The sequence below is a fragment of the Ambystoma mexicanum genome, chromosome 6q, assembly GCF_040938575.1.
Source record: "Ambystoma mexicanum isolate Mex_15411 chromosome 6q, UKY_AmexF1_1, whole genome shotgun sequence".
NCBI classification, from domain to species: domain Eukaryota; kingdom Metazoa; phylum Chordata; class Amphibia; order Caudata; family Ambystomatidae; genus Ambystoma; species Ambystoma mexicanum.
Window position 1 is genome coordinate 1,393,537,887 of NC_090937.1, and position 144,179 is coordinate 1,393,682,065.

Consider the following 144,179-nt stretch of genomic DNA (forward strand, 5'->3'; position numbering starts at 1 on the left):
AGTCCTAGAGTACTCACACTATCTTTTGGACAGTCACCGATCGGGTCAGGATTGGCTGGACTTCTGCTAGTGGTTCTTCACAGCAGTCTGGTCTCTGGTTCTGCTCTCAGCACTGCACAGTTCTGGTCTCTCTGGATCTCTTTTCTCTCTGGATCTCTCTGGTTTCTCTGGATCTCTGGTCTCTGGAGGTTGATGGATTTGAAGTCTGGAGTCTCCCAGCATAGCGTCCCGCAAGAAAGTGGAAAGTGAATGTCCTGCCTGTCTTTCAGTGGTCCTTTTTATGTCTTTAGAAAGTGGGTGTGTGCGTTGGTCATAACCAAACCTGCCCCTCTCACTTATCATTGGGCAAGCTTTCCTCTCTCCCTTGATTGGGGGGAAGAAATGGAGTGTCAGAGTGATGCTGTAGGTTTTATGGTCAGAGGAACCTCCCCTTGTCAAATTGCACACAAATCTATATTTGATCCAAACACACATTTATATATTATAGGTCCAGTTAACATAGTTTCTGTAGTACCAAACCATCCGATCCCTGTCTTTGTACGATGTTGTGTCCACTTTTGACAGAATTCTGCCCCTTTTCATCCAGATAACGACCTTTAAACCTTTCCAGATTTGACACAACTGCACACCCCCGTTCTACACACATTCCAGTAAATTTTCATTTGTCTAGCTTAAACACAGTGGGCCTCATTACACGTTGTGCGGTAATGGAATACCGGTACCGGTAAGGTTTTACTGGTACCGTTAATTCCCTAAGCCAATCACGACCCGGACCCACCGCTATCTGCGCACCCGTTAATTACGGTGCCACTAATAGCGGCAAGGGCGCGGGCGCGCGACCCCCAGGCCGGAATTAGCACCATGGCGCTAATACCAGGCCATCACAAGCCATGCGGACATGGTATTAGCGGCATGTAAAACACCCAAAAACCCCTTACCGGCATGGCGCTAATAACGGCATCGAAAAGCACCCGTTAAGAGACCTGAGCAGTGTACCCATCAACTACAGGTGGACACAAACAGCACAGGTGCATGCAATGGAGACAGGCAGCACAAAAGAGCACACCACACCCCTACCCACACCCCTTCCCACACCAAGATGGCCCCAATAGCAGCAGCATGACATGACAGCCGTGACTACATGATAGCAGTGCAGCACCAACAACAACAGGCCACACCAGAGGTGACCCGTAACATGTACCCATTCCTCACACCATACAGGCAATGCCAGCGATCCACTGAGGAGGTGGCTCCCAACCCCTGCACGGAACCCACAGAACCAGCAGGAAGAGGACAACAATATTGCACATCCCCGTACCTGCGTCGTTATAGAGCTGGCCGTCAGACTTCCAATGACAGTGCTCCGCTGCCTAAGCAGCCTGTGTGAGGCACTCCTGTACAGCCGTGTCAAAGTGGCAAAGATAACCAAGCCATGTGTAGAGCACCAAAAATGTGCAAATGACGGAATGTGCCAATGCCACCTGAAATTGACATGCAACCACCAGAAGAGCATGATGGGGATGTGGATGAGTACGGGTGGAATGCCCCGGCAGGACATGCAAGAGGCAATGCCAAGAGGGCACAACGATGTGCATCAGCATCTGATTCTGAAATACCATCAGGCACAAAGGTGAAAAAGCATGGACGGAGATGGATATTGTTGCCCTGGCGCATGTTTGGAGTACCATAAAGGAACCTGTCCGAGATAAATGACACATACGCAATGATGGAGACCACGCTTGGGTTTCAACTTCAGAACAACTGTGTATTGAACAGAAATTGATAATAAATGCAACACCCCATAACACCCAAATGCACCCTTACTCCCCTCCCCCCATAACACCCAAATGCACCCTTACTCCCCTCCCCCCCAAAACACCCAGGTGAGTCTCATGGTGTCTATGATGTTTCCTGCACCACATGTGCCACCTGCTCCTTGGTGGAGCTAAGCATCAGGGCCCCCACCGACATCGGGTTGCTGTGATGCGGGGCGCCTCAGGTTGCGCAGTGAGCGGCGCAGGGGGCTGGTCTGCTGGGAACTTGCTGAGGAGGAGGTTCCCGGTCGATCCTGTGTTGGGGTTTGGTGATGCTGCTCCATGATGTCCCCAATACGTAGATTGGCCTGGCGGAGTTGGCCCATCTCCTGGCATATCCTGTCAGTGCAGGCCTCCATGGCCTCCTTTGTTTGTCCGGCATATTTTTGTAGGTCATCCCTCAGACGGACTGCCTCCGCCACATGCTGGGCGACCAGCGCAGCCATGTCTTCCTGCCTCCGGCTGATGGTTGCAAGGTCTTCCAGGGTGGTAGATGCCGCTAGGCTGGAAGGCGCGCCCTGGTCCATGCACCCGGCATCCGGTGAGGACGGCTGAGGGCTCCATGCACCTTCTCCGGTGAGGGTGTCATGTGCTCCCTGGGTAGCAGATCCGGATGTTGCCCTCGGACTCCCCTCAATGGACCATGTTGGCTGGGGTCATGGATGAGTTTTTGGACGTCGATTGCGTCCTCCTCGTCACTGGCCGGTGCGGTGGCTGCTGCCTCCCCAGTGGAGCTGGTGGCTGCGGAGTGCGTGCCCTCCGTGCTCATCTCAGCAGTGATGGGGCACACTTGCGTGGGTTCGGCTACAACAGGTGCCGTGCCCTCAGGCTGTGATGCAATGGTGCTCCTGCTGCCCTTGGCCCTCTGCAGATGGACTGTCCTCCCACTTCCACTGGAGGTGGCGGCGGTGTCACCCCTCTCATGCATTCTGGCTTTTTTGGCTGCTGGGGGGGTACGTACTGCGGTGCTTGTCTCTTCAGCGTCCGTCGGTGATCCTGTTGAGGACATGAATAGGGTACATCATCATTAATGGGTCTAGGTGCCTCATGCTAAATGTTCACTTCATGCTGCTCTATGCTTTGGGGCCTATTCATCAGTGATTCTTGTCATGGGGATGTCGGGTTGGTCATGCATAGATGGGTCAGTATTGCACGTGTATATGGTGATGCATGCATGCATGTATGTGTGTGGTAGGACCAATGGCCTAGTCATCGACACGTGTTTGGGGTACCCCCTCACCCTTCACTGTGCATTGTTTGACATATTCACTCACCTCCATCAGATGAGATGGCCACACCATGCTCCATGTCTCCGACCCCCTCTATGGCTTCGACTCCGATGGTGGAGGCACATGTCTCCTCCCACTCCTTCATCTTCAGAGGTGATTCTGCGCCTCCTCCTGTGGCCATTGCAATGTTGCGGTTGACCGAAAGGATATTCTGCACACGTAGCCGGAGGTCGTCCCACCTCTTGCGGCAGTCCTTCACGCTGCGGGTGGTAGTGCCCACTGCATTTACTTTGCGGGCTACTTCGTCCCATATGTCCTTTTTTTTGATGATCGCCGCACGGCGCATATCATTGGCGAATACGACCTCCGCATTGGCTGCAAGTGTGCTAGTGAGCATAATGAGCTCCTCTGGTGTGAATTTCTCTTTCCGCTGTCGGTCAGAGGATTTTTTTCGGGGCCTTTGACATCTTCAGGCAGTCCTGGATGGTTTCTGGTCAGAGTTCTCCGGTAAGATGTCCTGGATGCAGAGGATGGCACTGGATTGTGTTTTTAAAGATGGCCGCCGTTCTCTTTCCCGTTCCTGTGCGATGACGCTATTTCCGGTTCCGCTTTTTAACGGTGTCCGCTAATAGCGGTGACTGCTATTAGCACGTTGCGTGAGGGAGGAGGTGCTATCAGCACTGTGGTCGAGGCCGGTAATGGGCATTTTGTGGACTTTTGCGGCATGGCGGTAATGACATTTACGGCATGGCGCTATGCTCGTGTCCGCGAACTCGTAATGGGCCGCTATTAGCGGTCTTTGGCGAGGGTGGACGTGCTAATAGCGCCATGCCGTTAAATTCCGATTTTTACCACACAACGTGTAATGTGGCCCAGTGTCTGCAATATCAATAAATAGCGGGGTTCTGGCTCAGAACATGGTACAGAGTCCTAACGCCTTTTAAAATGTGCACGGAAAAATCCCAAGAATAATGATATTATTTATATAATTTTGACCAGTCCGCACTATGAGTTATCTATCATTTTAAAATTAAGCCCTGGTTAAAAAGGGGTGTGGCTTCCCACATCACATGGTGGAATAACTGGTTTATCCACTTCCCCAAGCTCAGCTGACTCTCAATTTCCTGCAGTCTGCAGGTACCCCTCCCTTAATTCAATCAGAGAGGTGTAATCTCCTTTTGGTGGGTGCAGCAGGATGCAGCCAGGCCTGGGAATAGTTGTTGAGCAAGTTCAACTCCCGTCGGGGGCAGTTGTCAGGCAGAATTCTATTTCTTTAAGTCAAGCTTCAGCTAAATGCCCTGTTTGTTCCCAGTTTATATCAAACTTACAATGTTTACACATGCAGCTAGAATGCTGATTCTAAGTTCAAAACCATGACATTTAACAGTTGCAAACTATGTGACACTCAAAAGTAGGTCACTCATTTAATTTAAACATTTCGATTTTAGTGGTTTTAAATCCAATTTCAATTAAGCTGCTGACATCCACAGCTCAGCCAGTTTTGTTATAAACATTGTTTTGGGCTCTTCATCTTCCCAGATTTTGTATGCACAGAGGAATACATTCTGCCAAATGTCTGCTGGTGTTCATTGAGATTTTTGAATATCTTGTGATGTTTAAAATAGGCATTTTGAGCTTGCATTCAGGGAAACAAAGGTGATTTTAAAGCGCTTTTAAGCTAACAGGCCTGTTATTTTTCCTTTGACACCACCTTTCACCCCTGGCGCTTCCGGTCCATCATGCTGGCACTGGTGGGTGGCAGGTTAGACAACCATTTTGGTGTGCGCACAACCGCTCGGTTTTCCTGGTTCTGGGATGGAATGATGGGCGGCGACAGCTCATCCCCACATCCACCCAGTCTATTGATTTAGTTTTGTTCTGGGATAGAATGATGGGCGGCGACAGCTCATCCCCACATCTACCCCGTCTAATAATTACACATGGGTCAAAACCCTTGACAGAGCTTACTGTCGAGCTATTATTCAGAAGTAATTGTACCTGCAATGAGGTAACTCGCAGATAGTTTATATAGCACTATGTATATAGAATGTCTGTACTATTGATCCATTAAGTTACAGATCATAATGTGACATCCAGTTAGACAGTAGGCAGAAGAGCTAAAGTGCTGGTGCTTTCAGACTCATTACTACGCAACAGTGCAATATAATGCAAAAAGGCTAAAGTGCTAGTGCTTTCAAACTCATTATTACCCTACTTGCTCATATGAATTAAAGAAATATACTTTTTTGTAACACCAAGTCTGGTCTAGAGTGCTCGGGCGTTTGTTACAGTTCCATCATTGCAGTCTACCAACACTCTTTGGCTGCTGTGGATAGCTGTTATTATTTTAAGATGTTTAGAGCCTAGCCTGCTCTTGCCCAATAGCACCTAATCTAGTTATATTTATATTCATATAATCTTGATTGGAGATTGCCCTTCTTTTATACGGTTTCACTATTTCTATTAGTGTTGCTACTGGATCTCATTCACAACCCTCTTCAGAGTGCAGCCTTCCCTTGCCCCACGTTACCACAAAATGCGAAGCAATTATATCTCTTAAATGTGCCAGTTTTGATTGTGATCACTCTTGTTTTGTAGCAGTTTGAGGGGTGAGTAGGTGCTTTAGTCAGTACTCACCTTTGTACTTCTGCGGGGTAGAAGTCATTTCGTGGCAGGAGAGTATTTGTCTAAGGCTCATATTTCCCTAATCGAGGCAGCGTTCAACACTTCCGGAACCCAATGGAGCCGTAAAAACAAGTGCTGCATGGGCTCTTTATAGTTTGACAGAAAAATAAGAAGGGGTTATTAGTTTTGGATGATGTACAGTCACAAGGAAAGTAAAACATGCCATTCATGTTTTGTCCCTGTTATTTGCACTGTTTTAGCCACTGACGAAAGTTGATAGGAGTACTGCAATTGCAACACTTTCAGCAAATTGTGATGCTCTCCACCTCAAGCAATTAGAGAGGGTAAACACAATGATGGGATATTTTATAAAGAGTATCTTATGACAGTGGTACCACCCACCCACTCTTGGTATTCCATTCACCTTAATGACACCCACTTCTATGCTCATTACCTATGCCAAGAGTGAAGGCTGCACCTTCAGTTATGAGACCCTGAGAAATATCAATGTTATGAATCTGGGGGGCCTCTTCTCACCCCTCAAAGCATAAATGCTCTGATTCCCCTTGATAGCAAAAATCCCTGACGAGGAACTCTGCAGACTCAATGACAAATCTACCTTCTATTGGTAAGTCTGGATCCACAGGAAAGAGATGTTAACGGCCAAGAAAGCACGAATTACACAAAAGATTGAACACACAATATGCCCTCAAAACAAATGCCTTAATGAGCTCAAGAACCTATCAGGCTATATTACTTTACTGAACCTATCATACCACCTCGATGACTCAATATCTACCCACTTTGACAACAATATCTTTCAGATTCGTGACCAATTTGTCAAGAAGAACAGCACCTTAATACTCAACTATGAAATAGACTAAGCAGCTATTATAACACACCCTAAGAGCAGTTCATCACAAAAATAAACCTGTTCTTCACTCAAACACAAAAAAGCAATGTGTTAGGATGCTATCTGCCTTCTGGAGGGTCACTTGTGTCTGGTTATAGACTTCACTCTCAGACAATCTATTTACAGAGGATCACACTATTCCCCTCAAGCTTGCAACATAACATAGAATGTGGCACAGATCCATAGCAGCCGTTTTGTTCGCCAAACAACATTCTCCTTTCACACAGTCTATTCTAACTCAGGCCACACCTGGTCTTGCAACTTGGCAGCCCGACCTCGTGGAAACATGTAAAAGGTAATCCCACATCAAAAATATGCCATGATTTATTCTAGCAGCTGGAACACACCTTGAGTTCATCACAAGTCAACCACTATATATCATCAACTGCCTATTGCTTATCTAACCTGATTCACATAGACAATCTGTTGGATGCCAAACACACTTAGAGAGTGCCATCCATACCGATCTGTGAACCACCCTAGTGGAGTCACACCTACTCAAGCACAAAACATTATGTTTCCCTTTCCAAATACCCCCACCCTTATATCAGTGACATTTCACCCGCGTTCCTGCCATATTAACTTCACCCTACTGTGTTTCCTCCGCAGACTAAGGTCTGAATACCCTAGCCAGGTGCTTGATATGCTAACCTCCAGACAAGCCAGGCTATCTGAGACCACTATGGTGGAGATTTTCAGCAGTATATGCCCTGAAGCCTGTGGTTAAATGATAGTAGTATGGTATCATCAAAAATTACGAAAAAACAAAGGGAGGTTGAGGGAAAAGAGTGAGTCAAAAGCAAACCCTCACATTAAGGGCAGAACCCTTATCAAATAACAAAAAGGCTTGTGACTCAAAGTTAACCGTTGTCTTAACAAAACAGGAGAAAGCCAGCCTACAGCCTCAAATTACGAGAGTTCCATCAAAGATAGACGGCAGCAAAGAATTAATTAAAGTGTCTAAAATGTATTGCATATTTTAATTAATATTCAAACACAAAAGCATTATATAAGTTTGATGCATAAACAAAAGAATTTCCCTCTCCTGGAATTAATCAAGGGAGAAGGGAAATCTGATAAAACAAGATTAAACACACACAATGGATAGGACATCACTATATTGGGTCATAGTAGTAAACTGCCACAGATGGATCCTAAAAAGACAAGGTTCTAGATGGTTCAATAGCCTGTGCAATATAATCATACAACAGCAGTGGTTAGCTTATTATTATCCCACTCATCAGCATTCACACCACTCGTAAACATTTGAGAAAAGTTATTCATTCATTTGCACAAAATAGAGTTCAACAAAGGTTAAAACAAGCCCAACATGTTTCTTTCCTAACAAGGGTTGACTCCGTGGAAATTCATCAGGGGTAGAGAGAAAGTGGGAATCAGTGCATCAATAACAATGATTCTTGAGATGTTTAGTGTGACGGAATTCATCAGAAGACACGACTTTGCTTATATTTCACAGATATTCCAATGTCTGGTATTCACGGAATTCTAGCAAGCGGGCTTCAAAGAAAAGCTTCCCCTGTAAGAAAGTGGTTATACAGAAAGGTACTTTAATTATCAATTTAGGTAGTGTGTAATATAAATTTACTCACAAAACCGGAGGCTAGGTACATCTGGTACAGAAATTGCACAAGCTTAAAACTAGCCTGTAAACCACATTGTTAATATTGGTAATCGGTTTCAAAAGGTCGTCCTGGCTCCAAGACCTCAAATCAAAGCAACTGGCTGAGGTATAGAATTGTGAATACATAGCCCAGTCTGGACAGCGTGTACAGATCCAGCAACTAGACAATAACAGATGTACCACTTCCGATAAAAGCATGTGGGGTGAACAGCATTCAGTCTGCTCTATAACCACAATCACGAATCCCGTTGGGCAAGTGTGTCAGAAAACACTAGAACACAACAACAAGACATGCCCAGTCATGGTTGCAAATCGTTAGCGAGAAGGTGTATAAGTCGCTTATTGGCTGTTCAAATAAATCAGTTAATTATAAAGTGCGGTGCATAAACAAATAATATTAAGAGAAACTGCAATGTAGGCCTCGTCTCTCAATTATACCTGTAGTAGTATGTAAGATTCAAAGTCCCGCCTCCCTCATTATCCGGCTCTAACTAGCGTGGCGGGCTAATTGTATTGTATTTTAGTTTATAACGCGCCGGTAGCCCGCAGGCATCAGGGCGCGTTGCAAGATCCAAGTTAATCCATTGTACAGGCGAATTTCATTCTATCATAACATGTGCGTATGATTCAGGCTTTTCACAGGAAGAGATGAGTTTTCAGAAGTTTTCTAAAACGTAAGTAATTCTCTTCCTGCCGTAAGATTGGAGGTAGTTTGTTCCAGCAGTTTGCGGCCTTGACTGGGAAGGATTTTCCCCATCCTTGCACGCGCTTTGCTCTGGGAACTTTCAGAAAAGCCTTGTTCTCTGATCTGAGGCTTCTTTGGGGCATGTACAGTGTGAATTGTTTTTTAAAGTACTTCGGAGCTTCTCCATGTACGCATCTGTGTACTATGGTCATTGATTTAAAGAGTATTCTTTCTTCCACCCTTAACCAGTGTAGGGATCTTCTCCCTGTTGTGACATGCTCCCTGTTTTTGATGTTCTTAATGATGCGAACTGCGTCGTTTTCCATAACCTGACACTTTTGAAGTTCTCTTTTTGAGGCTCCGATCCGTAGGGCATTGCCATAGTCCAGACGTGACAATATGACTGCTCTTGCTATGGTAGCCGCATTCGCCTAATTTCTAAATGGTCTTATGGCTCTCATGAGTCGTATATAGTAGGCATTATTTTTCTGTAGGTAGTATACCTGTGCCTCTGATCCTAGGGACGCTTCCACTATCATCCCTAGGGTTTTGACCTGCAGCACCACTGTGATCCTGGCCTGTTTAATGGTAAAAGCCTGATATTCAGTCCCTTGTCTAGATCTAGCTTGTTGAGTTCCAAAAATCATCAGTTCTGTCTTAGTATTATTAAGACACATCCAGTGGCATTGCATCCAATTGTCGATGATATTGTACACTTCAGATATTTTGGCACTGTCTGTGCTATATTCTCCTTTAAGTTCAAACACAAGCTGCGTGTCGTCGGCGTAGTTTGTGAAAAACACGCTGATTTGTTCCAGGAGCTCGCATAAACCTCTCATGTACAGGTTAAATAGTAAAGGCGACAGGCTGGCACCCTGGGGACCCTGGCACCCTGGGGAACGCTGTATAGGATTGGGGCGGCCTCCGAGAAGATATCACCCCAATGGATCCTAGCGCTTCTGTCCTTCAAAAAGGATGCCAATGCCGGATGAACATCCAGCTATTCTTGCCAGTGCCTCCTGCAGGAGTTGGTGGTCTACCAGGTCGAAAGCTGCGCTAAGGTCTAACAGCATGAGGATCCCTGTGTTAACATTATCTATCAGATTTAACATATTTAACATATGGGTCTGAAGATCGCTGATTCGGTGCTGTGTACAGCTCAAAAACCTGATTGCTAATGTCTTATTTTCCATTCAATCTGTATCAGTATACATACTGCTTATCTGTATGTGTGTTTTTGATTTAAAACCATGACTTTAGCATGTGAGATATCTTACGGCTACCTCACCATTTCGCGTTGTTGTTGACAACTTGGGACGGACTACTGGAAAGTTAATTTCAGGGGAAGAGACCCGTTTCCTGACCCTAAAACAAGACAAGGAGCATACAACATATATACAAAAAAACCCACTATTTTATAATGGGGTGACTGCTTCAGTCAGTCACCCATGTTCAGTGCCTTAAGGTCTGTCTCTGGTGGTGGTGCTTTCCGTGGGATGGCTGGTGTCAGGACTGGTGGTAACACTGGCTAGAGGCAGGGAGGGCTGGAGGCTGTCTAGTAGCTGTGCTGTCTATGTGCCTGACCCCTGTCGAAGACTGATGGGGCCTGGTACTCGTCTGGTTTCATCAGGGAATTATTCTCCATTATATCTAAAGGTTGTAATCCATCCTGTAAATCTTCACCTATTGAACCCTCACTAACTCAGACAAATCTGTTTCATTCCTTTTTTATAGACAAGATCGAAGGTATCAAGGCCGATATGGTCAATAAGATTCAGCCTTTAAAGGATGTATCGAACGAACCCCCTAACAACCACAGCACTGTCGACCCTAAGGCCCCAATTGAGCAAAAGACAACCTTTGATTTCCAGCAATTTGAAGAAATAGAGATCTATCACCTGGTCAATACATTGAAGTCCACTAATGACTCTCTCTTTGTTCTCCCCGCTTATGTGGCCTTTGATTTAAAGCCATTCATAACCAAGTTTGTCCATAAATCCCTTTCACAGGGGATAATACCATCTAATTTGAAACATGCGATAGTCACTCCACTGTTGAAGAAGCCTACATTGGACTCGAAAATTCTTCAGAACTTCCAGCAGGATTCCCATGGCCGGCAAAAATTCAAGAAAAAATATCCACTGGTCAACTTCAGGGCTTTGTAAAGAGGGAATTGATATTAGACACATTTCAGTCTGGGTTTAGACCCAAGTTTGGGACTGAACGGCCCTTTTGGCCATCCAGGATGATCTGTTGAGGGCCGCGGACCAGGGTGAGTTGTCCCTTTTGGTTATGCTCAATCCATCCGTGCCTTTCGACATGGTTAATCACACTATTCTTCTGGCTCGTTTACAAGAAGTGGGAAGAGTGTCTGAACATGCCTTGCGCTGGTTCAGATCATTTTATGACTGACCGCTACCAACAATTAGGACTGGAGGGTTTCTTATCAGATGCCATCAGACTGATCTGTGGGGTTCCACAGGCAGGAACCAAAGGTGGCCCTGGAAATTTTGTTCAAAGTGGCCCCATATTTCGCAGAAGGAGCAAGCACAGCCTGTGAGCCCAACCCTTCTATGAGCGGATTGGGAGTATCCCCCAAAATACTGTTGGTAATGCCTGTTGTCAGCACAACAGAAGCATTTGTTGAGATTAAGCAGTTTGACAAGTATGTTAGATCTTTATAAATGTAACCTGTGAAAAAACACAAAGGAAGACGCACATAATGTACAGGGTATTTGTGTAGTAGTCCAACAACAAAAAAATACATTTAAAAGAAATCTAGTGAATGCAAGTTTAAGCAGCATTTTTGTGTTTGGAAATTACATGTTTTTTTTTCTATGAAAGTGTAAAATGCCAATTTGGAAAACAATATTCTGCCCAGCAGGTAGGAGGCCTGCTTTTGCAGGTAAAAGCAGGGTAGCTCAGCGGTGGGGCCCTCCACACCGCACTCTTACCCAAGGCAACGGGCAGAATGGAACGGATCCCTTCCAACATATGTTTTTGCCAGAATATCAGATAAATAAACAGTGCGTGTCGGAGATTCCGGGTCCACAGGAGGAAAGAAAACGAAGAGGAAGCAGAAGAGGGCAAAAGAAAAAGCATTTGCAATGTAATGCCATTACAGCTCTCAACTTACGGAGCCACCGCATGCTGCGAGGTGACGAAAAAGGAATCCTATGTTAGGAAGGGGGCAGCCAGGGCCCAGGGATAGAGAAAATAACAACGTTCACCTTTCTCCCTTTTGTGTGTTTTATCAACGATTAGTGCCTTTCTGCCCACATATTATTTGACAATTTTTATGCTTCTTTGTACCCGTTTGCAGTTTCAATTGTGTTTCTTATCACATCTCTCCCCTAGATCCATACACTATTCTACTTTTTGTTTTCATCTTTAATACCATGCTTTAGACCCTAACAAGCCCCTCCAATTTATCCCACAATCCATCACAGTGTGTGTGTAAAAGACAGGGCAGGGATTACTTCTCTCGCCCTTGCCAAGGATTTCAGATGCTGTCATCCCGGGATTGCCATTGTGAGCCCTCTTCACCTATTGTGGGCCTGCCCTTTTCTCCATGGCGCTGCTGCACGGTGAGGCTGAGGCTACGGGAGTGTGACAATAGCACACCCATTGCGCACCCAGACTTCAAGAGGCAGATTTCTCTGAGCTCCCCTCCAGCAGGCCCTCGTAACACCTGGCCTACCGAGCAGCAATCTATTTACACTTGACACCATAATACCCCAGTCAGCAGTGTAACAATGAGCACCTTGCTAGCGTCACCATCACTCACTCACCCCCTAGTCCTCGTCAGACAGTCAGAGGCGCACTGAGCCTCAACAGAGTCAGCAGCCAGCAGATCGCCTCAATGCACAGTCTGCATCTGCGCATGTAATGCAAGTGCACCAGTCAGTTACTGCAGCATACAGTACGCGACTGCATGGCATGTGTGCTCCCGGCAGTGCCCCTCAAAATGCGCAGGCACACCTGCAAGCCTGCCCTGGGCCCGGCTGTCAGCCCCAGGCAGAAAAACAAAGGCATCAGTCAGTTCGAGGGGAACTATCCAGGCTGGCCTGGCCGGGTCATTCATGATTTATGGATCCTTCCACAAAGGCAAAGAGGCCCTATCCCTCCAGGCCCACCGGGGAAAGTCCCGGTGTCCCGGTGGGCCAGTCCAGCACTGTCCACAGGGGTCCTCCTTGTCACCATTATTATTCAATCTATACATCCGCCCTCTCTTAGAGATCTTAAGACACCATGGACTGAAATTTTCATTCATACGCAGATGATACTCAGATCTTTCTTAGAGTATCTAATTTTGATTATGCCTTTTGAAAATTGGCACAGTGCCTGAATGAAGTTAGAACTTGGATGTCCCATAATCAGCTACAGTTGAATGCTGCTAAAACAGAGCTGACTTTACTAGGACTTAAACTTCTTCTAGCAGCTGCCAAGAAGCTACCTATCCCAACTTTGTTGGGGTCAAACCTGAAATTTGTCTCCAAGATTAAAAACCTTGGATGCTTCTGGCAGGACGACCTGGGCAGTGAGGCCCAGGTTGAAGCAAAGGTTAGGGCGGTACATTTTGTCCTTAGGCTTCTCAGACAGGCACTCCCTTTTATCCCCAGGGAGGTTTATGCCAGTTGGCGCCCTAGTCAATGGACATCAGGACTACTGTAATCCCCCACAAACAAATATTAAGACTACAGAAAGCTCAGAATGCCGCAGTGAGAACCATCTTTAGTCTAGATCGACGTGCACATGTTTCATCATCGTGCCAAGCATTACATTGGCTGGCCGTGGGGGGTCGGATCAGGATTCAATGTAACATGTTTAGTCTATAAATGCATTAATGGTCCTGCCCAAGGCTATTTAAAAGATCTCACTCAAGTATATATTGACCATCAGGGGGAGACAGAAGATTTTCTGCATCTGGGCCAAAACTATGAAATGCACTTCCATTAGAAATCAGGAGCCTACAGTCAATCCTTCAATTTCAGAGAGCACTAAAGACCCATCTTTTTAGATAGCTTATTTCATCATTCCTATATGAACTATTCTTCTTCTGAATTTGAGTTCAACGTCTGTTCAATTCTGATTTCCATCTGCGCCCCTATACGGTCTTGCGTCATGTGCGCGTTACAAATGAAAAAAATCAAACAAAAAAATCAAATCATCACATAGTGCCACCCGCACTCGCCATGCAGCCTGTGCTCTTTCCACATGCTCTGGGTGGCCCCTGCACGAGTGGGGGTCTTCTCATAGTCACTGCTGTGGCCCTGTAGACTTTTGCATCTTCTGGGTGGCACTGTGAGCTGTGGGGGCACCTGTGATCAATGCTGCATCATTGTCTCAATCTACAGGGCACATTCTTTAGTATTGCACATCTCATGGCCAACATCTTGTCTTCAGGTGATGTCCCCATTGTTATGGGGATAATGCCACTCTCACCGCCTCACTCCAGCAGCTATTTTGTTTTCTGGTGGTGTCCCTGTGACAACGGGGAAACTGCTGCTCTCAGTGCTGCATGCCTGCAGCTTTGTTGTGACTTCTGGCCCACCCCCGGTGCTGGCCTTCATTTGGGCTGCACCGCTGGGCAGCCCAGTCCTTTTCCTCACTTATGCTGCCGAATGGAGCAGCCCGGGACTTCCTACCTCCTTCCCTTCACCTGGGTTGGCCAGCAAGGCCAACCCAGGACTTTTTCTTCAATGCAGCACCCTCCTGTGTGGAGTGGGTGTCTCTGCTCTTCACTTCCCATGCGGCATCTGGCATACCAGCGAGGCGGGCTGTCATACCAGTGAGGCGGGCTGTCAGTGGCACAGCTCGGCATGAAAGCATGGTCTGGGCAACCCATCACACACGGTCCAGGCTGGGCCCTTGAAAGTGCTGGGCCTGTTTGGTCTGGCCCCTGGGCAGGACACCACCCACCAGAGCTGAGCTCTTCCTCACATCAGCAGCTAGGCCCGCTATTTTGGTCTCCAGGGGCTCCCCAGCGCACAGACAAGTGCCATCTATGGATTAGGCTCTGGAGGACCTGCTAGAGGCAGCGACCCCCCAACCCCCCCATCCAAGTAAGTCTTTTCCTTTCTCTCTTATCTAAACTGTCTTTTTTAACTGCCCTTTTTCAAAAATCCTCCTTGGGTTCTTTTCTCCCCTGCCCAACCCAGTCTCGGGCAGGGGAAATCTGTTCTATTGTTCTTTTCTTTTTCTTTTTTTATTAACATTCCATCCAGACCCCAAGACAAACACAGGAAACACACACAGACATTAATAAAACCCTCTACACATTTAATAAAATGCTTGAATTACCCTGGTGTCTGTGTCTTTATTTCTAGGTGTTCCATTAGGAGACAGGCACATTGTCCCTGCTAGCTGGGCCCTTTGAGGCCATGGACTGCACATCACCTGGCATAGAACCATACCCTTACAAGACATGGATGGAGTACTTGAGTGAAGGCTATAAGACTCCTATAGGACATATCTCAGACCCTGCCTCGAAGGTGCCAGAGAAGGAAGAAGAGAAGTCATACATTACTCAGCGCTTCATTTTGGCAACAGCTCATCTCCTGGCAGACGTCATGGTACACAAAGGAAGGTTCCATCTCAGGCCCTTGAAGATGTTAGAAAAAAAGTGTAGAGAATGGGAAAAGTTTGTTGAATGCTATATCTCAGAGAATGATAGTGACAGGACGCAGAGAAGAAGGAGATGGAACTAAGAGCTTGACGAGAATGATGTCTCAAATACTGGCATGGCCCATTCACAGAGAAGAACCAGATAGCCTATTGAGAGTCATTTAAACGAGTCTAGGAAGAGACTGCCATTGAGAAAAACCTGAGAAAACCTCACCCAAGAGAACTAAAACTATAACTGGTGGATTATAAAGGACAGCTTCACAAAATCAAGCAAAGAGGAAGGAATAGTTGCTAATAAGAGTGGGGAAATGTTACATCATCAGACCTACACACTAAGCAACAGGAGATGAAATGCTTTCTGGTACTTCAGAGTTAGAATGCAAAGGTGACATCATCAGTTCTATAACCTATGCAAGGGAGCAGGTAATAGGTCCATGTATGAGTATGGGTATATATAGTAATATCACCATCAGCCCAGGAGGGGATCCCACAGCTTGATGTGTGAATGTGCCAAAAGAAATGCTAATCAAAGAGTGAGAAATACTTGCTGGTAGGAGTGTGTCAAAGGTATTTTCTTTTTTTGACTTTGTTTAAAAGGGTTCACATTTCACACGGATATAGTCACAGACAGTACAGTGCGGCCTTCCAGTGCACTATTCAATGGTAGAATGACGAATAGTATGCATTTAGAGTCCCACGATACACAGCACAATTTCACATGTGCACAAAAATACAGTACAATGAGTACAACATTATTCTACTGTCGATTCGCCACCACCTCACCCATTAGCAGCAGAGTGCCCCAGAATCCCACCTTAAACAGAGGATATTCCTTCTGTCTCTTGGGGGAGCTGGAGCCTCATCACCCTCAGTAGTATGTTCAAATAGGTATAAACAGTCCCTATAATAACATCCTACTCTACTGACAGGGATATCAATATGTATAATACAATAAAGAGTAAGATAACACGTCTTGTTTTACTTACACCCTCACCCATTTGTCCAGTTGTCGAGACCAAGAAATTTAGTAAAAGGGACCCAAATGTCACGTGTTTACTCACAGGAGCAACCGATGTACCATACTCATGATCATCAGTATCGCAGAGCCAATTCATGTCTGTCAACCACTGCCTAGTAGTATGGGAGGGGGCGTTGGGCGGGGTTAGTCCACTTTAACAGAATAGACCTATGTGCCATTATCATACCTGTAGCTAATAATTTCCGATAATTCTTTGGTAGTCGTGGGAACCAGCCAAGCATGCAGCATAGTACATCACAAGACACCTCATTGCCTAGCATCTGTATAAATATAGCCATCACGTCACGCCAAAAGTCTTGTGACTTGGGGCATGACCATATCATATGCGTCAAGTTTGCAGACTCTTCACACTACCTTGGGCATCTATCATCTTTAGTGAGGTCAAACAACCTAAGGCGCGAGGGGCCCAAGTACACACTGTGCAAGGTCTTAAATTGTATGAGCCTATGTCTAGTATTTACAGCCCCATTATGCGTACACGCACACATAGCAGCCCACTGCTCACAACTTCGTGGAAATTTGTATTTTGTATTTGTATTTATTTGGCTTATATAGCACTTCATACCAAATAGCAATAGCAATAGCATGGAAATAGAAATAGCAATCCCTGCACCACCCTCCCACTTTGCTTTACATCCAAAGTCTGTCTTTGGGGTGCCCTGCTCTACTGCACATTGATAGAAGAAACGTGATGTTTCGCGTTAGCTGAATTCAAAAAGTACGGATTAAAATGAAATGATCTGGAAAAAAATACCTAATGAGAAATTACCTCATTTTTTTAGGTCAAATGTATTGTTAATAATCCAGGGGCTGTCCCCTGTCTACCTTACTTCACACTACCTCCAACTATCACCTTACAGAACATCTATATATTATTAAAAATGTAAAACAAATCCAAACAAATTCGACCAAATAAATTTGGTTATTTCTCATTAAGTATTTTTGAATTTGATTATTTGTGCGGATACCAAAGTACTGCAACAGAGGGACACTCTGTGAGGCTGCCCGCACTCGAAAATACTGTGATCTACCGCAGAACTCCTGCCACACCTTCTCTTCAAATCGATCTTGTCACAAAGCCCTCATCTGCATATACATCAAACTGTGTCAAAGGTATTTTTAATGGCCCTTTAGCCTGCTGGGGCTGTAAGTTGGAAATATCTGAGTTAAAACTCAGTCAAAACGGTACTGTAAACCAAAGGGGAACTACTGACTGGTAGAAAATGCCAAAAAGCAGCTTGAAACTACAATCCTGAGAGTGTTATTTGAGTAAATAGGTGTATGGGGAGATTTATCCCTGAGAGTTGACATTAGAGTAGGATTCCTGGCGAAGAGTATCTATGGTCTCTCAGACAGGTCATAATCCCTTCTGGTAACTTTTAGAATAGCTATCCCTATTGGGTTTTAGTTGTACAGTCTAGACCATATAGAATATAATACCACTCATTTTGTTATGAATAATGAAACGGTTGGATTTACATCGGACCGGTAAGATTTGTGAACTGCAGGTCGCAACTTCAAATAAGGGCAAGGACAACTCAGCCTTTCATCCGATAAATGAGTAGCAACTTTGGTTGGGATGGTTAATGTATGAAAATATGTTCGATGTACAGTGCTTAGGCGTAATCGCTATATAAATAGATCATTATCATTATTCTGTTGCTATTGTCCTCATACACACTACTCACTAAGTCCTGCCTATTGGATAGCATGCCATGCATCTTTGGTTTGTTTCAGGGGGTAGCAACAGAATGCTTACATCCACCGATTTGGGGTTTTAGGGCATACAGAAAATGACCCCGTCTAGGGCTGTTTATTACTGTTACTACGTATGTTGTAGGCCTGTGTTTACATGTTCCTATGGCTATATTGTGTAGGGCAATTTGTCTAAACCACAGTTTGAGGGAAAATTCCAAATCTCATCATTAGTTCAAGTCTTATAAGGGAGTGTGAAACAAATATTTGCACTGAGCATGTTGGCTTACAATTGCAGATTTGCGTGCTTCGATTTGTGGTAACTCTACTTGACATTGGTGCCTTTGTGCTGTTTTGATCATTGTTTTCTGGCACGTCATTATCTTTGCAAGTCAACTCAGGACATGTCACAGTATGCAACGCATCTACAAATGTCACTGGTTTATAGGAGCCATTTGGGATATCACTGTGTGGGATCTCAACTGCTAGATAGCTTTACAAATGGCATAAGGAACGATAACCAATCTCTACAGTGAGTATACAATTGTGTCAAGCTAGCATCCATGTGTTGAATGTGTATAAAGATCCAGCTCTCATCACCTGCTGCCAATTCTTTCTAGGGCATTAAGGTCTATTTAGTATGTGGCCTTCTCCTTTAAATTCTAAAGTGTAGTAAGGAGACTGTGCAGCTGGCCATTCAGGTATATAATGGTGCAGAGGGTGGTTCTAGTTTTCAGAGAAACATGCGTCCATGCGTGTTGGCACTCTAGACATTCCAGTGAAAGTTTCAAGAGCTACAATCTGTTTGCTAGAAGTAGAGGCAAATAAGTAATGAATTCTGCCAGGAGGTCACAAGCTGGCAACCAAATTGCTTGCCAACTGTGCTCAATGGTTGCTTGTCTTCAGTGTAATTACTTCCTGAAATGTTCTTGAGTGTTGTGGGCTTCACACCGTAGATTAGGGAAACAATCTCTCTGTGGAAAGGGTGAACGTCAAAACAAAGGGAACAGGGCTAACGTAAAGGCATTCTTTCTTCAAATACACTTATACAAAGAAATGTGTAGTAAAAAAAGAATCTCTTACAATATATAAGGGGCTGGGCTTGGTTTTGCCCAACTGAAATGACCTAATGGTGTCCCATGCTTGTCTTCAGTTGTTGGCTTGCAAAGTTCCTAAACTCGTGTTGATTGAGTACAGCACTAAGGACCTCTGTGGCTGGATTGTGCAATCCCTGGAAAAGTCAGTAGGACTCCTCCAGGTGGCTGAAATCACTCCACCCTTGAAATCCATTTCTGGGGCCTCAGAGTTAGACTGGGGTGACTTCTGCCTGTTAAACACCTCCATGATTTAGGATCCTGGTCCACGGGACACCGACTTGTTGATTACTCGCATCATATTCTCCCTATCCCCTGGTGGGACCGCATCATATTATACCTCTACTTAGTGCCTATAGATTCTGTCCTGGACCTTCTGAAAGATACAGCTATTTTACCAACTATTGTCCACCTAAACCTCCCTCCCTGTTCTCCTTAAGTAGGAGTACCTGTTTTGTTTCTGCACTTGCTGGAATAGTAGATGTCTCTCCCTCTCTAGCTTCTCTCTTTTCTTTGCAAGGATGGTATTGGTGGTACTTAGCTTCACCTGCCGCTCATGTGCACACCATACAGATTTGGGCCTAAGGTGTCCAAGCCACCCAGGAAACCCATGCATTTCTGAAAAGAGGACACCCATGGGAATCCACAGAGGTCTGACTTGCGCAAATCGGCCCAGAATTTATTACCCAGTACCCCCGGCAAATTCCAAAATGTGGTGAAAAAAACACAATTTGCACACATTTCACTTGGGTCAACCACGAAACACGCCGTCAACAACACATGGCCTACCGTCCCATGTTCCCACAGGTGTCCCAACAAAAAAGGTACCTCACATGTGTGGATGCACCTACCTGGGCAAAAAGGTAAAAGCCTAAAACACGGGTAACCCCAAATCTTTTTGCAGAGCAGATTTTCAGTAATTTGGCTCATATGCACACCATACAGATTTAGGCCTGCGGTGTCCAAGCCACCAAGGAAAACTGAGAACCCCATGCATTTCTGAAAAGAATACACCCGTGGGAATCCACAGAGGTCTGACTTGCTGTAATGTCTTTTTTCGGAACTTGTCTCTTTCATCAAACTCAAGTATCAATCACACAAGTTGTTACCCACCTCAAGACGTGCTTGGTAACTGGATCCGAAAATGTTGAAGAGAAGACAATGAGGTTCCTCCTAGGGACCCCTATCCCTCCGACTCCAAGAGTCAGGACGCACAGGAACCCCCAGGGAAAACCCCCAATGGGGGAAAAAACCCTGTGTCGGGCTGCTAGGGTTCGTAGAGTCCTGAAACCAGCCGGAATAAACTTCCTCTGTTCAGGCAAGGAGATGATCGTCAATGGACCCGTAGAAATGAAAACTGTGTAGAATAATACACAAAGTGACAGGCTGGTGAATACAAGGAGTGGAAGTAAGAGAAATAAAAGTAGACAAAAAACACGGATTACCTGGGTCTTATCCGGTCTATCTTAAGGTAAGAACAAGACGAAGCAGGAATTCTGTCCTGATTCTATAGGGCTACAGAAGGATAAGTTGGTTAACCTTCCAATAGTATGTTACAAACTGTCTTACTACCTAAAAGTGCCTCCATTACCGTCTTTGTGATTGCAACAAAGAGTAATCCCTGTCCTGTACTTCCGGGTAGAATATCCTACTGATTCCGTGGCTATGGCTGGGGTCGGAACTGCTATTGTAAAGATAACAAAAATAGCAAAGAATAACTAATAAAAGTATCCATCGGAGATAATGAGTAAGTGGAGAGAAACAGACCACTGAGCGTAGTGTACCTGTGAAAATCACAAAAGGAACGAGGAAGATTCGTAATGAAGAAAGAACCTTTGTCTGCAAGCCCGGTGGGGTTTTCTAGCGTAAAATAAGAATACACAAATAATTAAGAGAACAGCGTTAAGAGGATGTTAGTAAGGAGTAGGAAATAGTGGTTAAGGCAGATGGAGATCTACGCGAAACTTATGGAGCGTACAGCTTGTCGTAAAGAGAGAAGCAACGCGTCTTGCGACGGGTTGGGTGTCCGGATATACTGTGCGGAAGTCAGGGGGCGTGGTCAACCTTCGGTTGAGATCTGGAGAGAACGCTAGAGCGTTACAGCCCGTTCCGTAGATACCCGGAAGTGTTTGAGCCGTGTTTGAGAGTCGGCAAAACACTGCCGAGACCAAATTAGGTGTAACAGTATGCCCCTTCTCAGATCCAGTCCCCCCTGGTTTTCCCGGGTGTCTCATATGAAAACGTTTTAACAGTTTAGGTGCATGTATTGCAGATTTCGGTTCCCAAGTTCGCTCAGAGGCGGTGTAGCCTTTCCAGTTGACCAAATATTGGAGTCTCCCATGGTGCAGCCGGGAGTCACAAATATCTGAAACCTCATATTCTGGTCCTGTAGGCGTAAAAACAGGAGCAGGCCGAGCGGAGACATGGGGGTGAAAGACACTCTGTCGGTCAGGTTTCAATTGAGAAACATGAAAAACTGGGTGGATACGTGCCCATGTCTTAGGAAGTTTCAGTTTGAATGCCTCAGTGCCCATGGGAGCCACCACCCGAAAAGGGCCCATAAATTTAGGTGAGAGTTTAGATGGTCTCAGATGTCGTGGGAGAAACCTAGAAGAAAGCCAAACCCAATCCCCGGGTTTCAATCCTGGAGCAGGGGTTCGATGTTGGTCTGCATACCGTTTCACCCTGTCCTGGGTGTTCTTTAGAGCCTCCTTAGCAATTTCTTGGCCAAGGTGGATCTGTTTTAATAAAGAGTCTACATCTGGAATCTTATTATCCTCTGCTCTCTTCACAGGAAACACTGTGGGGTGAAAACCATAAGTACAAAAGAATGGCGATGTTTTGATAGCAGAGTGGTAGGAATTGTTGTAGGCATATTCAGCAATTGGTAACAAGTCCTTCCAATTGTCATGTGCAGCAGAAATGTAGTTCCTCAAGTAACCTTCTAGAGTTTGGTTAAGTTTCTCTGTTTGACCATTAGTTTGTAGGTGATAACCCGAACTTAAGGCCCGAGTAATCCCCAGTCTTTGGCAAATATGTTTCCAGTATCTAGACGTATACTGGGATCCTCAATCAGAAATGATGGTATCAGGTAAACCATGTAAGGAGAATACCCGGGTAACAAAGATACGTGCCATAACTGCTGCCGATGGTAAAGCTGCCAACGGGAAGAAATGAGCCTGTTTGGTGAAAGAATCAATAACTACCATGATGGTGGAACATCCTCCAGACACGGGTAGATCGACAATAAAATCAGTTGAGATTATTTGCCAGGGTCGAACAGGCAATGGCATTTTTACTAATGAACCAAATGGAGAATGTCTGGGGCTTTTGGATTCTAAACAGCAGCGACAAGATTCCACATAACTTCGAATGTCCTCTTTAAGAGATGGCCACCAAAAGTCACGGGAAATCAATTCATAAGTGGTAGCATATCCACGATGCCCAGCCTTTTTAGAATCATGACACATGTTCAACACTTCTCTTTGTAAAGATTTAGTAGGAACATAGACTTGCTTGCCCCTGAAATAACACCCTTCCTTTTCTGACATGTTGTTTTGTTCATTTTTAGTGAGTGATTTAAGAGAGGAAGGGCCAGAATGTTGTTCAAGACGGTGTACAAAACTGGGAGTTTTAACCAAACTCATCGCTAGGCAAGGAAAGATGCGTTCAGGTCTGGTAGCCCGATTGCAGATCCCATCTTTCCGAGACAGAGCATCAGCCTGCAAATTATTTCTCCCAGGGATAAAGGTGAAAATAATTCTAAATGGGGAAAAGAAGTGAGCCCATCTAGCCTGACGGCTATTACAGGTTTGTGCGTATTGCAGAATCCAGAGATTTTGATGGTCGGTTCTCATTTCAGTGGGATGTACAGCTCCCAATAGTAAATGCCTCCATTCCTCAAAAGATCTTTTAATTGCCAGAAGTTCCTTTTCAAGCACGGTGTAATTCAATTCTGCTGGTGAAAGGGTTTTGGATAGATAGGCAATAGGTCGTTCTGTATCTTGCTCATCCTTTTGTAAAAGGACCGCTCCTAAAGCATACTGAGATGCATCTGTTTCGATGATAAATCCCCGGGATTGATCCGGAGACTTAAGGATGGGTGCTGTGGCAAAGCGTCTTTTTAGAGTATCAAACGCCTTTTGTGTAAGCTCAGTCCAAAGATATGGAACACCCTTCTTCAACAGACTGGTAAGAGGTTGCGTTAGAGTAGAAAAGTTAGGAATAAACCAACGGTAGAAATTTGAGAATCCCACAAATCTTTGAATGTCTTTACATGAGTTGGGAATCGGCCAATCCTGAACAGCCGTGACTTTTTCCGGATCCATGGCAATGCCTTGAGCTGACAAAATATAACCCAAATACGTTACTTTAGGTTGGTGAAAAGAACACTTTTCAAAGTTACATTGAAGATGGTTATTCAGTAGTCTTTGCAAGACTTCTTTGACTTGAACCTTGTGTTCCGACCTGTCCTTAGAAAATACCAAGATGTCATCAAGGTAAACTATTACATAATGTAACAGTAAATCTGAAAATAAATGATCCATAAATCGTTGGAAAATCGCTGGAGCATTAGATAGTCCAAAAGGCATGACTTGATACTGAAAATGTCCAAAGGGTGTCCGGAAGGCAGTTTTCCACTCATCCCCCTTTCTTATTTTGATTAGATGATAGGCCCCCTTAAGATCCAATTTAGTATAAATACTTGCTCCTTTGACGGCTTCCAAGATATCTGGGATCAAGGGCATAGGATACCTATCGGGGATGGTGATTTTATTTAACCCTCTGAAATCTATACAAGGTCTCAGTTCCGTAGAATTTCTTTTTGGAAAGAAGAAGAGAGAAGCTGCGGCCGGAGAGGTGGATTCCGTGATCAAGCCGTTCTTCAAGTTGGTATCTAAATAATCTCTCAAAACCGCCTTCTCAGAAGTGGACAAAATGTACATCCTGCCAAAGGGCAAAGGTTGTTCTGGAATGAGTTCGATAGCGCAGTCATCTCTTCGGTGAGGTGGTAATTGAGTATATTCCACCGGGGAGAAAACGACGGAAAATTCTTGATATTCAGTAGGGAGGCCTGCTACAAAATTGAGAGAAGTTACTGATCCACAAATACCCTGTCTAGGGGTTTCAGCTTGAGAAGAGACGTCCACAGATCTCTCCTCTGAATGACTGATACAATGAGTTAAACAGAACTCAGATCCCCAAAAAAATGACCCAGCCGCCCAATTTATAAAAGGGTTATGCTTTCGAAGCCATGGTAATCCTAGTATAATGGGGTAATGGGCTGCACGTATGATGTCCAAAGAAACAGACTCCTGATGGGTCGCAATACACATGGATATAGGGATAGTTTGACTGATAATAGGGCCAGAGATGACAGGGCTACCATCAACACTCTCTACCGGAACAGCCTCTGTCTTGGTAATTCTGGGTACATGATGTTGTACAGCCCAGCCATCGTCGACAAAAAGTCCGGCTGCGCCACAATCCAGTAAGGCTGATACTTCCGGTAGGACCTGGTTTCCAAACTTCAAAATAACACGTAATACCAACATGTTTGAGACTGAGGGAGTAATGCCTTGAAAAGTCTGCAAGAGATTGGAGGAACCTAATTTTGTGTCAGGATCCCGGACCGTGGTTCCTCCTACGGCCAGGCGTTGGTGTTTCCCAACTTCCGTGGAGGGGCCACGGTACATTCTTGTACCATATGGGAATTAGAGCCGCAATACATACAAAGACCCTGTAACCTTCTACGAGCCCTCTCGTCTGGTGAAAGGGGACCTCTCCCTGTTGCACCCAACTGCATGGGTTCCTCAGAACTAGATCCCTTATTAGTAGAGACCGGAGCAGAAAAGGTACGAGTAAATCTTCCCTTACGTCTTTCACTACTTCTTTCTTTCAACCTATAATCTATCTGCATAACTAAAGTAATGAATTCAGTAAGCGATGTTGGGCGAGGGACCCTAGAAATCCCGTCCTTCAACTCCTCCGAAAGACCCCTCCTAAACAAAGTAACTTGGGCGTCATCTGACCAATTGGATTCACTAGCAATCTGTCGAAATTTAGTGATATATGTCAATAAGTCCTGACTTCCCTGCCTAAGGTCAAGCAGATGTTCCTGAGCAGCTATTCTTATCTCTTGCCTTCCAAACATTGACTTCACACTGTTGCAAAAAGCAGGATAGGAATCGAGAATGATGTTGTTAGTCGTAACCAACGGAGTCGCCCTGGCAAGAGCTGGGCCCACCATTTGGGAAATCATATATCCCACTCGATCGCGATCAGTGTGAAAAAAGGCATTCTTAAAAGAAAACTGAATCGAACAAGCATCAAGGAACTCTTTGATCTTGTGAGGATTTCCATCAAATTGTCCCCCAGGCAAGGGTCCCTGAGGGACTTCAGAACAATGAGGGACTCTACTTACAGCTGATTGTTGAGCTGCAATTTGAGCGGCCTGTTGCTGATTCTGTTGTGTTTGTCGTAGATTGGCATTCTCCTGTTTGAGGTTCTGTATCTCTGCAGTTAAAGACTGTACTGCTGCTATTAACTGTTGAATCTGTTGATCCATGGTAAATAACAACTTGTAAACCGATATTCAGTTCTAGGCCAATTGGGCGTTGCTTACTGTAATGTCTTTTTTCGGAACTTGTCTCTTTCATCAAACTCAAGTATCAATCACACAAGTTGTTACCCACCTCAAGACTTGCTTGGTAACTGGATCCGAAAATGTTGAAGAGAAGACAATGAGGTTCCTCCTAGGGACCCCTATACCTCCGACTCCAAGAGTCAGGACGCACAGGAACCCCCAGGGAAAACCCCCAATGGGGGAAAAAACCCTGTGTCGGGCTGCTAGGGTTCGTAGAGTCCTGAAACCAGCCGGAATAAACTTCCTCTGTTCAGGCAAGGAGATGATCGTCAATGGACCCGTAGAAATGAAAACTGTAGAATAATAAACAAAGTGACAGGCTGGTGAATACAAGGAGTGGAAGTAAGAGAAATAAAAGTAAACAAAAAACACGGATTACCTGGGTCTTATCCGGTCTATCTTAAGGTAAGAACAAGACGAAGCAGGAATTCTGTCCTGATTCTATAGGGCTACAGAAGGATAAGTTGGTTAACCTTCCAATAGTATGTTACAAACTGTCTTACTACCTAAAAGTGCCTCCCTTACCGTCTTTGTGATTGCAACATAGAGAAATCCCTGTCCTGTACTTCCGGGTAGAATATCCTACTGATTCCGTGGCTATGGCTGGGGTCGGAACTGCTATTGTAAAGATAACAAAAATAACAAAGAATAACTAATAAAAGTATCCATCGGAGATAATGAGTAAGTGGAGAGAAACAGACCACTGAGCGTAGTGTACCTGTGGAAATTACAAAAGGAACGAGGAAGATTCGTAATGAAGAAAGAACCTTTGTCTGCAAGCCCGGCGGGGTTTTCTAGCGTAAAATAAGAATACACAAATAATTAAGAGAACAGTGTTAAGAGGATGATAGTAAGGAGTAGGAAATAGTGGTTAAGGCAGATGGAGATCTACGCGAAACTTACGGAGCGTACAGCTTGTCGTAAAGAGAGAAGCAACGCGTCTTGCGATGGGTTGGGTGTCCGGATATACTGTGCGGAAGTCAGGGGGCGTGGTCAACCTTCGGTTGAGATCTGGAGAGAACGCTAGAGCGTTACAGCCCGTTCCGTAGATACCCGGAAGTGTTTGAGCCGTGTTTGAGAGTCGGCAAAACACTGCAGAAACCAAATTAGGTGTAACAGTATGCCCCTTCTCAGATCCAGTCCCCCCTGGTTTTCCCGGGTGTCTCATATGAAAACGTTTTAACAGTTTAGGTGCATGTATTGCAGATTTCGGTTCCCAAGTTCGCTCAGAGGCGGTGTAGCCTTTCCAGTTGACCAAATATTGGAGTCTCCCATGGTGCAGCCGGGAGTCACAAATATCTGAAACCTCATATTCTGGTCCTGTAGGCGTAAAAACAGGAGCAGGCCGAGCGGAGACATGGGGGTGAAAGACACTCTGTCGGTCAGGTTTCAATTGAGAAACATGAAAAACTGGGTGGATACGTGCCCATGTCTTAGGAAGTTTCAGTTTGAATGCCTCAGTGCCACCACCCGAAAAGGGCCCATAAATTTAGGTGAGAGTTTAGATGGTCTCAGATGTCGTGGGAGAAACCTAGAAGAAAGCCAAACCCAATCTCCGGGTTTCAATCCTGGAGCAGGGGTTCGATGTTGGTCTGCATACCGTTTCACCCTGTCCTGGGTGTTCTTTAGAGCCTCCTTAGCAATTTCTTGGCCAAGGTGGATCTGTTTTAATAAAGAGTCTACATCTGGAATCTTATTATCCTCTGCTCTCTTCACAGGAAACACTGTGGGGTGAAAACCATAAGTACAAAAGAATGGCGATGTTTTGATAGCAGAGTGGTAGGAATCGTTGTAGGCATATTCAGCAATTGGTAACAAGTCCTTCCAATTGTCATGTGCAGCAGAAATGTAGTTCCTCAAGTAACCTTCTAGAGTTTGGTTAAGTTTCTCTGTTTGACCATTAGTTTGTAGGTGATAACCCGAACTTAAGGCCCGAGTAATCCCGTCTTTGGCAAATATGTTTCCAGTATCTAGACGTATACTGGGATCCTCGATCCGAAATGATGGTATCAGGTAAACCATGTAAGGAGAATACCCGGGTAACAAAGATACGTGCCATAACTGCTGCCGATGGTAAAGCTGCCAACGGGAAGAAATGAGCCTGTTTGGTGAAAGAATCAATAACTACCATGATGGTGGAACATCCTCCAGACACGGGTAGATCGACAATAAAATCAGTTGAGATTATTTGCCAGGGTCGAACAGGCAATGGCATTTTTACTAATGAACCAAATGGAGAATGTCTGGGGCTTTTGGATTCTAAACAGCAGCGACAAGATTCCACATAACTTCGAATGTCCTCTTTAAGAGATGGCCACCAAAAGTCACGGGAAATCAATTCATAAGTGGTAGCATATCCACGATGCCCAGCCGTTTTAGAATCATGACACATGTTCAACACTTCTCTTTGTAAAGATTTAGTAGGAACATAGACTTGCTTGCCCCTGAAATAACACCCTTCCTTTTCTGACAGGTTGTTTTGTTCATTTTTAGTGAGTGATTTAAGAGAGGAAGGGCCAGAATGTTGTTCAAGACGGTGTACAAAACTGGGAGTTTTAACCAAACTCATCGCTAGGCAAGGAAAGATGCGTTCAGGTCTGGTAGCCCGATTGCAGATCCCATCTTTCCGAGACAGAGCATCAGCCTGCAAATTATTTCTCCCAGGGATAAAGGTGAAAATAATTCTAAATGGGGAAAAGAAGTGAGCCCATCTAGCCTGATGGCTATTACAGGTTTGTGCGTATTGCAGAATCCGGAGATTTTGATGGTCGGTTCTCACTTCAGTGGGATGTACAGCTCCCAATAGTAAATGCCTCCATTCCTCAAAAGATCTTTTAATTGCCAGAAGTTCCTTTTCAAGCACGGTGTAATTCACTTCTGCTGGTGAAAGGGTTTTGGATAGATAGGCAATAGGTCGTTCTGTATCTTGCTCATCCTTTTGTAAAAGGACCGCTCCTAAAGCCTACTGAGATGCATCTGTTTCGATGATAAATCCCCGGGATTGATCCGGAGACTTAAGGATGGGTGCTGTGGCAAAGCGCCTTTTTAGAGTATCAAACGCCTTTTGTGTAAGCTCAGTCCAAAGATATGGAACACCCTTCTTCAACAGATTGGTAAGAGGTTGCGTTAGAGTAGAAAAGTTAGGAATAAACCAACGGTAGAAATTTGAGAATCCCACAAATCTTTGAATGTCTTTACATGAGTTGGGAATCGGCCAATCCTGAACAGCCGTGACTTTTTCCGGATCCATGGCAATGCTTTGAGCTGACAAAATATAACCCAAATACGTTACTTTGGGTTGGTGAAAAGAACACTTTTCAAAGTTACATTGAAGATGGTTATTCAGTAGTCTTTGCAAGACTTCTTTGACTTGAACCTTGTGTTCCGACCTGTCCTTAGAAAATACCAAGATGTCATCAAGGTAAACTATTACATAATGTAACAGTAAATCTGAAAATAAATGATCCATAAATCGTTGGAAAATCACTGGAGCATTAGATAGTCCAAAAGGCATGACTTGATACTGAAAATGTCCAAAGGGTGTCCGGAAGGCAGTTTTCCACTCATCCCCCTTTCTTATTCTGATTAGATGATAGGCCCCCTTAAGATCCAATTTAGTATAAATACTTGCTCCTTTGACGGCTTCCAAGATATCTGGGATCAAGGGCATAGGATACCTATCGGGGATGGTGATTTTATTTAACCCTCTGAAATCTATACAAGGTCTCAGTTCCGTAGAATTTCTTTTTGGAACGAAGAAGAGAGAAGCTGCGGCCGGAGAGGTGGATTCCGTGATCAAGCCGTTCTTCAAGTTGGTATCTAAATAATCTCTCAAAACCTCCTTCTCAGAAGTGGACAAAATGTACATCCTGCCAAAGGGCAAAGGTTGTTCTGGAATGAGTTCGATAGCGCAGTCATCTCTTCGGTGAGGTGGTAATTGAGTATATTCCACCGGGGAGAAAACCACGGAAAATTCTTGATATTCAGTAGGGAGGCCTGCTACAAAATTGAGAGAAGTTACTGGTCCACAAATACCCTGTCTAGGGGTTTGAGCTTGAGAAGAGACGTCCACAGATCTCTCCTCTGAATGACTGATACAATGAGTTAAACAGAACTCAGATCCCCAAAAAAATGACCCAGCCGCCCAATTTATAAAAGGGTTATGCTTTCGAAGCCATGGTAATCCTAGTATAATGGTGTAATGGGCTGCACGTATGATGTCCAAAGAAACAGACTCCTGATGGGTCGCAATACACATGGATATAGGGATAGTTTAACTGATAATAGGGCCAGAGATGAGAGGGCTACCATCAACACTCTCTACCGGAACAGCCTCTGTCTTGGTAATTCTGGGTACATGATGTTGTACAGCCCAGCCATCGTCGACAAAAAGTCCGGCTGTGCAACAATCCAGTAAGGCTGATACTTCCGGTAGGACCTGGTTTCCAAACTTCAAAATACACGTAATACCAACATGTTTGAGGCTGAGGGAGTAATGCCTTGAAAAGTCTGCAAGAGATTGGAGGAACCTAATTTTGTGTCAGGATCCCGGACCGTGGTTCCTCCTACGGCCAGGCGTTGGCGTTTCCCAACTTCTGTGGAGCGGCCACGGTACATTCTTGTACCATATGGGAATTAGAGCCGCAATACATACAAAGACCCTGTAACCTTCTACGAGCTCTCTCGTCTGGTGAAAGGGGACCTCTCCCTGTTGCACCAAACTGCATGGGTTCCTCAGAACTAGATCCCTTATTAGTAGAGACCGGAGCAGAAAAGGTACGAGTAAATCTTCCCTTACGTCTTTCACTACTTCTTTCTTTCAACCTATAATCTATCTGCATAACTAAAGAAATGAATTCAGTAAGGGATGTTGGGCGAGGGACCCTAGAAATCTCGTCCTTCAACTCCTCCGAAAGACCCCTCGTAAACAAAGTAACTTGGGCGTCATCTGACCAATTGGATTCACTAGCAATCTGTCGAAATTTAGTGATATATGTCAATAAGTCCTGACTTCCCTGCCTAAGGTCAAGCAGATGTTCCTGAGCAGCTATTCTTATCTCTTGCCTTCCAAACATTGACTTCACACTGTTGCAAAAAGCAGGATAGGAATCGAGAATGATGTTGTTAGTCGTAACCAACGGAGTCGCCCAGGCAAGAGCTGGGCCCACCATTTGGGAAATCATATATTCCACTCGATCGCGATCAGTGTGAAAAAAGGCATTCTTAAAAGAAAACTGAATCGAACAGGCATCAAGGAACTCTTTGATCTTGTGAGGATTTCCATCAAATTGTCCCCCAGGCAAGGGTCCCGGAGGGACTTCAGAACAATGAGGGACTCTACTTACAGCTGATTGTTGAGCTGCAATTTGAGCGGCCTATTGCTGATTCTGTTGTGTTTGTCCTAGATTGGCATTCTCCTGTTTGAGGTTCTGTACCTCTGCAGTTAAAGACTGTACTGCTGCTATTAACTGTTGAATCTGTTGATCCATGGTAAATAACAACTTGTAAACCGATATTCAGTTCTAGGCCAATTGGGCGTTGCTTACTGTAATGTCTTTTTTCGGAACTTGTCTCTTTCATCAAACTCAAGTATCAATCACACAAGTTGTTACCCACCTTAAGACTTGCTTGGTAACTGGATCTGAAAATGTTGAAGAGAAGACAATGAGGTTCCTCCTAGGGACCCCTATACCTCCGACTCCAAGAGTCAGGACGCACAGGAACCCCCAGGGAAAACCCCCAATGGGGGAAAAAAACCTGTGTCGGGCTGCTAGGGTTCGTAGAGTCCTGAGACCAGCCGGAATAAACTTCCTCTGTTCAGGCAAGGAGATGATCGTCAATGGACCCGTAGAAATGAAAACTGTGTAGAATAATACACAAAGTGACAGGCTGGTGAATACAAGGAGTGGAAGTAAGAGAAATAAAAGTAAACAAAAAACACGGATTACCTGGGTCTTATCCGGTCTATCTTAAGGTAAGAACAAGACGAAGCAGGAATTCTGTCCTGATTCTATAGGGCTACAGAAGGATAAGTTAGTTAACCTTCCAATAGTATGTTACAAACTGTCTTACTACCTAAAAGTGCCTCCCTTACCGTCTTTGTGATTGCAACAAAGAGAAATCCCTGTCCTGTACTTCCGGGTAGAATATCCTACTGATTCCGTGGCTATGGCTGGGGTCAGAACTGCTATTGTAAAGATAACAAAAATAACAAAGAATAACTAATAAAAGTATCCATCGGAGATAATGAGTAAGTGGAGAGAAACAGACCACTGAGCGTAGTGTACCTGTGGAAATTACAAAAGGAACGAGGAAGATTCGTAATGAAGAAAGAACCTTTGTCTGCAAGCCCGGCGGGGTTTTCTAGCGTAAAATAAGAATACACAAATAATTAAGAGAACAGCGTTAAGAGGATGATAGTAAGGAGTAGGAAATAGTGGTTAAGGCAGATGGAGATCTACGCGAAACTTACGGAGCGTACAGCTTGTCGTAAAGAGAGAAGCAACGCGTCTTGCGACGGGTTGGGTGTCCGGATATACTGTGCGGAAGTCAGGGGGCGTGGTCAACCTTCGGTTGAGATCTGGAGAGAACGCTAGAGCGTTACAGCCCGTTCCGTAGATACCCGGAAGTGTTTGAGCCGTGTTTGAGAGTCGGCAAAACACTGCAGAGACCAAATTAGGTGTAACAGTATGCCCCTTCTCAGATCCAGTCCCCCCTGGTTTTCCCGGGTGTCTCATATGAAAACGTTTTAACAGTTTAGGTGCATGTATTGCAGATTTCGGTTCCCAAGTTCGCTCAGAGGCGGTGTAGCCTTTCCAGTTGACCAAATATTGGAGTCTCCCATGGTGCAGCCGGGAGTCACAAATATCTGAAGCCTCATATTCTGGTCCTGTAGGCGTAAAAACAGGAGCAGGCCGAGCGGAGACATGGGGGTGAAAGACACTCCGTCGGTCAGGTTTCAATTGAGAAACATGAAAAACTGGGTGGATACGTGCCCATGTCTTAGGAAGTTTCAGTTTGAATGCCTCAGTGCCCATGGGAGCCACCACCCGAAAAGGGCCCATAAATTTAGGTGAGTGTTTAGATGGTCTCAGATGTCGTGGGAGAAACCTAGAAGAAAGCCAAACCCAATCCCCGGGTTTCAATCCTGGAGCAGGGGTTCGATGTTGGTCTGCATACCGTTTCACCCTGTCCTGGGTGTTCTTTAGAGCCTCCTTAGCAATTTCTTGGCCAAGGTGGATCTGTTTTAATAAAGAGTCTACATCTGGAATCGTATTATCCTCTGCTCTCTTCACAGGAAACACTGTGGGGTGAAAACCATAAGTACAAAAGAATGGCGATGTTTTGATAGCAGAGTGGTAGGAATTGTTGTAGGCATATTCAGCAATTGGTAACAAGTCCTTCCAATTGTCATGTGCAGCAGAAATGTAGTTCCTCAAGTAACCTTCTAGAGTTTGGTTAAGTTTCTCTGTTTGACCATTAGTTTGTAGGTGATAACCCGAACTTAAGGCCCGAGTAATCCCCAGTCTTTGGCAAATATGTTTCCAGTATCTAGACGTATGCTGGGATCCTCGATCCGAAATGATGGTATCAGGTAAACCATGTAAGGAGAATACCCGGGTAATAAAGATACGTGCCATAACTGCTGCCGATGGTAAAGCTGCCAACGGGAAGAAATGAGCCTGTTTGGTGAAAGAATCAATAACTACCATGATGGTGGAACATCCTCCAGACACGGGTAGATCGACAATAAAATCAGTTGAGATTATTTGCCAGGGTCGAACAGGCAATGGCATTTTCACTAATGAACCAAATGGAGAATGTCTGGGGCTTTTGGATTCTAAACAGCAGCGACAAGATTCCACATAACTTCGAATGTCCTCTTTAAGAGATGGCCACCAAAAGTCACGGGAAATCAATTCATAAGTGGTAGCATATCCACGATGCCCAGCCGTTTTAGAATCATGACACATGTTCAACACTTCTCTTTGTAAAGATTTAGTAGGAACATAGACTTGCTTGCCCCTGAAATAACACCCTTCCTTTTCTGACAGGTTGTTTTGTTCATTTTTAGTGAGTGATTTAAGAGAGGAAGGGCCAGAATGTTGTTCAAGACGGTGTACAAAACTGGGAGTTTTAACCAAACTCATCGCTAGGCAAGGAAAGATGCGTTCAGGTCTGGTAGCCCGATTGCAGATCCCATCTTTCCGAGACAGAGCATCAGCCTGCAAATTATTTCTCCCAGGGATAAAGGTGAAAATAATTCTAAATGGGGAAAAGAAGTGAGCCCATCTAGCCTGACGGCTATTACAGGTTTGTGCGTATTGCAGAATCCGGAGATTTTGATGGTCGGTTCTCACTTCAGTGGGATGTACAGCTCCCAATAGTAAATGTCTCCATTCCTCAAAAGATCTTTTAATTGCCAGAAGTTCCTTTTCAAGCACGGTGTAATTCAATTCTGCTGGTGAAAGGGTTTTGGATAGATAGGCAATAGGTCGTTCTGTATCTTGCTCATCCTTTTGTAAAAGTACCGCTCCTAAAGCATACTGAGATGCATCTGTTTCGATGATAAATCCCCGGGATTGATCCGGAGACTTAAGGATGGGTGCTGTGGCAAAGCGTCTTTTTAGAGTATCAAACGCCTTTTGTGTAAGCTCAGTCCAAAGATATGGAACACCCTTCTTCAACAGATTGGTAAGAGGTTGCGTTAGAGTAGAAAAGTTAGGAATAAACCAACGGTAGAAATTTGAGAATCCCACAAATCTTTGAATGTCTTTACATGAGTTGGGAATCGGCCAATCCTGAACAGCCGTGACTTTTTCCGGATCCATGGCAATGCCTTGAGCTGACAAAATATAGCCCAAATACGTTACTTTGGGTTGGTGAAAAGAACACTTTTCAAAGTTACATTAAAGATGGTTATTCAGTAGTCTTTGCAAGACTTCTTTGACTTGAACCTTGTGTTCCGACCTGTCCTTAGAAAATACCAAGATGTCATCAAGGTAAACTATTACATAATGTAACAGTAAATCTGAAAATAAATGATCCATAAATCGTTGGAAAATCGCTGGAGCATTAGATAGTCCAAAAGGCATGACTTGATACTGAAAATGTCCAAAGGGTGTCCGGAAGGCAGTTTTCCACTCATCCCCCTTTCTTATTCTGATTAGATGATAGGCCCCCTTAAGATCCAATTTAGTATAAATACTTGCTCCTTTGACGGCTTCCAAGATATCTGGGATCAAGGGCATAGGCTACCTATTGGGGATGGTGATTTTATTTAACCCTCTGAAATCTATACAAGGTCTCAGTTCCGTAGAATTTCTTTTTGGAACGAAGAAGAGAGAAGCTGCGGCCGGAGAGGTGGATTCTGTGATCAAGCCGTCCTTCAAGTTGGTATCTAAATCATCTCTCAAAACCTCCTTCTCAGAAGTGGACAAAATGTACATCGTGCCAAAGGGCAAAGGTTGTTCTGGAATGAGTTTGATAGCGCAGTCATCTCTTCGGTGAGGTGGTAATTGAGTATATTCCACCGGGGAGAAAACCACGGAAAATTCTTGATATTCAGTAGGGAGGCCTGCTACAAAATTGAGAGAAGTTACTGGTCCACAAATACCCTGTCTAGGGGTTTCAGCTTGAGAAGAGACGTCCACAGATCTCTCCTCTGAATGACTGATACAATGAGTTAAACAGAACTCAGATCCCCAAAAAAATGACCCAGCCGCCCAATTTATAAAAGGGTTATGCTTTCGAAGCCATGGTAATCCTAGTATAATCGGGTAATGGGCTGCACGTATGATGTCCAAAGAAACAGACTCCTGATGGGTCGCAATACACATGGATATAGGGATAGTTTGACTGATAATAGGGCCAGAGATGAGAGGGCTACCATCAACACTCTCTACCGGAACAGCCTCTGTCTTGGTAATTCTGGGTACATCATGTTGTACAGCCCAGCCATCGTCGACAAAAAGTCCGGCTGCGCCACAATCCAGTAAGGCTGATACTTCCGGTAGGACCTGGTTTCCAAACTTCAAAATAACACGTAATACCAACATGTTTGAGGCTGAGGGAGTAATGCCTTGAAAAGTCTGCAAGAGATTGGAGGAACCTAATTTTGTGTCAGGATCCCGGACCGTGGTTCCTCCTACGGCCAGGCGTTGGCGTTTCCCAACTTCCGTGGAGGGGCCACGGTACATTCTTGTACCATATGGGAATTAGAGCCGCAATACATACAAAGACCCTGTAACCTTCTACGAGCTCTCTCGTCTGGTGAAAGGGGACCTCTCCCTGTTGCACCCAACTGCATGGGTTCCTCAGAACTAGATCCCTTATTAGTAGAGACCGGAGCAGAAAAGGTACAAGTAAATCTTCCCTTACGTCTTTCACTACTTCTTTCTTTCAACCTATAATCTATCTGCATAACTAAAGTAATGAATTCAGTAAGGGATGTTGGGCGAGGGACCCTAGAAATCTCGTCCTTCAACTCCTCCGAAAGACCCCTCCTAAACAAAGTAACTTGGGCGTCATCTGACCAATTGGATTCACTAGCAATCTGTCGAAATTTAGTGATATATGTCAATAAGTCCTGACTTCCCTGCCTAAGGTCAAGCAGATGTTCCTGAGCAGCTATTCTTGTCTCTTGCCTTCCAAACATTGACTTCACACTGTTGCAAAAAGCAGGATAGGAATCGAGAATGATGTTGTTAGTCGTAACCAACGGAGTCGCCCAGGCAAGAGCTGGGCCCACCATTTGGGAAATCATATATCTCACTCGATCGCGATCAGTGTGAAAAAAGGCATTCTTAAAAGAAAACTGAATCGAACAGGCATCAAGGAACTCTTTGATCTTGTGAGGATTTCCATCAAATTGTCCCCCAGGCAAGGGTCCCGGAGGGACTTCAGAACAATGAGGGACTCTACTTACAGCTGATTGTTGAGCTGCAATTTGAGTGGCCTGTTGCTGATTCTGTTGTGTTTGTCGTAGATAGGCATTCTCCTGTTTGAGGTTCTGTACCTCTGCAGTTAAAGACTGTACTGATGCTATTAACTGTTGAATCTGTTGATCCATGGTAAATAACAACTTGTAAACCGATATTCAGTTCTAGGCCAATTGGGCATTGCTTACTGTAATGTCTTTTTTCGGAACTTGTCTCTTTCATCAAACTCAAGTATCAATCACACAAGTTGTTACCCACCTCAAGACTTGCTTGGTAACTGGATCCGAAAATGTTGAAGAGAAGACAATGAGGTTCCTCCTAGGGACCCCTATACCTCCGACTCCAAGAGTCAGGACGCACAGGAACCCCCAGGGAAAACCCCCAATGGGGGAAAAAACCCTGTGTCGGGCTGCTAGGGTTCGTAGAGTCCTGAAACCAGCCGGAATAAACTTCTTCTGTTCAGGCAAGGAGATGATCGTCAATGGACCCGTAGAAATGAAAACGGTGTAGAATAATACACAAAGTGACAGGCTGGTGAATACAAGGAGTGGAAGTAAGAGAAATAAAAGTAAACAAAAAACACGGATTACCTGGGTCTTATCCGGTCTATCTTAAGGTAAGAACAAGACGAAGCAGGAATTCTGTCCTGATTCTATAGGGCTACAGAAGGATAAGTTGGTTAACCTTCCAATAGTATGTTACAAACTGTCTTACTACCTAAAAGTGCCTCCCTTACCGTCTTTGTGATTGCAACAAAGAGAAATCCCTGTCCTGTACTTCCGGGTAGAATATCCTACTGATTCCGTGGCTATGGCTGGGGTCGGAACTGCTATTGTAAAGATAACAAAAATAGCAAAGAATAACTAATAAAAGTATCCATCGGAGATAATGAGTAAGTGGAGAGAAACAGACCACTGAGCGTAGTGTACCTGTGGAAATCACAAAAGGAACGAGGAAGATTCGTAATGAAGAAAGAGCCTTTGTCTGCAAGCCCGGTGGGGTTTTCTAGCGTAAAATAAGAATACACAAATAATTAAGAGAACAGCGTTAAGAGGATGATAGTAAGGAGTAGGAAATAGTGGTTAAGGCAGATGGAGATCTACGCGAAACTTACGGAGCGTACAGCTTGTCGTAAAGAAAGAAGCAACGCGTCTTGCGACGGGTTGGGTGTCCGGATATACTGTGCGGAAGTCAGGGGGCGTGGTCAACCTTCGGTTGAGATCTGGAGAGAACGCTAGAGCGTTACAGCCCGTTCCGTAGTTACCCGGAAGTGTTCGAGAGTCGGCAAAACACTGCGGAGACCAAATTATGTGTAACACTTGCACAAATTGGCCTAGAATGTATTACCCAGAACCCCGGGCAAAGTCCGAAATGTGGTGAAAAAACCACAATTTGCGCATATTTCACTCGGCTCACCCACCGAAACACCCCGCCAACTACACATAGCCTACCTTCCCGAGTTCCCACAGGTGTCCCGACGAAAACGGTACCTCACATGTATGGGTGCACCTACCTGTGTGCAAAGGGAAAAGCCTAAAACACGGGTAAACCCAAGTCTTTTCGCACAGCAGATTTTTAGGAATTTGGCTTATGTGCACATCATACAGATTTGGGCCTAAGGTGTCCGTTTAAGTGCAAGATTCAAATCATGCATTGAATCTTCGGGACAACAGATGCGGACAAAGTAATTCCCCGGGTGTCCTGGGTTCAAAGTGTGGTTTCCTAGGAAAGTCAAGCGATACAGTGATTTCTAATGGCTTTTGCACTTTATGCATGAGGTGTCCCTTCTTTCCTCACAAACCCCTGCTGCCCTTGCCTGATTGATTTGGGATTTCTCTATTCCTTCAGAATGTGAGTAAGCAGGGGAAGAGATTTATAACATTAACAATGTCTTTGTCAGGGTGAATCAGAAACAGTGTTTTCCTGCTAGCATGGCTGCGGAATGGTGTTGCTTTATATCTTCCTTCAGGCAGCCTGTGTGAGTCATTTTCTGAATGCCGAAGAGCATCTTTGTGTCTGGGGTGCTTCCATGGCCTGCATAAGTATGAGTTATAATATGAAGTCTTTCTTCTGGCAGTCCATATCTTTATGTATTTCTGTTTCCTTAAAGGGAGATGTTCTAATTTCCTATGCTGAATATTTGACGTTGGCAAGAACACTGTGATGGCTCTTTGACAGTGCTATCCTTATGGCAAAGCTTCTCTTTCATGGGCTTATGTCTTCCCTTTTCTTCATGTTAGTCTCTTCTTTGAATAGAATCTTTTGGGGTGTGAGTGTCCACTCATTTGTGTTAATGCATATTGGTGAAGATGGTGGGGGTGTCTCGTCCAGAGCACGCTCGATTGGTGAGGGCCTTCTCCCTCTTGTGAAAATTAGTGGAGAAACATTGCGCTCCTGAATTTTTAAGTGTGAGGTGGGCGGGTGGCGGGCTCTGGACAAGAAAGTGCCAAAGCCATGAGAAATCACTTTATCTCTTGAGTTTCCTAGGAAACCACACTTTGAACCCAGGACGCCCTGGGGAAAGGTGGCCAACAAATTACTTTGTCTGCATCTGTTGTCCCAAAGATTCAATGTACAATTTGACTCTTGCACTTAAATGGATCTCCTGGGTGGTTGTTATGTCTCAGCTCAACAGAACACACTCCATCATACAAGGAAGGAGCAGAGTAGGAGTGACTGGAGTCTTAGGGACTCCAACAAGAGCAGGGTAAGAATCACAATGGAGCAAAATCTAGGATTATTTTCAAACACGCCGCCAACAGCACATGGCCTACCTTCCTGTGTTCCCACTGGATACCCGACAAAAACAGTACCTCACATGTGTGGGTGCACCTACCTGGCCGCAAAGGGATAAGCCTAAAACACGGGTAACCCCATGCCTTTCGGTACAGCAGTTTTGCAGGAATTTTGTTCATGTGGACAACCTACAGATTTGGACCTAGGGTGTCGAAGCCACCAAGGAAAACAGGGAACTATGTACTATTGTAAAAGTTCTATAAATCAAAACAATAAATAAATAATAATAATAAGTACAAAGGGGAATCTTGGTGTACAGGTCCAAGCTCCCTTATTGGTTGAGGATTCAAATCTAAGCTCTAATTGGTGCGAATGCTACACACAGATGGTTTAAAGTGTGACCTTTTGCCGATGCTCTTTCTCGTTGTGCCAAGTTCAAACGAGAGCATGGGAAGGTCTTTCAGGTTTGTTCATTTCATAGTGCATCCCATTTGTGGATTCAGTATGCACATTGAAATGAGCAAAAATGCACTCTTATCTGCACAAATGCTCAGAGTAAAAAAGGGTAATCCGAAACTGCACATCTAATATGTGCTCTTTCAGAATCCCATTGTAGATGTGGGTGCACCTTTTTTTGATTCTATTGATGCGAGGTGCTCGGAACATCTCATCACTTGATCCCAACATGTTTTCAGAATCTAGCCCATATTCCTTTTTCTTTTCACTGGATTAAATTACTTACTTGAAGTGAGTGGACTAGGTCAGAGTCATCAATTCGAGAGACTTTACGAGTCTGCCCCATTGATGGGCTGTAGAAATGGAAGTACACAGAATACCAGAAGCAAGTGTAAGGTACTTTGCTACTTTGTGTGATGCAACTAGCAAACCGACTCCAATATGCTGAGCACAGGCCAATGCAAAGTCTGCATACCTCTTAGAGCATTTCCTGAGATCCTACGGTTTTTCAGGCCTTCCATGAGAAGGAGTATTGCATAGTCCACCTTGTCACAGGCAGCTGGTAGGCCGAGCAGTATCAGCATTTAAGACTCCTTGTAGTCTTCCCTAATGCAAGCCAAGGCAATCCCTATATCCCTACCTTGCCTGAAGCCGCAATGCTTGATATGGAAGATGTTGCAGTCTTTCATTGTGCCCCTTGCACTTCTCCCTTTCCCCTCCTCCCTTGTGCGATCTGAATGACACCTGGCCTAGTAGGATCGTTGTATGTCTCCCCTTGTTTTTCCATCCCCCTGCCTCATGGCGCCTTGAAAGACTTGTGTATAGGCGCGTTATAAATACCATATCATATCATATCATATCATTGCATTTGATGAGTGACCTTGCCTTACACAATCTTACTTGAGTACCAGTTGTTGGAGATGGGTGGCATTTGGACAGCTCAGTGCAATCAACTGGATACGTCTTTAAAGAGCAAGGGCCTCTAGAAATTGTTAGAGTGGTGCACAGTGAAAGTGACTTTGTACTGCCAACAAACACCCTGATTCAGTGAGCGGTGAAAAGTGTATTTTTGCAGTGCACAGCCATGTAATTCAAACACAATTACAAAGTTTCTTCGATAAAATTGATAAAAAACTTACCACCATGACTGTTCAGGGTTCTAAAGAATCAAAGTGCATAGTAGAGAAGGAGGCTTATAGTATAAAGAATATTGAGAGGGGTGCACAAGACATAAACGACGAAGGCAACTTGTTGCCAATTTTGGAGAAAAATGTTCCTGTCATGAAAGGGCCAATAGAGGCATTCCTCCCAGCAGTATCAGAAAAAAAAAAAACAATGAGATAGAAAAGCAAGGAATAACAGCGTCCCCAAAAGATATCCCGTTGGAAATGAGATCTGTGCTAGGCTGGTGGGCTGATAAAGCAGTGCTTGACAATCCCAGTTTAAATCGTGGTGCAGTAATGAAGATCTTCTGTCAAATCCCGGCTTTCCGTAATCTGGTATCAAATGATATTGATTGGATAAAACTACCATCGTCATGTAATTACCGGATGATATGCAAGTTTAAATCACCTATATTTGCCTCCCTGATTCGGTCCCATTATGGTGACTTGGAGTTTCTGGGTTACAAGTTATTTGTATTTCATTCAATGGATGAGGCAATCGAGTTTCTAGAATTTCAAGAAATAGAAAGTCAGCAAAATATACAAAGTGAACGCAATGACAATCAACTTACAATATTGCAGGCAAAGGTAAACTCACAAGCAGAGTCTGTGGAACAAATCATAAAAAGTTTAGCATGGCTAGAACCATTGATGAAATCAATCCTTAAAGAGAACCCAGGAGACGACAAATCATAAAATGATTCTTTTTTAGTAAAATCATGGAACTGCTGTGGCTTTAAAAACCTAAAGTCGTGGTTTCGGATGCTAGACTGTGAGAATCGCCCAGCCATTATCATCCTGCAAGAAACCATGGCCACCATAGATATTCCTATGGAGGGTTTTACAAGCTTTTTTAGTCATGCCCAAAAGGGCCAACTTGGACGCCCAAAGGGCGGTCTTGCCATTTATGTCTCCTTGGCATACAATGTGGAAACAAGGCAGATATATTCCTCCGAAGAGATGCTAGCAATTACTGTAATGTCAAGGAATAATCAGAATGCTCCATTGTTGATAATAGGACTATACTGGAACTCAAATGGAGCATACATTGATGGTATTCTTGAAAGATTGAATGCATTAATCTTGGAGGTGGTGGATGAAATGCCCAACATTGAAATTATAGTGGGTGGGGATTTCAATTCCACCCTTACACAAGAAAATCTGGAAGAAGAATGTCATAATGCTCAGTATGTAAATGTGTCATGTGAGAGGGGCCAGTTGTGGTCAGACTTTTTTAAAGAATGGGATATGGCTGTTATTCCTTTCGCAAGTGATGGGTCAAAAGTGACCTGGAGTAGGGGAATATATTTCTCCTCCATTGATTACATCGTTACATCAAAAACCCTGGCCACGATGGCCTCTCCCTGTACAATTGAATGGTCTGCCCTGAGTGACCATTCGATTTTGACATGTACTTTTGGTTGTAAATTTGGTGTTTATTCTATGTATAAACCATTGGCATTACCTGAATCCGACAGACAGATGTTATCAGTAAGGTGGAACTCGAAAACCTGTAGGCTATTGAACAGTCTAGTCAGTCGTGACATATTAAAATATAATCCTAAACAGTTGTCAACGGTAGAGTGTAGCTCATTAGATCTCATAAATGAGAATATGATTCACTACCATCTGAGTCAGATTGGCACTGGAAATAAGCAAGAAACATCTACAGTTCTAGTTGAAGGCTATAACTTCGAGATAATGAAAAGAAAAAGAGAAAAAAATGCTGTAATTAGAAATCTTACAAAGGATTATATTAATCATTTTGAACAAATATTGCATAAGAAAAAATTAATTTTGAGTAAATATAAAGAAGATATTAGAATGATTAAATTCAAGGCATATCTGAGAAAAAATCAAAATATGATTAAGCTCATGATAGGTAGGAAAACACGTGAAATCTGGGCTATACTAAGAGATCCTATGGAAAGAAGTCTAGCGGAGAAATGCTCCACAGTGAGTGGCGAACTATGGACCGAATTTTACACTAATAAATATGTAGTACCAGATAAGTTCAAGTCACTTAAGTACGTTGTAAATGTATCACTGCTGCCTGACACTTGTCCATGGGACGTCGAAATAATTGAGTCAGTGATTAAGAGCATAAAGTTCTCAAAAGCAGCGGGCCCAGATGGAATTCCTCCATGTTTGTTGAAGGATGACCCAAAATTCTGGGCAGGACACTTAATGCGCAGCTTTGATAATATCTTTAAGACCAAAAAACTACCAGTCTCCTGGACATCTGCTTTAATTATTCCTCTACACAAAAAAGGAGGAACAGCTGAACCAAAAAATTTGAGACCGATTGCTTTGATAGATACTCCGGCAAAAATTTTTGCCAGCTTACTCCTTAGAGAATTGAATGAATCCATAGTGGCTTTACGTATTCTCTCACGCTTTCAAACAGGGTTTAGAAAACGCATGGGAACACAACTGAATGCAACTATTCTCGCGCATTTATTAAAGAGCTCAACAGGAGCTCTTAATGGTCCGATATACATGGCATTTGTGGACCTGTCATCAGCGTTTGACTGTGTGATTAGAGAAATACTGTGGGCAAAGATGCATAAATGGCAGATCCCAGCGCCTATAATAACAATGATAGCCATGCTCCATACTAACACAAGCTATAGTGTAAGAATTGATGGTACGGGTCGGCTAACTGACCCAATAAATACATTTATTGGGGTAAAACAAGGATGTAATCTTGCGGCCACCCTATTTAATTTGTATTTAGCAGATATTGATAAGTTGTGGGAACACTCGAATAGCTTTGCTGCAAAACTGGGACATCTAAGCATAAACTGGCTGGCTTTTGCCGATGATATCATTCTTTTAGATCGCACGCCATTTGGACTACAAAACAAAATACATTTGTTCTATGGCTACTGTGAAAAACACAATTTGGCAGTCAACCCTGGTAAATCGAATATAATGATTTTCTCTAATAAAAGGAAAACAATATCAACTAAATGGCTAATTAATGGAAACTTGATTCCTCGTACACTAGGGTTGATCTACTTGGGATATAACTTAACGAATTCTGATTCACTGGTAAAATGGCAAAAAGCAATTTCAATCAAAGCACTGCCGCTTATAGCACAAATGAAGATTATCCATCGTAAGATTTTCTCTCATTCCATTAATAGAGTTTTACCTGCTTAAAGTAGAGGCAATCATATTATATGGTTTAGATTTATGCACACTAGCGATGGGGCACATTCTAAATTCCTTACAGGGAATGATTTGGAAAAAGGTATTACATCTGCCCCTTTCGATGCCAAATCCCATAATAATCTATGAACTGGGGCTGTCATCTTTAGCGTCAAAAATGACATGGCGCAGGTTGGCAAACTTTGCCAAAATTCTCCAACCAATGGAAAACTCGCTATATGAAGATTTGGCAGTTATGATTAAGAGGGGTAAACCAGACTCTCTACAGAAGGCTTACAAGGAGACACAACAGGTATTAGTGTTGATTGCGCAAAGTACGACAGATCTAGCTACCTTCCCTCAAATAGTAAAAAAAAAACTATATATATACGATTGGGCGAATACTTCTGATCTAATTGGACAATATAAAATGTATGAAGAATACTCTAAATTTATGCATAACCAAAAACCACTATTACTATACATTAGGCAGGTACCTAGTAATCTGATAAGAGCAACGTACATGCGATTCAAATTTAATCTAATGCTAACTAAAGACCGCATGAAATCTTGGAAACATAATAAAAACGAGCGGCACAACCTGAATTGTAGATTTTGCATGACCAATGTAAATGAATCCTTGAAACATCTAGTATTATACTGTACTTCTCTCGAGGAAGACAGACAAAAATACTTGGGTAAATTCCTAGTTGGTATCATGGGAATTACCCGAGAATCGTTATGGGTACAATGTATGTGGGGAAACAGGATTTCACTTATATTTGCATTAGTAAAAGTCCTACAAATTATTGAAAAAAAACTTGATTTGGTTGAGAATTGTGCTAAAAAAATAGATGTGAATTCTACAAATTTATTACCTAAATATACTGACAGCATTCATGATACTGTTAGACTTGAAGTGTTTGGACCTTAATTTTAAATGATGTTGTTTATGTTGGTTGTTATATGTTATATTTTAAGAATAACTATGTTATACATTGAAAAAATATGTTTATTATGTATCATTGTAATTTGAATTTTATCCTTGAAGACAAATTGGATGTTGTAAAGATGTATCATCAAAAACAACAATAAAAAAAAAAAAAAAAAAAAAAAAAATGTGCCTAACTCACGTTGCAAATAGTACACCACTTGAAAGGGCATTTTAAGACGAGTCGTGCATGTGTTCGATTCGATGTCTGTTCAATGGTGAATTCAAGATTCATAAACTTACAAACAATAATTTCAAAGATTCAAACCATGCTTGAAGACCATTGATTCGATAATTCGACCCTTCTCAAGTGTAGCAGAAACAGTGCATAGCACGTATTTTCAATAAAGACATTATTGGACACACATGGCGTTCTTTGTCAGAGACACCCAGTTTTAATATTACAAATATGCACTAGTCAGCCAGCCAGTGCTGCCCTTTCAAAATAGACATGTTGCAGCTGCGAGCAACCATTACATGCAGAAGCAACGTTGATAGTGTTATTCACGTTAATAGAGCCGGAACATAATGTATCAGGCATTGCCAAATCTGTGTGAAATGGGTTCCTTTCATTTTGTAAGATTAGAATGTGTATTAAAAAGCTTTTAAGAGAGCCCTGCTCTAATGCAGCATCCGTCAATGAAAAGCTGTGACATGTTTGGCAAAATGAAGGCACCTGCATGCATTTCGATGTGTTAATAAACATATCCACAAACCTTTCTTTTTGTGGGAGCAACAACATAATTAAACCCAGTAGTTTCCCTCAAGACACATATTAATGGAAGTGTGTTCTCTCAGAGGTCTAAGCGCAAATTGGCTGTAATAAATTGCAAACTGTGCACAGTTACGCCCTTCTGCCAAGCGTCTCTGCTCCTGTGGGATAATGACGTTTCTACAATGTACAGAAAATGGAAATATTCGATAAGCCTTCTTTAAAACAACAAAAATCAAAACACAGTTGTTGCTTACAAACCTAGGTACACGCAGGAATGTATGTTGTATTTTTTCTTTCATTTTCTCCCATAGCCGTTTACACCACGTATTTGTTGTCCATGCAGCTCCATATGGATAACTGCACAGGACAGCAAGCATCTAATCTGTGGTTAGGTCAAGCGGGAACAACAATGATAAGGTCAGCAGGGTCGCGGTAACGCTTCTGGGGTAGCCATGCTTATGGCAGTTCAGTTTTATGTTATTCCAGTGTGCAAACTACGCCCTGAAGTGCACTTTGATGCTGAGTCAATTTGTGCTATACAATTTTGTGTGATTTAGTGCTATATTTCACCTAGGAATAGGAACGTTTTTGGAAAGTATCAGAATGTTTGATGTTTGTCTGATAGCCTAATGTAATCTGGTCAGAATTCTAAAGAGAAGAGGGTTGGGATTTGATGGTCCAGTTGTCCCAGTCAAGAAAGCAGCACTTTCTTCTGACAAGGAGAATACGGTATGCAGACCACAGAGAACAAGGAGCGAATTGTTTGGTAAATGTGTTAATTAGAAATTAGTGTCGCCTAAATGAACGCCAGTACTAACATTAAATGTAGAGGAAACATATTCATTAACCAGCTAACTACATGAGAAGTCCAGAAGTTTCTTACGTTTTAGCAGTTGTCCAAAGCCGGAACTGACCACTTGATTTACTTGGAGATCCAACGTAAGGGGTTCGTACACAAGTTGTCATCTCTAATTTGCCCACTTTACCAGTTGGCAGGGATAATGAGCTAACAGACGTGCAATAGGAAGGGTTCCAGGTGTTGCATGGTGGGACTCAGGGAAGGATCTCTCTTAAACATCAGCGTACTTTTATGCAACCAGCCACTGACTGTGAATGCTCAGACAGAAGTTGATATTGGTGATGGCAAAGGTATCCAAATGATGCAAAGTCTGAGTATCATCGATGCATCTGATACATTTCATGTCAAAGAATGAATTAGTTTGGCCAATGGATGGTGATATGCACTGAAGAGCAAAAGGGAAATGACAGGCCCCTGAGGGACTCCACTTGTATTTGAAATAGAAGGAGATTTAAAGGTATACAATGACACTAACCAGGTGCTGTTAAATAAAAAGGCTCAAAGACCAGCAAGGACAATAACTAAAATTCTGGAGCCTTAGAGTGAGCTCACGCAGATGGAGTGGTGAAGTGTCTAGGGTAGCTGCTAGGTCCCACAGCACATGCACTCTGCCACTGCCTCCATCTGACATGCTTCTGATATCATTTGTTCAAAAAAATCTCAGCGGTAAACCCTGGAAAGGAACGAGCCTGTTTGTTGTCAAGGATACTTGCTGTTTGGATAGATAGTACATGTATATGACTGTACAGTTATATGTTGGTTTTATTTCACCAAAAGATTTAGTACAGTGCAAATGACAATGGAAACAGTAGCAAAAAACTTAAATATAAAACACAGTAATTTTTTTGAAAAAGATTCATTCAATGTAATTATTCTTTCAATGAGTAAGTATAGAACATTAAAATGTATCTGATCCCCTCTGTCTGTCTTACTTCACTCAAAACCGGTAAATCCTCTCTCTAATCTATGTGTCCTTTATATTTGACTCTCCCTCTTCCCATCTTCCCTCCTTAACTGCATCACACCTTGATCCTCCCCTATTGTAGTCAGACCAATTCCAGCCTTCACTGTGGCTTTTCTTACCTTCTTCTCAGTGTCACTTTCCCCAACTGTAGACCTACTAATGAACTTGCTGTTTACAGATTACTGTAGGAAACCTCTATATACAAGGTTCTAGATTATATCCCATGACCCCTTGGAACCTGTAAAGTTTCTATAGGGCTGTCGTGTCCGTTGTGATGTATATCATTCTTTTCTCAAAACCCATGTATAGCTAGCTACACGTATCCCTTCAGAGAACAGACAAAGGGCTTGATTCATGTTTTTCTTTGAAAATAGTGACTTTACAGCCATTCTGCGTGCAAAAGCACCTCTGTCGATTAATGGAATTGACTTTGCAGGACTTTTCATGACTCAGCGCAGGTCCGACACAGCTCTGCGAGAAGTGGAGTACCTTGCGCGAGACTCCACAGAGAGTGTGGCTGCGGCCTGCAAAGTGATTAAAATATGGGGCGGAACATGCATATACCCCATTTTCCATGCAGAATGAGGACTAATTTTGGGCGAGTTGCGGGTCGGGCACGCTATGCAATGAGACTCCCAATCCACCGCAAACCCAACTGAATTCATGCATTCCAATGCACATCCTCATGTTGGGAAAAGTCACAATCAAACCCTGTGATCCACCACCACATGATAGCATGCATAAACTTCAACACGCGTAGGATCCAATGCGGATAACACAGGCAGCACACACCATGCAAACTTTGCACAGGCACGATGAACGCTGCAATAGCGGGAGCCATTATACATGGACAGAGAAGGAGGAGGAGGAGGATGCCCATGCCCCGGATTGTCGCAGTTTGGAATTCCTGACACCCAGGAATATGCTAGGTAATGGTTCCCACCCCATGTCATCCTAGACCGTGTCAGGGCGTGGTAGAAAGACCTAGCATCACTGACCATCTGCTCCCATGCCCTTAGCCCCCTTGAAAAGGGGCTGACAACACTACATTTCATTGCCACAGGCTCTTTTCAGAGAACCACTGCCATAGTTGGTGGGATATCTCAGGCGCACAATCCTGCTGTCTTCACCAGGTCTTGGCCTGCATAAGGCCTGCAGCCCCTTGCTGTCATCTGACAGCTGTATTACCTTGGCCAGAACCCTCGTAGCATCCAGACTTGACTATTGCATTACCCTATACATGGGAACCAACAGTTGTTACCTAAAAAAACTCCACGTTCTACAGAACAATGCGCTGACAGTGGCTCTTAATATCCCGAAGAGTAACCACATCTCAGGTGCTAGACGCAATGCCCACTGGCTCCCAGTGCAGGACAGGATTGTGTTCAAAACATTATCTGTAACTCACAAGTGCCTATCCAATGTAGCTCCAAAATATCTAACCAACAAATTTACAAAACATCTTAGCCTTAGGCCTACCCTGTCCACCCATGCTTACTTCCTAAATTTACCAAGATTCAAACTACAACAATCTGGAGGCAGTCCAAGCTGTGAAACTCTGGAATTCCATGCCCCTGACATTAAGAGCAGAACAGTCCAAGATGCGAAACACTGGAATTCCATGCCCCTGAGATTAAGAGCAGAACCGTCCTACTGGACCTTTAGAAAAAAACTGAAAACGTGGCTTTTTCGCGCAAGAGCGGTAAGTCTCTTAAGGTCCCTGCCTAGTTCACTAACTGCACTGCAATGTATTGTCTACCTCACTATGTAATTCTTTGTAATGCCTTTCACATCATGTAATACTATGCACCTACCGTACTGCAACATCTCTGTAACTCCGGCTCCCACTGTATCCTATGACTCATTCGCTTCATCCTACCCATATGCAATAATGTATTGTAATTTCATTCTATACTGTAACCGTTGATATTAAGAATGCGCCCAGATACCTTTGGGTTAGGTGCGCTATATAAATGCCAAAATAAATGAATAAATAAATAACATCACATGCGTGTGGGCTTAGGCCCATATATCTGCCGAGAAGACGGAGGAAAGGCAGAGAGTGTGTCAGGATTTCTATGCAGTTGCACACTTTCCATGTGTACTTTGAGCCATCGACTGTGCACATGTTGCATACGGCCCCCCTGATTGATGGAGCACATATACTGCAATCGCAAGCACTGGCATTCCTGCAACCTACAGGTTGTCTGTGCTGCAAATGGAGTGATCATGCGAGTCAATCCCATTTCACTGGCAGGACGCATGACAGCTACATTTACCGCTAGTCACCACTCTACCCGGCCCTGGCATTAGGAAAAATGGAAACATCCTGCTCACTCGTGAGTATGAACTGTCACGCACATGCATGCATGTATGCACGTGCCACACTGAACAACAGACCATGACAATAAGTGCCAATAACAGCCACATTTACAGGGGGCAGTGCCTACCTGCTATCACCTTTCCTACTGATGCCATTTAGGAATCCTGCCACACCAGCCAAGGTAAGATATATTTGCAGCACATGTAGACACGAGGGGTGTAGTGGAGTGCATATTCGGGGTGCTTAAGTCACGTTTCCGCTTTCAAGACCACTCTGGTGGGGTTTTGCAATATGCCACACCATTAGTCTGTAAAATCATTGTCACAGCATGTGTACTGCACAATGTAGCCGCACGACGTGGCATACAAGTCGATATGCAGGTGGTACATTGCCCACAGGTACCCCCCTTTTTCATTGGTTGGCCAAAGGGCACAGGGAGAGGCTACACACAACCAGCTGGTGCAAACATACTTTACCTGAAATCCTGCCCCTTAGGAGCACACACAGTGAGGCCACAGCCCTGGTGCCTTTCAATGATGATTTGGGGCCTATTCTCTGTGCACATAACTATACCTTGAGAATGTGTGTCTGGGAGAGGCAAACTGTGTGTCCATTAGACATAAAATAACATGCACCAACCCAGTCATATCAAATGGAAACAATAGTATCAATTTTGTTGATGAGATGCACGTTCAGATCCCAGCCCCTGTATGGGAGGCATGGCCTTTTGAGACCCTCTCCCCTCCATTTTTACCCCATGCAGATTATGATTTGGCCAGGGATGCGGGATGGCTGCGGGACGACACGTATGTATGCACACATTAACCTGCAAGCTGATACCAGACTCCATTTTGTGCCACAACCCAACTCCATTGTGTAAATAATGCCACAGGTCTCACAGACAATGGTTGCCTACAAAGCTGCAGCTCTCCCCTCGAGATCTCGCACAGCGAGCCTGGCAGCTCCCTCACCCCCTTCTGCTCTGCTTCCCTGCAGAAGGCCTGTTCCCACAGGAGACTAGGCGCGAACAAGCTACATGACAAACACTGTATCTTTCACCTTCCGCAATCCATCACTGACCTGTAGATGACCGGGGTTTGAGGAAAACTGTCCATCTCCACAAACATGCCCCGTTCCCTTGAAGACCCCACTTTTATAACATACACTGTGGATAACCCCCCAACCTTGTCCTCCCTTTGAAGTAACAGATATATATTTTACGCATGTGTGCCACCCTTGTTCACCCTTACTGCTATTCCCATTGTGAAGGGTATAAATCCACCCACATAAGTGTTTAATAAAGGGTCTAAAATCCAGGAAACGAAACAAGGAGACCCTTACTTATTTTCAAATGTACATAAAGCCGTTGGTCATATGTTTAAATGCCACACCGATGAATGAAACTTGCCTTTTAGAGAATACTCACACTAATGTAGGCCATGTCAATTTATTTGTTCAACATAATACAAGATACACAGTCCAGGAGCACACTGGCTGTTTACATATAAGTATGTCCACTAAATATGCTTTTGTGCATTTCATAGTGCATCCCATTTGTGGATTCAGTATGCACATTGAAATGAGCAAAAATGCACTCTTATCTGCACAAATGCTCAGAGTAAAAAAGGGTAATCCGAAACTGCACATCTAATATGTGCTCTTTCAGAATCCCACTGTAGATGTGGTTGCACCTTTTTTTGATGCTATTGATGCGATGTGCTCGGAACATCTCATCACTTGATCCCAACATGTTTTCAGAATCTAGCCCATATTCCTTTTTCTTTTCACTGGATTAAATTACTTACTTTAAGTGAGTGGACTAGATCAGAGTCATCAATTCGAGAGACTTTACGAGTCTGCCCCATTGATGGGCTGTAGAAATGGAAGTACACAGAATACCAGAAGCAAGTGTAAGGTACTTTGCTACTTTGTGTGATGCAACTGGCAAACCGACTCCAATACCTCACAGACTGGTCCAACTGTATAACATGTAATACGAGAAAGTTACAAGATTGTTGTAGGTAGAGTTTACTGTTCATGGTGAACATAAAAATGTGTAACCTATATGTATTGATCACACGTTCACATACTGTTTGATGTACCTGTAACCACACTGGCCTAATCTTACCTCGTATTCTAAATAACGTGCATGCAATCTCATAAGGTGAACGAGTTAGAAGCTACAGGGCCATTTTTCTCTCCTGCAGTGTCACATGTTCAGCCCCCAGCATCCTCCCTCCTCAGGCCGGGCTGACAGCTAAAGGGCCTTGCTTTAATGATGTTGGAATGCTACAAATGTACCCCCTCACCCCGCTGCCTTTTTCATGTACCAGACATATGCCCGCTGACCAAATAATACCCAAGCTCATCCTGGCCCCAAATGACCATGGGGGCAGTATATTTACTCTTGTACTAACATATCATAACAATGTCCCCCACCAGATCTAACAAAGCAGGATGATGAAGGTATTCCTGACATGTGCCCCCTGATAAGGCACCGAAGCCCATGACACAGACCCTTTGTTGTATAGTGTTTTATGATGTTGAAATTAGAGCGCCTAAAGTTATGTGTTATTTCTCTTGTGATGGTAGATTAACAATTAGAGGATTTACAGGGCATTATGACTTATAATGGATACTGAATGGGTGTGTGTGGCACAAGGGCAAATGTCAGTGCAGCCAAGATGTATCAATTCTGACATCTTCTGACCTATTACCCCACCCCGATGAGCCCAGCTGACCTACACGCATCACCATGACACAACGTGGAGCCTCACCAATCCTGGAGCTTCAACTGTATATAATGCATAATGTCCAGCCCAACTGCCCAATCTCATCGATGCATGTAATCCCTAGTTCCCACGTCATAGATGACGTGGTTTTGTAACACAATGTGAATGTTTTCTGATGTTTGGTAGAGCGCTCTCTGAGTTTGCAGAGTCTTCTGCTTGCCCTATTCTGGTTTGTCAGCATCAATATGGCCTCTGACAAGGTCCCATTCTCGTCATCATGTGAAGGTATGAATGTGCAACATGATTCTCCCATTATGGCACAAAAAACCTCCATCCATGGGTGTAAGCATTTCCAAGACATATCTATTCTGCAGGGTCATCAGTCTTAGGGCTCTCAATTCTTCTTTAATAACGTTGAATCTCTTAATGGTAGTGTTGATCATCTGTAGGAGCTCCCATATGGTAATCTGTAACCATTTGGCATTAGCCATTGTCTGTATCCCTGGCATGACGATTGTCGTGAATAGTGCCAAAGTCTGACTAAACAGCCTGTGTTCATATGTAACAGAATTAAAGGCTTCTATGGATTTAGCTGAGAAATAGTTCTCCCTCTTTGTTAGATTGAGAAATTCAACTGATCTCCTCAGGGGAGCAACTGCTCAGGTGAGCACCTGCTTTTGGAGACTGCCCAATGTTCAAGTCACTCTTTGGAATCACCAATGCTGGAACATGGACAATCACTTTAGAACATAGCCCTCCCCAGTCTTGGGCAACTTCTTATATGTTCTGCATCCACAGGCCCAGTAGTGGTCCATAATCACTACTGTCCCATACTTCATTCCTGGTAAATTGAAAATTTGACTGCACTGCTAATTAATCCCAACCTTTCTTGTGCCATTGTTTCTGAAACACAAGGATGCATTTGCTAGAGGTACTGTCTGCAAAGGTCCTCCTTTATCCTCAACCCATGTCAGCAACTTTGCAATGTTCGGCCAGTGATGTTTGCATTCATTCTCTGCATGCCACACAATTGCTTCAGGTCGTCCGGTTAGTTCTAGCGCTTTACACACAATCAGGCCTTCATCCCATTCATCTGAAGAAAGCACCGTTCGCTTGAACTGGAGCTGACCTCTTTCCATATTTCTGCAGGGTACTTTCATTGACAACTGAGCTTTCTGTTTATTTACCATCTGATTCGTGCTCCCTTCATTCCAGGTTGTTCATATCTTATCACATGATCTGTGATCTGTGGGGTGTGCTCTCGCTCTTGTCTTTAAATCTTGCACATAATCATCTTCTTCTGGAGCTGTCCACATGGTCACCCATACCAAGGAGGCTGTTCGATCCTGGAACTGACCTCTCGTACGGCAGAGTGCAAGGTGTGTCAGGCAGTGAGCTTTCTGGGCTGCTACTTCTATAGCTATGAATATCTTGGAATTCCCCATTGCATAAGGTAGGAGAGCACAGACATAGCAACTCTCATCGGATGTCCTTTCTCCCACCTCTTTCATGTTCTGATACCACATGTCTCTCCCCAAATGTTCTGTACTGTCTAGATAATTATTTCACTCATAATCATCTTCCCTTGATCTTCTCCTATGTCTCCCTCTTGCAAAATGGGTGTGTGCATAAGGCTCATGAAATACATTAATAAGGGTCCTTCCTACAGGTGGAACACTTGTCAGAGAAATGGGTGACCTTACATGTGTCACTTGTGTAGGGATAATAACAAATGGCCCTGGTCTTTCTACAACAGATAATTCTGCATAAGTCACTGGATTGGGAAGAATCAAAGGGAATTCTACCTTACTTGGACCAATAAAGTAGACAGTATGGATTAGCACAATCATAAAAAACAATAATAAATGTTCATCACGCATATATTATGCTCCAATACATTAGTCCCCACCATTTACGATTCTCCATACGTCGTTGAGTTTGCTCACTTTCCAAAACTGTACCATTCTCGACAGTCCTCATTGTGCCTGTATACTGCTTTAAGGGAGGAAAAAACCTTTTTAATCAGGCAGTCTTGTTAAATGATCAGGTAACTGCAGGATCTGTTTAACTATCACCACAAGTAACCTCCTAATTGCAGTGCCATTTTTAGGATCTTGCAGAAAAAACATGTATATTAGTGCTAGGCCCAACAAGAGCAGGATAAGCTTGAAGTATGTAGACAAAGACAGCGAGAAGAAGTCTATGGCATCGGCATCTGATAGGACCAAATGCAGTTAACCAAAGAGAAACTCAATGAGGAATGAACCTGGAAACTTCTCACGTTTCTAGTCGTCAAACTCAAACTACAGATTTGGCATACTTAGTACATCAACACTTTCTAAAGTCCTATTCAAAGATTCAAGTGGCTCGAGAAATTAGCTTTGCACTCCTGCTATAATATCTATAAAGAGTGCCTGGGGTGAGCCACAGTCCAAATGCACACTTGCATTTATTTAGTCAGCAACCTTAGCATCCCTCTTCCTCGTCATTGATTGAGTCTGCGCGAGCTGAAATTCTTCTTCTTGTCTTGCTTCCGAATCAACGGTTGCGGGTGCGTGGGTTTCACCATTGTAAGGCTTTACATCACTTAAATGGATCCATGCACGTCTCTCTTGGACTTTTACTGCTGAGGGAGTAATATTCTCAACAATATAGGTTGCGCTAAAACAGGGCTTGTGCCACTTTCTTGTGAAGTTATGCACTAGGACTGAATCTCCCACAAATAATCTAGGTACAGGAATTAGTTCTTGACGTCTGGTTGCTGAATGGTCTTCATCTGTGTCCTGAGACCGACTCCCCCCTTGCGCTTGAGTTGTTCTGAAATGACAGAGATACTAGCGGTCATACATGTCATATAAGCACGTAACTCATTTCGTAACATTTCTGCAGTCTTCCAGGCATCACTTCTGCTCCTCGAGGGAGGAGACAAAGGCGCTCCCATTTGTCTCCCTGTCACTAGCCCATGGGGTGTGAGGTGGTGGTCTGACCCAGGGTAATTCCTTAATGTAAATAATGCAAGGGGCAGGCAATACAGACATCCCTTCTTCAATGTCAATTTTAATTTAGCAATTCTCTCTTTAAGGAGACAATTGAGTCTCCCACATTTCCTGTTTTCTTGCAGGTGATAAGGAGAAGAAAACTTGTGTTTTATACTAAGCAATAGGCTAATCTGTTCAAATACTTCATTAACAAAATGGGGCCCATTGTCGGATCTCAACACCTCACATACTCCCCATCTGGGAAAGACTTCTCAGATGAAAAACCTTGCTGCGCAATTGGCCTTAGGGTATGTACAATGACCTGCTTCGATCCACCTAGAAAAGGGACACACCACCACTATCATATGCCTGTATCCACTACATACTTCCAGAATATCAACATAGTTAATATGTAAATGCAGGAAAGGATCGTTCAGTCCAAGAATCACTCCTCTGATCATTCACAGTGTATGCCCAGCAGTAAACCTTTTACATACAATGCAGAACCAGTCCTCCGTAATAGCTGCTGCAAGGCTTTCCCTAGTTACATGCACTGGGTAGTGCAGCTGTTCAAGCACTACCATTAACAAGGCCACAGGTATCACTGGCTTTCCAGTGCTGTCCTGTCACCACAATGCTTCATATGGGGTTAAAGAACACCCCCTTCATTTCCACAATTCTTGCTCTACCTGTGATGCACTGCCTTGTACCTCCATCAACTGTGTTCTTGATAAATGATTAAACCCTTCATTTACAATCATAATTGTGAATACTTTTTCCTTTACATCTGGAGTATCAAAATTTGAAAAATCTGGTGAATATGCAGCCCTTTTGGCCATTCGTCTGTGGCTTCGTTCAGACAAGAGATTAAGTCAGTTTGCTTAGTATGTGCTGCGCATTTAACTATTGCAATGGTTACTTGGAGTTTTAGTGCCTTACTAAGCTTGTCCAATAATGCTGTGTGTTGCACCAAAGTGCAGTCTGCTCAGAGGTAGCCCCTCCCTTTCCAACATGCTAGCCCTCTGTGCACGGTTCACGTCACATAGGCGGAGTGTTTTTCAAGTGTGACGAAAACGCCACCAATTCTGCTGCTTGCGCTGAAAAGTGGAACTAGTAGTCTTGCACTTGCTACAACCTCAAATTCAACATTGGCTCTGTGTGTTACCACAGCTGAACCGGAATGCCTTTACCCATCAGTTTGATCCATTTTTGAAGACCCATCAAGAAAGAGAATTTTCGCCCCTGCTAGCGCATTTTCCTTCACTCAGGCGTTGTCATCATAGAATTCCTCGTAGTTAGCGCAATCATGCACATGCTCACCCTCTGCTACAGGCTCAGCTGCAAACGTGGCATGGTTCATCATTTTACACCTGACTATTTTAATTGCTGGATTCAATATGACTACCTCATATGCGGAAGCCCTCTGAGATGTCAATGTACCCTTAGGTTTCTCCAAAATGGCAAACCAAACAAAGCATGCTCAACAAACAATGTCATAGAACAACCCATCACAATACTAGTAGACTTCTCTATTGTGAACATGGCTGCTGCCAGTGACTGTTCACAAGGAAAGTGCCCTCTCATAACTGGATCTAAAATCCCTATTTAATATGCCTGGGGTTTACATCCCAATGTAGTACTCTGTGTAAGCACCGCTGTCATAACTGTCCCATTCGTATGTGAAAACAAAAATAATTCCTCATCATAGTTGGGAATTCCTAAAACTGGAGCTGTACAAATTGCTTTCTTTAATTCTTCAAACCCTTCCTCCATTTCCTCAGTTCATTCTATTCTTTCCTTGTTCACTTCTGCTATCTTCAGAGCCTGCAAAAGGGTCATGTGTATCAACTATAATCAAATACTCATGCTCTAACACAGTTGCATAATCCCCAAAACTGCTGCATTTGTTTTACCGCGTGCGGTTTTGCTGTTTTCATAATGTCCTCAACTCTTTCAGGTGTGATTCTCTTCCCCTCATGTGAGATTAACTGACCTATATACAACATCTCTTTTTGATGATATCGCGACTTCTCCTTATCCACTTTATATCCCTTGTCTGCTAAAATAGTCATTAACTGAATCGAAGCTTGTCTGCACTCATCTTCTGTCGTGCAACAAACCAAAATATCATCTACGTACTGAAGCAAAACACTTTGCAAATCAATGTTGCTTAAGTCCATCTGCAGGACCCTATTAAAGATATATGGAGACTCACAGTACCCTTGGGGCAACCGAGTGCTCTTCAGTTTAGTTTGATGAAATGTAAATTAAATAAGGTCCTGGGAGTCCTTATGCAACGGATTTGAGAAAAAAGCATTTTTCAAGTCAATCACCGTAAAATATCCTGCTTCTTCTGGGATACTACACAATATTGTTGCCGGATTTGGAACTAACAATGCCTCTACAATCTGGTTAATCGATCTCATATCTTGAAAAAATGTCCACGACCCTCCCTTCATTTTCTTCACAGGGTACACCGCAGTATTACACAGTGACTCTGATATCACTAAAATACCTTGTCCATCAGGACTGATATAGTCTTAAAAATACCCTCAGCCGCCTCTCGAGACATTGGGTACTGCCTTGCTCGAGGTAAAATTGCTCCTGGCATCAGCTTAATCTTAATATCCCCTTCTATAGGCCTACTTCATAGGGGCATGTAGTCCATAAAGAATTTGGCACTTTTTCCAAATTTTCATCAATTTTGGATAACTTATCTATAGTGATATATACTTAGATGTATTTTATGATGTTATGGCGTGAATATAATAGTTGTTGTTACACTATTATGATGGTTTTGATAAATAATAAAATATGATGTTTATAATCCATTGATCTGACTGAGCTTTCTCCTTCTCCACACACGGATTCAATTGTGATTTATTATTTTTGTACTTATCCGTGTGACCACTTTCCTGCTCTTTAACACTCTCCTATGGAGACTGGTAATTCATCAGTAAAAGGAACTCTGCTTGTAGGTCCAGAGAAAACTTGCACATTCGTGGCATTTCCCAACATTTTTTTTCTTCTTGTGTACATGAAGGAGTAGCCCCAGTGCCTACTAAAAAAGAAAAAGATTTTCCTACTATCGTCAAATCAACCCTTGGTTCCTCTTGAGGGTCTGGTGTCACTGATAGTACTGAACACATCAAGTCACCTGTGAGCTGCCCTATTGTGGATACTTCCTCCCACCACAGTGACAACCCCTAATCTAGGTGTCAATAACTGTCCTGTGTTTGCATTCTGCTGTATCTGCATGGGTACATTCTGTGACTGCTCTTGTGGATGATTCAATGGTGCTTGCTGTGATTGCAATGCCTGTTGCATTTGCAGCACCTGTGCTTGATACACTGTCTGATCTTGGGCAAACCCATCCCTAGCCTGTGAGCTATATGCTGGAGGATAAGCTGTCCCCCCTCTTGAGATTTGCCCATTCTGTACATACCTTTGGCTTCCACATATGTGCGCAATGTGCCCTGTCATTCCACATGTCCAACATATAAGAGGATCCCCCCTTGGTTGAATCCTTCTTGCACATTCTGATCATCATTCTGCATATTCTGAAAACCACCCCTTCCTCTGTAGTCCATTCCTCTGCCTCGTGGCATAAACCCATTCCCTCCTTGATCCATCTGGCGTTCATTGTTCGCCTGTGATGGACTTGCAGCTTGCTGCTCTCCCAATCATTTGCCGCTAGTCAGTACCGCCCCCTCTACGGCACACTTTGACAATTTCTTCTGAACTAACTTGGCTTCCTCAAGTTTTCAAGCATTATCCTTCGCTCTTCTTATTTGTCTCTTGTAACAGCCTGCAGTGATGCGCTATAGTGAACTGTTTCTCTGCCCATGGCTTCGCTTCCATTCACACTCATTTCTTGAGCTGTCTCTGTACTGGCTCCGGTAATCCCTGACATAGAATGTGGTCAAATACTGCCACTGATTTCCCCCATGGCTCCCTTGTTTCAAGAGTCGACCGTTCCTGAATACTTTGAATATAAGCTTGCAGATCTTTATCATCTTTCATTTTACGTGCCATAATTACATATCAGGATACTGTACCCAGAGTGCTCTGTAGACATCTGCTCTACAATTATTAACTGGCGTGCCATCCTGCATTGTGTTCTGTGCCATGACACTTGAGTAACCTGCTCTAATTTAAAATGTCATCAGCCCTTTCCCCAGGAATAGCTGCTAAAAGCCCCTTAATGTCCCCTACTGCCAGAGTATTTCCTCCTTTCATCTTTTCTAGCTCATAAATCTGTTTCCCTGCATCCACGGTTAAACTGGGAAGTTTAAACCTTAAATTATCCTTATCCATTTGCGGCCATGGAATATACTGCAGTCTGGCCCCTCCTTTCTCCAATAAAGGGAACTGTTTTAAACCAAATCTGCAATCAGCTCCCATCGTCTGCCTATCCATAGTGGGGACAATGGTTCCTGATCGCCTTCTGCCTGGCAATGACTTCAGCCTGCTCACATATGGTGGAAACTCTCCCTTCTCGCTATGCGATAGCCCTTTGAGTCACTCTGGATACACTATAGGATCTGGTGTCCTATCCTTAGGCTTCTCTAGATCAGACCAGCTCACTTCCTTGTCTGTCTGCAGACATCCCTCGGGACCGCATCCACTTTCTCCCTCCTGCCCACGGAATCTTTCTCTCTCTTCATCTGACATGTATAGCCACCAGCTAGCATGGCTTTCGTCCCCATCACTCTTATTTAAAGTCAGCCTGTCTAAGGAAAAGGCTCGATGCGCGAGACTGAATGGGTCTCTTTCCTCGCTTCGTGATTGGAGGACCAGGGAGTGTTCTCCCTTCCCTTGGCTTCCCAATTTTCTATGTCCCCTTAAGTCTTGATAGGCATTATTGATCGTGTTTCCGATGCTCTGTATGTCAAAATTCTCCTCTAGGGTTATCCTAGATGGTCCTGACGTTGCTCCCTGTGATGGAAGGCACTCCTCTATATTGCCCCATGATATTACTGGACTCGATTCCATTAACTATTTCTGAATGTGATCAATATTGCGTTCCCTTTGTCTTCTTTTTTGCTCCATTTCTTCATCTAATTCCATTCGGTTTCTCCCTTCCCGTCTAACCCTTTCATCTTCTTGTCTTTTCTCTGCCCTTTTTTCATTCCCTCTATGCTCTTCTTCTTCCCTTTGTCTTTGTATTCTATTATCCTGTTTTCTCTGCTCTTCTTCCTCTTCTCTTCTTTTCTTGCTTATCTTGTTCTTCGATTGCTCTCTGCCTGTTGTCATACTTCTTTTGCTCCTCTGCTCTTTCTTCCTTTATTTCCTGTTCTTCTTGAGACATCTGTTTTTGTTTCTGCCTATTCTTTCTCTTGTGCTCATCCTCTTTCAGTCTCTTTTCTCGTTCTCTGTCTTTTCTATCCTGTTCGTCTTGATCTTCCCTTTGCCTAACTTCCTCAATACTTTTCCCATCAAGCTTGAGCAATATCTGTCCACCCATCCATTCGTTCTGTATGAGCATTACCTCGTCAGCTTTATCCTTTTCCCCTTTCCAACTCTTAATTTCTCGTTCTATGTCTGCTGATATATTTGGTCGTTCACTTTTCTCTTCCTTGTCCTGTAAGATCTTAAAGATCTCCTCCTTTCTTTTAGTCTCTTCTGGACTATCGTCACTGCTTTAGGCAGGTGGTTTAATATATCGGATTACTATATCCTGTCGCTGTTTTTAGTTCCTTTAACGGACACAATCCTATTTCTTCTGTACTATTGTCATTTACTTCGGCGAGGTAAGTGGAGTAGAAGGCTCAACACCTTCCTCCCTACACTGATTAAGCATCAAATCCTCAGGAAGCAGATCCTCTCGCTCCTCCTTGTACATTTTCCAAAGCTCTTTTACTCTTACACCAATAATAAGTCTGACTCAGGAAGTTGGCAAAAACATAACTGTTTTAATTGCAATTGTCTTAAAACAGGGAGTACAACAGACATCAACAGATGTTCGCTCAAATCTCTCTCAAGAACTCTCAAAGCATTTAATAAAAAGTTACATTTAGATAGTATGAATTTGCCATTATTGACACCATACTATGTGGCAAAATAAGGAGACCTACCTGGCGTTGTGATAGGCTTAAGAGGAACATCTAGGTATACTTTATATGGGGGACAGTATTGTGATTGGGTCTCTAAGGTCAGGTGGACAACTATGCCCACCCCTAGTGCAAGTTGTCTTCGCCATCATAAAATACACGTTTCATAGGCTTTCAAATGATAGGGCTCATTACTATGTGGCCCTCTACAATCAGTTTGCACGCTTAAACCCTTCTGGAATATTCTACTCGCAAGCAGCATGCAAGCTGGTACCCCAGGTGTTTTTGGGTTGGACTTGACCATACATCCCCACCCAATAAGCCCATCATCCATTATCACTCCTGCTGTCTGCCATTTGAATTGTCTTTGAACTCGGCCTTGTAAAGTGCCTGAGAATAAAAGGGAGTGCGAGCCTTGTCTTATCTTCAAGTCTCGGTGTAGCTTGCCCAAAGTCTACTTTTATCTAGACCATGTGACAGGAGACCATGTTTGAGCTCTTTCTTTCTTATTTAACACTATTAAATGAATAAAACCTGGCACTTCTACTGTTTTTCCATTACGCCTCTCTTCTCACGTTCATTGTATCTTCTTGAATACATAACCAGTTTCTTGGCTGCCCCAACCCTTGACACTGGGCCAGACAACCTTTCTAGAATCTTCCCTCATTGTCAGCTGTTTTCTTCTACTGTGCCACACTTACAGCACTTTTGTTCATGGGGTCCTATTTTGATAAAAACACATTGTGGAACATCCAGATTCTATACACACACACACACACACACACACACATATATATATATATATATATATATATATATATATATATACACATTGGCGGCACCGCTGAAGTCTAGTTACTACATATAGCTAGCCTTATCATTACTTAGTCTCTTTCAGTATTTGTACAATTATAAAACGCCATGCATTTTCCTGAATGCTCTCCGCACCTGCAATCTTCATTCCGCCCATGAAATGTTGTTCAGTTCTTCACTTCGCCATCAGATTATGTAAGGTCTATATACTCTCTTCATTGGCATCTCCTCTGGGTGCGTCTTTTCTGATTCATGTGACGTCACCAGTCTTCTTTGTTATACATCTTCACACTTCTTCCGGAACCTCCTTCAAGAGACTGTCATTTTATCTGTGGGTACATCATATAGGGTTTTGCATGCATGTTGGTAACTGCGATTGTGTGGTCCAGTGCCCTGCTGCAGTTCCCATGCCCCTGGCTGCATGTCATAATGCATCTGCGTATGTCATGACTGTGATTCATCGGTCACACAAAACTTGTGCGGCAGAAGACATGAGGTTTACATTGAGTGGGTGTCAGTTTCTTGTTGCAACATGCTGCATGATTGGTGATGTTAATGTTGTGTATGCCACACATGCATTGACAATGATAACTGATATCAATGTCTTTTGTCCCATTTTCCACTGTTGCTCCAGCTCAGGAAGAGGGCAGAGGCCTTGCCATGGAGCAGAAGGGCAGGGGCCGGGCTACCAGACCTAAGCGCACACACCCTGTCCAGCTGCTATTAACATCACCTCATCTGAGGGAGAGTTGCCTGGGGCAGCGCAGGTTCCATCAGGCGGAGGTGCTGGGGTTAATTTCCATGAGGTGGTTGTAGTTGGGGACTCCTCAGCGACTGTCGGCCAGGGTGCAGGGATAGAGGGGCCATTGGGGGAAGAAGACTCTTGGGAGTCAACCAGGGAGATGGAGGTGGTGGTGGAGGAGGAGGCAAGGGAAGGCCAGCATCCCTCAGCCGGGTTCACAAGAATGTGCAGTGCTCCGTGGAAGGAGCTGCACAACATCCTGTCCCTGGTCCATCTGTTGCAGCACTAACCACTGTTGTGGATGCCTCCACCCAGACCGAGCCCCCCTTTTGCCCGAGGAGACCAACCCAGAGTTGGTGCGTGCCCTGCTGGCAGGTCTGGTGAACTGGACAGCCACAATTTCTGATGCTGCAATAGTTACTCATGAGGAGCTGGCTCAATATCACGATTTGATATGCAGAGTCACTGGAGTGAGTGGAGTGCGTGGACCTTTGCTGCTTTGAACTCGTGTTTCCTGCTGTGCCCACCTGGCGTCTATCTTCTCTCTCTACTGCAAGAGGGAGGTTCCAGGACTCTTAAGCCACCTAGACCCGCGGAGCGGAGCGGAGTCGGTGCAGAGTCACTGGAGTGAGTGGAGTGCGTGGACCTTTGCTGCTTTGAACTCGTGTTTCCTGCTGTGCCCACCTGGAGTCTATCTTCTCTCTCTACTGCAAGAGGGAGGTTCCAGGACTCTTAAGCCACCTAGACCCGCGGAGCGGAGCGGAGTCGGTGCAGAGTCACTGGAGTCCCTGGAAGTCCACGGAGGTTCGCGGTGTGCTTCAAATACCTGCAGCACTTGCAATACAACACAACGCTTCAACCTGTTTTGCAGGTAAATCTGTGCTACTCGGCACTTGACTAGAACTTACTATATTTGGAAGCTACGCCACGTGGGGACTGCGGGGAAACCTTTGACCCACGTGGCCGTTCACCAGATAGCCCCTAGTAAAATGCGAGGAATCTTTTAACGGATAACAAACGTCCGAAAGTACTGGACATAAAGCTCTTGCTTTCTTGCAGTGTCTAAGGAGTGTCTAAGGAGCTTTCCTTCATTTCTTTTTTTTTTCTCCCCCTCCTTCTTTTCAGACCTACGTCCAACAGCCACATAAATTTCAGTTATCGCGAGGGGACTGCGGGGAAGCCTTCCTTTGACCCTTGCGACTCAGTTTATTGGTACTTCTCCCCTCTGAAACCTTGCCCTCGTCTCGTCACCAAACTGCCAACTTCAATTAGCTTCATCCAAGTTAAATCCTGCAACTGCAACATTACCGCTCCTGACTCACTTTTCCCAGCATTTTCCATTGGCGGACGAACTTCACTACCGCCCCCGCTGCTCCCGGAGCGCTGTAGCTGCAGGCACGGCGGGTGCCCTCCGGTGCCGCACATCTCCCTTGGGTTGTCTGGTGTCCCGCTGTGTTTGTGGGGGGTCTGTCTGACGGTTCCGTCTGCGGCTGTCCCCGCGTTGGGTGTGGGGTGCGTGCGGGGCCCCGTGGCGCCCATTGTTCTTGCGGCTTCTCTTCCCTGTGCAGAAAATCAAGAACTTTCGGCGGCTTCTTGGCATTGAGGAGGCTCCGCCCATGAACAAACGTCTAGATCTTGCTATGTTAGCGAAGCAGGGACCCTCAACAAACCAGCCCCCTAGTGGTCAAGCCAGTACACTGCGGATGCAAACAAGACAGCAATCTGGCAAATTACATCCAATGCACTGTTCAAATAAAATTAATCAAAACATCAACCAAAATATTACACTGATGTCCAATGAAAATATCTGCCTCATATCAAAAACAACTCTTAGTGAAACCACCACGTATATGAAGACGTCAGAAGCCCTCCAACAAACCTTTACTACAGACAACCTATCTGACCCAGCAATTACTGATGACATCTCCTCTGTGGTATCTACCACATCACAGACACCTTTGCCACAACTACCTAAATCAATACCACCAATAGATCTTGAATCTCAGCACACAGAAGTCACGACTCGGACAATTCAATTGGAGAAGAATGACGCTCTATGTCCTGACCCAAATAGCACTCTCCAACAACAGAATCCTGATAACTCTATTCTTTCAAACCTACAACACTCCACTACTCTTCAACCAAAAGTAACTTTACTATCTACTAACGAAGTCGATCCTCAACTTAGTGCAACTCCCTCACAAACTCGGGAAGACCAAAAAGAGAGAGCAAAACCAGCAAAAGCAAAATGGAAATCTCTGCATGAACGCAGAACAAAATCAGAACGGCACGACCTGCTGCCGCAAGCAGTCTCGAAGCAACATCTGCAGCGTTTATCGCTAGACTTAACGGAGATTGAAGCCCTAATGGAGCTTCAAGAAAACAAAAGGAAGACCTCTAAAAACACTTGGGACCGACTGCAAACTTCAAATAGTGATAGCTGCGGACCATTTACAAGTGCTAAAACACATCAAACAACAAGCACACCATTGCCGGCCATGAATGCAAGCATGCACCCACTATGGCAGCCCAAATGCGAGAATATATTCTCCACATCTAATCCCTACCAACCTCCCCCTGTGCCCAACCCACCCCAACCCCAAGAGTCGATCCCTACGACGATGGTGGATCTTCAAAATATGTTGGTAACAGTTTGCACTCAAGCTCTAATTCCGTACATGAAACTACAAGAAGCACAGGCAGATACAGCACGGGACCATGCCTCAATCCTAGCCTCAATCTACTCGAAACAAAAAATCCAAGAGGTACTGATGATTAAAATAGAAGGCAGGATTCAAGCGGAGGCTGAAACCAGTGCCTCCTGGCAACAAAGGCTAGCTGATATAGCACAAAAGGAAAGAATTGAAAAAGCACATATCACTGATGCACTGATACAACTGATGCATTCTAACATAGCTAATTCTGCACAAAATGTAGCTTCCCAGCGAGATACGATATATATTTCAAAAAATATGGCAACACAAACGGACCAGAACAATCAACACCACCATGAGACAGCCACGCACTTTTCCTCGGAATTAAACAATAGAGGAAGCACCGTGGATTGCTTAATTGATTTAACCATTGATCCAAAAGACTTAACAATAGAGCCAGCTAATTGTCCAGAAGTACTTGCTGACTGCCCCGTAAAAACGAAGGACCCTTATAGTATCTTCGACCCAACACGGCCTCACATCAGCGCCATTTCCAGTCATCCGAAATCAAAGAAACAATGTAAACAACATCAAAAAGGCTCACGAGCTTTCTTACGCAATCTCAATTTCCCAGCAAACCATACCACTAAACTATCAAGCCTCATACTGCAACAGACTCCGACCCGACCTATTATCGAACCGGATCTTACAATCAGGCCTCTACAGCAACAGCAAATGCTGACAATTCCATCAAATATTTCTAGTGAATCTGACATACCTAAAATAGACCAAGCTGAGACAGAACTTTTACTAAATTTATCTACATACTCAAGTAATCATAATGAAGCTAGCACTCAAGAAGAGTTCCAATTCAACGTATCTGCCCAACTCACCATCGATCACTATGAGCGGACACAGTCAGACCTCCAATCCATGACAAATCTTGTTGATGAGACCTTTGGAGATTCTGACTTTCAAGTCCCTTCCATTGATTTGAATGGTTCTACCATCTCGCAAACGCCACTAGATTTTTCAATCCTTAACCAACCGATGCCCGCCATCTTGAAACTTCCTTCTTTCATCAATCCACGAGAGAAATCTTCAAAAAACAGACTCCAACTCGCAAGAATTGACGCTCAATATGACAACTTAATCCTTAATAGGACAAATACCTTGCGTCTCTTTCACGCCATTCCAGCACTGACTAAAGTTACTACGAAAGACATACACCTAATCGAATTCACAGATCACAAAAAACTTGACAAAATTGCGATCGACTGTGCTACACTGAAGATTCTGCGCTTGATTGAAGCCCATACCGATGATCTCCGTACGTTGGGTTTTCATCTCAGCGTCACAGATATGACAAACGACACTAACCTTGAACAAGAGACTAAGGAAATGAGTAACACAACAATATATTCCTCATTTAGCTCGAGTGACAGCCATTACTTATCAAACCGGACCGCCTCTCATGCACGATCAATAAACCTTGTGAAGAAGTCTACCCTTTATCATAGACATCAGTTGACAAAGGACCGACAGCCAATATGGAGAGACATGAGTTACACATCTACATCTACAAACTCGAGCATCCAAGAAACTTCTTAGCAACGACCGGATCAACACTCAAGCTCTTTGACAATTTGCTCATGGAACACTCGCGGTCACCTTCATCTGTACCAATCTGCGAGACCCGAACTAACAAACTCTGATATAATTTGTCTCCAGGAAACATGGCTCTATCAAAAACCAGTAAGTGATGGATACACTGCTTATATGAATCCAGCGATTTGTCGGCAAAAAGGACGCCCTTCCGCTGGCCTTCTAACTTTCATCAAAATGGGCTCTCATCTTAATGTAGTAGAAGCGCAAGACATCTCTCCGTGGATCCAGAGACTCATTATACAACAAGAGAAGACTCCGGAGAAGAATCCTACACAAGACCTTTCAATACCTGGCCACAAGCAATACATGGGCATCTTCAATTTATATTGGAATCCCAATAAAATATCTGACGACCTCTTTTTAGACTCTTTTTTGTCAACAATGGACGAAGACTCATTGAAATATCCTGGAACTATATTTATCATATGTGGCGACTTGAATATCCACCTTTTTTCCTCCAATGGCGAAGAGCTATCCGACCACTTGCTAGAACCTTGTGCTCGGCGATGGTCTAAAGAAATGACAGATCGAAATATGGTGCGGCTTGATGCATTTGATGCATCTGCCAACTCATTTTCCTCTACGTGGTCACGTGGAACTAGCTCTGGGATCATTGATTACATCTATCGTTCATGGAGCATCAAAGAGCCCATGCGCCGGATGGAAAATATTGCCACAAAGGATAGCGATCATTACATATTGATTAGATCATGGTCCAACAGTAAAGATCCCCCATTGCGACTTCAATTGCCTGATTTGGAAGTTAATTCTAGGGCAACAAGATTGAAATTATCACAACCTGAAATAAAATCCCTCCCAGACAAATTCTCCAGCACAACGATGATAGTTGAATCCAAACTAAATTATGAATGGATACTACAAAATTTCCATCATCTTCCAATAGCTGGACTTCAACCGAGAAAACAACATCATCATGCATACAGCCACACGATAGCTCTAAGGAAAAAAGCCCTAAGAACTCAGATCAAGCTACTGAAGAAACAATTAAATCCAACTAAGGACATTCAGATTAAACACCTTAAACAAACCCATAAGAACTGGTTGAAAAACGCTAAGATGACACTCGAACAAAATGACGCAGAGTCCATGTTAAGAGCTATGGGGACGCGAAATACACGAGATCTTTGGAAACTGTTGAATGAAACAACCACTACAGCTGACCACATGATCTCCGAGGTCCCTGAAACAAGCTGGATCACCCACTACAACTAGCTATATCAAAAGCGCCCCGTGATCAACTGCGACGAATCAGCACCCCGACAACCAGACTGGACGTTCGAGTGGGATCTTTCGGATATAAACGATGCAATACGCCATCTAAATGTATCTCGGGCCACCGGCCCGGATGGCTTATCCAATGCCATTATTAAAAAGAATCCTGACACATGGGCAGCTTTCTGCAACCATCTATTTGTACTGATAAATCGCACTAAAAAAATCCCTGCGTCATGGCAAAGAGCGACAATAATCCCCATCTACAAGCAAGGACCAACTGAGAATCCATCAAACTATAGGCCCATTGCGCTTTTGGACCCATTAGGCAAAGTTTTCGCATACATCCTTCTTTTGAAACTGAACCAATGGGCCACTACAGCAAACAGACACGCAATTCGTCAAACTGGCTTCGTAAAAAATGTTGGGACCAATATCAACTTACTCATTTTAAACCTGCTCAAACACGAAACCATCAGATCCAACACCCCGACTTATGCGGCCTTCATCGACCTCCATCTCGCCTTTGATAAAATCAATAGAAACATCTTATGGGAAAAATTGTCAAAATGGGGTTGCCCAGACAACATACTAGAACCAATAAAACTGCTATATTCATCTACACAAGTCCAGATCCGTTTGAGCAAGAGTGGCCTTGTTACACAACCGATCAAAACTTGGCATGGACTCAAACAAGGCTGCCCATTGGCTGCAGCCTTGTACAATTTGTATACATCAGATTTTGAAGAGTCTATAGCTACTCCACAAATGAATCCGCCAAAATTAAACTCCACATCAATTCCAATGATTCTTTATGCCGATGATATTGCAATCTTTGCCAAAACACCAAGAGGTCTGCAGACTGCCCTGAATAACCTCCAAAAATACATGGACACTAATCAGTTGGAAATAAACACCAGGAAAACTAAGATTATGTCGTTAACCGTCAAAAAAGGGCCCATCTCAGAAAACACCATCTTTTTTTCTGCAGAAGGAAAAAATTGAACAAGTGCAAACAATTAAATATCTAGGGGTCTGGCTCAATAAATCCTCAGTTGAACAACCATGGATTGACCATCTGAAAAGCAAAGCCCATTCCTTAGCGCGTCAGGGCTTAGTATTACATAGAAAATTTGGGAAATATTCTATGAAACCAGTCATAATCTTTTTCAAACAAAAAGTTGTTCCCATCTTAACATACGGCGGAGAGTCATTGATAAATTTATCAATAACCGTATGGGACCAACTGGAGCGAATCTTTTGGTCAAAGGTCTTAGCCATCCCAAAATGTATTCCAACATCTAGAATCCGATTTGAACTTGGCCTCCAATCCCTACATTCAATCATACGGTGGAAACAACTGGATCTTCTCAGGAAAATAAACAACAACGAGAAGATTCCCGCCTTGAATATTCTCCGTCCAATTGCTGGAAACATCAATGCAATGGCTCTGAACAAATGGAAGGAATTCCTTAACCAAGAAAGGATAAGATATGAGATATCACTTGAAACCCTACTCTGTAGACCCCAAAGAGCCAAAATTCAACTTGAAAGATTCGACTGGATATCAACAATAAATGAAAAAAATGGATATAAACTTACGTTAAATTGTACCACCGAAGATAGAGCCCTAAATGTGATCCCTCGCTACCTGAAGCTATTTCCCGACCGTCTTATTAGAGACACCTTCATGAGGCTGCGTCTCAATATACTCCCAACACAACAAATCCTTGCGATACGAGCGCAGAAAACCCTCTGACATCAAATATGTAGATATTGCAAGGAAGATGATATTATCGAAAGTCTGCATCATTTACTAATGCAGTGCCCAGCTTTAGCAGACAAGTGCCTTGCAGTTGCTATGCTCTATATGCAATCCAACAAACTTATGGACCCTAAAGAACGATGGGCACACATTTTATCTGGCAATAATATTTCTATGACAACTGCGGTCATCTGCTTCTGGCAAACAATCCAGACACAAGTAATCCCTGATCATGGACAATCGCTTTATCTTGGATAAATGCAGACTAACTTGTTAAACTTTTGTGTGACCTAATGTAATGAGATTCTCTTTGACAAATGTAAGGTTTAAAGTTATAAACCATATGCATTTTAATAAAAAAAAAAAAAAAAAAAGCTATGCCTCTGCCTGGACCAGCACTCATGAGTGGTCTCTGTGTGCTGGCACATTCACTTGGCCCCTCCTCCACTCCATCCTCTGTGCCCCAGTCAACCCCAGGGGAGCCTTCCTTGCCATTTACCATCAAGGCACCCTCTACACCGGTCTGGTGGTGAGAATGACCTAGCCTCTGGTGGAAGTCTTGTGTGCATAAAAGAAGTGGGCACTCTGCCTGTCCAGGCACCCACACAGGGACATGCAGCAGTCAGACAGCTGACACCTCAGGACAGTGCTGGCACTGTGCCTCCCTGACGTGTAACATCAAGATGGCAGGGGTACCTGCACAGCTGACACTCAGCCAGGCAGCAGCAGATGAAGGGTGTCCAGGGCAAATCAATGCAGGGCCAATCGTCAATGAGTAGGCAACTCAGGCAGGACAGTTGTGACATCTGGCAGGAGGAACAGATGGAACTGCGAGATATGGTGGGTGACAGGATGGAATTTCGGAAGCAGCTGATGACAGAGAGGGCTAGGGAGGCAAGAATTGCAAGGACCAGGCCAGTGGTGGAGGAGGCTTACAGGGATGTGGAGGAGAGAAGAGTTGTAGGGGGTTTGCCAGCCAGCCAGGTAAGAACAGAGACCCACCTCCAGGCCGAGGACAAATAATGTGACTCTGCCGTGGAGGACACATTAAGAGACATTTGAGCCTGCTACCAGTGCAAATTCTTTGTGTACAGTTTCATTTTAATTGTATTAATTTTTTCTCTTTGGACATTTCCCCCTTCCACATAGTTGTTTGTTGTAGTGTATATATTTGGAATACAGATTTCTGATTCTTGATAACACACTTCTTGTTGTCTCTTTGTTCATATGCTGAATTTTGTTTAATATGGTTTAGGAATGCATTTGTTCTGTGACTGTCACGTGGGGTTCGGGCCTCACTGTGGGATACACTCATCACTTGTCCAGTTGTTATTCAGTAGGTGTATCCCTCCAAATGCATAGCCACCCACCTGCACACATCAGCTTTTACCCAGAAGATGCTCTCATATCATGCTGCACAATTACCAATCAAATGCTACATTTTCACATGATAGATTTTTTATGTTTGGCTGTACATATCATCCATCTCCTTGGCTCATACACCCTCAGACAGCCTTCACATCCCCCAGACACACGCCTGTTCTACTTATGTTACTTGCAGGTACTTTGACAGCTATATCTTCCTACCTGACTCCTTTCATTCATTGTTTTTAGAGGCTTCAATGCACACACACATTACATGTCACTCTGTCCTATCAGTGATGTCTTGGACGTGTGTCCTGCAAGGTCATTCACCTCCAGCACATTGAGGCCATTGCCATGGTAGATGAATGCAAAGATGCATCACATCGCATTTCATTTCATTACTATGGGCCTCATTACGACCCTGGCGGAAAGTGACTGACCGGACCGCAACAGCGTAAATAGCGTTTCCGCCATTGCACGAAGGAGCAAAGTGCGGCTAATTACGACCCATCGGGCACGAGCATTACGCCATGGCGGAATCCGAAAGGCTGCGATGGCGGAAATGACCCCAAAACGGCCCTTACCGCCGCCGTACGCTGCACCAGGTGCAATACCGCCACCCATCTTAGCGGTCACCGTAATGAGCGGTCACCGTAACGAGCGGGCACCGCAAATTACGGGCACCGTAAATATACGGAAACGGAAGTAAAAGCATGTGGCCGGAACGGGAAACAGCACGCCGCACAACTATAAAATCCGAATCCCAACACAACCATTAAAAATCCGACCCTGACACACATCCCAACCCGTTAGCAACCCCAGTTAAAAAAATAAATATGGGAAAGGTAGCCAAGAAAGCGTGTGATCGCAAGCGGCAGGTACACTTCTCCCGAGAGGAACTGACCGTGCTCACCGAGACCCTCCAGGAAAATGCCGCCGTCGTCTTCTCCAGTCAAATGACCAGGACGGCCCTTGCCAACAAGAAGGCCATATGGGCCCTGGTGGCACAGCGCGTAAGTGCGGTGGGGACAACACCCCGCACGCCACAGCAATGTCGCAAGCGGTGGGACGACCTGCGGATCCGCGTACGCAGCATACTTTCTGCGAACAGGAACATCGCCACAGCTACCGGGGGGGGTTCAGAGTCGCCCATCAAGTTGACCCCCTGGGAGGATATCTGCGCCTCCACCATAGGAATGGAGAGCATAGAGGGAGTCGGAGGGATGGAGAAAGGAGTGCCGACATCCGGAGAATCAGGTAGGTTGGCCAAGAGAAACAATGCGAAATCCACAAAACACGAACATGTGCAGTACCATGTGACCCCATAGTGCAATACATACTTTGCCCTGACAGCGCCCTCTAAAAGTCAGAATGAATAAACAAATCAATCAAGATGCCATAAACAACCCCTACATGTGCAGCATGCACCCCCTAACTGCAGGCAGCCAAATGAATGCATCCTCAATCCACACGAAAATGAGACCACCTCCAAGGCCCAGTCCCAAATCAGCCTCATGTACCACCCCAATGCATTTGATACGTTGCCATTCCAAATCCGACAGACCCATAACTAACGCTCGCCCCTCTTTACTCCACCACAGGGTCCGATACCAACGACGAGCTGCAGGACACCCCTACCAGCACGCCTGCAAAGAGGGCCAGGACCAACGTCCCAAGAGCCTCCACCTCAGGTGCAAGGATCAAGACACGGCAGCAGCAGGAATCAAGTGGCAGCACACTGGAGGGGACTGCAACAGGCACCCCAGCAGCCAGCAAGTCCACAACCCCAGCACCACAGGTCCCCCCAAAGAACGTATCTGATGGCACTGCCTCTGGTGGTAGCAGCACCATAGGTGACACAGCTGTCATGCCAGCATGCTCCGACACGGAAAACAGTGCTGGCGACGTAGGTACCATCCATGACCTTTCCCAATCCCCCTGCATGTTCCATCCCCTACACCATGACGAAACCACGCAGGGGCACCCTGAAGACGACGACTGGCCAACCCCCACAAGTCCTGTGCCAAGGCAACATGTGTTGAGCAGCCCCCCTGTCACACCACCGCAAATGTCCATGGCCCAGCAGAGGCAACAGTCCCTCGACCTGCTGATCGAGCAACAGCAGGAAGTGTCCACGCTACTCAAGGACCATGCAAATGAATGCGGGGGTTCCAGGGCAGCCATGGAAACATCCACCGAGACACTCAGGGCACAAATAGAGAAAAGTAGTGAGAGCCTCAGGGGAGAAATGGAGAGAAGCACCGAGAGCCTGAGAGCACAAATGGAGAAAAGCACCGAGAGCCTGAGAGCACAAATGGAGAAAAGCACCGAGAGCCTGAGGGGGGAACTGCATGCGACGTCCAAAGACGTTTGTGCTGAACTTGCTGCTGTGCGCCGTGTGCTCTCGGAGCTCTCACAAACCCTCAGAGACATGCATGGACGCGAGCAGGCAGAGACATCATCCGTGGCAAGTTCCGTCCAGGGCAGCCCCCAACGCAGATCTGGCAGGAACCTGCGCTCCACGGGCAGGGGTGCCCCTGATACCCGTAGAGGGGGCTTGCAATAGCGTCTACCCACGGACAGCATGCATATTTGGACACTGGTGTTGGGGGGGGAGGTAGTAGGGTGGAGGGGGTGTGTTGGGCTTCACTGGGTGGCGGGTCCATAGGGTGTATAAATCAAATCACATTAACAATACAGCACCTCATTATCATCCAATGACATGTGTGGACATTGATATTTGCGTACGAGGCCTTCATAGGCGTACAGTCCACAATGTGCCTGTACTACACACACACAGTGCCACAGGTCCCCTTTCCGTGTAATAGGCACCATGCGTGGTTGCTAGAAGCATGCATCTATGATGCTCTGTCGGATTGCACGTGCATCCTGTGCCTCATGGACTCCTTGAGGTGCCTCCACATCCCCACCCTCATCATCATCATCATCTTCAGGTGCATGCAGTACAGCGTCAGGGGGCATGGGCACATTCCTACGTATGCACATGTTGTGCAGCATGACACATGCCATGACCATCTTAGAAACCTTCTCATGGCTGTACATGAGTGCCCCGCCAGACCTGCTGAGGCTGCGGAAACGAGCCTTCAGTAGGCCGAATGCCTGTTCAATGACCACACGGGTACGTGAGTGGGCATGGTTGTAGTCCTCCTCATGCTCGTTCTGTGGGTTCCGGATTGGTGTAAGGAGCCATCTCTTCAGTGGATACCCGGCATCACCTGTATGAGACGAATAAAGGGTGTCAGTGGAATGATAGTGCTAAGTAGCCCCCCCCCCCCTCCTGCAAGGTCATTGACGCATCAAATGGGCCACGATGTCATGCATGGAATGAGACTCACCGAGTAGCCAGGATCTGTGCCCTGCGTGTCGCTCCATGTAGCGTGGTATTCTTGTGTTCCTCAGGACCATAGAATCATGGGTAGATCCTGGAAATCTGGCACAACAATGCGTAAAGATCTTGTTGGAGTCACACACCATTTGCACATTGATTGAATGAAATTGTTTCCGGTTGCGGTACTGGACCTCCATGGCATGTGGGACAACCAATTCAACATGGGTGCAGTCGATGGCACCAATGCAACCCGGGATGCCGCCAAGTGCATGGAATCCCACTTTTGCGTTGGTAATCTCCTGGTACGTGCGTGGTAGTGTGATGTGGTCGTCGGCGTGCTTCAGGAGGGCATCGTGCACTTGGAAGAGTGTCCGTGAGAACAGTGGCTGTGAAATGCCATGCAACTGTCCCACTGTGTGCTGGTAGGTGCCTGTGGCCAGGAAGTGGAGTGCAGACACCACCTTCAGTAGGGGTGGGATGGCGGTTGGGCTATCTATCATGCTCACGAGGTCAGCATGTGTCATGTCCACAATGGCGATTATGGTGTCCCGGTCCAAACGGTAGAGGGTGTGGATCTGCTCAGCAGTGAGGTTGAACGGATCGGCTCGGAGGCGTGGGATTGCGGGCCGCCTGCGTGGTGGTAGTGGCAGTGCTTGTGGGCCTTGCTGACCCTGCCTTGCCCTCCTCCTCCTCCTTCTCCTCCGTCTCCCCTGTGCGCCCGGTTGTTGTACCTGTTGTTGTTCGTCGTCTTCTTGTAGTTGTAGCACTTGCAGTGCTATCTGGTCCCCCAGGCCCAACATCGCTAGTCCTGCCGGTAGCATTTTGGAGTGGGAGTGGTTGTGGGAGGGGTTTGGGTCTGCTATATATGTGCTGTCGGCCTGTATGGCCTCCACCTGTGCTGATTGAATGAATCTGTGGCAGATGCAATCCCTTCTGGCCGAGCACGTCCCGCACGTAAGGCTGCATTTGGCCGCATGGCATCTTGGGATTGGAATCATGTATCAAATCCCGATGGCAGTGTGATGTACTTTGACTGATTTTCATGCTATGCTCCCATTGTTACACATGCTATGATTGCAGCCGCTTACATACCTGTGAAGAGTCAGTGGTATGTAGGGCTCGATCGATGGCCGACCCTCATGCAGCACAGTAACGTACTTCACCGACGGGCGTGGCGTCCCATTTGTGATTGCAGCCAGTTAGCATTATGACACACAGCCGCACTACATTGATGTAATTGTGAATGCAAGCGTTCACAGAAGCCTTTTCGACGTAATGTTGCAAGTGAGGAATTCGAAGGCCAGCATTTTTGGTTTTGAAGTAGCGGCGAGGATACGCCCACAGGTCTGGCTGGAAATGTAACGTTCTATTGTAGAATGTCCTTGGGACATGGCCCATAACGAGCAAGCAATGAATGATATGAATTGAATGGGATGCGCAATAGCGTAGTGGACGATAAGGCAGGACGTTCCCAAATCCATCTTGCTTCACAACACTACAGATCCGGCCAGGAGCACAGTGGTTTTTGCAGACTGCATTACGCACAGACGCGATGGAAGTTTCACATATTATGTGAGTGAATATTCATGCGTTTTCATTGCGGGATGAGGGAATGATGAATGGATGCATGGACAGATGATTCCGTTTAGGGTCTGCCATGTACATGGGTTTTTTGAATCACTCCCCTTCCCCTGCGCTATGTGATGCAAGGCTGCCATAGTGGGACTTACGTCTATCTGCCCTTGTCGGATCCTCCCTGTCTCGACGCGCCTTCATACACTTGTGTCTAGGCACGTTACTAATCCCATGTCATGGGTTCTATCTTGACGGACGCATGCACAGTAACCGACGTTGCCAATGGTGTATTTACCTCGATTGATTTCGTTATGAATCGATACTGATTTAGGGGTCTGTATATTCCTTTGGAGTGGGCTAGCATGCATATGGGTGTGGATTTGGTGTGTTGAATGAAGATTGTAATGCATCATGAGTCCCGTAATGCAATCGGTTAATTTGTGTTTCATTTGGGTGACAGGTATCTCCTGCCCTATTGCAGATGCCATCTCTACGCCACTCCTCCAGATGGGTTTTACTCTCGACACCTGCAGCTTCGGGTGAATCAGTGGAGCACCATTTCGATCTTATGGGACGATCGCCAATGGGCCACATGCCCTTACGCTGTACTGGTGGCTAGGTGCAACATTTCGGCCTTTCAGCTCGACTAGTGCCTGCCTCATGGGACGGACCTGCGGTTCTTGCCGCTTCCATGTTGCCTTTTGGAACGTTGATGTAGGCCCTGTGTGCCATGATGGTACAGGGCGTCACACAAGTGGAAGCTGGTCAATTATTGCAGATGCAGCCCTCGGTGATGATGGATGTTTTGGTGTTATTTTGCAAATTGCTGTGGGGCCTTTGTCATTTGGATGTGCATTTAAATTGTATTCCGATATTTGTCGTGTTGCGTTATTCTTTGCAGGTGATGTGGCGATTTTCGATTTGTGGCGGTATGTATTGCGAGATGATCTGCATTGTGTTCCGCCTTCTGAGTTGAGTTGTGTGGTACAGTACTGGCCGCGTTTGCCTACGTAGCACAGTATGGTCACGGATAGGGGCTGCCATTGTGACTGTTTACATGATGTGCTGTTCAGGGGCGGGGGATTGGCTTTTGGCCGACTGGTGCCTGTCAGCCAGGTCGATTGGTGGAATGATGGGATGTTCAGAATGTGGCTGGTCACAGGTGCCTGTGTTTGCGTGCGTTTGTTGGAGGGGGACTGGGGTCATGTCCATTGGAATAGCTTCTGTATTCATGCCATCTGTGCCCTGCAGCTCCCATCGGCCCCTCTTGGGATGAGCCTGGCTGCTCAGTCACTCTGCCAACTTGTGTGGTACATGCTTCTGCTGATGGTTGGTTTGTTTACTGGCAAGAGTACAGGGCTGGTGCAATCCCCCTCAGGATGCTGTTTTGGATGTTGCCTTGCGCTGGTGGCAAGCGATGGGGGACTACTGTTGTTTTGTGTCATGTGTTCTTGATTTTCATTTTGATGTATTGTACCTTCACATGCCTGTGCTGCATCAGTACGGCTATGGTGACATGCCGTACATGGATGCCCACTCACGGGGCGCTTTGAGCCCCTGCATGCATTTCTACGTTGGCATGCATGGGTGAATTGTAGATTTCACTGGTTGCATAGTGTGAGTACATTGCGCCTGCCAGGAGTTGTGCAATGTGGCCAGGGAGTGGAGTACAGGCACTCAGTGGGCCATTTACGGTTGGTTCACGATGCCGTATTTCTCGCCATGGCGGAATGGTACTTTACGACGTGCTTGATGGCGTTCAGTACATGTCCGCTAGGGTCAGAATTCGCGTACCGTTGCGCCATGGCGGTGATTCCGGTTTTGCAAGGCGCGCGTGCGCGTACTTGGTGCAGTTAGCGTTGCCGTTCACTGCGGTGTCGCTAATGGCATCGTACTTTACGGTGACGGGTCATAATCGCAACGAGCGGTGTTCGATGGCGGTATTGCATTTCCGCCATCATTTTTCCATTTCCGCCAGGGTCGTAATGAGGCCCTATGTCATGTGTACATTGTGCATTCACAGTGTAGCTGGTGCAACATTCTGCTGTCTGGTTGATGTGCAACTGAGTGTGATGTACCAGGGAGTCCTGTGATGAGCTACGGACACGGATTCTGCAGCAGTGCCCCCAGTTCTTCAGGCTAGGGGGGTATATGTGGCTGGCGTTCTTCATGTTGGATGCAGGCAGTAGAGTTGAGGTAAGTTGTTGGTCATCATTGACTGGTAGGGGTGTAATGTGACAGGGCCAGGCTGGGTTAGTGGGTGGGTTTAGGAGGCCTGGTGGGTGGTGTGATGGCTGCCTGGGAAGAGAGTCAGGTGCCTTTAACTTTCTACTGCTTGAAGTTAGCGACTTTTGGAATACCTACTAAAAAAAACATTGGTTTGGTTTGTACTACTCCTGAAATTCAGCCACTCTAATAAGGGCACTGCTTTTTTCCTGCTGCCAGAAAATGTGTCTTTTGGTACTCACAGCACTCCAGTCTCAGCAATTCTAAATCTATTCTGATTCAATTCTGATTCAATTCTTCTGCTCCTAAACCTAACTACCTTAAACCTCCACCTGATTGATTCCTACTGTACTTTAATCTCTGCATTTTAAATTCCTACTACCTGATCCTAATGAATTACTGTCAGTCTTTATTTCTGCCACTTCAAAATCTGCTGATTTGCTCCCGAGTGGCCTTGTCATTTTGTTGATTCTGAATACTTGCTACCTCGAAAACCTACACTCTGAAAACCTACACTCTGAAAACCTGACCCTGCTTTGCTGCTCTGAATTTCAACAATCATAACTCTACTGCTCTCAAATGTAACCATCTGGAATCTTCCCACCTAATCATTGCCACTTTGAACCCTGAAGTCTGCTATTCCTAGCTCAAACTTAAGTAGTTGTGAATGCTGACTCATGGAATAATACTGTGTGAATCCCCCTGCTTAGTGTACTCCTGCCCAAACCTTAACACTCTGGCCCGTATACTTCCTTCAACCAACTTTTCTGAGTTTTGCCACTTTGAACTTTGAACTCTAACCATTTGAATTCTCACTACCAAACCACCCACGCACAGAAAACCCAGAGACTCCAACCCAAGAAAATATTACAACAACAAGACAAGCTCCACAAAGAGCCTTTCACCCCTGGGAGCTATGCAGGATAATAACTATTTCAGTACCTCACCAACAAGAATCCCAGAGAAACTCCCCACAACCAAGGATTATCGACTTTGAAAAAACAGACCACACAAAGAAACGCTGCCCAAGCTCAATCTTGCATGCCACAAACCCAATCACCTGCCATCTATCATCACAAAGCCCTGAGGACTGCAGAGACCAACAAAGTCAAACTAGGTGGGGTTTCAACCCTGAATCAAATGAAAAATGTGATAGCTCTGTGATGAAGCAAGCCACCACAACCCTATAACCAGAGCAAGGCACCAGCAAATGTGTGTAGCCTGACATCGAACTACACAGTCAGCAATCTAACACTATGTTTACATGTCATGAAAAAATCAACAGGAACTAACAACAACAGAGAGCCTCCCAACCAGGGAGCCTACTACCAAAAGACTGTAACACACAACCAGATCCACAATAGAACAAAGACCCATAACAGTCACTTAACACTGCACCACAAACATACCCCGATGCTAGAAGGAGAAGGAAAGAAAAAAGGAAAACAGACAAGAAAGACTAATGAAACCGCACCCCTGTCGATTAACAGGAACTACCCACCACAATTCACAACACCTCATAATCACCATCAACCACCTGCAAACGCACTAAGGGTATAAACAAATCTCCCTCTACCTCTCCACCTACAATCCTACTACACCAGAAAGCAAACAACCAATAACAAGTGACCCTAGGAATACTAGAGTGGACTTCACCAGACCATCGAACCACCGACCACAACACAGGCAATGTTGAAAACAGTTTCGGAAAGACACCTATAAGAACCAAAGAACCAGAGCTAAGCTAGAATCCTTAACCATACACACCCCTTACATAACCAGAGATTGGAAAAAGACCAAAAGGACACTCCAACTCCCCACTACAATGAATTACAACAGGGAAACTCTTTGCACAGCCTAATGGAACTCCTCCACACAGGGACAGATGATTGAACCATGCACCAAGAAAAAATGGCTCGCCCAAGAAACAGCTCTAAGGGCGGAGAGGTCAGAGACCGAGGCACAGGTGGCATGATTTTCAGTTATAGACTTTTATTTAACACAGAAAGGGGGTTGAGAAAATTACTTTTTTTCCCCTAACACTAAGAGGGGATTCCCTGCCTCAAAATAATTGTCTAAGAAGTTTGTATTTCATTATAATCACTGTTTACCCTGTGAGGATGTCCAAATAATATCTGTCCACATTGTATCTGACACTTTTTTCCAGCCCTCACACTAACAACTAAAACTAATGTGAAAGTACTATATTTTTCAAAGTCTGTAACTCCCATTACAAAGTTCAAAAGGATGCACAAAGAAAGCATCAGCAGAGTTTCACTAGATCCAAAAATAAGTCTCCAGTTGAAGTGGGCAACCTTCCCTTGAACAGGTAGTTGATTTCCTTATAATCGTGGAATCACTGATGCAGATCAAGTGATGCAGTGACTGCAGTTTTAAGGTTCAGATCTCTTAATACCTCACAGAAATACAGCTTCAACTGTGACTCTTGTGTTGTATTGCTGACTGAGGAGTTTAAATTATGCCAAGAAGGAGCATTTCCTATTTATTAAGTATAGTAAGTGCTTCTTTGTTTGGTGGATATGTTCTCCTAATTATCTGCAACATAGGTTAATGAAATTCAAGAAACTACATACAACTGGCTGACATCCAGAAGAGAAATATAGAAAGAAATGTTTTTGTTTAGTATTTACAAAAATGTGGATAATATTGGCATGCCTCTGGCCAATGGAACTGGCTAAGCCTATTGCAGTCTCTATCTCTCCTGTTCCCTCCCAGGGCCTCTGTACCACTCTGGCCTCTGAAATCTCTGCTATAACTCAGGACATCCTGTCCTCATCTTCTACTCCTCCCCCTCTTCCTCTCATGTCCCCCCCATTTGGCCATCTCTCCCTCTCCTCCTCTTTTCTGCTCTTTCTCTCTGACAACACCTGATGAGGATTCTAAACAAGTCTGATCTATGAAAGTGTCATCCAAATAGGTGCTCCCCTGCTACTCCAGAACCAAAAAGGACCATATTGACACCCTTCCTCTGGATTCGGCCAATTTCGGTAATTATTATTTCGCGACTGGAACTTTCCCTTCTCCCCTTAAGCATTCCCTTGTGCACCCCCTCAAGAAATCATCTGCCAAACCTACCTGCCCAGCAAACTATCGACCAATCTCCATCACCCCTTTCCTGGGCAAACTCTTATAAAAGTTGGCCATCTCCCAGAGCCACAGAAACTGCTCTGCTGAACACTCGTGAAGATCTGCTCTCTAGCCTTGATTCCAGCATTCCTTCTGTTCTCATCCTCCTTCATCTTTCCTCTGCTTTGGACTTGGTCAACCATGCCATCCTGATCAATCGACTCTGTGAGAACCTGGGCATCACGGATCAGGCTCTGGTGTGGCTGACTTCCTTCATCGTGGACCGCCTCTCCCAGGTCCAACGTGGTCCCTTTCACTCTACTACCTCTCTCTCTACCTGTGGCGTTCCCCAGGGCTCTATCCTCTCACCCTGGTAAAACAACCTCTACTTGGCCTGTCTAGCCCACCTGATCTCTACCTTCTCCTCTAACTTTCAGTGTTATGCAGATGACACTCAGCTTTCCTTCCGGCTCCCCTCAGCCTCCTCTCCACTCTCGCTCATTCCTAGTGTGTATCCGCGATTCAGGATTGGAGCACCTCCAAAGATCTCTGCCTTAATGTCAGTAAGACAGAGATCCTTCTCTTGGGACCCTTGTGACTCCTTTCCCTCTCTCACTCTGGCCGCCCACCTTAGGCCCTCTTCCTTCCTTCTTCCTTCCTTCCTTCCTTCCTTCCTTCCTTCCTTCCTTCCAAAAAACCTTGCTGTCCTGTTCGAGTCCACTCTCTCTTTCTCGCCTCACATTTCAGACGTCGCCAAGAAGTCCCACCACTAGCTGCACCTCCTCAAAGGGACTCTTCCCTTTCATCACTTTCCCCTAGAATCTCTCCGTCTCCAGAGGCCTGGTTCTCTCTAGGCTAGACTACTGCATCAGCCCCTTTCTCAATCTGCCTTCCTCTACTCTCCGCTCTCTGCAACTAATCCAGAACAGAACTGCAAGACTTATCCTTGGCCTGAAGCCCAGGAACCGTATCTCTACAGCCCTAAAACATCTCGACTTGCTCTTTGCTCAGCTACCTTCAACTCTCTAACGGTTAGATGCTTCGCCAGGCAGAGAGTGGGGGTATATCTCTCTCCTCTGCAGGTGCCTCCCTCTGGAATTGCCTCCTTGCCCCCCTCAAACTTGAGGCAGACCACCTGAATTTCTGGAAGCAGCTCAAAAAATTCCTCTTCTCCTCTGCTTTCTCTCTCTCCCTCTCCTGCTGACCTACCTGACCTACCTGTCTGCTGTACCAACAGTTTTTTTTGGCTACCCTCAGAGTCTCACTGGGTACTAGGCTCTTTCTCAGTCAGTCAACCTTGCACTGCCTCCGGGCCTACCATACACTTATGGGCTGTAACTGTAACCCTACAGTCCCTTGTTCCCCTTGCACTACCCTGAGCCGCGCTGCCCTGGCTGTACTTACTTAGAGCAGTGCTGTCCTGTTTTCCCCGCCCTCTACCTTGCCCTCCCCCATTTCCCCTTGCACTTCTTGTTCTCGCACTTGCACGATCTGAATGACACAAGGTCTAGTAAGATTGTTTGTCTTTCCCTCCTTCTGTCTTCCCTCCCTTGTCTTGTCGCGCCTAGAAACACTTGTGTACAGGTGCGCTATAATTGACTAATATCATATCATAACATCGTTCTAAAATGATGTACAAAGAAACTTCCAATTGTGAAGAAAGTCTTTCCCTTCTTTACTTTTGCTTCCAAGTTCACATAAGATTGGTTGAAGTGCTTCCTTTCCCGTGGTATCTCTTCTTCATTCACAGTCAACCTGGTTTCTGTTTCTCCCAGGTACTGTGACTCTCTTCTTTAGACAACTTTCTTGTAGACAGAAACATCTAAGGGAATGCTTCCTTTCCCCTGCATTCCTTCTTCCTGTATTGTGAGTCAACATGGATATTCCTCTTCCAGGTACTGTAATTGTTGCTTCCCTTTTCTCTTCTGCCCAGTTAATGGTTTAACTCGTTACCCAGGTACTGGGACTATGAAGATGAAGAATTGAGGTATGAATGCAAGTCTCCAACTCATCTGCTTCCTTTATATTTTCTTTAAGGAGACTAGATGTACTTGCCTGCAATGTACCACTGTTGCTGAATTTCCCTTCCAACACATTTGCCCTAGTTTATCCTTCACCAGGGACTGTGACTTAGAAACCTTCTTTCTGCCAAGTATTACCATATGCAACTATGTCATGCAAGGTCTCTGTATGTGGGTCCATAGCCAAAATCATACCACCTTCTCAGCCTACTCACTCCATCTCACCACACTATAGAATCTGCCTTAAACAAATGCAACATAGACATTCCTCACTCACTACTGAACTCCAAAATGAGGACAAATAGACACTTGGAAGTGACATTGCTTACACAATATGATTGCAGCAGCCACCTTACCATCAACATTTTCCAGTAAATGGGCACCACCTCCACCTAGATAAAGACCGCAAAGACACACATGGTGACTACAACCAGACACTGTTCACAATGGTGCCCAATGCATGAAGTCTAGTGTGACCAAGCCCAGCTTGTTCACCTTGATGCTTTGCTCTGAAATAAATTGTGTATCAGTAGCATTGCTACCAAACAATAATGTTAATGGTAAAGACATTTTAGTGATTTTGACCAGCCCTAATCTTGAGCGCTACCACTTCTCAATATTGTATGGTCGATAGCCTAAATTCCTCTGTGAAAAATTTCAAGATCCATTGGCCCTAATGGATATCAATGTGGCTGTCTCAAAATGTACCACTTGTCTAAACATTGTCCTCATTATAATATTGACCTCTTCTGACCTTCTGGCATCCTCTGCAGGCATCTTTATTTGTAACTGTGGGTCCCCACTTCTATTACAAACCCTGTCTCATATGACCCCCTCTCAATTTCTCTGTGATTTCTCAAGCTTCATGTTTTTCTTGCCACCAGGCACATTCTAACTCAAATTTTCCACCATGATATAAGAGGTAGCCCACCGTTGCTCACCTCAGCTGTGTGACCGGCAGCACAGTCAACCAGTTCCTTTATGGCCAGTCTATCAATGCAATAACACTTATCTTTGCTTTACGCATGATGCACAATTACTGTCCATCAAGGATAAAGCAAACATCATTTGGCTAGACTGGCCTACATTCAGTGCCTACTACTTAGGTCGATGTTTGGGATGGGAAATATATCTTAGGTGAGATTCTTACAATACCTGCATGAACATGCCATAGGGCTGGTCCAAGACATGTGAGTGGACTGGACTGCATCTAATTAACACTTGTGGTTCACCTAGAACAATACACCTACAAGGTTTCAGCCCACCAATGACATTCCAAGATACTTGTTAGCACCTATGACACTCCAAGATACTGGTTAGCAACCCCCCTTACACTTTTACCTGCTTAGGTTAGCAATTGGAATGCATAGTGGTTACATGCTGGTGTTCCTTTGACATTGGACATATTAGATTACTTGGTTACGGTCTGTAGAACATGGACGACATGTGCTAGCTATGTATATTTAATCGACTCACCTATTGCACTCAGAGAATGCCATTAGCCTGATCCTTTCCATGGTAGGGCATCCAGCTTATCGGGTAGCCAGCCCATAGTGCCAGAAAAATCAGACACAGTGACATCAAAGATAAACTCCTTCCGAGTTTAAGGTACACAGAAATGCATCACTTCTGTGAACACCTGCCCCAGGTACAGCTTCCCATCGATGCACTCTAGAATGCAGCTACGACTATGACAAAATTTGGTCTAGTTGATCACATAACTTCTTGCACTGAAACACAAGATTTGCATCAGCACCTCAGTTAGTAAAATACAGTGACAACCTATGATAAATTCGGTCTAGCTGGGTCCCACCGAGTCTCCTGCACTAGCGCTCTGTAATAACCACCCTCAGCACTCGCCCATGTACCTAACCTCTTGGGGTGCTTATTGGAGCCTAGCCAGTCCTCCTAAATCCTAAAATATATAGCTAAGTGTTTATAACTGGGACAAAAGCGTGCTCCCTAAATCCAGCATCCCTATTGAACATCGAAGTACAAAACCCGTTATTTTTAAGATTCATAAACCAGCAGCACCTGTAGCCCAGAGGTTGTAACACCACTAAACAACCTAAGCACACATATGAAAAAAAACAGTATTCGATGTGCTAGGTTTGTGATTTATTAGATTAACAGGTCTGTTTAACAACACACTAATTATTAACAATTATATGTGTTGGAAAAGAAACAGAGAATACACTTGAACTCATTTAGAGTCATGAATCAAAATTAACACATAAATGTACCCCAAATCATATGGCAAATCAATATACCATACATCAAAGATTACCAACATCAATTTTTTAGGGCACGTGAAGATGTTTCGCTCCTTCGGGCTTTTTCCAGGCTAATATATTTTCGCATAAGTCAAAACAAAAATACAAGCTGTTCTTCATACATAGTACATCTATATCTCAAGCTCTACACCTTTTAGGTGTCCCTAATTTAAAGCACTTCATAGATTATGCACAATTAGTAAATATAATACAGTATGGTCCTTCTCATTGTCTTAATTTCTTATAACAGTAATGGTTCCGTAGTGCCATACAAATTGTTGGCAGCTCACAGATTTCTAAAAGAAAGGGGTAAAAAAAAAAACAGCAATACAATACTTTCCTTCAGTAAGCTCAATGGTGTGCCACCAAGTAAAAGATAGTTTGTGTCCTCATGAGCATTAATGTTTAATAATTGGTCCAGATTCCCAATCTTGTGAAAGTTCAAAGCTGTCCCAGCCTGTGAAAAATATATATTGTGTCCTATGCACTAATGTTTCAAAATGTTGTCCTGATTCCCAGTTAGTTTGGATTCATTATTTCATTTATGGCCGGGCGTTCCGGTGTGGAATTTAAGGTATGTATAAACGCACCCCTACTTTAGACACTAGCCGCAGGCACGGCTTCCCATCCATGCACTCTAGAATGTAGCTACTATGACAAAACTCGGTCTAGTTGATCACATAACTTTTCATTCTGAAACACAAGACTTGCATCAACACCTCTGCCATTAGAATACAATGACAACCTACGAAAAATGTGGTCTAGCTGAGTATGCATCGAGTCTCCTGCACTAGCGCTCTGTCATGACCACCCTCAGCACCTAACCATTTACCTGACCTCTCGGGCTGCTTACTGGAGTTTAGCCAGCCCTCCTAAATCCCAAGTCGGCCAAATGCACACACACACATCTTAACTCTCCTCTTAGAACCTTTCACATACCTGGACTTCAGTCCCCGAGGGAGGGCGTTCCTACCACAAAGCGCGTTGAGGTCATACCAATAGGATAATTGACAACGACAGTACAATACAATACTGCTCTGTGGGAGTGCTTTATGAATGAAAATGATGTTAGCTTGATTTATTACATCACAAAGTTTAGAGATAGTATATTCGAGATTTTAGATGATTTATCGTATTAGCGATAGGAATAATCATATGACTTTAGATATTCCTTACATGGTTTACGGTAAAAGAAAAAATATATATTTGTTACATTTTATGTATTAGAGATGTATATGTTCTATTTTTGAGTATTTGTTGGATATTGGACATTATGCAATTACTTTCATATTAATACCGTTCTGTCTTCTTTTAATATGTTAGTATAAAAATTCTAATAATTTTTTTAGAATGGGCCCTTTCAATTTAAAAAAAAATGGTTTAATGTTTCGTTTAACCACTGTAAAATTATTCTAATGGCTCACTCACCACCTCCTTTATCAAAAATAGGTATTATAGACATTGTTCAACCGTACATTTGCAATGAGCATTACAATTGGCTAGTGCAGAGAACATATTCGTTCAATGCATGTAGCAATAGTGTGAAATCTGTCCTGGTGCAGAAATACATTGGAAGAATATTCCCTCTAGACTAGGGCAATCGTTGCCCTACTGCTCAATGCACTTGTACTGGAGCAGTGTTTGTGTATGATGCCCCCTGCTGTTGTCATTCACCGCAAGACCCCTGTGTAATGTTTAGTGTAACCTCAGTATCAGATCCACACTTCAGATAAGCATAAACAAAACTGCGCTTGAATACAAACAATAGAAATGGCGGCTCTACGAAAAGACAGCCAAACTCTCAGGTGCACGCCTTTCTTTCTGTGTACTGGCTGAGCTTCAGCAAGAGGCATGCATGCATGTGAGCCGTCAAGACATATATTTTGCTTATCCCATACCGGTCGTGATGATGAGGCGGAGGGCATGTTGGGAATTGTTACAAAGCGTCGCTGCCTTGCTTCTCCGATTTTAAACACGGCAGTAGAAATACAAAGACAGTGGCAGAGGACATACGAAGGGGAAATACACTATCCCGTGATTAAACAACTCATTTAGCGTGGGTTCTGCATCGCCAACAACCTATAGTTTTTTATAGTAATTTGATGGTAATGCCGAGGGTGAAGAATATTACTTTCACCGCTTGTTGGAAAGCTATTAAAGGAAATGCGCATTCGTCAGGGAAATGTACGGTTTAGGAGTGAGTTACTGTGCAATCAAACTGAGTCATTCGTGGCTGTATTAACGGGTCACTAGCGGCAGGTGTGTTTTAATGGACTCCTACCCTGTGACTGTAATATATGTCCACGATTGTGAATATATCGTGTGCTGTTTTTCTGAAATATAGTTGCATGCACATTTATAAGTTTTAATGTCAAGTATGATCATTTGTCTCATTCTTTGCATACATAAAATGAATATATTGTCCCATCTAGTTCCAATATAGGACATTAATGCCTGAATAACAAATACATAATCATTAGTAGCCTTTTCTCAAATGTCCAAACGAGATGGAGGGTGCAAACAGATCCTCAAAGCTTTCAGGCTCAGCTGGAAAGCGCATGAAACAGCGTGCAAATGGCATGCGACAAGCTGTACAAAGGAAGTGCAAAATAGCCTTGCGACCAGAGCATAGCACACTAATACAGTATCTCCAGCTGTTTCTCGTGCAAGCCCCATGCCTGCAGAACTAAAAATCCTGTCCTGTGTATCCGTTCTCCTTGGTAAGCACCAAGCGCAAGCACCATATCTCTGACTTCATAACCCATGTGCTCTGCATGATGGTAGTAATCAGTCTTCCGCCATTGCTTCTTCTGGGCAACATCCTCACCAGTCGCCAGTTCATATTTGGGCCTCATTAACCATGGTCCACTGTCCATTCTCTTGACGCTGCTCAGTGGCTCTGCCAGTGTCACCATTTCCCCTTATTTGTAGTTGCAATGGGGGTCACTCAATCACAACCGACTGATGACTTTTCTCCAGGCCTCCAGGATAATGTACACCCCCCCCCCTCCCAACAACATTCCACAAAGATACTACATCAGCACATTCCACTGATCACAGATCAGAACTTTACCCACATTTACACTAAACTCACCCATATGCACTCCTCCCTGGTGTGACTTATATCACCACTACCTTCAGAGCCTCCCCACCACCCCAAGGGAGTGTCCAAGACCCTCCAGCAAGGGCTGTGGTAGGAATAGGGCTAGGCAAAAGCAAACATCCGTAATGCGAGCAGGCGATCACCCCCCTGCAGTGGGTAGCTGCTACTCATTTATCAGCACTGGGGGGGGGGGGGTTAACAGTGTCAAATATAATGTTATTGATAGTTCACTGCTCACACCATCCAGTAACCCTTCATCTGTGTAACAAAAGACATGTACCATATTAAACACAGAAATACACAATGCATTTAGATAGATGTCCTACTCTACACATTCATGTTCACATACTAATCACTCAGAAATGAACACTCAATTAATGCTTCTTACACTTGTGTACAAAATACATCATTTAATTATGAGAAACTTGTAATAAAGAAACATTGCCATTATTATCATCACTATGCACAACACATTTAAAATGGAAAAAGTCATTAATGAAAAGGCTGAAAATCATTGTCACTACCTATACTTCAAATCAAAGCTACGACTGATCAACCTTCTCCAAGAAATCCGAGTCACCTTAAAAACCAACTACATGCCTCACTAGGTGGTTATAGGCAACCTGACACATCATGCTAGACAATCTAGCACCAGCCTCAACAAATCTTGATAGGCAATCTCATGGAAGCATCTCCCTCAATTAATACCTCAATATCTTTCTCAATGCAATATCTATAAAGGGTAAAGAAAACACTGCTCATAATCACTAACTCCAGAGGATAGAGAGATGAGGGCTGGGCAGGATTGGGTGCCTCGAAACATCCATAATTCAAGGAAAACTGAAAACATGAAAAACCACCTATTGATACACCATGATCCTCTGATAAATAAAAGTATCAAAAATAGGATAAAATGCTTCAAAAAAGAATTAAATGTCCTTTAGGATTAATGGTGCCAGCATGTAGCCAATCCAGAAAAGGGGTGTCTGCTCTTAGGTGGTGAGCTGATCTGCCTTGGTGGTGAAAACTAGGTTGTTCCCCAATCAGCTCAAACAGAAGTCAAGTTTTGCTCAAAAGTCAATAGACAGAGTCCTGTAGGGACTCAAAATGCTTCAAAATAGCCAGAATCTGGCTTGGTGTCCTTAAAATATAGTAAAAGAAAAAGAGGGAGTTGTCCCCTACGATCTGGAAAGCCTCTCTGCTCTCTCTCTCCTTCCGGACATCTGCCTCCTGGTCTTCCTGCTAGCTATGCCGCCCGAACAACTGTGTGCAGGGCCTGTAGCTTGCTCTTTATATACTGTTTGGGTGTTCCCTGTTCCACGCTCATAATCCCCAAAGTTTGTCCAGCACTGTAAAACTTTCTAAACAAAAATATCAGCAAAAAACATCTTTTTTGTGTAAGTAATTAGCAAGGACCAAATATCATCCAAAAATAGGAACCTGTCCAATAAAAGTGTCAGAGGAAAGGACCTTTCTTGTGTAAATAGTAGCCACGTATGGCTTTTGTCATTTAGCACTAGTGTTGAGAAGGGGACAGCCCGTCCCATCCCCTTAAGTGCTTTAGAGTAAGGCTAGATGCAATTGGAGCACAATGGTGGGCCAGGGTGGATGGGATGGTAAAAGAACCACCCCCAATATAAAGGACCCCACATCAATATAATAATAATCAACACACAGTGTATACCATTGGGCAAGAGCAACATTGCTATTTTCGCCTAGATGTTAATAATCACAGTTAAGAGACAAGTCGTGCACAGCAAATGTGCCCTTGCATGCATTAGGCCCAAATTGCAAGGCAAGGGAAATCTCAAGCCATGCCCACGCTCTCATAAGAACAGCCCACACCACCAAATGCCAAAACGCCTATTCATTGTTCTAACAGTGTTTATTACTGAAGAGGAATGTGCCCTACAAGGCCATGATCAGAGCCCGGCGCCAGATGTGCATGTTATCTCACACTGGCCAAAGCATGACCATGCCCATCCCCATGTGACCATGAGTTATAGCCCATATAATTGACTGAGCCCTGAGACCCCAGAAGTCCATGGCACCATGTGCCCTCTGACCACCAACTCTAAAAGTAACAAGTCCTGCATGTTCCAAGAGTATGGACATTGCATGTCTTTGAAATACAATCATATGATTTGCATTGAGAGGTGCTGAGAGGGATACATTATAGTTCAAAATGAGCACAGAGACCTTGGGGTTGGAAGGCGCAGAATGGAGTGAGTGAAATGTGTGTATGGTAGTCAGCGTGCCCCAGAACCTTCTTTGAGCCAGCCGTAAAATCTGTCAGTTGCACAGTATAATGACAAAGTAGCATTGTGATAAGAAGATGATCACATCAGCACCCACGTAATAGAAGATGGATGGATTAGGTTAGAACAAATGACCTTGGATCGCTAAAGGAGCAGGAAAATCATATATAGGCACACACCAACCACCCACGCAGGGTTCTACTGTATATATTTCATCATCAGTGACAATGTTTTTCTTTATAAGATTCTGCTTGTACTACTTTTGGTTGAACATTCTTGGCAGAAGAGTCCTTTGCTGTTGCATTCATCTGTCTATGAGATTATTCTTACAAGATCGACTTGGGCCTTTCGTCCTTAGCGGGTTGTATTCTCTCTGGTGTCAGCGTTCAGGGTATTACCATCAATTGGTGTCCTTGATGTGTTCCCAGTGACCCCAAGAATTTCACTCAAAACACTCGCCCTTACGCACAAATGCCTGGCTAACAAGGCCCCTATCTACCTCGGCAGTCGACTGTCACGCCACTCGACCTCCCGACCACTAAGAACTGCCCAGACCCACTGTCTAGCGATCCCTAGATTTAAACTGCAAAAAGCAGGGGGTTCAAGCTTCCCTGTCCTAGCCTCCAAGCTATGGAACTCCCTCCCTGCTACCATCAGAGCTGAAGACTCATTTAACACTTTCAAAGCTAATACTAGATCTTGGCTTGTTGACCAGCTTTAAGCCCTGCTCAGCGCCTCTGTCTTACACACTCTGACCTGCTGTCCTCTGTTATTACCAAACAGCACCGGCATCACTGTAGTATATGTAGATAGATTCCTTTAGTCACCTACTGTCTTTGTGCAACTGTAGTATATGCAGATAGATTCCTTTAGTCACCTACTGTCTCTGTGTAAATTTTTTAATATTATGTCTGTACATATGTATATCTGTAACCTGTACAAATTGCGCCCTGATGCCTCCGGGCCTGTGGGTTTGCGCGTTACAAATAAAATAAATACAAATACAAATACCCCCCGTACCTGCAGAGGCTTCCATGCCACTACTCTGGAAAGAGCCACACCCACCTACAGTGACCAATCCCGACAAAACACATGTTCCGAGTGGTTTAGCAGGAGACATCTTAAGAAATGTCCTCTATGCTCTTTTAAGCGGGATGCGGCTCCGAGGAGAGTGCAGGCCAGTGTTGGAAGACCGTGATGGAGGAGTTAGGGTGAGCACACAAATGTGAGTAGACCTTTTTAAGTGATAACAAGAAGGGACGGATGCATGAGGAAGTGTGAAAGGTGTGACCACATGGAGAGATGCATGAGGAAGTGTGAGAGGTGTGACCACATGGAGAGCGAGGTTGTTAATGTGACATGGATGTGGTTTGTGTTATTTCTTGCTGGTGTTTGTACTGTGTAGAGATTATTTCGGTAAGGCATTATAAGGTACGGCAAAGGTAAGGCAGGGAGCCCCTCCTCAGAAGGGGAGGGAAGGTGGTACCACAATAAAATGTATTATTTAAAGGAGGAATACAGAAATAAAAGTAGTGGTCCCAATCAAGTAGTAGGACTGGAACAAGTAGTGGTTGTTATTTTAGCTTGTTATTTCAGTTTATTGTATTTGTGTCTCATTGGATGAAGAACAGGTCCTAGGAGGGGCATTCATTTTGTGTATCATTTTTGTGGTGTGTCATTGAATGGTTGTATGAAATAGTGTGTGTGCGTGGGGGAGGGAAACAGAAAAGGGTGGAGGTCATGCTCCTTTTTTCTTGTTCAAAGCAGTGGCAGCATGTACAATGCCTTAGCAGGGGCTTTGCTGGATTATTAAGACAATAGACAGCACTAACATGGGAGGAGGAACACCACTAGAGTGTATGTTAGGCCCTGCCACTGTATCATGGCAGGGTGGAGAATTACCATAAGCAGTGAATCACAGAGACGGGAGGAGGGATGCCCCGCTCATGGCAGGAGCAGAGCTCCCACAATAAGAGCATCCTGGAACAAATGTCCACATTTTTAGAAGCTAAGTATAAGGGGAAACAGCTACAGAGGAGAAAAGAGATGTTAGACCTCTGACTCATGTTCGAGGACACAGAGGATCAAGGGGATGGAAGAGAGGCACAAAGACAGACACAAGGAAAATGCAGGAAGGGAGAAGGAGAGGGTGGGGCCTCAGCGGAGCATTGGGGATTATATCCCTTGACAGCATGTCCCACAGAGGGGTACACAAATCCAATCTATGTACCAGCCATGATGCCCTCAGCTGCGATAAGGATCCATTCAACGCCAGTAACACTGCAGGCTACCGCCCCCCCCACCCCCATGTGCAAACTCACCTGAAAAGTCAGCATCCACGGGTGTCAGGTCAAAAGATTTCGAATACAGGTTGTCATAGTTGTTAGCAGAACTGAATAGGATACAAGCATCCTCAAGATAGGTGGGTGATGTAGGGGCACCAGAAAAGTGATCAGGGGAATGGAGATGAGGCAATATTTGGCTCAGACTAGATAAGGAAGGAATAAGAAATATAGGTGTTGGAAAGGAAGGAGGCGGGGCAAGTGGACACTCTTTGGACAAGACGGTGGTGGGAAATGTTGAGAGGGAGGACAATAGTGACTCATTTGCTGAATAACAGGGTCAAAAAGAAGGAAGGGGTGAAGAGGCGGCAGAGAACACCCCCCAAGCAGCAGGCAAATGGGGGGCAGGTTAAGGACTAGGGCCGGCCGGATGGCCTTAGCAAGAAAATGGGGAATTGTGAACAGTGGTGTGGGAAGAGGGGGAAAGATGCAGATTCCCATGATACTTAAGGGGGTGGGGAGAACACAGTATGTGCTCTGGCCCCAGATGGATAAGAATAATTTGATTAAGGCTCTACCATGGCTCACAGCAGGGCCAAGTAAGTGAATATATGAGTTTGCGAAGCAAACAGCGGGGGTGAGCCTGGCAGTGGATATATACATTTGAGAAGAGCTTGATGGTTGCTATATTTGGAGACCAGGCTGGGGGTATATAGGATATAGGTGAAAGTTGAGTATCTGGCTATAACCTTGGTGGAGGATGAACATGATGGAGCATTCTTTAATGGAATTAGAGCACAGGTGTGGGATGTGTTACGGGGGGCCTTCCCGGAAACCCCCGATTTACAGTACCTGATACAGATGCAGTGTACAATGGGTGATGATGCGAAACCTGCTAAATTCATTCTTAAATTACAAGAGATGTGGAGAGCTGAAAAAGGAGGACTTTGGGATCATTCAATATCATTTTTCAATTTTATTGTAAAGAGAGGATTGCAAAAGGAAGTGTAGAAGGCATTAGGTAAGATGGTGAGTAGTGAGGCAAAGGGGTGGGCGGAGATACAGGGTATACTAGTGAATCATTGCAAAAGGATTAAGTAACAGGAGAGGGAAACAGTTCAAAGGCATCAGGTGGAGGAAGGGAAATTGGTAGAAATGAAATTGGCAAAGATTGTTGTTCAGGTACTTGTGTCAACACCTCTACAGGTGGTGGGGAAATAGAGTACCCAACAAGTTGTGTGTGCCATCTTCACTGTGATCTGTACAGGTGGGGAACAAGGACAGTGGGGAAGGGGGCAACAGTATCCCAGCCCATAGTGGCATCAGGGAGGACTGCAGCATGGAAGAGTGTGCTTTCCGAGTAGCGAGAAGAGCAGTATTTGGACCTAGAAGAGGTAGGTTTGGACCTTCACAATGTTGGAATTGTTTAAGGTGGTGGCATTTCACAAAGGAGTGCAGAAGTAGGCCTGCAATGGGGAACAATTACGGGCCACAGCAGCAGTGCCTGGGGCTCCAACGGCCCCAGGGGCTGGGTGTCCACAAAAGGATCAAGGGTATCAGAACCAAGGGTATCCACAGGGGTGATACCAAACATATAATCAACAGCCTCAAGAAGCTGATATACCGGTGCGGCACCCACCAGAGCAGCAGGGCAGTGCTACACCAGTCAATAGGATACTGAGTGGGACTACTGCTCCTTTCGGAGGGGCAGCAGTAATGTGGGGCAACCCCTTCTCGCTTCCTGGAATAAACATATAACCTGATTAGTACAGCCCACAGAGAGCACAAACATGTCTGGTCTTGTCAAAGACCATCTACCCTGAAGAGGAACCCTTGGTGGGGGCCAAGATAGGAAACAAGCAGTTGATATTTATGGCGGTCTTCAGTGCAACAAAATCATGCATCATGGAGGGGAATTTTCCATTATCAGGCAAATATCTGGACACGCAGGGATTCTCTGGGGCAATTTCCAAGGTTCCATACACTGAGGATCTGTCAGCAAAAGTGGGAGGGAAGGTGGTGCTCGCTTCCCTTGCTATATTCCGAAAGTTCCTCTGTCAATTTGCTTGAATTTATTGCCTAGTTGTGTCACCTGAGTTGGTGGCAGGACCAATATTGTCACTGGATTTACAGGGAGTGTTGGTCTCTGACAAGAAGGTTGTCCTACTAAGAATTGACATGGACCGGTGTGAGTGGCGCACCATGCTCTGTATATCTCCAACAATACAATTAAAGGAAGTGACGGATGACAAGCTGTTTGAGAACAATGGCAAAGAGATTTGTATGCCCTGTGACATAATGGTACAATACCGAAGGGAGTAGTGCCCTCTGAACGCAGTACTAACCCCTCTTCTATTTCTTGATGAAGACTTACAACACATGCCTTTGCAATTTGTGGACTACAAATGCACACAATGTGGCACTACTTAAAGACGTGAGCCCTGTGCGTATAACAAAGAAGCCCAGTGCGGTGCTACCCAGGGTGAAACAATATTCATTATCAAGGCAGAGCAGGGTATTAGAAAGACAATACAGGCCCTACTGGATTAGGGGATCATTGTACCATCAACGTCTCCCTATAACACAGAGATATAAGTTGCAAAACCACCTAATGTGCCAGTTCTCTTTAAGTTTTAACATGATCAATTCTGGATTGGATTGATTTACACCTTTGTTTAATACAGAAAACAAACTACCTTAGAAATCCAATTGTTATAAAGCACTGTATTTCTCGCTTAGAGTGCACGGACAGTCATTAATCACCAAAGCAATTGCAGAGCCAATACTTTAAACGCAGGTAGACGACGCAATGACTTACAACCACACACACTCTTAGAAAATAATGAGCACTTATATGGCTATTTATTCAAAGCTTGGAAGCAACAAGTGATAACACAGAAATAAATCACAGAAAAGACAGACAATTCAAAAGAAAATACATCACCGTGGGCGTAACTGAATCCCCCATATCGCCAGAAGCGGCTGGAAGACCCCAATAACAGCCAGGCCGAGAGCACAACAGCCCACAGGTATGCCGGACGGAAGCGTCCCCCCTCCGACTGAGGTCTTTGTACTTGTCCCGTCTGACCGTTGAGGGGTTCCGCACATATGCACTCCTCAAAAAGGGGTGGTAATTTCTCGAACCTTCTGGCAAATGCACTTGCGCATTGATGGGCAACCATTGGTTGCCAGCTGGGTCAACCCACAGCAACCTCAAGGAGCAAAGCGCTTCCCTCCTCTAAGAACAAGCGCCACCGAAAACAGTCCCATAACTCATAACAAGACATAACAAAGCCAGCTTTCCCAGCAGAATGTCCTTGACTGCATACCAGGTTTGGAAAGCATGTTTTCTTCAGCAAAGTAAATTCAGCTCTCAGCAAAATGAGTACAGCTTTTCACTGCGGCATGAAGTAAATATCCATTATGGCTCTGAGTGCTCCCAGAATACACTGCGCACCAGCGCCATGTTTTAGCTCAAGCATAACAATTCCACCCTTGGATATTTATCTTCCATAGCCCAGTGGCAGAGGAGCCGGTCTCTAAAACCGACGAAATATTAAAACTAAGTTGGGAATGCATTGAATACAACAACAAAAAGCTATTATGATAGCTAATATAATGCAAATACAAGCAAAAGCATAACGCAGTGTACCCCCAATATCAGGAATCCATGAAAATAACAATCCCACCAATTCCCAGTATGATCTTGGGACACTTGAGAAATGAGATCCCTCAAACCTCGAATATGACTTTCAATGGATCGTGAATGGTCACTTAGATTGAAACAACACATACCTTCAACTGCGTTACAACCTAACTTATGCTTTAGCAATAGATAATCAACAGCAGCCTTGTTTTGCAAAGTTGCTTTTCTAATAACTTTGCTATTAAGGAGTAACTGTTCTAATGCCTGAGAAGTATGATTGAGTCCTTTGACTACTAAACATGCTAATTTGATCAAAGATTTGTAACCCCCAGCAGCTAAACCCCAAACTCCCACTAATGAAAGGATTAATGCTAGAACCTCAGCTTCTGATAGCAAATGCACATGTGAATCACAATCGGGGAGATATCGCTGGGTGTAAAGGGAACATCATTAGTCCTAATCGAGTTAAGTCACATGGACCTCCGGAAATGTTAGCTGGAATATAAGTGTATGTGATGTTGCCACATGAAAAGAGCCATCCTGTTGGAAGTTTCACATGATTCAAATGACTGGCAGCTATCACTGTATGATTACAAGACAAAGGGCCTCATTAGAAGTACACCGGTCCGGAGTTAACGCTGCCGGGAAAACCAAACCGGCTCCGTTTCCACGTCTGCCCAATCATGACCCGTGGCCCCGGAAATAGCACCTCCCCCAACCGCCAACGCGGAGTTAAGGGTCCCGTAAAGTCCACGGAAACACCTCCATTACCGGCAATACGAAACACTGCGAGCATCACAACTAGCGCGGACACGGAAACACCGCCAGAAAAATGGCGTTAAAACCGTGATCACGGTGGCGGTACTGCCACCACCGCAAACATGACGTAAAACAGTGCCTGCTGAACTGAATCAGGGCACAGGTGCACCAAATCAGCCCAGCTGGACCCAGCAGGACTCTGGGAGCCTACAAAAGGGCCACACCCAGCCCAACACAACACAACACAGAACCATGCAGGCAGCAGCTCTAGTAGCACTTGGACTGGGCCTACTCAACCAACAGGGAGCACTGCACATGATGGCAGTAATGGTGCAGAGGAGGAGCCGGAGGCGGAGGAGGTGAAGGTGCCAACCAGCCAACCCTGCACCTATGGCAAACCCCATTGTCCAGCCGGCACAACCCCGCAGGCAGCCTACAATACCACGCATCAGGGCCTCACCCTGGAACCTTACCCCAGGACAGATCCACACACTATGCCGGCTGGACCGTCCAACAATCCTGTACATCACTGCCATGATTGAGGACAACATCAGCAGCCACATACACACCTCCACCGCCATCCCCCCCTCTCGAAGGTTGTGTCCGTGCTGCATTTCCTTGGCACTGCCACCTATCAACACACGGTCGGTGAGCTGCACAGCATAGCACAACCCTGTTTTTCAAAAATCCTGGTACAGGTACTGGATGCCCTGTTGCGCCATGTGTCGGAACACATAGCCCTACCCCGATACAAACATACATGTTGCAATGTTCATGTGGCAAGCAGTGGAGGCTGCCGATAAAATATAATCTAAAATAAAATAAATTATTTACAATATGTGCAGTGAGCAGTCAGTCGATCATTATCTGGGAATTTTAGGCTGTCATTGTGTCCATGTTGTGAAGCCAGCGCTTCGTGTTACGTTTGAATAGGTTAAAGGAAGGTTGTGACCTAAGGAGCGTGGGCAGTGTATTCCATAATTTCGATGCTTGAACAGGGAAGCTAGCTCCACCCGAGTTAAGGAGTTTGAATCTCGGTATGGACATAGTTTTTGCTTGAGCTGCTCTGAGTGGTCTTGATGATGTATGTGGTGTAAATTGGTTGGTGAGGTAGGCTGGTGCAAGGTTGGCCCTGGCTTTGTGTGTGAGGGCCAATGTTTTGAGGGATATTCTATGCTCTACTGGGAGCCAATGTAGATTACGTCTAGTCTCAGAAATATGTGACTTTTTAGGGATGTTGAGGGCTGCCCTGATGGCATTATTTGAATTACTTGTAGTTTGTTGATATTTTTGTGGCTAGTGCCTAAATAAAGGGCATTACAATAGTCTATTTTGGACAAGACTAATGCTCTAGCAAGAGTAATGCAGTTGGGTGTGGAGATGAAGAACGGCCTGCAGGCAGTGATCAATTTGCAACTGTAAGTGGCTGATGATGCTACTGCATTGGTTTATTTGGAGTAGGATAAGGTGGCATCAATGTAGATGCCTAGGGTTTTTGTGTTGTTTGAGACAGAGATAAGATTACCATCTATAGTGAAATATTTGAAAGCAGAGTTTAGATTTTTTAGTTTGGCATGAGTACCAAGGATGATCAACTCAGTCTTTTTGTCGTTGAGACAAAGTCCATGATGTGCCATCCATGCTTGTATAACTGAGTATATTTCATTGAGTGTTTTGCTGTAGGTTTCGTAGTCACCCGATATAGGAATGAGTATCTGGGTGTCGTCCGCATAATTGGTATACGTGACACCCAGATAGTCAAGGATATCAAAGAGGGGCTTTGTAAATACATTATAGAGTGTCGCGGACACACAAGAGCCTTGCGGGACTCCACAAGGTACTGGTGAAGGTTCAGCTAAATCAGTGGGAGAGAAGACCCTCATGGTTCTGTTCGCCAAGAAGGAACTGATCCAGGTAGAGGCTGCGTATGAAAAGTGAGCTGCAGTTTTCAAATGGTGACAGAGTGTTTGGTGGTTGACCAAGTCAAAAGCTGCTGACAGGTCAAGCAGTAAGAGGACTGCAAGTTTGCCGTTGTCTTTTAGGATTTGGATCTGGGTAGTGAGATCTATTAGTGCGGTTTCCGTGCCGTGTCTGGGTCTGAAGCCGGATTACCTGTATTTGCAGATAAGCTGCTCTATCCAGTATTTTTAATAAGAAAGGTACAGTTGTTATCGTCCAGAGCAGGTTTTTTGAGTAGAGGAATGACCCAAGCGTCTTTTAAGTTATCAGGCACTACTCCGGATTTGAAGGAGGCATTGATGAGGTTAGTAATAAATGGTGCCAGGTCATGTGCTGCTGCTTTGATGATCGGGGCAGGGCAGGCATCACCTTGGCAATTTGATGGTTTAAGTTTCCTAATGATGTTTTCTACTTCCCAAATTGAGAGGGGTGAGAAACTGAATGGCTTACTAGTTGACTTAAAGGTAGGTGACTTGTTAGGAAGTTGTTTGTAGTCAGGGTCAGCAAGGAGCAGGGATTTTTTCGCATTGATTTTTGATTGTAGGTGAGTTATTTTGTCTAATAGGGCCTTCTGAATGTTACTGCACCGTAGTGCATCTGTGACACATTTGTCAATAGGGGCAATAGGGGATTCTGTAATCCTTTTGTTGTAGGTGTCTTTTTTAGCAAGTAGGATGGCTTCTTTGTAACTAGTGGATGCTAGGGTTAGCTCATTCTTGTTGGTTACTGTAGGGCACTTTTTCCAGTGTGCTTCTGAGGTTCTCTTAGTTTTGCGTAGTTCTCTTAGCTGCGGCGTGAACCATGTATTCAGGTGACATTGTGGTTTAGATTTCAGGGGGGTGATGGGGTTCAGTGCTTTGAGAATTGCCTGATTGTAACTATCCACTAAGACTGTGGGGTCAGAGTCAGAATCAATGTTGTCAGAAGGGGGAGTAATAATGGTAGGAGTTTATCAGGTGTAATGTCTTTCTTGTTTCTCGTGCTGGTAGCTGGAGCAATGATAGGGGCCGGGTGTTGTGTGTTGGCTTTGATGGAAAAGGTTATTTTATGATGGTCCGACCAGATACAAGAATCATTAGATAAGAGATCAATAGAGCAGTTGACGTGAGTGAGCCAGTCCAGTGTTCTTCCTTTGATATGTGTAGGATCATGAATAATGTGGGAGTGACCCAAGTTGGATAATGTATTGGCTAGATCATGGGCGTTAGTATTCTTAGGGTCGTTAAAACCAAGATTAAAATCCCCAAGTAGGATAGTTAGTGAGTTAGGTTTAGTGTCAGTGGTTATGAGTGATACAATATCCTCTATAAAAGAGGAAATGGGTCCTGGTGGTCGGTAGATAAGGTACATTGTTGCTGTGTGGTTAGGTGATAGAGGTAGTTTGATGGACAGGGATTCAGCAGAGGGGATTTGAACGTCCTGAATGAATGTCAAGGGTATTTCTGAATATGAAGGCGAGTCCGCATACCTTCGTCTGATTGGTGTTTCTGTCGCATCTAATAATAGCATAATCATTTGGTAGAGCAAGGACCAGAGATGGGCCAGAGGCAGCATTAAGCCAGGTTTCCGTGACTGTTAGGAGATCAAGCTTTTCATGAGTTATGAAGTCAGCGATGTCCAAAGCATGGGCAGGGAGAGACCTAGCATTCACCAAGGCTGCTTTGATGGATGTGTCTTTTGCAGGGGTTTTTTGTGGTAGTATGGGTTGGTCATGTGAAAGGGTGGGGGCTAGCTTACTGTCTGAATCAGTGGCCAGATTGGCTAAGTTGTTGTCCTTACGCAGATGTTTGTTGCTGGTGTGGGCATACGGTTGGGGTTTTTTAGTCCACAATCGGGCTCCTAATATAGAATTTCTAGTTAAAATGCTAGGGCGGTGCGAGCATGGTGAGGTAGGAGCGTAGTTATTTGTGGTAATGTTGCAAGATAGGGTAGAGCTATAATATAGCTTCAGGTATGGGTGCTGTTTAAGCAGGGTGGTTCTGGAATTTAGTCTAAGGTTTCTATTAGTAGTAGTACAAGGTTGGTTAGGTGATGGTCTGGTAGCAAAGTGGCGTATCCAGAGTGCTGGATCATCCAGGTAAGGGTTTGCAGATGCCATGGTGCTAAACTGTGTTGGTAATAGTTACCTTGTGTGTGCTGGTATATGTGTCTTGGTTGGTGTGTAGGTGGGGTTGACCAGTCCAGCGTCTAGTGTAAATGTACAGTAGATGGAGGAGAGTAGTTAGGTACCAATACATGGTGTGGGTACAGTGACAAGCGACCAAACGGGTCTCAGATAGGTCACAGGGTGCAGTAGCTAGCGACCAACGTGTCTAGATAGGTCACAGGGTACATTGGCAGACGACCAGGAGGGTCTAAATAGGTCACAGAGTGCAGTAGCTGGCGACCAAAGGGTCTGAATAGGTCACAGGGTACAATGGCAAGGGTCTAAATAGGTCAAAAGGAAGGCAATTAACACCGGTCCGGCAGCAGCATGGGTCGGAGGACGGTCAGGTAGGAAATGCAGACAGGGTCAGTAAGGCAGCACATTGTAACAGATAACTCAAATGCAAATAGTCAACACCTAAGTTTGAGGTACTAGCAGGTGACTAAGAATGCAGATAGGCAGCACCTAAGTTTGAGGTACTAGCAGTTGACTAAAAATGCAGTAGGGTCGCACATGATAACGGATGACTCAAATGCAAGTGGGCAATTCCTAAGTTTGAGGTACTAGCAGGTGACTAAAAATGCAGTAGGGTAGCACAAAATAACAGATGACTCAAATGCAAATAGGCAACACCTAAGTTTGAGGTACTAGCAGGTGACTAAAAATGCAGTAGGGTAGCACAAGATAACAGATGACTCAAATGCAAATAGGCAACACCTAAGTTTGAGGTACTAGCAGGTGACTAAAATGCAGTAGGGTAGCACAAGATATCAGATGACTCAAATGCAAGTGGGCAACACCTAAGTTTGAGGTACTAGCAAGTGACTAAAAATGCAGTAGGGTAGCACAAGATAACAGATGACTCAAAAGCAAATAGGCAACACCTATGTTTACATGGTATTAAGTGATTAAAATGCATCAGGCAGCACAAGTGAGCAGTTGACACAGGTGGAGCAACTCTGCTCAAGTAATGCAGGACACACTGGTGCTAACTTCGAATGTAGGCTCAGTAGGCTGGGGCACACGTCAAGCAGCACGGCTAGAGACAGTTGTCTAAGTACCGTGGTATAAACAGAGTCAGAATACGGCGCACAATCAAATCAGGATACAAAGTAACAGTAGGGGTAATGCAATGTAGAAATAATTGGAATTGTTGTTAGGCGTCCAGTTGGTATAGTATCTGAAGGGTCACACAAGTGAGGACAGGTTAGGGTGAGGGCCAGTGTTACGGCGCGTTACTCGAGTAAACCAGGCAGTATATATGGGGGTTGCAGTAACGTACCTATATGCGCATCAGTCCGGATGGTTGCTACTGGCAGCTAGATGTTTCTTGTCCTGAGGTAGTGCGAGCATAGTGACGGGCCCTGGGCTCTGAGCGGCTCTAGACAGGCGCAGACAGGCCCTTATTCGCGGCCCTTGTGAGGACGGACCGGCTTCCGCCTCATGGTCGTGTTAGGCACCGGAAATAGGTGTGTGCAGCCAATCGGCCGCTGCGAAGCACGAAGACAATCAGGTGGGGCACAGCTGGTGTAATCCTAGCGCCGCCATTGAACACCTCGCTGGAAAAGGCAGATGGCTGGGCGCAGGATTCACTGGGCACCAGGGTAGCTCATACCCCGGTGCCAGTGAGCATAGAAACGGCGTGGTGCACTATGATGTGCTTTAGGTTGTATAAAAAAGAAAAAATGCAGTTAATTCCGTACCCTCCCCGAGGTCATTGCCACCAAGTTGGCCTTCCATGCCATAGCAGGCATGCCAAATTGCATAGGTGCAGTTGACTGCACCCATATTGAGCTGACAGTACCACGTGCAATTGAGATGGTGTTCCGCAATAGGAAACAGTATCTCTCGTTGAATGTACAGATGGTATGTGATGCCACGCTACTGATTACACACTGCTGCGCACGTTTCCCAGGCTCAACCCATGACTCAATGGTACTGCGGAATTCCACGTTGCCACGGTACATGGAACGCTATGCTGGACAAACCACATGGCTATTAGGTGAGTACAGCTGACAATGGTCCGACCCTGTTGAAGTGGTGTGTGTGTCTCCAGGCCAATGAGCAATGTGAGTGTGCCGCTGTGACCGCACATGCATCATCCCCCCTGCCATCAACCAAATAGGCAGCGGATCCCAAACATCACAAAGGAAGACATGACTGGGCAACACAGTGTGCCCGTACACACCCTGCCACATGACACACACAGCCAATACTGTCACTGTCCCATACACCTTGTGCCACTGCAAACACCCACCCACAAATGGAACACTGCCCTCCCAATGCACATGATGCCTGTAAATGAGACGTCCTGCATTAACTACTTCATTACAGTGGCGTGACTCTGCCATGTGCGCACATCACTGCACTATGCCATACTCACAATCACATGCACGTAAATGTATAGGTCAATATCCATTTGGCTACATCCACTGTGATGGGCAATAAACACTTCCAACCATTGCATGGCACGCATGCATGAATGAACAATGATACAAGATAGCACAGCATCAGATGAAGACATGATACCACAAACACTGACATGTCCCCCCATCTACATCCCATGTAGGTGATGCTGGATATGCACTCACGCCATGGATGATGAAACCTGTACGGAGACCAAGGAACAGGCATGAAGAGGCGTACAATAGGGCACATGTCCGCACATGTGGAATGATTGAGAGGACATTCGGACTGCTGAAGGCCCGGTTCTGCTGTTTGAGCAGATCTGGAGGATCACTGCTGTACAGCCCAGTGAAGACGGGTAAAATCACGCTCGTATGTGCCATGATGCACAATCTCTGCCTGCGCAGGAATATCCCAATGCCCCCAGATGCAGATGAAGAAGATGGGGATGGAGATGGGGATGGGGATGGAGATGGAGATGGGGATGGGATGGCACCACCTCCCCCTGGGGATCCACTTGATGGCCAAAGAGCATGGGATGAACTGATTCGCATTTACTTTTGAGACACAGCACATTCACAGCAATGCATGGACATGTCGATGACAATAAATGATTTGTTGTACTGCAAATCAAATGATAGATGTCCACACATGTATGTTTTGATTTCAAATGAGGATATATTGATGAATTAACAACAGGGAAGGAGGTGCAATGGTTAGGGAAGCTGTACACCTGTGCCCACCCACCACCAAAACGTACCCACCCCCACCCAGGCCCCAATGTTCAAACACCCAAAACAACCTCCACCACCACCCAAATGTACCCACACCTCACACTCTTCAAGTCCATGTGTGTCCTGCAGTGCACCACACACATGCCATCACTTCCGTGTGCACTTCTGTGCCTGTGCATCCTTGCCCGAGACCCCCGTTAGCCGACTCGAGCACCTCCTTGGACTGGCAGTAGTGGAGCTGGATGGGGTGGTGGTATTGGATGGCACAGAATCAGGTATAGACGGCATACGTGCAATATTTGCCTGTTGCCCAATTACCATGGACTCTATGAGCCTGGAGGTGTTGTCATTACCCTCCCGCACATGGCGTGCCAGGGTGACAATAGTGCTGGCAAAGCGTCCAATGGACCTTGATAGGTGACGCACTGACGTGCTGTAGCACTCCCTCTGCAGCCTAGATTCCTCGAGCTGCCTCTCCACCAGCTGGGTGAGGGTAGCCTGCTGCTCCTCCATCCGCTGCATGCAGGAATTAAGCTTTGCCATAGATGGGGTGGGTGACCTCATGGGACTACGGAGTGATTTGGGGCTAAATTCAAGCTGATGGAAGGATCCCAGGCCATCAAATGTGGGCATCTCCCCCTGTGGCCCAGTATCAGAGTGCTCTGCCGGGGCACTGTTGTCATTACAGGCCGCCTCCTCTGCAGTGCAGCTGCCTTCTGTGTTGGTTTGGGTGGGCATGATGGGTTCCCGTGGCACCTGTGTTGCCTCAGGCAGCGTGGAGATGCTGGGGATGTCGGTGGTGGTGGCCAGCACACTTGTTGCAGTTGGTACGGGGGGCAGAGATGCCGAACTGCTGGCAGCATCCTCTTGTGCAGGGGCGGTGGCTTGGACATGTGCCGGTGCAGATCATCTGGCCTATTGTGCAGTATCACTGTCACTTGATACGGCTGTGGGGACACAGAGGACATGCAATTCGTGTTGTGGTGGTGGCTGATGGGTGCATCACATGCATCATACAGGTTGATCATTCAATAGTGTTAGTTACATGCATCTGATTGTTGGGGGCATGCATTGTTGTGATATTGGTTGCCATACGGATCATGATGGGTTCTTTGGCCCAGTCATGAACTGCTTTGGGGGGGGGGGTTGTTAATGGGTCCTTTGGCCCAGCCATGCACTGCTTTGGGGGGGGGGTTGTTAATGGGTCATTTGGCCCAGTCATGCACTGCTTTGGGGGGCAGAGGGGTTGTTAATGGGCCGCCCTTTGGCCCAGTCATGCACTGCTTTGGGGGGGGGGATTGTTAATGGGTCCTTTGGCCCAGTCATGCACTGCTTTGGGGGGGTTGTTAATGGGTCCTTTGGCCCAGTCATGCACTGCTTTGGGGGGGGGGGGTTGTTAATGGGTCCTTTGGCCCAGTCATGCACTGCTTGGGGGGGGTTGTTAATGGGTCATTTGGCCCAGTCATGCACTGCTTTGGGGGGTGGGGTTGTCAATGGGTCCTTTGGCCCAGTCATGCACTGCTTTGGGGGGGGTTGTTCATGGGTCCTTTGGCCCAGTCATGCACTGCTTTGGGGGGGGGGGGTTGTTAATGGGTCCTTTGGCCCAGTCATGCACTGCTTTGGGGGGGGGTGTTAATGGGTCCTTTGGCCCAGTCATGCCATCAACATATTCTCATGTGGCATTCATGTTTCACCACTTACCAGCATCTGCAGGTGGGCTCACTCCTGCCTCAGCCTCCCTGATCCCATGGATGCCCTCAAGGTGGAGGACACTGCTGCAATTCTCCTCCCATGTTTGCAGCCTCAGTGGGGAAGGGGGTCCTCCACCTGTCCCACTGCTGCGTTGGCGGTGTGTGGAGATCAGGTTCCGAACCCTCAGCCTGAGGTCATCCCACCGCTTGTGGCAGTCCTTGACGCTCCTCACAGTCACGCCCACAGCGGTACCCTTGAGTGCTACTTCCGCCCACACTTCCTTCCTCCGCTGCTGTGTGGCATGCCGTTGATCGGCACTGAACAGCATCTCTGCATGCTCCACTATATGCTCCACCAGAACAGTTAGCTCCGCCTCACTAAAGCGCTGTTTGCACTGCCTCTGAGCTGGAATCCTGGCATGCTGGTGGTCCCGTTTGCCTTCTCACAGTGTGGATTCTGCTTGTGCTGACGCTGGATGGCAATGGATTGTGCTTTATATGATGACCGCCTCTCTGTTTCCTGTTTTGGCGATCATGGTATTTCCGGTTCCGTGGCGACGGAGGCGGACACGGGTTTTGCGCTACTTGTGGCAGCGCTATGTCCATTTCCGTGGCTTATTCCGTGATGGCGGTAACAATGCGTCCGAGGCCGTGTGGTGCGTGCGACCAACATTACGTAATCGGACGGTCTTTGCGCAACCTTGCGGACACGGAAACTTTGTTACCGCCGTCACGGAATCACCACGGTCCAAACCTGACAGGTTGTGATGAGGCCCATAGTCTCATTCATACTGGTACATGTGTGTGGAACTCGCAAACACAATTGTTTCTCGAACACAGTGTGATTTTGCTGTTTGGTTAAGTTGAGCTGTTGGTATTTGCCAATTTCTTTTGCATTGCATGTCATAAGGTAACACACATCACCTTGAGTTATATTATAGGTTATAATACATGTCAAATTTCTCCATTTGCGATCTGTTTCCTGGCAAAACCTGCAGTACTCATAGATGGAAAAGGATTGCTGATATCGGAATCGTGAACCAAAGAATCATTGTGCCTGACGCCGAAAATATGCTTTAGAACCGGAACTGGCGTAGGCACTGCTACTATGCACGTAGTCAGTAAGGCTTCAGCATTGGGCACGTCAGTAAGGCAAAAGTGTGGAATGTTGAGCACCTGTTGTGCCAGGTATGTCCACATATTCTCTGTTTGGGTGATCATTGGAGCATGTTTTCACTGTCCTGAAGATGCCTCTTGCATAACTGGCATCAACGTTGTTTTCACTTGGCCTGACATGTTTGCCGCATTTCACGAATCCATGTCTTCAGTCTGGCTGGCTTTTTGGCATTGGCATAGGGCTGCTTTTGGACATCATTACTCATCATTATCAGTTTCTCCTTGATCGCTGGCACAGATGTGACATTTTTTCATTGGTAGCAGCATGCCGTTTAACTCTCCCGAACGGAGTCCATTTAGTCCCACAATTCCACCAGCCAGACACAGGATCTATAAGGCAAACGCAGAAAATAGATATCAGTGTTGTAAATCACTCTCTCAGGTAACATTTGTCTGCGGGCACATATTGCCATTTCTTTCTACCGGGCTCCATTACTAAAACTACTTGGTCTTTGCCTGATGCAATGACATCTGCAGGCACTGGTGGGCCACTTGGCCTTTCTACCCACACCTTTGCACCCGGTACCATACTGTCTGAAGAGCCAAAACCACAATCTCCATGGGTAGTTAACACTGTAGGAGGCTCCCCCTTCTTAAGCATGGACAACTTAACAGGGATTATAATCAATTGGGCCACCCGATCGCCCTTGTGGATCAGTAACAATTGGTCCCCAATATTCATCAGGATGACTTTGATCTCGCCTTGGTAATCGGCATCAATTACCCCTCCCAGCACTTGAACTCCCTTTAATGCTAGGCCAGATCTAGGGGCAATCCATCCCATATGCTCTGGGGGAATTTGTACTCCAATCCCTGTTTCAATTACAACAATCCCTCTTGGGTCTAATTTGATTTCCTCATGGGAATGCAAGTCTACCCCTGCTGACTCTGGAGTCACCCGATAGGGAGCTAAAGAACCCAGGGTAATTTACCAGTACAATAGGGTTTCACTGACTGAATTGGGTTGAATCTTTAAAGCAGGAGTAATTAGACGCATCAAAGGAGTTTCATGCTCATTCACAGGCCTATTGTTTAGCACATGCACCGCATCAAACACACGATCATGCCAGCCAGCCAAATTGCCATCTCCAGATTTGCGCAACTGTTCTTTCAACAAACCATTCATTCCTTCAATCAGCCCTGAAGCGGCAGGGTAATAAGGCACATGGTAGAGCCACTCAATGCTCTTTTCCTGACATTATTCCTGTATCAATTTGCCTTTGAAGTGTGACCCATTGTCACCTTGAATCTGCAAAGGCACTCTGTAATGCAATATGATCTGATCTAACAACCGTTATGGTGTTCAGTTGTGTGACACGCTTGCACGGCAAAACCATCATGTATCCTGAGTATGTATCCACAATAGTGCATGCATACTGACAACCTTTACTGATTGGCAGGGGACCGATATAATCAATCTGCCAAATTTGACCTGGTAATTTTCCTCTTTGCAATGTACCCAGAACAATCTGAGGGATAGGCCTATGCTGTTGGTGTTGGCAACCTGGACATTGCAAAATGATCGTTTTGACTACCACTAAAGGAATACTGATTCCTCGAGCCTGTGCCCACCTGATAGTAGCCTTTTCTCCAAGGTGCCCACATTTCTGGTGAGCCTATTTGGCCAAACCCTCCAAATTGTCTTCCTGAGCCTCCGCATCCACAGATGAATTCTTGGTGTGTTCATCTGTAACAGAATTAAACCAACATTCTAATGAGTCTGTAGCACAATGCGCGTCCACATGATACACAGCGACTTCACTGTGTGATAACATTTCTGCAATATCTTGCCACAGTTCTTTTCCCCACAACTCTTTTGAATGAATTTTCCACCCATTCTTTTGCCAGGTTGGCAACCACACCGCCAACCCATTCGCCACTGACCATGAATCCGTGTACAAATGACATCGACCAGGGGTCTTTTGTTTCAATGCCTGGTAAATTGCGTAAAGCTCTGCAAATTGACTGCTCTTCCCTTTCCCTGACGTTGTCAAAATCTTTTTTGTTTTGGGATTGTACGACACTGCTTTCCAGTATCGCTCAGTTCCCGCATATTGGGCTAAGCCATCCGTGAACCAGGCATGCTCCGTCTGCTCCACGGTCAAATCGCCATAAGGTACTCCCCATTTCACGGGAGACTCGGTTTTTCAGGTACTTCCGGTGGTATGTAATCTGAGGGCGGTATGTTGGCTACTTGCTCATGTAATTTTGCAACTCCACCCTTCCCTGATTTGGCTCTGTCTTGAATGTACCATTTCCATTTAATTATGCTGGCTTCTTGAGCACGTCCTATTCTATTTGTTTTAGGAGAGCTCAGTACCCATTGCATAATCGGTATTTCTGGCCTCATCAATACATCATGGCCCACCGTCATTTGCTCGGTATCAACAAGGGCCCAATAACATGCCACCAACTGCTTCTCAAACGGAGTGTATGAGTTACCAGCATCGGGTAACTTACGACCCCAGAACCCCAATGGCACACGTTTCCTGTCCTGTTTCTGCCACACACTCCAGTTAGCATAATTGTCTTGTACAGACACATTCAATTCCACTTCGCCTTCCTTCTATGGCCACAGATCAAGCACCTGCTGCACGGTGTCTTTTGCCAAATCAAATGCTTTCTGCTGCTCTTCCCCCCACTGAAACTCAGATTTCCTTCATGTCACTTTGTAGAGAGGGGCCAGTATCTGCCCTAAATGGGGAATGTGCTGTCTCCAAAACCCAAACAGCCCTATAAACTGCTGAGCTTGCTTTTTGTTCATTGGAGTGGTGAACTCAAGTATTTTCTGTCGGGCCTTTGGCACCATTTCTCGATGCCCATTATGCCACTGAATCCCTGGGAATATCACTGTTTCAGCTGGGCCTTGAATTTTATTCAGGTTAATCTCCCACCCTTCCTTCTTCAATCCTTCCATAATGACTTCTAACTGGTTTTGCACACTGCGCTCATCCTTGCCCTGAATCAAAATGTCATCAATGTAGTGAGAGATTTGTATGTTAGGTTTACACGGCATCTTGTATAAGTGCTCTGCCACCAGCCGGTGACAGATAGTCAGGCTATGTATGTACCCCATAGGTAACCTTGTAAAGGTGTACTGATGCCCGCTCCAAGAAAATGCAAACTGCTATTGGCACTCTTCAGCAATTGGCACAGAGAAAAATGCATTGGCTAAATCTACCACTGCATACCAAGTCCCCTCAAACTTTTGGACATTCTCAATCAAGGTAATGGCATCTGGGACCGCGGGCACTAAGGGAGGAGTGTGTTTATTCAACTCCCGGTAATCCACCGTCATCCTCCAAGACCCATCCCCCTTTTTAATAGGCCAGAGACGATTGTTCCATGCGGTAGTGATAGGGTGTAACACACCCGCCTCCACATACCCCTTGATGGTGTCTGAAATGTCCTTGTGCCCCCCAGGAATGCGGTATTGCTTCATTGCTACCCACTTGGTTGCCACAGGCACTTGCACTGGGGGCATCTTCAATTTGCCTACGGTAATGGGTGTGCAGATCAATGCACTCACCCCAAACTGGTACGTTTTACCTCCAAGTCCCAAAGTCAACCCTTCCAGAATGTCAAAGCCAATTATGTACTCAGGTATCTGGACAATCAACACTTGGTATTTCTGCCTATTCAAATTGCCTATTTTCATCTCCACTTCAGTTTGTACTGCGGGGGTCTCCTTTCCCCGAGACCTGTAATAGTAAATTGTCTTCCTTTGAATCGTGCTGGATCGCCATGAATCAGAGAGGCCTCTGCCCCGGTGTCTATCAATGCTCGCACCCCTTGTGTATTTCCTGGCCCCCAAAAAATGTTACATTAACATGGGGCCACCTATCAACTTTTATGCGACCAGACGCTGCCGGAGCTTGGCCATAACCCTAGTCAAATTTTGAATGAGTGTGACTTGACTCTGCCTCTAGCATTGCACTCACCACATTCCTCAAATCAGCGTATGTTGGCTGGTACGGGGAAGGTGTCCTCATAGACCCTTCTTCTTGTTCTACCTCAGGAGGAGCGGAAGGTGAGGTGTCTCCCTGTGGCTTGGTTACTACCTGTTCTTTAACCGGTTTATAGCGCTCTTTGGCTGCAAGCCCTCGATTTTTGTATAATTCATACATTACCCTAGTTTCAATGCCATCAATTTCTTCTCGCGGCACACCATCTTTTAACAAAGCCAAACACATGTCCTTTCTGGACACTCGGGAGTCTCTACTATCTTGCCTCCTGCCTTCAGTTCTTCTCTAACAACACCCCTCTGTCATCACTCTTGTCCCACTCCCCTAAATCTGCCAGTTGCCGAATGGCATCAACTACCTCATCAGTGGGTTTGCCCGTCATACCTACGAGAAAAGTCCTAATGACACTATTGTATGCGGGCGGTGCAGTTCTGATCACCATATTTCTAGTTGAAACTGAGAGCGGCACGGCCCCCATGTGTCCTGGAACATCTACGTGAATTGCCTCTTTCATAGCATGCTCTCTGACCTTTTGAATTGCCTCTTTCAAAGTATACCACTTTGTTTCCTCGCTAGGCCAATCTGTGGTAATGGGGTATTTACGGTTACATGCTTGGGCTGCTAGGTGCAACAAAGACACCTGTGAATCGTGACCATTCTCATCAGGGGGCGTCCCTGCCCCTAAGACCGCCTGTACATTGGTGTCAGTTGACAAGGGTAGAAAACGCGGTGAGTCCGTGGAATCTACCAACAACCCTGCAGCGCCCCCATCTAGCAACCTCACCATCCATGTCAGTAAAGGTTCCCCTGATTTTTGCCTCAAACAGGTAATCATTTCCCCAACCTCCTGCTGGGTGTAATCCTCCAGCGTGGTTAAATCCACAACCCCGCCTGCAGGATTCTGCGGGTGGGGCCTGGCTCGCCATCTTCTGACTGGCTTAGCCACCACTGTCTTCTGCTTAATTTCCGTTTTAGGGTTTGATTCATTTGCTGAACTACTCTCTGGACTGGTTGAGTAAAAAATGTCACCATCCCAATTATCCGTATCCCAGTCCACACCGGCGGTAGCGATTACAGCTGCCACCTTTCTATGGTTGACCCCTCCCCGTCTTTTCCTATACTTACACCGGGCTACTCTGACTGCTGCCCTCTCGGCCACGGCCTGGTATGTGTCAGCCTTATCTTTAAAAAGTTTCATTTGAATCTGCTGCATTAACGCAGTCTGCCTTTCTACAGCCAGCTCTCTTTCCAATCGCAAAATATCATCTTTCATTTCCAAATTCCTTTGATATATTTTCCTATAGGCATGCAGGAGGACCCAACCCCGCCTACCCAGCATAGTGCATTCCCTTCCCCTTTCCACTGAAACTTGTAAACACAACATTACATCAGACGGATCAGCATCTCCCAGTCCCTGATCCCATGTTTCACTTAGCCCTGTGCCGCATGCCCACACCTGGGCCAATTTATCATATGGGCTCCTAGCACAGCCTGGAATGATAACATCAGAACAGTCACCGCCAGCGGGACCGCTCTTTTTCCTGAAAAAACTATTCATCATTGCAATACAATACAAAACCTCTTTATATATATATATATATATATATTTGTTCCTTTCCACACTGGCACAAGCACGCACACACCAACAAAAAAAAACAGATTAACACAGTTCAACACTCGCTGCTAAATTACTTTCACTTGCAATGTAAACAAAGCCTATCTGCGTTCAAACAGATTCTTTAATATTTGGAACAATTCATCACAAATACCCTGCTCACAGCACCAAAATGTATTGCTCGCCCAGAGTGCACGGACAGTCATTAATCACCAATGCAATTGCAGAGCCAATACTTTAAAAGCAGGTAGATGACGCAATGAGTTACAACCACACGCACTCTTAGAAAATAATGAGCACTTATACGGCTATTTATTCAAAGCTCTGAAGCAACAAGTGATAACACAGAAATAAATCACAGAAAAGACAGAGAATTCAAAAGAAAATACATCACTGTGGGCGCAACTGAATCCCGCATCTCGCCAGAAGCGGCTGGAAGACCCCGCTAACAGCCAGGCCGAGAACACAACATCCCACAGGTATGCCGGACGGAAGGGTCCACCCTCCGACTGAGGTCTTTGTACTTTTCCCGTCTGACCGTTGAGGGGTTCCGAACATATGCACTCCTCAAAAAGGGGTGGTCATTTCTCGAACCTTCTGGCAAATGCACTTGCGCATTGATGGGCAACCATTGGTTGCCAGATGGGTCAACCGACAGTAACCTCAAGGAGCAAAGTGCTTCCCTCCTCTAAAAACAAGCACCAGGGAAAACAGTCCCATAACAAGACATAACAAAGCCAGCTTTCCCAGCAGAATGTCCTTGACTGCATACCAGGTTTGGAAAGCATGTTTTCTTCAGCAAAGTAAATTCAGCTCTCAGCAAAATGAGTACAGTTTTTCACTGCGGCATGAAGTAAATATCCATTATGGCTCTGAGTGCTCCCAGAATACACTGCGCACCAGCGCCATGTTTTAGCTCAAGCATAACAAGTACATGTTATGCAATTGTTGTTACAGTTAAGACTGTCCATTTACTGCCCGTTAGGACAGTTAGGTTTTTACAATTCCTGACAACAAGTTTTTCAACCTGCTTCTTAAGGTCTTCTTCAGGGCTATTGTACATATTATTGACAAAAATAAGTCATGATTGAAATAGTACATTGAAGTTGAAAAACAATTATAAAGGAAAATAAGTGGGAATTGATACGAACCAGCAAACGAGGTCACCGAACAGTCACAATAAGAAGGTGGAAGGAAATAAATAAAATACACATCTTTCTGTTATGAAAGTCGTCCCAATCATAATACTTAATTTGAGTTGCCAAATTATCCAAATTGATAAGAAACTGTCCCACATGCTAAACATATTGCATCGTGACATGTAAGTAAACTAAAAACCTTAAATCCATTCTTGAACTCACTCTTTAATGTAATGAAACACTTGTTTAAGAGCGCAATACAAATAAATATCATATCATATGAATGCACCAGGACCTTGGCAGGATAGCACCAGAAACCCTGCTAACGGCCATGTAACACCATGTAATGTACCAACACACCATATCTCTCAACTACCTACCACAACTTTGCCTGACATGGTCCCACAGTAACTAAAGTACATAAAGCAATATTAGAAATAACCTGATCATGCGACACTCCATGTCAATGATGACTGCCTGAGTTCATCAATGGAGCATTCTCACATAGGTTAATACATGACAACTAGAATCATACTAATATTAAATTAAATCACTCTGTTTTTACAACGCATTGCTCTCCCACCATGTTTAAAAGTGAATACATTTGTACTAATGATTATACCACAACTTGACTTTCTCACATAGGTAAATTCATGACATCTTGAAGCATACAAATATTAAATTATGGAACGTTGTAATAACAACGCATTATTCTCCCAATATGTTTGAAATGGATATATTTGTAATCATGATTAAACAACAACAGCATATTTACAAAAAGTGACCCATTTCGTATAAGAATTTGGACCCCTCAGAATAGTTCTATGCTTACAAAGTATTCTTGCTCCAAGTCTCCAGTGAGTTTTCTCCCTATAACCTCATCTTGGATCCTGTTTCGCTATCTTGATGCCTGTAAACATGATTCTTGCTTTGTTTTCTGAACTGTGGTACTGCTGGCAATGAGATACTAATGGTAATCGCACATCATTTTTTTGTAAAGCATTCATGTGTTCCCTGATTCGCACACAAAGTTCTCATATAGTGCTTCCAATGTAGACTTGTCCACATACACATATAATTCTATAAACAACCTATTTGGCTTTACAATTAATGAAATCTATCATCTTCAGAGTTTCTTTTATATTGATACTCAAACTGTGACATTCATTAGTGTATAGACACATTCTACAGTTCCCACATTTGTGAAAACCAGACAGTTCTCGATGTACCAAGTTTTGCATGCCTGAATCGGTTTGAGGAAGGATGGGCATAGTGCATTTCTTAATGTTGGAGCCCTTGCATACACAATGTTCGGTTTGTTCTCAAAATAGTCAACAAGATCATGATCAAGTGTTAGGATTTCCTAATGCTTGTTCATCAAACCATAAAGTCTTCTACTCTTAACTGAATATTTTGTAACCATCCTCACTTGTTGATTGACCATATTCTCTCTTACTTTCAGTTTCAACAAGTCAATTCTTCTCAATTCACTCTTTCTCCTAGCACACGACAATATTTCTTCCGTCTAACCTCGTTGTTTGAATCTTGTGTCCAGTAAGTTACATTTGTTTCCAAATTCTTCTGCTTCCTTGCAATTTCTACAAGCCCTAATATAGTCCCCAATTGGTATATTGTTGATGGTACTGGCTTATGACAGCTGGAAGTTGATAAAACAGAATTGACCTCAGTGGTTTTTCTGTTTGTTTTAAAAAACATCTTATTCTCTTTGACATATAAAGTGACATCTAAGAATTCAATTGCATTTTTATGACTGTTACATGTAAATTCAATTCCAAAGTCATTCAAGTTCAAATATTCAACAAATTCCAATAAGTTAATTTGATTACCTTGCCAAATCAACAAAACGTCATCTATATATCTAGTTCACAATTTAATTCTTCACCTCAAATGGTGATCTAAATATACAAATTCATATGAGGGGGAAGAGGAAGTCATCCCCAAAGCAATACTCTTTGTTGACTGGTCATCTACATTTGACCAGGAGAGTGGACAAAGACATACAGGAACAGAGGCGGTATGACTTAAGGAATGGGAGTATTAGACACTAGTCATTAAAAGATTCTCCTTGCCTTATTCTGCACAGGTTGCAGAACTCATAGCGCTCATTGAAGCTTTGAAAGTGCCATGTCACAATATATTCAGATTCAACATATGTTACAACAACGTTACATGCCGGTCTATCCCGCTGGAAGAGGAGGGGTTTTAGAGGGTGGATAGATCCCAGGTGCAGCTGGCAGGACTGCTAGATTTACTGATAGAAGCATTATCCCTGCCATCTTTTGTAGTGCCGCTCACAGTCACGGGACAGACAAAATATGAATGGGGAACGCAGCTTCTGATGCAGCAGCCAAAATGGCGATGTATCTGCCAAATTAAATGCCTGCTAAGTACATTGTGACCACACAACCAGAAAGCGAACATCCAAATCCTTATACAGCATTGCCCATCTCCAAAATTATAGAGTAACAAGGAAGTGCACCAGGAACAGAGAAATAATTATGGCTACAAATGGGTTGCAAGCAATCCCCAACAGATCTGTTATGGAGACAAGAGAGCTCTGGAAAGAGAGTAATGCCTCAGGAGCTTCTAGCAGCAGCATTTGAACAGTTATACTAACGATCTCACAGTTCTAAACAGCATATCACAGCAGATATACAGGAGGACTGGTTACAGGAATGCATTACAGAAATGGGGCCTCATTAGGATTGGAGGTAACCATGGCGCTATTAGCGCCATGGCTGCCATGGCTGCCTACAAATCCTTACCGACTATGCCCTGGTGAATGGAGCTATTACCGCCCCATTCCAAGGTTGGCGGGGGCGGTAATTCCCCATTTACCAGGGCCCTTCCCCATTCCCATTTGAGCCCCCCTAGGGCTCAATGGGAATGGGGAAGGCGCTAATAACGGTACCGCAAATTGCGGTACCGTTATTAGCACCAAAGTCTCTTTGCGGGTCCCGTCCTTAACGCCTGGTAAAACCAGGCGTTAAGGGAGGACCCGCAAAGGGAACTCGTGATAGGGCGCTAAGGGATTACTGGTTCCCTTACCGGTACCAGTAATCCCTTACCGCCCACCTCGTAATGATGCCCATGGTCATACATTGCACCACATGTCAAAGTTCCAGTACAGGGTTGACACTTCGGATGTTACAGGGCACATTGCCCCACCGTACTGGGCCGTTCTGTGGATTACACATAGACTATGCTGATATGGGGGAGCATTGCAATTGGTCCCGGTGCCTCATAGTAGTGGTTTGCTCTTTGTCAAGTTGGGTGGAGGTGGGGACGTGTGCCTACCCGGATGGCAAATGCGCTCATAGATTTTTGATACGTGAGGTTTTCCATCGATGGAGTGTGTGCGAGTTGTTAAGGTCAGACAAGGGACCACATTTTTCCAATGCACTGTTTCAGCACATCACAGCACTACTTGGCATGAAGCACCAGAGGTGTTCAAGTTAGCACCCACAGGCCAACGGCATTGTGGAGAGGATCAATGGGCTCCTCAAAAGTAAATTGTCCAAACTGTGTACCACATTGAAGAAGAACTGGGTGCACTGTTTGCCCCTGTCACACTCCAGTCTACATACACAACCAAAAAAAGACCACCATTTGTCACCTCATGAAGTGGTCACTGGTCGGCGTATGCACACCCCATATCTCCTGTAAGAAGAGCTTCAGACGCACATAGGGCAGCAGTGGTGTTAGGCGATGAGTTCAAAGATTATTTGAACACACTAACTAGGGCAATTAAATGTGTCTCCCAACAGATGGTACCTCCTAGCATTGAGGCGACAGAGACACCAGACGTAGCAACCATTATGACGATAGATCCCAAGCGCATGACCACAATCGCTGCTGCCTGGTGATTTTGTGTACATTTGCAATTTTGTGTGCAGGTAGAACAACCCTCGGTTCCACGGGCCTTACGAGGTGGTGTTTTGCAGTAAAGGTAAATGGCTTGCGATATTGGGTCCACCTCTCTGACATTTGCAGGGCTCCTCCAGATAGCATGTCGGCACATAAGTCATCTTAAAAGGAGGGGCAGAAATACCTGCACCCCATTTAGCTCACCAGCCTGTCCAGGCGCGATATGTGTGCAGTGTCACGCTACATTGGCGGGCCAAAGCCCAGCTGCTAGCTCTATAGCCTTCTTTTTTTAGGAACTCTTTCCTTCTTTCTTTGTTTCTTTCTTTCTACCTTTTTCTCTCTATCTCTGTGAGTATTTCTGTCTCTCTCTCTCTGTCTCTCTCTATCGCTCTCTTTCTCTGTGTAAAAATATTGTCTTGTATGTCTCTTCTTTTCATTGTTTTGTGTATCTGTGCTTTCATTTCAGCAGCGAAGAAGATGGACGTGACTAATGTAAATAACTATTTGTTAAGTAGGTATCCAAGGTGTAGATGCACAAATGCAAGAATATGGACCTATGCTTTTTACGGTGGGTTGACCATTATTACAGGTCTCCGTGTGTTATTGATGGTACTATCGGGACTGTATGGGGGAGGCGGTTATAGGGGTGGTCCTATAAAGTTGGGAGAATGCGTTTTTATTTTATCCAAATAGGATAGTACATTGACATTTTAATAATATTAGCAGAGTTACATATATTAGTAACAATGAGAATGCTAACAATAATAATGGAAATGAATATTGCAATAGTGCTGATACAAGTGTTCATGATGATTATAACAGGTACAACACGACAGCGAAAGTACGGGCACAATTGGCAACGGGGGAAACCATGAAAAGTTTGTTTTCAGCAAGTAGAAGATTGTCTAACAATTCAAAACAATATGATGTTATTTGCGATAGCACTGTTGAGGCTGGCACCCCTCAGAGCGTGTATAGAATAATGAAAAGAGGAAGTACGAAAAAAGTATGATACTTATCAAGGGCTGGGTATGGATGTGATTGAGAATATTTGTCACCCGAGTTTACCAACTAATGGTATACTGACATGAGTGGTGTGGGAAGAAACAATGTGGATGGAAGCTATTATATGTGTTCACTCATTCCACATGTGGCAGGGGCTCCCAAGGTGTTAGTACCGCAAGCAGTACCAATTATAGAGGCACACTGCCTAGTTCATCTTGCACCATGCAGAATAAAAGGAACGTTCCAGTTACACAGTGTGCAACTGCAAACGGTGGGTCCATATCTTTTAGAATGCAACAGTGATCCAAAAAACATCAAGTGTGTGGAGTTACCCTATCTGATGGTGAAAGGGCGTAAACATGTCAATAACAACTGGCAGGACACCACACTACCTTGCTTGGCAGAAGGACAGGTAACATATAGCAAGGAAAGGAGAGCATGAGTGGACAATTTCAAGCACAAATCTGACAGAGCATATCACAAAGATGATGTGGATTGTAGCACTTGAAAAGCCAGTGCGAGTGCACAAGGAAGAAGAATATAGCCTCTGTTTCCGCAGCAAGGGTACAGTTTTTGTTGGTTCAAATTAACGTTGTAATAAGACTCTCATGATCGCATACATGAAGAAGGGAACAGCAGCGGTGATGGATTACTATTAAGTCTGTGGCCAACAAGCTTACCTGAACCTCCCACCATCATGGAGGGGCTGTTCTTCACTGGCCACATTGCACTCAGTGCTACTAGTAATCCGAGAAAAGGGGGAACACTGCCTGTTGAGGAGACAACTAGTCTCCCTGCATTCAAAAATGAAGAAAGGTGTCCGTTGCCCACACAAGAGCTCTACATCCTTCCAGGAAAAGAACAGTTCCAACAACTAAAGGGGACGAAAAAATTGAATTACACATCCAAAGACTCCTCTGCATTGCTTGCTGAATTACCAGAAGAATACAGGCTCTTCAGCTCAGCAGATTCGTTTTTCGCATCTTTAATTTTGCTGGGATTGCGGGCCGCAGCAAATGCCAAGTGGTTGCAGATCGTGAGATGAGAGCTGGTCCATCTCGTGAACAATACAGAGAATGGGTTCATTGTAATCAAGGTTGAATTAGGTGCATTAAGACTTATGACGATGCAAAACCGATGTGTTGGACATGTTAACAACAATGAAAGGAGGGGCTTGCAAAATATTTGGTGATTCCTGCTGCACATGTGTGCCTCCCAAGGATGCAGAGAATGCATTGTTATCCCACATCATTGCAGCTGTCCATGGCCTGGGTGTTCCCATGAAGAAGGAGGGAGGAGTACAGGACAGTGATTGATTTACCTTGGTATACAATTGGGCCCTGTCTTGGCTCAGAGCAATCTTGAAGATGTTGATGGCCATTATCATGTTTTCCCTAGTCATATTCTGCACCTGCCAATTAGGCATTTGATGTAGTGTTAGTCCAGCAACCCATAGCACAAGAATTATGGTATCAATTGGTGTTCCAAAAGCTCCTTGCAAGACAAAAGATAGTGAAGCACAAGCTGATATCCCATGGAGTGGCTCAAGGTTTTAAATGTTCCCCCTCCCATATGGAGATGAAGTTGACAATCTATACCACACTAAAATGATTACACCCCCTGATCTACAGAAATTACACCTGGTGGGGTTGGGGGGATACAACTACATGTCTTGCTCACCTGAGGAGTACTCACGTAGAGTCTATGGTCAGTTTGTAGGGAACACAGCCATGTGTGGAAGCAGAGAGGAGGGAGTGGAGGCTCAGAGGTATTTTGGAGTGTTTTACTGTAGAAGTAATGAAAGGGGGGAATTTTGGTAAGGAAGCAGCCCTGTCACACGCCCCTAAGCACTTTAGAGTGAGGCGAGATGCATTCAAAGCACTATGATGAGTCAGGATAGAGGGCGAGGGTGAAAGGACCAACCCCCAATATAAAGGACCCCACCTCAATATATTAAAACGTAATGTACCCACATAGTGGGGCACAGGGAGCAAGCAACATTGCTATTTTTGCATCGATGTTAGCGATGTGAGGCCTTTGGGCGAGTTGGCGCTATACCATTTTTTTATAGATAGATAGTAATCATAGTTAAGGGACAAGGTCTGTGCGGAAAATGTGGCATTGAGGACAGTCCACAACCCCAACCACCACAAAGCCTATTAATTGTTCTAACAGTGTTGCAAAGGTGTGTTTTTTACTCAAGACGAATGTGCCCTACAAGGCTGCGATCAGAGACTGGCACCTGGTGTGCATGTTAGCTCACACTGGCCAAATCATGACCCGGCCCATTGCCAGGCTACCACAAGTTATAGCCTATATAATTGACTGAGCCCTGAGACTCCAGAATTCCATGGCACCAGGTCTCCTCTTACCATCCAACCCTAAAAGTAAAAAGACCTGAATGTTCAAAGATTACGGGCATTGCATGTCTTTGAAATACAATCACGTGATTTGTGTTGGAGGTGCTGGCAAGGATACATTATAGTTCAAAATGAGGGTGGAGACTCTGGAGCCGGATGGCGCAGATGTGAGTGAAATGTGTGTGTGGAGGTCAGAGTGCCCCAGAACCTCCTTTGAGCCAGCCGTAAAATCTGTCAGGTGCACAGTATAATGACGTAAGAAGAAGATGATAATCGCAGCACCCATGTGATTGAAGACAGATGGACTGGAACTGGAATCAATGACCTGGCATCTCTTATGGAGCAGGCAGATAATGTATAGTCATTGTCAGGCATTAGCAAGCAGGACATACACAAGCTCCAGACAGTGCAGAATTGGGCAGTCAGAGTTGTGTTAGGCCTGGCCTGCCGTGATCACGTCTCGGAGGCTAGGCAATCTCTCTATTGGCTACCAATAGAGGCCAGGGTCAAATTCAGGGTGCTTGTCATAACCTTCAAATGCAGATTACGACAGATGCCACCTTATCTGCAGACATATATGAATGACAAAGTCAATAGCAGGGCGTTGAGGACCTGTACACAGAATTAACTACTTCTACCCAGGTGCAGAACATCAAAAGCCGAGAACGGCACTTTCTTTTTGATAGCACCAAAACTCTAGAATCAGCTGCCTGGAACAATGAGAACTCAAATCTCTCTACAAGTTTTCAAGAGAGACTTGAAAATGCTGCTAGTCTCTTGATCTGGGGATAGGTTTTCCACCCTTGGCGTCTCAGCTTTTGGTTCGGCAGGCTCAGTAGACGCCCTCCTTGTGTTTTCAATGTTGTTCGTCCAAACCTGTCCGCGCCTTTATGCCTGATAGTCCACAGTGCGCACTACAAATGATGTAATGTAATGTATAGATGCACACCAACCAGCCGCGTGACAAGTGACAATGTTTTTCTTTATAAGATTCTGCTTGTACTGTTTTTTGGCATAACGTTCTTGGCAGCAGAGTCCTTTGCTGTTGGGCTCATCTGTGTATGAGATTAAAATTTCTTATCCTTACAAGATCGACTTCGACCTTTACTCGCCAAACGGGATGTATTCTCTCTGGTGTGAGCATTCAGGGACTTGCCTTCACTCAGAATCTTTCCAACAAAAATGTTTGGCAGACAGCATCATTCCTGAACTACAGCAGGATGGCATTTTCAAGTTCTACTGCTTGCATTGCTAAATCATTGGAACATTGGCTCTCATCCTAGAAAAAGCTATATGCCAGTCAGCGGCCATTGTTTATAAATGAGGCTTGTAGTGTGCCCGACTCAAGGCCTTGGCGCTCAGCCTGGACTATTGAAAAAACTCAAATATATTGTATTTTAACATTGAAAAAGCAAATATCGCATTTTACTAAATATGAAAGTGGTTGCATCACACTGTATGTTTAGCAACAAGCTGGGTCTGTGGATCATACATGGGCAGACATGGGAAATCACAAGATTTTGCATTTGAAGACAGAGGAAGAGACCTCAATAAGACCTCAATGAGACCCTGACCCAATTAGAACAAAGATGGGTCCATAAATTGCATACTGTACAATCGGGCCTCAACATCTCTGTGGAGTGGAAATCCTTGCTATGATCCCACTATTCTGTAGTTTTGTCTCTAAATCAAATTGACCACACCAGATGACTCACTACAAGAACTGAGACCATGTTTTTCCACTAGATCATATATTTTCCTTGTCTCATGTCACAATACTGGGAATTTCAAGAGATCCCTCTCTCATACCATGGCAAAATACAATCTGTAGAGGTATATGCCTATCTAGAATATCCTATATTATCTGTGAGAAACTTTTGGACATGTTTTTTGATGATGCAACATAAATGTAAGATCATATATTGTGATGGTTTACGTCATGTCATGAGACAGAGATTGGCTCACCATATCTATCTATTTGAGCATCTATTTGAATCGCATTCACTAGACAGACCTCTGCCCATTATTATAGTTGACCGAGGGTTGCAACACTGTACTGTTAGCATGGTAACGGTCGTATACACCCGGGCTTCAACCACTACAACTATGCATTGAAGTACTTAACTCACTACAATCACTAAACTTGTGCCATGACACACGCCTTTAGCAGTTATGCCCAATTGTACGTGACCCACAGGGTTTCCCCATCCCCATGGCCCGCACATTCACACTCGCTCTGTGCTCACCACATCTATCCATCTAAGCATACATAATTGTTTATACTTAGTTTCATCTACGAGACAGACGTTTGCCCTTTATTTGTAGTTTTACCGCGGAATGCAACGCTGTACTGTTACCTTGGCAATGGAAGTATACACCCGGTTTTTGAATCACTACAATGATACATTTGAATACACAATTCACTATAATTAGTACATGCGATTCTGCCCTGCCTGCCACTGAAGAGAGCTTAGACCATCTTGCACCAGATCTTCTCCATTACTCAACAAGATCTCCGGGATCCCCTGTCCTCCCAGACATGGATTAGTGCCGCAACAGGTACTTAGTAACTCCTGTTTTTCACTATTGATCGCACATACGGACTGCAGTGTGCATTAGCAGTCAGTTCTGTTGACACTGTGCCCTCCATTTAGGAGACCATTCACCTGGATCCAGTCCAGTAACGAACCCGATGTGACCGCACCTTCAGCGCTATCTACATATAGGTAAGTCTGTGCATTTATTTTGATTTATGTCCGTCACATTGTTCTGACGCACTACCTTGCAGTGCAGATATAATCTTGGGGGATTCATAGAGGACAGCTCTCCTACTTAAACATTTCCCCTTTTTCCAATAGGTGTCCAATGTGACAGTGATTTATGAGACACCACGGGTCCCTGAATCTTTCCTTTTTGGTTACGCCTGTGGCCTCAATTTAGTCCCACAGGTAAGCTGTGTCTACTGGCTATTTATGAGACACTGAATGATTTGTTCATATATCACAGGACTACAATGACATGGTAGTGTTCGGAGTTTGGGGGTTTGAGGGATGGTTTCTTCAGCAGGGGAATTTCTCAGGATTTGAGTTTGGAGAGGATGGTGTTTTGTGAATGTTGATGTGATTAAATGGATTCTATATTATTGTGATCACTTTCCACAAATTATTTATTCCAAAAACTGGTTCACCTTTTGGAAAATGAAAATGTATTTTATAGATAGGATTAATGTACTATGTGGCACATTAGTTTGCTTTCTCAAACTATCTATGTAATAATGTATAACATTGTCTCTGAAACTTCAAATGTAACAAATAACTTAGTACGACATTAATTCAATGTACCTCTTATATTTTTAATTCAGCAGTGCTGCGATTATTATAGAAAGTATTCTATCCTCCTCCAAACTCTTCCTCTTTTTAGCATTGTTTCACTGGTTCGAGCCCAATCAGAGCTTGAACATGCTAATTAAACTCCTTGGCTCACATTCAATTAGTGGACCAGCCATGTTCATTAAAAAGTAAAATTAATAATAAATAAGAAATATATTCTTCATTCTCCATGTGACTAACTCCCCAGACCCCACTGCTGTGTGAGATGCCACAAAGAAATGGTTATGTTCATTAAGTGAATTGCGTCCATGTATCTTCCATTATGGCCGCCAGAATCAGTGACACATTGACTATTGGATAGCAATGGGGTAATGGGTTCTTAAGGAGCCTTCTGCCGATCCTTCCTCTCCAGCAAACTCTTGCCTGATCTCCATCACTCCTTTCCTGAGAAAACTCCTGGAAAAGCTGGCCATCTCCCAGCTTAATCTACATACTAAATCTGTTGGTTGGCTCCAAGACCACCGGGCTGGCTTCAGAGCAGCCTGAAACATAGAAATTTCTCTCAACAACTGTGAAGTCTTGCTCTCCAATCTTGATTCTAACCTTCCTTTTGTCCTCATTCTCCTTGAACTATCCTCTGCTCTTGACCCAGTTAACCATGCTATCCCGCTCATACTGTCTCTGAGATAACCTGGGTATCTCTGGCCAGGCCCTTGCCTGATTGACCTCTTTTCTCACTGATCGACCCTCTGAGGCCCAACTTGGGTCTTTCCTCTCTTCTATCTCTCTATCTCCATGTGGTGTTCCCCAGGGCTCGAACGTCTCTTCCTGGCTATTTAACTACTAACTGGCACCACTGGCCCAATGCATCTCTACCTTCTCCTCTAATTTCAGTGCATGCGGATGACACCCAGCTCTCCTTCAGGCTCCCCCCTCAGCATCTACTGCTCCATCTCTCAGACCAGACTGCCTGTCTGCTATTCAGGAATGGTGTGCCTCCAATGATCTCTGCCTTAATGCCAGTTAGACTGAGATCCTCCTCATTGGGACTCCTGCTCCTGCCTTCCCTTTCTCACTCTAGCCGCCCACCCTGGGCTCTCTATGTTCTCCTTCCAGTGACGCTAAGAACCTTGGGTTCATCTTCGACTCCACCCTGTCCCTCTCTCCTCACATCTCTGATGTCTCTAAGAAGTCACACTATTGGCTGCACATCCTCAGTGGTATTCTTTCTTTTCTCACTTTCCCCCAGAGGTTTACTGTCTCCAGAGCCTTGCTCCTCTCTAGGCTGGACTACTGAAACAGTCTCTTTCTAAATCTGCCTGCCTCTACTCTTTGCCCTCTACAATTAATCCAGAACAAGACTGTGAGACTTCACAGCCCAAAGATCGTATCCCTCCAGTCCTGAAATCTCTCCACTAGCTCCATGTGGCTGAGAGGATCAAGTTCAAGATCATCTTCATAGTCCACAAGGCTTTCCGGGGGCAGGGACAACACTACATCTTACTTTCTCTTCCTAAGCATCTTCCTTCTCAGCCCTCTGCTCATCCACCTTCAACTCTGAGGGTCAGATGCATTTCCAGGCAGAGAGTGGGGAGTAGATCTCTGTCCCCGGCTGAGGCCTCTCTCTGGAACAGACTCCCTGCTTCTCTCAAACCTGAGTAGGACCACCCAAGGTTCCAGAAGCAACTCAAGACCTTCCTTTTCGTTGCCGCTTTCCTCTCCCTCTCCCTTGCTGATGTCCCTGTCTGCTGCACATGCTGGTTACCTGGCCACCCACTGAACTTACGGGACCAGGCTCCTGCATGATTGGTTGCCCTTGCACTGCCTTCGGGCCTCCCAACCACTTAAGGGACTGTATCTGCAACCCTAAAGTCCCCTGACTCTCTGCATTTATGAGCCACCTCCTGGCTGTACTTACTAGTTACTTTGCACTCTCCTCTCCCCCCTAGAACCTCTGGCTCTTCGCCCCTGCATCCCCCCACACTTGCGACATTGAATGACACAAGGCCTAGTAAGATCATTGTCTTGTCCTCCTTCTGTCCTCCCTTCCTTGTCTTGTCGCACCTAGAAACACTTATGTACAGGAATGCTATACATGACTTATATATCATAATGCGCTATACTCTACTCAGAACTTCTTCTAGGTCAACAATGTTCTGGTGGTAAATGTGAAAATGGTTGCAAATTAGTTGTATATCTTTCCTGGATGTCATGCCAGCACCATCTGAATTGGGGGTTAAACCCAATATACTCTCAAATACATAGCATGGAATTGGTCCTTTTTTAAGTCTGTTGTTAAAGGACAATCTGTATCTCTATTACAGATCCGGACCTCTGTGCATTGCCTCCTTGATTTGCCAGAAGTTGCGTGGCATGATTAAGAAAGAAATGTTGCAAAGTAAGATCCAAGTTGGCCAAAATATTCTTTCTGTAGGTTTCTGGCAGCCTGGACTTCTCTGGATCTCCCCTCATCTCTGTCAGTCCCAGATCAAAGGGTCTCTGGGATAATAATCTCCTTTCAAGTATGTTGCCTTTGTCCTGCAGCATCCAGGGGCTTTATCCAAATCTATCCCCTAAGAAATCAAGCCTCTCTATCCTGGGAGAAGTGGCATAATCCCCTCTAGGAATACAGTAGATGTCCTGAGTGTTAGGGAGAATTCTCTTATTTGGCTAATTTCCCTTACCTAGTGAATGCCTCAGCAACTTTGTTGGATTTCTAGGATTTATTTTTTCACCTGGTAAGATTGAGAGCCCTTTTTCCCACTCTTACATGTGTTTGGCTGTGTGTGTTTAGCATGTTTGTGTTAATAGACTGTGGAGCCTCAAATACTCCACAGGCATCACCTTTTTACTGTGTGTTACACAGCACCTTCAATGCAGTGACAAAGGGTTGTCTTTTAGACTTCCTAACTCACACTCCATTTTCTGGGGCTGACTACTGTCCCCCAGAACATATAAAGTTGCCATTAACTTTACCAGTCTCTTTTAAAACCACAGACCCAGTACAAACCATCTTACATGGAGTACTGGAAAGGGTTACTACTTATTCATTTTTGTTTGTTTCTCTTGGAGCATTGTTTTGCTTCCTTTCCATTAAGACTTGGCTGGTGGCAGCGGTAACTACCCTATTTTTTCTACAGCGGTTATCTTAAATAACCATGGTATTGTCTTAGGCTATCTTGGTAACCTCGAACTTAAATCCGCTTGACCATATTGTTTTTAATATTGCTCCGGCTGGGTTTAGTTGCCATTTCTTTTTGGAAAAGTCTTTCTCGTGTTCGTCTCTACGTGCCAAACCAGGTTTGGTTAATTTGTTCACCGTCTTTTCGCGGGCTTCTGCCAGGACAGCCACCCTGGTATGCGATTGACAGCCAGGCTGTGTGAATGGGGGAAAACTGCATAAAAAGCAGGTGTCTGGGTCAGGAAGAGCAGAGTCACCACTGGAACGAGAGAACCGAAGAGGAGCTGACAGAAGAGGACCCCTTACCACGACTGAACCGCCCGGTGAAGACCTGCTGCAGGTCCGAATCTTCAGACTCCAACAACAGAGAGGATCTTCCAAGAATCGTCTTCCCTTGAGCTGGTGGGACCAATCAGTTCACCCAAACTCCAACCCAGGACCCCCCTCTTCGAATTCGCTGTACAGAGCTACAGTGGGCCGGATAAGCAGGAAAGTCGGACCCTGCTTGGGTTTTAAGGAGTGCATCTTTTATTTGTTGCTTTGCTCTGCTGCTGGTTTCTTCCCTGGTTAGTGCAGGACCCTCCAGTCGTCCTACTTGGTGTCAGTCAAACAGTCGCTTCAGCAACCGTGAGCCTGCTGGAACTATCAGGGACGTCAGCCGCAGCTACAGCTTCTTCTCCATTTAAGGTACTGTTCAACATCCGGTTGTTCGATTCGTCCAGCCGGGGTGGAAGGGTGTGAAACCTTTTGCCAATTCAAGGGCTTGTCCTTCTCTTCTCTTTAAGCTAACCAACTTCGTTCTGAACTCTTGGCAAAGACTTAACCGCAAACTACCCTGAACTTTGTGATCTTGAGCAAAAGACTTTTGTCCCATTGACTTTGGCCCTAAGCCTATTTTACTTGATCCCATCACTGTAGTTCCTCTTTCTAGATTGTCCTGACTACTTACCTGCTGGTACTGCTTCTTTCTGCCTAACGTTGTCTTTCCCTCTCTTTTTAATTAACAGAGTGCCATTTTGCTCCCACTTCAGTTTGTGAGCTTAACTTGTCTGTCAACTAGTGGGCATGGTGTGGTGTATTAAGAGTATGATGTTTGAACTGCTTCACTTTAGTGAAATGTTATACAACTAAATAAACATACAACAAGTAAATAAACATATATATTCTTTTAATTGGAAACCTTGAGTCAGTGATTGCTTGAATCATAGTAACTGCTGTCTTTTGTGTAACTATTTGATACTGCTCCCTTGCTCTTGAGATAAGTCTGGCTGCTCAGCCATTGCAACCACTTTACTGTGTAGTACAGGCTTGTACCAAAGGTCAATTTGTGCTGCCACTTGTAGTCTTAATTGTGTGTAGCGTTCCGAAAGGGTACTGCATATAATTCTGCCTCACACTGAGTGCAGCTGCTCCAATGTTTTGTGGGAACAGACTCAAAGTCAGAAGCCTGCTATAGATTGCTCAGGAATCACTATATTTATCTTCAAGATAAAATATATTTTTTCGTTACATGTGGCCCTGTCTCTAGGTTAAAATGTTACCAATTAACAATTTCACAGGAGTACTTTCAAAAGATGAAGGAGCTTTACCTGTGTCTTTGCAACTCAATACCATGAATGTTCATAGCTTCTCATGTTTGACTATGACTAATCGTGCATCAGTAAAAAACTCTGTGATATGAAAGTGTTCCCTTAGCGCCCATAGAGATTTTCAAAGGAAACCCACTCAGCTCCTTCATGAGCACATTTGAAGTACATAATCCTTTTCTCTAAAGAAAATGCATCTCACATTCCAGCTGCTGGACTGTTTGGAGTTTATGCACCACAGAAGTATACCTTTGTTTAGTATCTTCATGGTTTTGATCTTGTTATACACTGACATAGTCTAAAACCACACTAAAGGTAGTCAATGACATTACCTTTTTAGCAACAGAGCATATGTGTAAGGTGTATCTGTTGATCAGTACTGTATTCTTTCAGAGAAACCACCTTCACTTTCAAGGCATACATCAAAACAGATCAGGTTTTCACACCCTTCCATATGGCATTTTGTTATAGTATCAATTACAGACAGTATTACCTACCTTGTGCCAGTGCACAGTGTAGTTCTTGTGAACTCTATGGCTACCATTGTTCCTTCCAATATAACCACAAGCGTATTATGACTAACAGTCTAGTGTTTCCTAGCTTGTGACAGCAGATGTTTTAGACCTTTTAAACTCTATGGTTACCATGATGGCTTTCATCGCAACCATACAATCTGGGGTGAACAGGACACAGATAAAATATAACAGTTTTCACACGTGTATGTTGGTAAGTTTATCCAACATTAAATCTTAATGCTTATCCCTTCGGATACAAAACAAAATGATATATACCCATTTATTGGGAGTATGGACTATCATAATCAAGTATTTATGGAACTTTTACTAGGTATAACAATAGATTACTTAAATGCACGGTTATTGACAAGAATGTTTCAGTTGTTCCAAACTAAACCATCTGCTCATCTTATAATTTTTGAATTTACAACTGATTTTGTTTTTTGCCATTGGTTCTTTCCTAATGTCATGATTTTTGTTATATTTGAATTTCAAAAATACACACACAATGGCTGTTCATCCCCTCTACTTTCTTTTTAGTATTGTCATTTCCTTTGGTATGATATGTTCTTTTCGAGGCCATGGTGATCACTAAAATAAAGGAAAATCCTTGTTTTCTTTGCTTCATAAATATATTATTATGTAGTTATGTGTTGGTGCAGTGGAACTCTGTGGCTGTGGAATGTTTGAGGTAGAATGTTTATTGGGTTTAAGTACATGTGGGACAGTTAGAGTGAGTTGAGCAGGAGTGGATGGGTCAGTGTTTCTTTCCTGTGTACTTAAGAATTTACCTGTCCATCTGGGCACAATAAACTCCCAAATAACATACCTGATGTCTTGCTTCATACACGGTGGACAGACCCCACCTTAATTACTTCACTGGTAACGAGGATTCCTTTAAAAGGACCAGGTTCTGCTGCGGGAGATCAGCGATTGGAAGACACTGCCCCCCACTGAAACCAGCAATTGTGTCCAGTGCCTTGCAGGCCGGTTTGAACGGAGCAGACAGTGTGAGTGGCACTGTGCCTACGGTCCAGGTGGAGCAGGCAGACTCTCTTTTGTCAACGCGGCATTGTACAGTCCTTGGAGCAGGCAGCATTTCAGCTGTCATGAAGGCGTGGAGAAGTTCTGTGGCCAGGCGGCGCAGGAAAAGTTTGTTCCCTGCAGACACGGTATCTGCGGAACTCGGTGCCTGCTCAAGAAAAGGTGGGTACCATTGATGGTGTCAGGAACCCTTTCCTTGAGGTCTGCTGGCAAGCTGTGTGCCGGGCAGCGCAGCGACAGAGCCCGAAGTAAGAGTAGAAATCATTGAGGAAAGTAGAGCTATGCCGTGTGGCGAAGAAGCTGAGGTGATGCCAGAGTTGAAGTGGTTATGTCAGCATTGCAGGAGGTAGCAGCGTTACATTCTCATGTGGAACACAACATCGACTGCGTTTCAATGGAATGCAGCATGACTTCCACTGAAGAAATGGAATGCAATGCGTGTTTCAATGAGGTTTTGGATTCCATTGCCTGCGAATCGGGCGGTGCGGAGCAGAGTTTTCTGTTTCTGGTGACGGCGATTCAGGTGTAAATAGAATAAAGAGGCATCAGTTGGTTGTTTTGTTTGCAGACCTCAGCCCGGAACGTGACCCAAAAAGGTGTTGTGTTGCCGTTGTCTCCCAGGACAAGGGGAGATGTTCTATCTGAACGGTGGGACAACAAGGTGCTCATGATGTGGCTCCTAGTTACCCCACCAGTGCTCTATGATGTTGCCAAATGCATTAACTGATGTTTCCTTTCCAGGAGGATTTTGTACGTGTGGGTGTGAGGTGCTTAGCTTTTCGGGACACTTTGTTGCTTATTTTTTCAATGTGGACATTTTCTTCCAATTTTGAGAGCATTGAGATTACAATTGTTCTTGGGGATGGTGATTTTTACCTTGTAGATACAGTGTGTCGTATGGTGTTTATGTATTTTTTAATGATGGGTGGGTGTGTTATTACAGTATGATACGTGCGTGTGGTGTTAGGGCTGTTGATAACAGAGGATGTTTCTGGCTGTTGATTGCAGTCGGTCAGGTCATGTGTGGTGTAAGGTGTGGTGTCAAGCTGTTGGTATAGCTAGGGTTGGATGTTGATTACACTCAGGGAGGTCGTGTTTGGTGTAAGCTGTTGGTTACTGCCAGAGCTTGTGTGTGGTGTTTTTGGGGATGTTGGTTGCAGCCGGTATTCTTAGCTGTTGGATACAGTTTTAGTTGTCTGTTTATTACAGTCGGGAAGGTTGTGTGTGGTGATAGCTGTTGGCTACAGCTAGAGATTGTGTGTGGCATTTTGGGGCTGTTGTTTACAGTCCGTATTATTAGCTGTGTAGATACAGTTACTGTGGCTGTGGGATGTTTGAGGTAGAACGTTTATTGGGTTTGAGTACAGGTTTGAGTACAGGTGTTACAGGTGTGACAGTTAGAGTGAGCTGAGCTGGAGAGGATGTGACAGTGTTTCTTTCCTGTGTACTTAAGAACGTACCTGTACATCTGGACACACTAAACTCCCAAATAACGTACCTGGTGTCTTGCTTGATACGTGATGGACAGACCCCACCTTGATTAATTCATATTACTCATTTATAGAAAACACACCCAATATATCCTCCTCCAGTCTACTATTGCAGTTCACTCAGTGGGAGGGAAGGGGCTTTGGACAATAGTTACAGCCAGATTGGTTGATGTGATCAACCACGTTATTTCACGTTGAACAGGTAAAAGTACACTATTGTGCTATTTTGTTTGTAAGGTCCACATGTACTGCTCTTCTGGGAGAGAGCAGAGTGGGCAGTAATAGGTCTTATGCCGTGCTTACTCTCCCTGACAGCATGAGGGGCAGAGGCAGCACAAGCAGATTTGTGTGTGACTTTAATAGAAGACTGTGCTTTGTGAACTCATCCCTGAATTCTTTTCCAAATAATATTGAAGGAAGGATGTGCATGCAGAAAAGGAGTCCCCATTCCTCCTAATTACTTGGAGGCGTATCCCCCTGTAAAGTTCACAAATTATGCCAAGAAACAGCAAATACAAATATATTCTGTAGCGCATGATTGTACACGTTCATTTGCCATCACCTAAGTATGACAGACTTTTCTTCCATCTGTTTGAGGCATCACTCATCAAGCCTTCCACTTCCATAAGGATCAGAGCAGCTCAGACTGTCAGGTGGAAAGAAACAGAGGAGCCATATGTTCACTGCTTCATCTATAAACGAGATATATTTCCACATTTAGAAATTCATACCAAGGAGCTGTCATTACGGCGGCCTCCCATAGCACAAGTCCTCAGGATGTGTCAGAACGGAGCCCTCCTCGACCCATTGCAGGAGGAGTTCCACTGTAATCTGTCCGACAGATATTTTAAGCCTAGGTGTCCACTGGAATTTGGTGCCTGGGTCTCCCAGTGTGGTTCGTCCCTGCTTCGATTTGCTCTTGCGTATCCCACTGTAATCTCACTCTCAGGTGTCCCACTTGATGTACACCTATGGTTTTGCCCACTGTAGTTCTGCTAAAGCATGCCCACTTTGCCCCAAGATGTTTCGACTGTGATTGCGCCCCACAGCAATTTCACTTCATTGTATTTAGTACACACATATGCCTCCCTTGTCCATCTTTCCTCTTATTCAGAAACAGCTACTGCTCCTCTATTTCCAGGAATACGTTAGGACTTCTGACTACCCAAGGAGTACCGCCAACAGCGCGTTGCCGCAGCCACACTGGATAAATGCCCAAAAGCCATTCGCGACTCCACTAACCTCATCCAGACTAAAATGTTCAACTTCTACAGTCTAATGTAGTAGTATATGTTTGTGTCTATATCATAGTCAATACATTAAGCAGAGGAATCAATCAACAAATATAATAATAAATGTATATCAGTATAAACCTTATACACTAACAATGCCTATCCAGATAAAACATATATTCCATACATCATGATCTTAATTCATATTGAGAGCTACACATGTTTTGCTCATATTAGACATGCATTTTTTAAAGGTTTGCTATAGGAACACACGCAGAACTGCTTGATATCTTGTATACTAAATCATAGCTCCAGAACAGAAATTCATTTGGAATGTAAGAAACATTGGAATTAACCATCGCCTTCACAAGTCTTATTTGAGTTACAAAACAGCATTACATTCTCTCTATAAATGGATTATTTTTGATACATGACTGGACCATTAGAAAGCTATTTTGCTGTGAATGTGGCTAAAATCCAAATACAGCAACACAAAAGAGGTGATGGCTAGAAGGTTTAGAATGAATCGTAACCCTCCAGAACAGCATTCTGCAGCCTGCCAAGTCATAACAGAAAGGGGAAAGACCATGTGCACACCAGGCTTGATCCCACCTCAAAAGGGGCAGTCCAGCCCGAACTGCTAGGTGACATCCCTTCTGCAGGAGACCCGTAAATCAGCCCCATAATGGACTGATGTTTGACTCTTTATTGTATTCAGTTGTATTGCAGAGGCCACCACCCTATTACCAGAGTTTCTTGCAAACTTAATAATACCCCAGCGGTTTTTCAGTAGGGCAAGTACACCTTTGGTCCTTCCACTTGTCCATCTGGGCAAAGCGGACCCCATGATAATCAAAGTGTCAAACACTTTCTATAATCACACCATTTAGTGAGTGAAAGGACCCACAGTGGATTTCACCCAAACTATATACCATACATTTAGTTTTTCCACATACATTTTTCTGTCACAAACTGTGTGAAAATATTCCAGCTGCAGTTGTAATCTTCTCTGAGTCTTGGATATAAAGCCTGGGTACAATCACCTTTAGGCTCAAGCCTCATCACAGCAGAGGTTTTATTATACAACCATTTCATAGCTTTTTCAATTCCATTGGAAACTATTAGCATACCTAATGCTTCCCAAAGGGCATCCCTCTGCACAGAGACAAAAACAGTTTTAAGGCCGGCAAAATAAACATATAATGTCTGTTTTTTTAGCACAATATATTTTTGAATAATCAAAGATACATGGAATGCTTGACATGTTGTGCCTACCCCTGTTCTAACCGCAGCCTGATTTTGGAATAATATGTGACTCTCAGATAGCGATGCCATAAGTCTATTCAGAAGTGCATTTCCATACATGTTCACTGAGCTATCGAGCAACAATATATATCCACCTCCTCGTGGATACAAATCAATATGTTGTTTTTAGATTCCAGAATAAGATCCACACAAATGGTGCTCCCCTTATGTCTGCATAAAGGGAATTACAATGTTGGTACCAACTTTGCTCATCAATACTACTGTAATGGATTACTTATCTATTTAACGTTCCTTGATTACCTAATATTGAAAAATCATGTTGGTCTTTCTTGGCTGCTGCAATCCTAAGACAATACCACGCATTGAGTTGCAAAGACCTTGTTTGGCTCATTAAGATAGTATATTCCTTTCAAAGGGTATGCAGTCGTGTTGGATTGTTTCCTGTGGGTGCTTGAACATCCAAAAGAAGATGTTTCTTGACAATATGATGATCTGAACCTTACCAAGTGTTCGCTTTCTTAGTTACCACCTTACCCTCGTTCACAGGTTTGGTTGCATAGAGGTGTGATAGCTCCACCAGCTGTTGATAATACCATAAAATTAAGGTAGACTCTGTTTTGTAATATTTTATAATTATATCGAGCAGATGTCACATTAGGTGCCTGTATTCATACATTACATCCTTTACAATGTCACAAACGCACCACAGGATCCTAATCACTGTGAACCCTTGTGAACATTTGCTTTGCTGGACAATCCATTTGAAATCTCCCATTACAGGCCTGGACTTCCAAACCTGAAATGCCAATAAACACTCTATATGCGTATCTGTTAGATCTCTTGCGGATGGTTCCATGGTTTCTAGTATTTTTCAGATCTTATTAATTTCCATGAAGTAGTTTTATGTACCCCTTAGTAAATCTAGCTAGGCAAGTCTCCAAATAATATGAAATGGCCATCAGCCCTGCATTCTTGTAACTCTCACACCATGTCAATTAACACATCCAAAGAACTTATGGATTATTCTGATAGATAGTTGAGCTAAATATTGACTATGGTGAAGATATCACCACATTGTCTAGTCACAATTAAACCAAGAGATACTTCTTAATTGGACACTACATATTTAAGACTTCCACTCAGTTTGGTCTTAATCCAAATAATCAATCTCTCACTTGGGCATTCCAATGCCCCTTTACTAGCAAGGTTAACAATGTTTGATAGCCTTTCTTCTGGCTTGCAAAGACGCTCATGCCTCCTGAAAGAAAATGACATTTTTTTCCAGAAAGAGTGCAATCCTCCTCCACCATTTTGTTGGTTATCTCGGCTCAATTCCATCTAAGGATATGCAATTGCTGAGAAACCCCTCTTTATGAAGTCAAAGGAAGATGCCAAGTTGTACATTGTGCTCTGCCCCAAGGGGACAATTGTGAAAATCAGTCCAAATCAATCAAGTCTCTGTCTGTTGTATAATTTGGCAAGGCTACGTTATTTTGCCGACATTTGCAGGCTTCTGCTTCATGTGCAGATGAAGCATTCTTAGGAGTACTCACAGCAGTCCCATGAACATCGGATACCTGGTTCATTGATGTACTATTATCTACTCCAATCGTGAATAGTATATCCTTATAGGAATGTGGTATGATCAACAAGAAGCATTAACCTTAGCATGTAGGGTTACAAATGCCAGAGTTAGCATCCTTTTGCAGTTCTTAAGGGAACCTCTGATTTAAATGTTCAAGCAAAGAGGCCTAAAGTCCCTCAGCTCAAGCAGCATTTACTAGTTCAGCCTCTATAATATCTGATCTCGGATTTGCTAACAACATCAGCATGAATGATAGAATGACAACCACTTTGATGCTCGAACCATTGTAGACAAGTAAAGAATCCAAATATTCTCTTGTACTTCTTCCTGACATCTCGCATCTCCCTCTTCCCCTTCCCTCCCTCCTCCTGCCTCCGAGCCCATCCCCCACCCATGATTGTGTCAATAGATGGTGTTAACTGACCTTCCCAGGGCAGCCCTCTGCCCGGCAGCACCATCGGCTAAGGGCTGCAAGGCAAAGGGCGCCTCCTACATTGGCACCTCCAAACTGTGTCTGCAGGTGTCTGCAGGGGAGGCCAGCAGCCAGCTGTCAACCAGCAGCAACCATCAAGGTAGGTGTGGCCTGGGTGGGGAGTAGAGCAATCACTCTACTCCAGAAGCCCTGCAACTCTACCTACCCTCAGAACATAACAGACCAGGATATTAATACTAAACAGCTTAACTACTAGATAGAACTGTGAATTTTAGCAATTGCCACATTTAGATATTATTTTGAATATTAACCAATGCCACATTTAGACAGTATTGTGAATATTAGCCAATGGCACATTTAGTTAGAATTGTGAATACTAGTCAATGCCACATTTAGATAGAATTGTGAATATTAACCGGCGTCACATCTACACAGGATTGTGAGTGTTAACAATTGCCCCCCTTAGATATAATTGCGAATATTAACCATTGCCACATTTAGACAGAATTGTGAATACTAGCCAATGCCACATTTAGATAGAATTGTGAATATTAGCTTGCATCACATCTAGACAGGATTGTGAATATTAGCCTGCGTCGCCTCCAGACAGGATTGTGAATATTAGCCTGGGTCGCCTCTAGACAGCATTGTGAATGCTGGCCAGTGCCATATGTAGATAGACCTGTGAATATCAGCCATTGCCACATTTAGGCAGAATTGTGAACATTAGCTTGCCTCACATCTAGACAATACCATACATGTTTGGCTTGCCTCACTCCTAGACAGGTTTGTGAATGTTTATAAGTGCCACACTTAGATATAATTGTGAATACTAGCTGTTGCCACATTTAGATAGAATTTGAATATTAGCTCACATCACTTCTAGACAGAATTGTAAACATTTGCCTGTGTTGCTTCTAGGCAGGATTGTAAACATTTGCCTGTGTTGCTTCTAGGCAGGATTGTAAACATTTGCCTGTGTTGCTTCTAGGCAGGATTGTAAACATTTGCCTGTGTTGCTTCTAGGCAGGATTGTAAACATTTGCCTGTGTTGCTTCTAGGCAGGATTGTAAACATTTGCCTGTGTTGCTTCTAGGCAGGATTGTGAATATTACTAAATGCTTAATCTAGATAGAAATGGGGAGATATTCATGCTCCACATTTAGAAAACACGTGGAAATTAGCACGTATCAGGTATAGATAGCGAGGCCAATAACCAACCCACTAACAATCTCACCCCTCTCCATAGACCTCTCAAACTCTAAACAAACACAACCACAACCCTAAAGCACACCAAACCGCACAAACTTCACCACACCGCAACAACAAAACAAATCACACATAGCTTCCCACAACAGTAAACAGCAGCTACCAACCGAAAAGCACAGCTAAGCTCATGAACGGTGCTGCCGAACTGAAGGTGCCAACAGCTCATCACTGCTCTCTTGCACTTTTGCCACTTAGTCGCACTAACTGACCCACTGCCCCCATCTCTTTTCAGATCCGCCAGAGCACCAAGCGACCACTCCGTTGGTGGCAGTGTGTGGTCCAAATATCCTTTTACATTAACAATGAAAGTTGATATAACAACTCCAGAGCTGTACACGAGGTATGAAATCATGGTTGTAAAACAAGCGAGATTTACTGTCAAAATCAGCTGCTTGTAATAGAGAAATACATCTTAGTTATTGTCTGGAGGAATTCTGCACTAAGCTCATGCTGTATTTCATTTATGCAAGGATAGATACAGACTATTATCTGCTGTCTATTCTATAGACAGCAAAAGGGAGTCCTTCTACTATATCTACTCTGGGTTACAGCAACAGGAGGATCATGCAGTACAGACGAGTAAGGACATGCGGGAAGGGAGCTTCAGTTATTTTTTCTTTGACTGTTTGCTTTCCTGGGGTGGTGGGGGCTGCCCTCCACCACTGAGATTACAAACAAAGCAAATAACGGGTGGCATTAAAACAGAGCAAAGTTCAGACAGTCTTGCAAATACAGAAACACCGGATTAAAGGTGCAGGCCCCCAAATATTGGTGCATCACTTCAAAAATGGTTGCTTCGCAAATGCACATTCATGTGTTACAATGTGTAGAGACCTCTGCAGAAATACTGCTTATGGGGGGGGGGGACAAACAGATGGCTGTTGAATCTGTGTACCCAGTCTTTTCCCAGTTCTACTGAAAACATCTGCCCTCCTTCTCCGTCTATTTAATTGCCTTCCTACAAAGCGCACTGTAATCCTTCATAGTCAATCAATTCCCTAATACTATATGACACGCAGCCACATAAACTCATAATGCAAGACCATAAAAACACATTAAAATTGTAACTCTCCCCGATTATCTGAAATATATCAAAGGAAGCAAAGCCCCATAATTCACAAAATACTGTCTTCACTTCCGTGTGACATGTGTACTTGACCTTACAAGGTTATTACAAAATAAATGGAAAGTGATTTAAAAAATATCTACAAGCGACTCGGGAGCGGACTTTGACCAGCAGCCTCACAGGCGAAACAATATTTGCTGCCCCCACCTGCATGACAAAGAAAATGCTCAAATCCCGTAGATTGCAAACGTGCAACCATGTTCACGTAGATAAACATGTAATGTCTTTTGCTAAATGCATTTTGACGTCGTTGGCGATATCACTTGGGTATTCATTTACAGGTTGTTTTTTTATTTGCATATGCTTTTTCTCAGACAGTAACATATTACTGACATAAAGTTCCCATGGGTGCACCCTCTAACTGTAGTTTACCCCTTTTGTTTCAGGATGTATGTTATTCAGAAGACCCACCCAGAGATCATGGCCCAGACTGATATTTCGAACAATATGCATTGGAAATTTAGCAAAGTAAGAAGTATGATATTAAAAAACGAATTGAAATCCAAAGGTAAAACAAGCCTGAACTGTAGATGACACGGTTTGAACTCGATGTACATTGTATACAGACAAAGGGCCTGTATAGATAGCGAAGGCTAGTACAGAATAATTCCCTATGCAATACATAATGAGCAAGCTAAGTCTCCATCCATTGATGTGCACTTATTTAATGAGAAAAGTGTTAATGTTAGTTTTGCACTGCTTTCTTTTGTGGCTGTGCATAAAATTGGTGCCTTCATTTTCTACCATTTGTATAGGTTACATGATTGTCAAATATAGTACTGCCAGCAACTGGACTGTTAGGGAGAATTCTCCAAGTGTGCTAATTTCCCTTACCTTTTGAGACGCCCAGCAACTTTGCTGATTTTCTAGGATTTGATTTTTTACCTGGGAAGAGTGTGAGCCTTTTTTTCCCACTCTTCCATATATTTTGTGTGTGTTTTACTTTTGTGTTCTTTGGTAATAGAGTTTTTGAAGCAAACTCCATGGCATCATCTTTTTCTGTGTGTCACACAGCACCTTCAGTGCAGTGGCACAGGGGTGTCTTTCAGACTCCTCAAGGTTTAAATACCTTCCCTGAGACTGACTACTGTCTCCCAGGGCATGTAAAGTTAAATTGACTTTACTAGTCTCTTTGAATTTACTGATCCAGCACATCCTATCTTACTATAGAGTGCTAGAGGGGTTGATTAACTTCCCCTGAGTCAAAACACTCATGTAACAGTAAAATGTTACCTTTTCCTATTTTAAATGGCTGGTGGCAGTGGTTTAGATCAACTACCATGACTTTCGCGACGGCTAACAATGGTAGCTCAAAATCAGGGGTAGACATGTTTTTCAATATGGCGCCCAGACCTGTCTTTTAAAACAGACTCTGGTCATCTTTTCTCGCCAATTCTTTTAGGAAACGTCCTTCTTGTGTTGTCCCTTCGCGCTAAACCAGGTTTGGTCCCTTTGTTCGTGCTGTTTTACGGGCTTCTGGACTGAAGCCCTCCTCTGGTGCCAGAATGTCTGGGGTGGACAGGATGTGAGGGAGGTGCCCGAAACTCCCTGTTCTTAGTCTCCTCGCACACCCGAATGCACTCTAGTGTGATTTGCCCGCTGGCTGTCTGGCAAGGACAGCCACCCTGCTGGGTGAGTGACAGCCAGGCTGGATGAATGGGGGGGAACACTGTTTAAAAGCAGGTCTCTGGGACTTGGAAAGCAGAGTCGACTACTGGAACGAAAGAACCAAGGAGGAGAGGAAGGAGGAGGACTGCTGCAACTCCTGGACGACCGGTGAAGCCCTGCTGCAGATCTGAATTTCCTGAAACACCATTGACAGAGAAGCCCTTCAAGGTTAACTTCTTCTCTTGAGCTTGGTGGGAACAACCAACTTGCAAGCCACCTGGACACCGTCCTATTCTGGTCGAATTTTCTTCAGAGTGCTGTTGAAAACCGATAGCTAGAGGGAAGGATACCAGAGGGACTTTAAGGCACTCACACCTTAAACCGACATCTTGCCACATCTTTTGGCCTCTTCCCTGGGCAGTGCAGGGACCTCCCGACGTCCTCCTTCTTGTCCCCACAACTGAAGCTCAGGAACAGCGGGATCTGCTCGAACTGCCAGGAACAACTGCCTCAGCTACAGCTTTCTTCATTTAAAAGGTACTGTGTAAACGTGGTCCGGAAATCTTTTCGGCCATCGAGAAAATGTGTGAAACTTTCCTCAACTACGAAGGCTTATCCTTCCCTAAACAGTCTTCAAACGTTTCGCCTAGCCAAATCCTTTAAAAATCCTTGGCAAACACTTAACCGTTACATACGAGAACTGTGCTATCCTCTACAAGAGACTCTGAACCATTGACTTTGGCCCAGGCCTATTGAGAAGAATTGCTGTTTGTATTTAACCGAAACCCTTTGCCCTGCCTATGAATGTGTTTGGGTTGTCTATTCTTATAACCTTGTCTTCTTAAGTATCTGAAGTGTCTATTTGGAGCTAAACTGTTCATTTACTTAACGGTTGGGTATTTGTGGTGTATTAGTGTGTGATATTGAGCTGCTTGTGCTAGTGTAATGTTTTATAAATGATTGAGTATATAAATTGACATTCTTTTACTAAGAAACCTTGAGTAAGTGTTTACTTGAATCACTGTATTGGTCGGTCCTTGTGTAACTTGTTATACTGCTCACTTAAACTCTTGAGATAAGTCTGGCTGTTCAGTCATCACTACCACTTTACTGTGTAGTACGGGATTGTACCAAAGGTGAAATTGTGCTTACACTTGTAGTCCTAATTACCTGTAGTGGTCCCAAAGGGTACTGCAGGTGAATCTGCCTAACATGGACCCAGAAGAAGTCAACTGATATAGCCCACACTTGTGGTAATTATCCTCTGCTTTGCCAAGTTTCTCCCAATCACTCACACCAAACCAAAATAAGGGAGCAAATCAAGGTGCATGAAGAAACCAGCTTATTGCTACATCCAGCTGGTAGAAGGTCCACAAACGTTCTCAATGACTTCCTGTCAAACCAGGGGTTTTAAACCTAAATAAATTACATTGTCATATTCATAAAAACAATATTCACAAGCTAACATTGGTCGTTAGGGTAAAATCACCTATATTGTTCTATACATCGCTACTCTTTAATTGGATAGTCCTTATCTTTA